Raw genomic sequence first — 144,179 nt, 5'->3', positions numbered from 1 at the left:
AAAGCAATTTAAAAAAAAACTAATTCCTCCTACATACACAATGCCCATCTTCTATATCTCTCAATATCCTCATTTTAATATACCTATCCAAAAGTCTCTTAAACGCCTCAAATGTATATGTCACTACCACCATACCAGGCAACGCATTCCAGTCATCCACCACTCTGTCAGTAAAAAAGAAAACGTATACCTCGTATCCCCTTAATAACTCCCCCCTCACACCTCCAAAGTATGACCTCTGGCACTTGAGGTTTATACTCCTGGAAAAATATCCTCGCTGTCTGTATCTATGCCTCTTATAATCTTACAAACTCTTATCAGAACTCCCCTCAGCCTCCGCTGCTTCCAGAGGAAACAACCCATATTTGTCCATCATTGCTTGATAGCTCATGCCTTCTAAAGCAGGCAGTCTCCTGATAAACCTTGTCTGCTCCTTCCCCAAAGCCACAACACATCGCTCCTATTGTGCGGCAAGCAGAACTGTATGCAATCATCCGCCATGATTCGTATGTGGTCCACCATCTCACTACTGATTTGACACATTTTTGACCATGTGCTGTGCCCCAAACAAATACAGATACGATATATATACTTACGATCCCCCGTCTAATTTGATTCCATCCATAACTGACGATTCAGATCGCCAAGATCACCAGTCTGGTCCCTTGAATTCATATATCTCTGGGGATTCTACTTATCTGCCCGAAAAAAAAGATCAATGCCATCTTTAGTTCTAAATTTTCTCTTTAATGTCACATGCATACTTCCCAGGCTATTCATTTGATCCTAACTGGCGATGCCTGATATGCACCTTATCCTCCTTCGTAGCCAAGGCCTTAATATCTCTCGAAAATCAAAATTCGTTATAGTCTTACTTTTTATTCCACGCACTCTGTACGCTCAATGTTTTAATTGTGAAGGTTTCCTTACTAAGCATATTAACCCAATCCATACCGCCCTGAACTCTTCCAATGCCATCACAATTGGCATTTTTCATCAATGTAGAATCACAATCCAAGGTCTAGTTAAATTATTCTCCATAATTATCCCGAAAATAATGGAACTGTGATCACGAGATCCAAAGCGTTCTCTGACACATAACTCTGACACCTGTAAATAACGAACTCTCATCCTCTTCCCTGATGTCCACGATTGAAGATGTCTCTGACCCTGGCACTATCAACCGATAACAGGTGTTTCTTATTTCTCCAAAGATATCCAATGATTTTTCAGGCAAGATTTTCCCTTGAAGAGGACATGGTTACCATGGCCTATTTTATCGTCTGCCTCCAAGTACTGTGAGACCTCATGGTTAATAATGGTCTCCAACATCTTCACAACTACTTTGGCTCTAATCTTGGCTTTGTTTTCTCTTGATGGCTACGGTTGTGAATACTTCTGTCACGGTCCCGGCCGTTAATTCCACAAATTTTCCCAATTCCCATTGATTGCGGCACACGTTTCTCATCTAGACCTGCATTATAAATATACCGGCTCTACATCCACATCCACTCATCGCCAGATCGTTGTTTTAGCCAGTGTGGTAAATCACGTTCCCGGCCGCTTAGGATTGTGTATTCGAGGTTTTACTTCAGTACCGAGTTTTACCTGTGTAACTCTGTCTCTCCGTGTCAGGATAAGTGTTGCCTGCCGTTTGTCTTTCCAGTTGCCGCTCCGTGTCAAGATTAGTGTTGCCTGCCGTTTGTCTTTCCAGTCGCCGCTCCCTGTAGAGTTTGTTACCGCTCCGCTTGTTTCCTATTTGTTGTTCAGCTCCAGCAACGCGCTGGGTGAAGAAAAATTTTGCCTGCCTCCTGCTTTTCCGTTCATCCTCTTGTTTGCCGTTCAGGCCCCGCCACGCTCACGCCCTCGTCTGCATCCTAACTCTATCTTCGTGCCAGTGACCTGCATTTGAGTTCGCCCATTCTCTGCAACAACTGCTTCCTTCTTAGACTGATTCTTCCTTCTAATACTTCTTCCTCTTTGGGATGTGTATTTCCCGTGCCTTCTGAAATGCTTCCAGAAGTTCCAGCCACTGCTGCTGTGCTGTTATTTCTTCCAGTGTCCTTTTCCATTCTATTCTGGCCAGCTCCTTTCTCATACCGCTGTAATTCCCTTTACTCCACTGTTTTACTTTTTTTTTTCTACTATTTGACTTTAGCTCCTACTTCTCAAATTGTAGTGTGAATTCCATCAATGTATGATTACTTGCCCCTGACGCTTCTTTTACCTTCAACTTTCTAATCAATTCTGGTTCGTTGTAATCTAGAATCTACAACCGATAATAGATTAGCTGATCCCCGATTGGTCTCAACCACGAGCTGCTCTAAATAATATGTCTCGTAGACACTTTAGAAATTCTCCCTCCTGTAATCCAGCATTAACCTGATTTTCTAAGTCTACCTACCTATTGAAGTCCCCTGTGACCATTTTAATATTGCCCTTAAGGCATGCATTTTCTGCCTCCCGATGTGATTTGTAGACCGCATCCTTACTGCTGTTTCAGGGTCCGTATACAGCTCCGATCAGGGTCATTTGAACCTTGCAGTTCCCTCGCTCTATCCACAATGATTCAACTCTTTCCGGCCCTACGTCAACTCTTTCTAATGGACTGATTTACTTTTTTTTTACTGACAGTGGAGGAACCCCTCACCCTCTGCATTCCCGCATGTGCCTTCGATACCAGGTGTATCCTTGGACACTAAGCTCACAGTTATAATCTTCTTTTTGCTACGATTCAGTGATGCCGACATAACAAGTGCCAATCCGCAACTATGCTGAAAATTCCTTTATATTTTTCGGTGTACTGCACGCATTCAAATATAACACCAGGAAAGTCAGAGAGACTGGGAGAGATGGACGTGCAAAATTGGTCGAAGAGAGAGTTACTGGGACGAGAGTCATCACGGATCCGGCTGTCCCTGCATATCAGAACACATTGCTCAGGTATTTATCAGCGCCGCTCCCTTGCCAGCAAATAAAACCGCCAATAATGCCACAACTTATGAACTGCATGACAAATACCTGAAAAGCGCAATCATTAATGTACATGTCGGTTCCCTGCACAACAGGAGATGAGGGGTGTGCCGCGGACAGAATTTCCTGCAACTTCTCGTTGTCGACTTGATTTTACTGGTTATGGTTTAGTTGAGAGAGACCAACGACTGACCCGACTGATGACGAAGCATCAAGCCATCGAGCCTCGGCATTTGCTACTATTTCCGTCGTATTATTAGGGGTGAACAGGCGGGTCAGGAAAAGTATTCACAGAATGTGTAACATCGGATTAGGCCGTGTTTATCTTTATGAGAGAAACACAGAAAGCGAATGCTTTCCCGTCACATTTTAAATAAATTTTTAGCTCAACTAAATGAAATCCGGTATTATTTACTAGCCAAACATCTTACTCTTCTTTATTTAGTCGTTCCGCACGAGAACGATTCAGGACATTGTTCAGAGGATAAAGAAGCTAAATTATGAAAAGACGTGCAGCTTGTATTAGGTGGGTGTAGATAATGGAACCCACCGGGGATATCGAGACGTCATTACTTACATATTTACACAGTAAATACTATCTTTGTTCCGCTGTCTCATCCCAGGAAAAAACAGTAAAGGTAATGGGTAAAATACCTCGTGCACAAGTAAACAAACGTTTACTATACTTAGCCATTGCGTGAGAATTTTTTTTGTAGTTTCGACCACGCTGTGTACAAGATAGAATTATGATGCATCACCAATCGGATTAATAAGTCAAAAAGAGATGTAGTTTATCCTTTGTAGCTTGGCATTTACAGAATCGTGGAATACGCCCAGTTATGTGTTTGTGTACAATAAATATAAGACATGTTATTTTCTCCTAAAAGATTTTAAAATGATGTGTAAATATTGCTCCAAATAACAGAGACCATTGCAAGGATCGGAATAACGGCGCCATGCAGATGGGCAGTGATGTGTAACACAGCCTGGTGAATGTGCCCGACTCTCCACTAAGTCCACTCGCCTCCCGCAAACCACTACCGAGATTGGGATCGCACGGTCGTCCATATGGACCAGGCAGTTTGACTCTACTGGTGGAACATCGGAAGTGTTACGGGCCGGGGTTATTGTTCCAAAAGGCACTTCTGTTCAATAAAAAATGATCTACGCTGCAGTTTTATGAACACATCACTGAGCACGCAGATGTCATCATTGTTTCTCCAGAATCATTGCAGAGCTGAAATGGTGACATAATTTCTGGCCAGGCTGACGTCGTTGATTATGGTGATAATGTTATTGTCCCCTGTGGAGTTAATTGATCAAATTGATGATGTCACAGTGTACCATCGCTATTCACTGAAATGCATTCTGACGGCGTACATATTTTAAGTGTCTCCTTCATGTAAAAACAAGTCAGCTGCTGATTTATCCGACTGTCTGTGAGATCGCTGGAGTCAGCCGATCACAGGTGATTTACATCAAAGATATCAAAGCGTGCAGTCCCATGTTCTCTACAATACTGACTTCAGTTGTTGTCTGTGTGGACGGAATTGGCATTACTCCCCAAACAGTGGCTCTAATAAGCTCCCAGGCAGTGGATTATTCCGGACGTTACCTCCTTCAAATACAGAATCACTGCCTCCCTCATGCATCGGCTTTTATCTGAAACGTACAGCGGGTAAGTCGTAATCATGACGTCAGTAGATCCCAATTTGTCAACATGCAACAGGTCTCGTTCCTATGTCGATAAGTCACTAAAATGCAGATTGGCAATAATATGGAATGAACGCAAATAGATATATCGCATTCGGAATGATCAGACGAAGGAGAGAAGTGATTAAACAACGCAATGATATAATCTTATTGCAACTTCAGCTTCAGCACAAGCAACGTTTCAAATACTTAAAGACAAGAGATTCACCAGATGCCGAAAATCCAGAGTCACACACAAAATGCTGGAAGAAAAAACCTCAACAGGTTAAGCAGCATCCATGGAAATAAATAAACTGCCAATATTTCGAGTGAAGACCCTTCATTCGGACACGATAGGAAGGGGAAGATGGGAGAGTACGAAGATGGTAGCGGTGGTGGGGGGGCGGGTGGTAGCGGTGGGCGTAAGAAGGACAGGTGTGTAGTTGACAGGTGGAACCAGGTGGGGGAGCCATCCTTCTTATTCAGCCCTACGCCTTTTGCATTGTATCACCACCCAGCTTCTTACTTCATCTCTCTCCCCCACCAACCGGGCTTCAACAATCACCTTCTCTACCGCATTTCTTCATCCTCCCCACCTTGTTATTCTGGCGGCTTGCCTCTTCGTTTCCAGCCCGAATGAAGTGCCTCGGCCTGGAATGCCGGCTGCTTACTAACTTCCATAGATGCTGCCTGACCTGCTGAATTCCTCCAGCATTGTGCATCTGTTGCAATGTTTCAAATTCCACGTACATGGTAAACTTGCTTCCAGGAGGATAAATCCGAATCCCCAGCTTCTCCAATACACCCGCCGGTGCAAATACACAAACCGGGATAACCGTCTCACCCAGCGAGACGTGAATGTGTTCAATGGTGTCGTGTAAGGGGAAAGGAGATGCAAAGGGATCCAAGGAGGAACATTTTCAACCCGATGTCGGATCGATTTTAGAATCCACTCAGTAAGGTGATTGGTATTGGTGGAGGGAGTTAAACTTAAAATGTTTAGAAGTATGTACTGCACAGTCGGTTGGCAAGGACACCAAGCATGCGGCAACAGCTTGACTGCACTTCTGGAAAATGACGGCTAACAAAGGCATACCCTTCGCGGCAATAAATACAATCGTCGCCATTTTAGAAGCTAATCACTGAATCTACTGACAATGTCACTGCTGATCCAGAAACACCAGTGACTGCACTGGGTGTGTATTCCACTGACCCAGATCCTGCCCTGGCCGCACTGATAACAACACTGTCTACCCAGAGCCATTGATGTCTACACTGGGAAATGACTACTCTACAGTTCAGTCATTTTCCACAATGGCAATGTCACTGCTGATCCAGAAACACCAGTGACTGCACTGGGTGTGTATTCCACTGACCCAGATCCTGCCCTGGCCGCACTGATAACAACACTGTCTACCCAGAGCCATTGATGTCTACACTGGGAAATGACTACTCTACAGTTCAGTCATTTTCCACAATGGCAATGTCACTGCTGATCCAGAAACACCAGTGACTGCACTGGGTGTGTATTCCACTGACCCAGATCCTGCCCTGGCCGCACTGATAACAACACTGTCTACCCAGAGCCATTGATGTCTACACTGGGAAATGACTACTCTACAGTTCAGTCATTTTCCACAATGGCAATGTCACTGCTGATCCAGAAACACCAGTGACTGCACTGGGTGTGTATTCCACTGACCCAGATCCTGCCCTGGCCGCACTGATAACATCACTGTCTACCCAGAGCCATCGATGTCTACACTGGGAAATGACTACTCTACAGTTCAGTCATTTTCCACAATGGCAATGTCACTGCTGATCCAGAAACACCAGTGACTGTACTGGGTGTGTATTCCACTGACCCAGATCCTGCCCTGGCCGCACTGATAACATCACTGTCTGCCCAGAGCCATCGATGTCTACACTGGGAAATGACTACTCTACAGTTCAGTCATTTTCCACAATGGAAATGTCGCTGCTAATCCGACCCTATCTCTGAGGACGATTGTATGTATCGTTAAATAAGTCGCTCATCGAGTCTATACGATATTCCTTCCATTATCCTTGAGCTGTCTCAACAAATGTGAAGATGCGTACCAGTGATATCAAACCTGGGTTTAATTGTGATTGCAAATCAACGTTCTGGAAAATTGCTGACGGACGTTCGTTGATCTTGTTGTCAAGCAATATTTTGGATGATTATATTTCACGTCGAAGAGTTTTCGTATGTCCACTGCTCCCGACAGCTTTTCAATTCTGGAGCTCAGTTTTCTATCGAAAAGAAGCCTCGTTTCCTTGCCGTTATCGGCCCTCATATACATTGATATCCAAGTCCCTTTTTTATCTTCTCCTCCCTTTTCACACCTTCGGTTCTAAAAGTTCTGATAATTTCACATCTTTATTGTTTCCTACCTGTCGAAAGTTGAGTTGATTGCAAGTAAATACTCTCAGTCCAATTTTACCAGAAACGTTCCTACCGTACTAAGTTAGCCATCACCACAAGAATCAAAGAATTTTCACAGTACGGAACACTGCCTCGGCCTAACCGATTCATGCTGAGCAAGAAACGTTCCGGAGCTGGACCCATTTGATTGGTTTTTAGTCATATTTTAAAGTCACGTCTCAGTCTACTCCGGTCCAATGTAAAAAGCCAGCGCCTCTTCCCCAGGGCACCACTGCTCAGTACAGGAGGACATGGCTTTAAGATAATGGGAGGGAAGTTTAAGGGGGATATTAGAGGAAGGTTTTTCTCTCAGAGAGTGGTTGGTGCGTGGAATGCACTGCCTGAGTCAGTGGTGGAGGCAGATACACTAGTGAAGTTTAAGAGACTACTAGATAGGTATATGGAGGAATTTAAGGTGGGGGGTTATATGGGAGGCAGAGTTTGAGGGTAGGCACAACATTGTGGGACGAAGGGCCTGTAATGTGCTGTACCATTCTATGTTCTATGTTCTATCTAGTCTCGCTTTGCAAACACATCATAAGACATTGCAGAATGAAGAATTATACAACCATTGTCAATGCTCCAGCAATCGCCTCTACTTTTAACCTCACTGTCCTTTGATAAATTCCAATAGGTTGTGGGAATTTTCAAGCTTAACTATAAAATGTTTCAAAGAATGTTGCGGCCATTCAGTCACTACTTACACTGGAAACGGTATTTCCACGGATGCAGTTCCCAAGACATTTGGAGAAAGTCTGAACACTTCAGGTGCAGTAAATGAAAATGCTGGAACAAAGTCCAACAGGGATCACATCAGACTCCGTTCACAGATCTGCAACACTCACTCTTCCATTTCCCATTTCATAGCAAGTTAATGTGAAATGTGTTTAAGAGACTGCTTCATGCTGTACGGCGTACACCTCTGAGACTGAGTCAAGTGCCAATCGGAAGTGGTAGAAGATTCAGAGTGCTCACTAGAAAAGCAAACAGTCACACACACATCAGCTTCTGAAGCCACCGGTTTGGTTTTGAAATAAGGCCGTGAGAGGTCCAGTCGTATGATTAAGATGCCCCGGCTCCGACACCGAACGAGAATCACGCCGACAAAGGAGAGGGGACTTTGTCCTGATGTTAGTCGGGGAACAACAGCGTTTGTCTCCGGTTGCTGGAGCGGAACGTCACCCTGGGGAGCTGCCAACGGCCGCAGCGGGGAGCTACACTGTTAGCAGCCGCCAACAAACTCAGTCCAAGCTGGCAGAATAACTCCAAAGGAAACTTCCACACTAAAACAGCCACTCACTCAGATGTCCAAGAGACATTTTGAACCACCTGCAAAGTATCTCACGAACTTAATACAGCAGTTTCCCTCGATTTCTCTCAGCTCATTCAGAACGGCTCCACGCTGTGTCTGACCCCTCTTTATACAAAATATCTTGATTACAAATTCAGTGCCATATGTAAAAAAACAGTGAATAAACACAGACACTACACCACAAGTACAAAATACACATTAAAGTAAAATGTTTCCATCTGTGTCAATGATGGCAATAGCCCTCGGCGGAGCCCAACAGTCCCGGAACGCCGCTATGGTAGCCGTCCACTGTGCGTGTTCCTTCACAATATTTACCTAAGCACGACGATATCCTCTAAACATTGCTACACAGTCTCCCAGGGCAGATCATCCCACCACCCTTTACCAATCCCCACGGATGGCTGATTTCCCCAGCCACAGAAGAAAGTTGTTCAGGACATTCTCGTCCCTCTATGCCCCACTCCTTACTGGATGACCGTATATGAACAGGGTGGGGCTAAAATGCAAACGCAATGCAGAGACAGTGGACAAGGGCAAGGGTGTGGAGCAGCAGCCCATAAAAATCGTTCCTACTTGCATCCCTGAATGGGACTGTAGATGTCGAGGAGAAACGGTTCAAGCTGTGTGTACTCGGCTCTCGGAAAAGATTGTGGGGCCTGGGCCCGACAAACAGCTCAGCCTGGGACGGTTCACACACCTGAGCCGCGCCGACATCCACTGAGGTAGGGCAAGAGTCGGCAAGATCTCTGACCTGTGCCAGAGGAGGGGATTCCCGGCCTGAGGCAACCATGTTCCAGACTCTCAGTAGGTCCTGATAAAAGCCGGGCAGACTCCGCAAAGCAGTACGGCTGACGCCCGCCGGTGGTAGCCGCATGTCTTCGTGAAGACAGCAGCCCTCCGGAGGAAGAAAGTCGCCAACACGTATCACCTGGGAGGGTGTTCGGCGTCCAGGAATCTCTGCAGAGTCCTGAGGCAGAGAGCCGCCAGTCGAGTACGTACACACACCAGCGACTGTCCACACTCTCCCACTGGGAGACTCAAGACCGCTGCAGAGACCCAGTGTTTCCTGTTGCCCCAGAAGAAGTCCACTAACTTCCTCTGCATTCTTGCAACAAACGGAGCAGGAGGGGCCAAGATGACCATCCGATACCACAACATGGAGGCCACCAGCTGGTTTATGACCACCACCCTGCCTCGATAGGAAAGCACCCTGAGAAGGCCTGACCAGCGCCCCAGCCGGCCATAACTTTCGTCTCCAGGTCCTGTCAGTTCTCCAGCCAGGTCTCCCCAGAAGGACTCAGGTAGACTCCCAGATAGAGGAGATGTCTAGTGCTCCACTCAAAAGCCCTCATCTCCTCCGACAGGGAGTCCACCTGCCACTGACCCATTAAGAGTCCGGAACATTTCGTCCAGTTGATCCTAGCGGAGGATGCTGCGGAGAAAACTTCTTGGCACTCGCGCATCCTCCGTAGGTCATTGGGATCTGTCATCATGAGGAGTACATCATCGGCGTAGGCCGACGGGACGACCTCCATATCCGGTTCACGCAGAACCAGACCTGTCAGCCTTCACCGTAGGAGGCTCAGGAATAGCTCGACACAGATCGCTACAATTGACCGGACATGGGGCATCCCTGACGTACTCCTCTCCTGAAGGGAATGGGTGCTGCCAGTGATCCATTGACCTTAACAAGGCACTCCACGGCAGAGTATAGGAGCCGAACTCGGGCCACAAAGTGTGGTCCGAGTCCAAAGGCCTGCAGAGTGCCCACCAGGAAACTGTGGTCTACCCGGTCGAACGACTTCTCCCGGTCAAGAGAAAGAAACGCTGCCCGGCACCCAGTCTCCCGCTGCAGGTGGATCAGGTCCCGTACTAGGTGGACATTGTCCTGAATGGAGCGGCCCGGGACCGTGTAAGATTGGTCAGGATGAATAACCTGTCTCAGTACGAAACCAAAATGGTTGGCCATTGCCCGGGCGAAGATCTTGTAGTCCGCACACAAGAGGGAGACCGGGCGCCAGTTCTTTAGCAGGCGAAGGTCTCCCTTCTTGGGCAGCAGGACCACAACAGCTCTCCGCCATGAGAGGGGCATTTCCCCGCTGACTAGGCAGTCCCCGAGAACAAGCCTATAATCGACCCCCAGGACATCCCAAAAAGCCTGATAAAACTCTACACTCAGACCATCTAAGCCAGGGGATTTACCCCTCCGGAGTTGCCGAAGAGCAGTAGACAGCTCCTCCCGAGTCAGGGAAACGTCCAGACGCGCTGTGTCTTCTGGGCTGACCTTTGGTAAATCTGCCCAGCCCTCTCTGCACGCCCCCGCATTTGACGGATCTGGTGAGAATAAGGACCGATAGAAAGTGCGGACTTCTTTGATAATTTCGTCGGGGTCTGTGATGGAGGAGCCATCAGCAGCCAGTAGCTCCACCAGCTGCTTTTGAACTCCCCGCCACTTCTCCAACGAGTAGAAGAAGGGTGAGCCGCGGTCCAAATCTTGCAGCATTTGGATCCGCGACCTCACATATGCACCTCGGGACTGCTGAAGCTGCAGATGCCTGAGTGCGTCCTTCTTCTCCTGGTATTCCTGCCACATTTGATGGTCTCCACCGGTCGGACCAAGACGGGACTCTAGATCAAGCAACGCTCTCTCAAGCCGCTCAATCTCAGAGCCCTGCCTCTTTGTCGACCCCCTAGTGTACTCCCGACATAAAAACCGGATGTGGGCCTTGCCCACATCCCACCACAGCCGTAGGGAGCTGGACTCTCTCCGTCTCTCTCTCCAGGTGGCCCAGAACGCTCGGAATGAATCCCAGAATCGGCTGTCCTCCAGCAGCCGGTTGATAAAGCGCCAATACCCGGATCACACCCGAGGGTGCAGAGGAGTAAATTCCATCCACACAAGGTGATGATCGGAGCACGACACCGGCCGCATGGAGGACGCAGACACGCGGGAGACATAAGCCCGAGAGATATACAGGCGGTCTATCCGGGAACTCCCTTCTCTAGATCTTCTGGAGAAGGTGCTAGAGTCGGGGTGAAGATTCCGCCAGCTGTCCACCAAGTCAAAGGAGCCAACTAGCTCCTTTAACTTTTTCGCCGATGCTGGGTCGCGTTGGAGGCCCGAGCGGTCCTCCACCTCGAGGGTACAGTTGAAGTCTCCCCCGAGGATGACGCAGTCCCCAGGATCGATGGAACTCAACAAGCTGAATAGCTGACAGAATAGGCGCGTCTGCATCACCCCGCGCCTCAGAGCATACACGTTGATAAAATGCAACGGTACTCCATCCAGTCGCACAGCAAGGTGGAGCAGACGGCCGGGCACAACATCTTGGGACTCCTACAATTTCTGGCCGAAAGTTTGGGACCAACAGGATCGCAACCCCAGTAGAGTTGGAGCTAAGGTGACTCATGTAGACCCCGCCCTGCCACTCCAGGAGGCAAGCGGACTCGTCCCCCGGGTTGGTATGGGTTTCCTGCAGGAAAATCACCGCGTATCTCCCATCCCTGAGGACTGAGAGATTGTTATATCTACGGAAAGAGCCCCTGCTACCGTTTACATTAAGACCAGCTATGCTAAGTTTCATTTCGGGAGCACACCAGGCCTCAACACCAGTACCCTTCCCACTGAGAGCGGTAGCGCCCTCCGCCGCACTATCCCGAAGAAAACCAAGAACATTCTTTGCTTTCGGGGCCCGACTGCTGTCATCGTTACCCTGTGACCCACCATCTCCCGAAGGAGCCAGGCTGCTTTCCACCCTGATGTCCCTCACCAGGTCATCCAGGAAGGATTTCAGCTGCAGTCTGTCATTCCCCGACACAACCTTCCCCTTCCCCTTCCGTCCGAGGATGACTCGCAGGGACTTCACCAGCCTCGGCATGCTAGGCCAGCGAAGCGAGGCTAGTTTAGGCCGATGCTTTGCACCCACAGAGGAGTGAATAAACTCTCTGATCTCCTCCACAGGTATCAATGGGGATTTTACAGGAGGGACGAGGATGTCCATTGTCTCGCTATCAAAAGAGTCTCCCTCCAACCCCTCACTGCAGACAGATTCCCCATCTTCCTCCTCATGTAGTCTATAAGTTGGTTGCACTTGTAACCCACAACTGCGCAGCGTGTACCTCCCTCATACCTTCCCGCTCTACCGTCGCATCGGTCTTATCCACAGTTACGACTATGGAGGGAAAATCCCCAGGGACTCCCTGCAGGCCATTAGTTGTTGGGGTCGGCATTCAGGTTATATCACCCTCCCCAGTAGACAGGCATGAAGGGGTCCCCAGCAGCTCTGGTCCAAGGGATTCACCGGCAGCCTGATGCTGACAGTGAGAGAGCTTGGTCTCCTCTCCGCTCATATTGTTTAATACACTTGCCTCCAGGGAAGCGCTTACTGCTAGGTCTTGGGTGGATGGGTCCAGGTTTGTTTTAGTTGTGCAAACAGGCCTAGCAGTAGCTTCCTGCACAACCACACTACCTACCACAGGACTGGTGGCTACATCTGGGGAGTCAGCCACCCGGATTCCCACCACCTCCTGGGACTGCCCCGCATCTACAGTCACTGCCCTCTTGGGGGGCATTCCTTTCTCCTCTTCAAGCCGGAGCAGCACACAGGTGCGGGATTCACCGATACTCTCCGCTTCCATCACCCCGTCCGACTGTGCACTTCCCCGAGCCTTCCGGTACACTGCAGGGCAAATGAGCATGGGTTCTGCTGTCTCGGGGGCCGACTTCTTAGTGTGTTTGGAATTCTTCTTCGCTTTCTTGCCCCGCACAGGCTCCACACCGTCCTCCGCCTGAAACTCCCTGCACGTAGCCTCAGGAACTCCACCTGACCCACGGGAGCAGGAGCATGGACTGAAACAGACGTAGGAATAGGGGCAGGGGCAGGGGCAGGTGTAGGCGCAGGAATGGGATTAGTGGTGGAGGTAGCTGGGGCACTGGATCACGAGGTGAACTCCCTAGGTTTTCGGGTGTTAGGACAGTCCCTCCGAAAGTGCCCCGCACGCATGGCACCGTGGGCGCTCAGAGCTCCAATACCCCTGATAATCTACCCTCTCGTGCCGGACAGTAAACCGGCCCTCAACTTCGTCCTCCTTTTCCAGATGCATGAAACACCTTTCGCCGGAAAGAGATTACGGTACGGAGCGTGCATCTCCTGAATTTGTGCCTGATGGCAGTTATTTCTGACCTTACTTGCCCCAAGCGTGCTCATGCGGGACTTAGGTCCTCGTTGCGGATGAAAGGCTTTACGTGACCAAGGACGATGCATTATGTGGGAGCTGTCACCAGCACCATCTGTAAAAATATGTTTTACACCGTGATCCCCCTACTGAGAGCCCGATGTACCAACTCATCATTCCTCAGAAAAAACACTGCCTTACCGAACACTTTCTCGGTGGTCAAAACACCATCTCTCCCCAACAAGTCCTCCATAGCCTCCGCGCATATTTCCAGGGTAGTTCCAGGACGCAAAATACATTGCACCCCGCGTTCCACTTTCTCCGACCGAAACAGGGCGTTGTCCGAGGTTGGAGAGGCAGCCGCCTTTGCATAACTCCCCGAAGGCCTGCGACTCCCTGGAGACCGGTCCGGCATGTTGCTTCTGTGTCCGAATCGAGAATGATACGGTGGTGGTGCTGCTTATAAAGTCCTGGAGCGAGTTGAGTAACTGTCCGGAAAAGTTTGTACTCGACAGTACCTTGCTGGCTCAGTGCCAGAAATTCCAACGCCAGGAAAGGCTCCGTTCGTCCTGCAGAAACTCCAGGCCGTAGAGGCCGAGATATCTCAAACAATGTTTCGGCTCCTAAAGCGAAAGTGAGTCACGACGATAAATATAGAAGGAGGTTGCCCCGATGTCAGTGGGGGCGAAAATAGCGTTTGTCTCCAGTTTTCCGAGCGACCCGGCTACCTGGAGAGTTGCCAGCGGCCACAGCAGGGAGCTACGCAGTTCGCAGCCGTCAATGAACCCAGTCCAGACAGGCAGAAAAACTCCAAACGAAGCACCCACACAAACCAGCCGCTCACATAAATGTCCAAGAGACGTTTCATACCATCTCCAAAGTAACTCACGACCTTAATACAGCAGTTTTCATCGATTTCTCCCAGCGCATTCAGAACAGCTCCACTCTGTGTGTGATCCCGGGAGTGTGTGTTGGGAGCAGTGGAGGGAGATTCACTCTGTGTCTGACTCCGGGAGTGTGTGATGCGACGATGTGGTGTTAGCTACACTCAGTGTATCACCATGGGAGTGTGTGATGTGATGGTTTCGAGGGGGCTTCGCTCTGTGTCTGACACCAGGGGTGTGTGATCGGATGGTTTCCAGGGAGCATCACTCTGAGCCTGACCCCAGGAGTGTGTGATGGGACAGTGCGGAGGGACATTCACTCTGTGTGTCTGACTCCCGGAGTGTGTGGTGTGACGGAGTGTAGAGAGTTTCACTCTGTATCTGACCCTGGGAATTTATGATCGGACGGTGTCTAGGGAATCTCACTATATATCTGACCCTGAGAATTTATGATGGGACGGTGTCTAGGGAGATTCACTCTGTGTCTGACCCCGCTAGTGTTATGGGACCGCTTGGACGGAGCTTCACTCTGGGTCTGTCCAGGGAATTGTTTGATTGGACGGTTTGGAGGGAGCTTCAATCTGTGTCTGACACCGAGAGTGTGTGATGGGACAGTGTCTAGGGAGATTCACTCTGTGTCTGACTCCGGGAGTGTGTGATGCAACGATGTGGTGGCAGCTACACTCAGTGTATCACCATGGGAGTGTGTGATGTGATGGTTTCCAGGGAGCTTCGCTCTGTGTCTGACCACAGGAGTGTGTGATGGGACGGTGTGGAGGGAGATTCAATCTGCATGTGACCCCGGGAGTGTGTGATTGGAGAAGTGGAGGAATCTTCTCTCTGAGTCTTACCCCGTGAGTGTGTGATGGGATTTTGAGGGGTGTGATTAACTATGTGTCTGACTCCGGGTGTGTGTGATGGGGCGGAGGGGAGGGAGTTTCACTCTCTGTCTGACCCGGAGGGAGTTTATGATGGGATGCTTTGGAGTGAACTTCCCCCTGAGTCTGACCACGGGTGTGTGTGATGGGACGATGCAGAGGGAGATTCACTTCGTGTCTGACCCCTTGACGATGTGATGGGACTGTGCGGAGGGAGCTTCAGTTTGTGTCTGACCCCGGGAATGTGTGGTGTGACGGAGTGTAGAGATCTTCACACTGTAACTGACCCCCGGAATTTATAATGGGTCGGTGTGGAGGAAGGTTCATTTTGTGTCTGACTCCGGGAGTGTGTGATGGGACCGCTTGGACGGAGCTTCACTCTGGGTCTGTCCTGGGAATTGTGTGATTGGACGCTTTGGAGGGAGATTCACTCTGTGTTTGACCCCGGGAGTGTGTGATGGGACAGTGTGGAGGGAGATTCAATCTGCGTGTGACACCGGGAGCGTCTAATGGGAGAAGTGGAGCGAACTTCTCTCTGAGTCTGACCCCCGGTGTGTGCGATGGGATGATGTGGTGGTAGCTTCACTCTGTGTCTGAACCCCAGCTGTGTGTAATCGTACGAATCAGAGGGAGATTCACTTTGTGTCTCACCACAGGAGAGTGTGTTGTGACTGTGTGGAGGGAGATTCTCTCTGTGTCTGATGCCTAGTGTGTGTAATGGGACGATGCGGAGCGAGGTACTATCTGTGTCTAAACTCGGGAGTGTGTGATGCGAGGACTGGAAGGAACTTCTCTCTGAGTCTGACCCCGGGACTGTGTGATGGGACAATGTGGACGCAGCTTTCCACTGTGTCTGACCCTGAGGGAATGTGATCGGTCAGAGTGGAGGGAGATTCGTTCTGTGGCTGACCCCTGGAGTGTGTGATGGGACGGTGTGGAGGGTGATTCACTCCGTGTCTGTCCCCGGGAATGTGTGAGGGGACGGTTAGGAGGGAGATTAACTATGTGTCTGACCCCGAGAGTGTATGATGGGATGGAGAGGAGAGAGATTCAATCTGTGTGTGACCCCGGGATTGTGAGATGGGAGAAGTGGAGGGAACTTATCTCTGAGTCTGACCCCGGGTGCCTGTAATGGGACGATGTGGAGGTAGCTTCATACTGTCTCTGACCCCCGGAGTGTGTGATGGGACGGAGAAGAGGGATCTTCAATCTGTGTCTGACCCTGAGGGAGTGTAATTGGTCAGTATGGAGGGAGATTCACTCAGTGTCTGACCCCCGGGAGTGTGTGATGGGACAGGCCATCTGGGCCCCTCTAATCCGTGCCGAACGCTTACTCTCACCAAGTTCCACCGGCCTGCACTCAACCCATAACCCTCCATTCCTTTCCTGTCCATATACCTATCCAATTTTTTTTTAAATGACAAACACAAACCTGCCTCTACCACTTGTACAGGAAGCTCGTTCCACACAGCTACCACTCTCTGAGTAAAGAAGTTCCTCCTCGTGTTGCCCCGAAACTTTTGCCCCCTAACTCTCAACTCATGTCCTCTTGTTTGAATCTCCAATGGAAAAAGCCTATGCACGTCAACTCGATCTATCCCCCTCATAATTTTAAATACCTCTATCAAGTCCCCTCTCAACCTTCTACGCTCCAAAGAATAAAGACCTAACTTGTTCAACCTTTCTCTGTAACTTAGGTGCTGAAACTCAGTTAACATTCTAATAAATCTTCTCTGTACTCTGTCTATTTTGTTGACATCTGTCCTATAATTCGGTGACCAGAACTGTAGACAATACTCCAAATTTAGCCTTACCAATGCCTTGTACAATTTTAATATTATATCCCAACTCCTATACTCAATGCTCTGATTTATAAAGGCCAGCATGCCAAAAGCTTTCTTCACCGCCCTATCCACACGAGATTCCACCTTCAGGGAACTGCGCACCGTTATTCCTAGATCACTCTGTTCTACTGCATTCCCCAATGCCCTACCATTTACCATCTATTATTTCAGTTCATCGGGTGCTGGGGGCAGCAGTAACCCCAGGTCACTGTTTCTCCTCTAATGGGACTAAAGTCCGACACCAAGACAGGAAGTTACAGCGGTTTATTGATATCATTATGACAAATGTAAATTGATTCACTCACAGTCAAACACAATTAACTGACCGGCGACAACGAGTGACAGGTTGAATAATCAGTCCCGTTTCTCACCGTCACTCTGCATCGGGGAACCGATGATTATAAAATCACACTTCAGGGCCGAGTCCGGGATCGCTGCAGATCCAGGGTCACTGCTGAGGTATTTGTCAATGTAACACCATTACATCGGCCAGACTGCCGAATGCACCGTCCTCAGCAAAGGGAGCAAAAGGATTCTCTCCCGGGATAATCCCACCCGGGGACACCGGTGTCCCAGACTGAGCCCCGGACCCCCGGGGTCTTCCTGTCTGTGTAATTCCCCGGGGTCTCACGTGGGGAGACTCGACCACGCACATCCGGCGGAAGCTGCGTCGCCGGACAACAGGCGAAAACACGTCACTGCGGGACCGTTCCGATGTTACCGAGCACGAGGCAGGAGCCGGTTCCGTTCAAACCGTTCGGAATTAAACTAGGAGCGTGGCCATTAAAGGTAAGGGCGGGAGTTAAAGAGGATGGCGGGGAATCAGCAAAATTTCCCATCCGGCGGGCGGGGATGTTCACACATTCAGATGTTCACACCATCACTGTCAGTCCGGGTCTGAGTTCCTGCAGAGATTCCTTCCCGGTATAACTGAAGCTATTCCCCCACAGCCTGAAACAGATGGGAGAATAAAGATGAAATAAACAGATTACACAACAGTGTCAGTAACAGGGGACCGGGGTTAATGTTTCAACAACACTCACAGACAAATATCACCAGAAAACCCGCGGATCCGCTGATATTTTATCACATTGAACATTAACACAAACACTCACAGGATCCACTTCAGACTCGGGAGGGTCAGTATGAGGCGGTTGAGACCGGGGACAGATCGGTCTGTCAGTGAGTTCCATCCCAGGGCAAGCTCCGTCAGTGATGGTTTTGTACTGAGAGCGGAGACGAGATCCTCGGCACCAGAATCTGTGAGACCGACATCCTCCAGCCTGGAGATGAGAGAGAGAGAGAGTGAGGGTGAAGGACACAGAGAGGCAGGAGACGGTACAAATCCTCAGTGTTTATCAGTAACACAATTACTGTTTTTTTTCTTCACCACGACTGCGCAAGTCGGCCAGTGAGAACAGCGAGAAGAGTTTAAACGGAAGACAGATTTACAGAGCGAGCGTCAGAGGAACGGGAGACAGAGTAGGAAGGCTTTGGCTCAAAGGGGCTTCTGAGATAAAGGGTCGAGGCGAGGAAGGTTATCTGTTTACAATACAGACAGAAAGTATGTGCGTGAGGCTGGTTTTCTGTGCTCGGTGTCAGATGTGGGAGATCCTGGAGACTCCCAGCGTCCCGGACGGCAACATCTGCACCCGGTGTGCCGAGCTGCAGCTCCTTAGGGACCGAGTTACGGAACTGGAGATGCAGCTCGATGACCTTCGTCTGGTCAGGGAGAGCGAGGAGGTGATAGAGAGGAGTTACAGGCAGGTGGTCACACCGGGGCCACGGGAGACTGAAGAAGTGGGTCACAGTCAAGAGAGGAAAGGGCAAGAAGCAGGTATTAGAGCGTATTCCTGTGGCTGTACCCCTTGACAATAAGTACTCCTATTCCGAGTACAGCTGGAGGGGGGACGGCCTACTGGGGGGAGAGGTGGGTGTGGGGGAGAAGCGACAGTGGTCGTGCTTCTGGCACAGAGTCCAGCCCTGTGGCTCAGAAGGGTAGGGAAAGGAAGAGAGAGGAGGTAGTGATAGGGGAATCTATAGATATTGGGTCAGACAGGCGATTCTTTGGTCGCTGGAAAGAAACGCGGATGGTAGTTTGCCTCCCCGGTGTCAGGGTCCGGGATGTTTCAGATGGTGTCCAAGATATCTTGTAGTGGGAGGGAGAACAGCCAGAGGTCGTGGTACATATTGGTACCAGTGACATTGGTAGGAAAAGGGAAGAGGTCCTGAAAAGAAGACTACAGGGAGTTGGGAATGAAGTTGAGAACAAGACTGCAAAGGTAGTAATCTGGGAATTACTGCCTGTGCCACACGACAGTGAGAATTGGAATAGGATAAGTTGGAGGATAAATGCGTATCTGCGGGATTAGAGCAGGGGACAGGAATTCAGATTTCTGGATCAATGAGTTGCACTTGAATCCCAGGGGGATCGATATCCTGGCAGAGTGCTTTGTCAAGGCTATTGTGGAGAGTTTAGAAGAAGATTTCTGGAGCTTGGGAACCAAACCAATGTAATGGAGGAAAGGGAGTTTGGCTCACAAAGGGAGAAAGTTTGGAGACAGTGCGAAAGAGAGGATAGGCCGGTGATAGAGAAGGGACGCACTCAGTCCGATGGTTTAAGATGTGTCTATTTTAATGCGAGGAGTGTTGTGAACAAAGCGGATGAGCTTAGAGCGCGTGGATCTGTACTTCGAAATATGATCTGGTGGCCATTACAGAGACTTGGATGGTGCAGGCACAGGAATGTCTCTTTCGAGTGCCAGGCTTTAGATGTTTCAGAAAGGACAGGGAGGGAGGCAAAAGAGGTGGGGGCTTGGCACTGTTGAACAGATATAGTGCCACGGCTGCAGCAAAGGAGGACGTCATGGAGGGTTTGTCTATCGAGTCTGTGTGGGTGGAAGTTAGGAACAGGAAGGGGTCAATGACTCGACTGGGTGTTTTGTATAGACCACCCAACAGTAACAGGGACATCGAGGAGCAGATAGGGAGACAGATTCTGGAAAGGAGTAATAATAACAGGGTTGTTGAGGTGGGAGATTTTATTTTCCCAACTATTGATTGGCATCTCCCTAGAGTGAGGGGTTTAGATGGGGTGGAGTTTGTTAGGTGTGTTCAGGAAGGTTTCTTGACACAATATGTAGATAAGCCTACAAGAGGAGAGGCTGTTCTTGATCTGGTATTGGGAAATGAACCTGGTCAGGCGTCAGGTCTTTCAGTGGCAGAGCATTTTGGAGATAGTGATCACAGTTCTATCTCTTTTACCATAGCATTAGAGAGGGATAGGAACAGGCAAGTTAGGGAAACCTTTAATTGGAGTAAGAGGAGCTATGAGGCTATCAGGCTGGAACTTGTAAGTATAAATTGGAAACAGATGCTCTCAGGGAAACATGCCGAAGAAATGTAGAAAATGTTCAGGGGATATTTGCTTGAGGTTCTGAGTAAATACGTTCCAATGAGAGATGGAAAGGATGGTAGGGTACAAGATCCATGATGTACAAAAGCCGTTGTAAATCTAGTCAAGAAGAAAAGAAGAGCTTACGAGAGGTTCAAAAAACTTGGTAATTATATGAATCTGGAAGATTATAAGGCAAGCAGAAAGGAGCTTATGAATGAAATCAGGAGAGCTAGAAGGGGCCATGAGAAGGTCTTGGCGGACAGGATTAAGGAAAACCCCAAGGCATTCTACAAGTATGTGAAGAGCAAGAGGATAAGATGTGAGAGAATAGGACCAATCAAATGTGACTATGGAAAAGTGCGTATGGAACCGGAGGAAATAGTGGATCCAGCAAATAGTGGATCATTTGCTTCAGTATTCACAACGGAAAAGGATCTTGGCGTTTGTAGAGCTGACTTGCAGTGGACTGAAAAGCTTGTGAATGTAGAATTTAAGAATGTGGATGTTCTGGAGCTTTTAGAAAGCATCAAGTTGGATAAGTCACCGGGACATGATGGGATGTACCCCAGGCTACTGTGGGAAGCGAGGGAGGAGATTACTGAGCCTCTGGTTATGAGCTTTGCATCATCAATGAGGACGGGAGAGGTTGCGGAGGATTGGAGGTTTGCAGATGTTGTTCCCTTGTTCAAGAAAGGGAGTAGGGATTGCCCAGACAATTATAGGCTAGTGAGTCTTACTTCAGTGGTTGGTGTTGATGGAGAAGATCCTGAGAGGTAGGATTTATGAACATCTTGAGAGGCAAAACATGATAAGGAATAGTCAACATGGCTTTGTCAAAGGCAAATCGTGCCTTATGAGCCTGATTGAATTTTCTGAGAATGTGAATCAGCACATTGATGAAGGGAGAGCAGTAGATGTGGTGTATATGGATTTCAGCAAGGCATTTGATAAGGTACCACATGCAAGGCTTATTTAGAAAGTAAGGAGGCATGGGATCCAAGGGGACATTGCTTTGTGGATCCAGAACTGGCTTGCCCACAGAAGGCAAAGTACGGCTACATACGGGTCATATTCTACATGGAGGCCGGTGACCATCTTTGTGATTTTTATAAATGACTTGGATGAGGAAGTGGAGGGATGGGTTAGTAAATTTGCTGATGATAGAAAGGATGGGTGTGTTGAGGATAGAGTGGAGAGCGGTCAGAGGTTACAGCGGGACATTGATAAGATGCAAAAAAGGGATGAGAAATAGCAGATGGAGTTCAATCCAGATAAATGTGAGGTGGTTAATTTTGGTAGGTCAAGTATGATGGCAGAATATAGTATTAATTGGAAGACTCTTGGCAGTGTGGAGGATCAGAGGGATCTTGGGGTCCGAGTCCATAGTACACTCAAAGCTGCTACGCAGGTTGTCTCCGTGGTTAAGAAGACATACGGTGCATTGGGTTTCATCAGTCGTGGGACTGAGTTTAAGAGTCGAGAGGTAACGTTGAAGGTATATAGGACCCTGGTCAGACTCCACTTGGAGTACTGTGCTCAGTTCTGGTCGCTTCACTATAGGAAGGATGTGGAATCCATAGAAAGGGTGCAGAGGAGATTTACAAGGATGTTGCCTGGATTGCGGAGCTTGCCTTATGAGAATAGTGTTACGTACCGGTGACACGTGACAGTGGTACCCTTGTCACGTGACTGGGGTTGAAGTTATACTGGACTTGAGGTAATGGTCTTGTGATGGTGGAGTGACGTCATTTTCCCGCCAGTAGAGGTCATGTGACAGGTTTTTTTTACAGGGTATAAAAGGAAGACCTACCCTGTCAGGTGGGGCAGTTCGTGGCTAGATTTGTCAAGATGACTTCATGTCACTGCTTGATTTAATGTGATGACGCAGTTTAGTTAAAAATGAAGTTTTATATAATGCCTAAAGTTTAAAAGGTCATCGCCAACAGTTTCTTTGCTGATGGAGAGTGAAGATAAAAGTTTGGAAAATAAAAATCGAGGAGAATCGATTTTCGACGGTGGAAAAGTTCGACCTTATTTGATGCTCATTCGGAAGGATTTCGTTGACTGTTCTCGTGTTAATCTCCGCTGGGAATAGCGGGAGATTGAGGACAGAGTGTGGAAGAAGAGGTTAGTGCCATTAAACCATTACGTTTCATAAAAATTCGACGTGGGAAAGTTCGACGCCGGGGGGAATCGAAGGACAACGACGTGGAAGAGAATTTAAATCGCTTTTAAAAAGTCTCTCCTTTTAAATGGACTGTGAGCTTTTGAACTTTCGGCATACCGCTTTAAAGAACTGTTTTTTTCAACATCGTTTTAAGAACTGTTTAAGCTGTCGCACAGCAGCTGTTTTCCGGTCACGTTTGAGTTTGTTTACTTTTGAGGGGGTTTGTTTTCAGTGTTTAATAAAAGTGTTATTTGTTATGAAAACCCTTGCCTAACTCATCTATATTTATTGTTGCCTGAATACGTAACATAATTATGGGGGCTACGTCCGGAATTGGATCGATTGAGTTTAAAAAGCTTTTTGAATTTTGAGTCGGTGTTTTGGTAACGGGTAATACTCGATTCTTTTGTTTGATTGGCTTGTGAGTGGTATTCGGCAACGATGAATATTGATGAGTTTCTGGATTCGCCAGCCGCGGCTTTGTTAGCGAAGGCGAAAAAAACTGAAGTATCTGAGATTGCTAATAGATTGCAACTTAAAGGTATTTTGGCGACTACATCAAAAGCTGTAATACAGAGAAAAATCGCATCACATTTTGTGGCTTCGGGTGATTTTGATGAATCGATTTTAGAATCGTTTCCAATAAGTAATCTGGAGATGCAGTTGCAAATCGAACAAATGATGTTAGAGAGGTGTAAATTGGAAATTGAACAAAAGCAAAGAGATTTTGAATATGCAATGGCGAAATTAAGGTCTGAGAATCAGTCTTCTGATTCTAAAAAACCGTTTGTTGCTAGCCAAGAAATTAAATTGGTCCCTCCATTTAGTGAAACAGAAGTGGAAAGATATTTTCAACATTTTGAAACTATTGCTCGGATGTCCGACTGGCCGAAAGATAAATGGTCAGTGTTGTTACAGAGTGTGATTAAAGGCAAGGCACAACAAGTTTACACAGCTTTAACTGCTGCGCAAGCATTAGATTATGATATTGTGAAAACAAATATTCTCAAAGCATACGAGTTAGTCCCAGAAGTGTATAGGGAAAGATTCAGGAGTTTGAAAAAGTCTGTGGAAAAGACTTATGTGGAATTTGCCTATGATAAAGCTATGTGTTTTGAGAGATGGGTTTCTTCTAAAAATGTAAATGAGGACTATGATACATTGAAAGAGCTGATTTTGATGGAGGAATTTAAAAGAAGCATTCCTGTTGAAGTAAGGATCTACTTAAATGAGAGGGATACTGATAAATTGCAGGACTGTGCTAGATTAGCTGATGAGTATGTTTTAATCCATAAGAATAAATTTCCTCAGGGTAGAATTTTTAAGAGGAAAAATAATATGGAGACTCAAGGTAAATCAAAAATTAAATCAGAGGTTAATGAGAGAGGTAAGGAGGAAGGAAAACCTGTGAAGGAAAGACAGTTTGGTCTTATTTGTAACTATTGTAAGAAGCCTGGCCATGTAAAAGATAACTGTTTCAAATTGAAAAAGAAAGAGAAGGAAGCAGTTCCAGATGCTTGTGTGCAACATACTGAAGCACCTGTAAAGTTACAGGGTTTGGTAAACACAAATGAGGATTTGTTAGAGTCTGACCAAGTTAGAAAGGGATATGATCACTTTATAACTGAAGGGTTTGTATCCTTGAAAGAAGGATCTACTCTGGTGCCAATAAAAATTCTTAGGGATACTGGAGCTTCTCAATCACTGATGTTAGATAGTGTGTTGAAGTTTAATGAAGAGAGTGAAACTGGTGAGGTAAATCACATAAGAGGTGTTGGAAGTGATTTTATGCCTGTACATTTACATGAAGTAAATTTAAAGTCAGGGTTAGTTACAGGATTTGTTAAAGTAGGATTACAGCATAGCTTACCTGTGAAGGGTATTTCTTTATTGTTAGGTAATGACTTGGCAGGTAGACAAGTTTTTCCTGAAGTGCATTTGACAATGGAGTCAGAGGAACCAGAGGTGAATTCTAACACAGATTCTTCTTGTGTTGTGACTAGAGCTATGGCTAAAAAAATTGATGTGCAGAATGAGGTTGTTACTCATGACTGTTCAACTCAGGATTTGAGTTTTGAGGATGTGTCAGAGACTTTCTTACCTTCGTTGCTTGAACAAGATTCTGGGAGTAATTCTGACTATGAAGATTTATCTCTGTCTCGGAAGGAGATGATAGCAGAGCAGAATAGAGATCCTGAGATTATAAAATTAAGGGAACAAGCTTTACCAGGTAGTGAAATTGAGAAGGTGTCAGTAGGATATTACTTGGAAAAAGGAGTGTTGATGAGGAAGTGGAGGTCGCCTACAATTCCTGCAAGTGAGGAATGGAATGTTGTTTACCAGGTGGTTGTTCCTAAAGTTTATCGGAATGAGATTTTGACTTTAGCTCATAGTGTGCCTTTAGGTGGACATCAAGGGGTAAGGAAAACTGTGGACAAGATTTTAAAATATTTTTACTGGCCTGGTCTAAGAAAAGATGTGGCGATGTTTTGTAAGACGTGCCATACTTGTCAAATTGTGGGTAAACCAAATCAGGTTACACCAGTAGCTCCATTACAACCTATTCCAGCATTTGGTGAACCGTTTTCTAAAGTTATTGTAGATTGTGTTGGTCCATTACCAAAGACAAAATCTGGTTATCAGTATTTGTTGACTATCATGTGTACTTCGTCTAGGTTTCCAGAGGCAGTACCACTTAGGAATATAAAAGCTAAAACTGTGACGAAGGCTCTTATAAAATTCTTTACTTATTTTGGATTGCCTAAGGAAATACAAACTGATCAAGGCAGTAATTTTATGTCTGGATTGTTTCAACAGATAGTTTATAAATTGGGAGCTAAGCAAATTACTTCGTCTGCATACCATCCAGAATCGCAAGGTGCCTTGGAGAGGTTTCATTCTACTCTCAAGAATATGATTAGGACATATTGTGTGGAAAATGAAAGTGACTGGGATGAGAGAAAAACTTACTTTTATTTGCAGTAAGGGAATCGGTACAGGTATCTTTGGGTTTTAGTCCATTTGAACTTGTGTTTGGGCATAGAGTTAGGGGACCTTTAGCTTTATTTAAGGAACAGTGGATTAGTAAGGAAGTGCATACTAATTTGTTGGACTATGTTTTGAAATTTAAAGACAGGTTACATAAAGCTTGTAGTTTAGCCAAGGAAAATTTAAAGTTGGCTCAGGAGAAAATGAAAACTTGGTATGATAAGGAAGCTAGGATGAGGATGTTTAAGCCTGGAGATAAGGTGTTGGTTCTTTTCCCAGTGCAGACAAATCCTTTACAAGCTAGATTTCATGGTCCTTATGAAATTGTGTCTAGAATCAATGATGTGGATTATGTAATAAAAACTCCAGATCGTAAAAGGTCAACACAACTTTGCCACATAAATATGATTAAACCATATTTTGAGAAACAATCTGATACTGTGACTGTTGTGGTTAGTGAGAATGAGTTTGATTTAACTGGGAGCATGATAGATGATTCATCTGACTTTCATTCTAAATCTAACATTGTTTCTATTAGGTTACCTAATTCGACCATTCTGTAAAATATGGATGAGAAATTAGCACATTTACAGTTAGAGCAGAAACAACAGATGAAGGAATTGATTTTTAAGTATAAGGATTTGTTTCCAGATGTTCCGAGAAGGACTACTATAGCTTCACATGTTGTAGATGTTGGAGATGCCAAACCTATTAAACAACATCCATATAGGATGAACATGGAAAAATGTGAACTTGCTGAGAAAGAAATTGAATACATGTTAGAGAATGATATTATTAGACATTCTAACTCGAATTGGAGTTCGCCATGTGTTATGGTGCCAAAACCTGATGGTAGTATTAGGTTTTGTACGGACTATAGGAAGGTGAATGCTGTAACGAAAACAGATGCATATCCAATTCCTAGAGTAGATGATTGTGTAGATAAGGTTGGAAAAGCAAAGTTCCTTACAAAGATTGATTTATTGAAAGGGTATTGGTGTGTTCCATTAACGGACAGAGGTAGAGAGATTTCTGCATTTGTAACTCCATCTGGGTTATATGAGTATAATGTTCTTCCATTTGGGATGAAGAATGCCCCAGGTACTTTCCAGAGGATGATTAACTCTGTGATTCAGGGATTGAAAGATACTGATGCTTATATTGATGATTTAGTGACAGGAAATGATACTTGGGAAGCACACATTATTGCGGTGGAGAAATTGTTTGAAAAGCTTTCAAAAGCTAACTTGACTATTAATTTAGCCAAGAGTGAATTTGGACATGCCACTGTGACTTACCTTGGTTATGTTGTAGGTCAAGGTAAGGTAGCTCCTGTTCAGGCAAAAGTTCAGGCAATTTTAGAGATTCCCACTCCGACGGGGAAAAACACTCTCAGAAGATTTTTGGGAATGGTAGGATATTATCGAAAATTTTCTAAGAATTTTGCTAATGTTGCCCTTCCATTAACTAACCTTCTGCAGAAGAATGTGAAGTTTGTGTGGACAGTGCCTTGTCAGGAAGCATTTGAAAAATTGAAAACAATGATATGTCAACAACCTGTGCTTAAGGCACCTGACTTTGGAAAACCTTTTTCATTAGCTGTAGATGTTAGTGATGAAGCTGCGGGAGCAGTATTGATGCAAAAGAATGAGGATGATGAGGTTGATCATCCAGTAGCTTACTTTTCAAAGAAATTTAATAAGCATCAAAAAAACTATTCAACAATAGAGAAATAATTGTTATCTCTTGTTTTAGCTTTGGAATATTTGGAGGTATATGTTGGTGCAACTCAAAAACCACTTATTGTTTACACTGATCATAATCCGTTAGTTTTTTTGAGTAAGATGAAAAACAAAAAAACAGAAGATTATTAAATTGGAGTTTGATGTTACAAGAGTACAATATTGTGATAACTCATATTAAAGGTAAAGATAATGTGGTTGCTGATTGTCTATCTCGATGTTGAATGTACAATGTAATTTTTTTTATGGAGTGTTTTTTTTTAAATTGTAACACTCCTACTGTATTGTATGTTGTAAGATGTTATATGATGGTATTGTATATTGTGTATGTTATAATTTATACATTTGTTTTTTCTTGTAAGTAATTGTTAAAAATTTTTGTTCTTGTCAGACCAAAAATGTTTTTTTTTGGAGGGAGGTGTTACGTACCCGTGACACGTGACAGTGGTACCCTTGTCACGTGACTGGGGTTGAAGTTATACTGGACTTGAGGTAATGCTCTTGTGATGGTGGAGTGACGTCATTTTCCCGCCAGTAGAGGTCATGTGACAGGTTTTTTTTTACAGGTTATAAAAGGAAGACCCACCCTGTCAGGTGGGGCAGTTCGTGGCTAGATTTGTCAAGATGACTTCATGTCACTGCGTGATTTAATGTGATGACGCAGTTTAGTTAAAAATGAAGTTTTATATAATGCCTAAAGTTTAAAAGGTCATCGCCAACAGTTTCTTTGCTGATGGAGAGTGAAGATAAAAGTTTGGAAAATAAAAGTCGAGGAGAATCGATTTTCGACGGTGGAAAAGTTCGACCTTATTTGATGCTCATTCGGAAGGATTTCGTTGACTGTTCTCGTGTTAATCTCCACTGGGAATAGCGGGAGATTGAGGACAGAGTGTGGAAGAAGAGGTTAGTGCCATTAAACCATTACGTTTCATAAAAATTCGACGTGGGAAAGTTCGACGCCGGGGGGAATCGAAGGACAACGACGTGGAAGAGAATTTAAATCGCTTTTAAAAAGTCTCTCCTTTTAAATGGACTGTGAGCTTTTGAACTTTCGGCATACCGCTTTAAAGAACTGTTTTTTTCAACATCGTTTTAAGAACTGTTTAAGCTGTCGCACAGCAGCTGTTTTCCGGTCACGTTTGAGTTTGTTTACTTTTGAGGGGGTTTGTTTTCAGTGTTTAATAAAAGTGTTATTTGTTATGAAAACCCTTGCCTAACTGATCTATATTTATTGTTGCCTGAATACGTAACAATAGGTTAAGTGAGCTCCGCCTTTTCTCCTTGGAGTGACGGAGGATGAAAAGTGACCTGATAGAGGTGTACAAGATAATGAAAGACATTGATCATGTGGTTAGTCAGAGGCTTTTCCGCAGTGTTGAAGTGGCTAGCACGAGAGGACATATTTTTAAGGTGCTTGGAAGTAGGTACAGAGGAGATTTCAGGGGTAAGATTTTTTACGCAGTGAGTATTGAGTGCGTGGAATCGGCTGCCGGCAGCAGTGGTGGAGTTGGAATCCATAGAGTCTTTAAGAGACTCCTGGATGGCTACTTAGAGCTCAGAAAAATAGAGGGCTATGGGTAAAGCCTAGGTAGTTCTAAGGTAGGGACATGTTCGGCACAGCTTTGTGGGCTGAAGGGCCTGTATTGTGCTGTATTCTCCATATTATATTATATCATATCATATTATATCCCTGTATTCTCCATATCTGAAGATAGACTGTCCACTGACATTTTTTATAAACCCACTGACTCCCATAACTACCTTGATTATACCTCTCTCCACTCTGCCAAATGTAAAAATGCTAATCCCATTTCATTAGTCTCCGCCGCATCTGTTCCCAGGATGAGGCTTTCTGTTCCAGGACATCCCAAATGTCCTCTTTCTTTAAGGATCGTGGTTTCCCTTCTGCCGTCATCAATGATGCCCTCACCCGCATCTCCTCCATTTCCCACACTTCGGCCCTTATCCCATCCTCCGGTCACCACAACAGCGACCATGTTCCCCTTGTCCTCACCTACCACCTCACCAACTTCCGATTCCAGCATATTATCCTCCGAACCTTCAACAGGACCCGACCACTAAGGACATCTTTCCCTCTCTACCCCTCTCTGCTTTTCGCAGGGATCATTCCCTCCAGGACTGCCTGGTCCACATGTCCCTCCCCACAGATCTCCCACCTGGTACTTATCCCTGCAAGTGTAAGTTATACACCTGCCCCTACACCTCCACTCTTACCACCATTCAGGTCCCCAAACAGTCCTCCCAGGTGAGGCAACACTTCACTTCTGAGTCTGTTGGGGTTATCTATTGCATCCGGTGCTCCCGGTGCGGCCTCCTCTACATCGGCGAGACCCCACGCAGATTGGGGGACCGCTTCGTCGAGCACCTCCGCACCGTCCGCCACAACAGACAGGATCTCCCGGTTGCCACCCACTTCAACTCTGCTTCACATTCTCATTTGGATATGTCCATACATGGCCTCCTCTACTGGCATGATGAGGAGCAACATCTCATATACCGTCTGGGTAGTCTCCAGCCCCTTGGTATGCACATCGAATTCTCCAATTTCTGGTAATTCCCTCCCTTTCCCTTCCCGCATCCCACTTTCACTCTGCCTCCTCTTCTAGCCTCCTATCACCTCTCATGATTCTGCCTTCTTCTACCCACCCACAGTGCTTTCCCCTTATATTCCTTCTTCACCTCTCCTGTCTATCCCCTCCCTGCTTCCCCTCCCCGACCCCTTGATCTTTCCTCTGATTGGTTTTCCGCCCTCCTCCCACATTGTTTATGGGGCCCCTGCCCCCTCCTTCTTCAGTCCTGACGAAGGGTCTCGGCCCGAAACGTTGACTGCTCGTTTCAACGGATTCTGCCCGACCTGCTGAGTTCATTCAGCTTGTTTGTACGTGTTGATTTGACCATAGCATCTGCAGTATACTTTGTGTTTCCTGTATTCTGCTGTATGTTTTCTATGTTTCTATGCTTCTACTGATCACATTAATGTTCAGTGTCAGACACCCAGTGACTGTAAACGCAATCTCCCACAGTCTGGTACTTACCACAGTTTCTATATTTTACACTCCAGGTTCCTCAGAGCCGCAGACACCAGTTTCACTCCTGAATCTCCCAGTTCATTCTGCCCAAGGCTAAACACAAACAAGTTGATGAACAGTGATTGAAACCATGGGTCTGAGGGAATTTCTCTCACTGGGATATTTCAGGAAACATTAAACCCTTCAGTAAATCACTGATTGGAGTTCCCATCACTGTCAATGTCCCTCACTGCCCTGCTCCAGGGTATTGGCCGAATGTCAGTAATTTAGTCTGTCGGTGTGACCCTGTAAATTCCACATATTCGGTCTCATTCCCCGATGGTTAGGAAAGTGTTCCTGACGTGAGAGGGTTGGGAGGGGCAGGGATGAAGGATGGGAGAAAGTCCCACAGTGAGGAAGATTTCTGAATGGGGAAATGTCGATGGGAGACGGTGGAAGAGTCCCCACCTGAGGAAAAGGGATAGGGAGACAGAATCTGCAGGAGGAAGGGGGATGGGGATGAGAGGGTGTGAAGGGGCAAGAGCGGGCGAGAGAGGGGAGAAAAGTCCCACAGCAGTATACGGATGGGAAAAGATAATCCAATCAGATGAGATCATCCAGAAATGGATCGTACGGGAGGTGTGGTCTGAACTGAGGCCCACAGTTGGGAGAGGAGTTGCACCCATGGGGTCTGGGTATCTGGTAGTGAGCACAGTCACACAGGTGGACTGATGGTTATAGTCACACACGGGGAAGGGCAGGGGAGGACAATCTGACAATGGTATTTCTTTACTTCTCACTGGGACAGTCTGCTGACGGTCTCTTGTCCCTCACCGGGAAGGGGGTGTGAATCTCTGACCCACTGCTGCAGTCAGTGTCGGTCTAGGTGTCAGTAACAGTGAGAAGGAACATTGTCAACGGACGTGTCACAGGCAGCGAGAAACACGGCCATTCCTGTGATTTGCTACCATTAAACCAATGGCCATTGTTCACTGATCTGATGAAGTCTCCTATATCCCTTCACAAGGAACCACAGAACCCTCCCATCCTTGGGGAATTACTGACTGATCTCCTGGTTATTTGTCACAATTCATCACAATCTGATTTGCTACAGTTTTACCCAATTCCCTTTATATTGAACCAACACAATGGAACAGATTCACAGTTCAGAGTAAGAGATAAATCAAGTTACCTCAACTCCTGGCACTTGTGCAGCCCGGGTCCCAGCCGCTGGATTCCTTCACACTGAATGTGGCAGCTCTCCAGGTCGAGGTGTTTTATTGTATCACAGAGTCCGATGACATGAGACAGGACTGCGCAGTCAATCGGGGTCAGTGTCATTCCACTGAATGAAAGTGTTTCCACAGATCCAAGTGCGTCCTGAGCCAGTACACGATTCTGAGACTCAAACAGATAGTGCAATGTGTTCAGGAGGCTCCTTTTACCAGCTTCACTCTCTGTGTTTCCACTCTGGCGTTTAAACTCCTCCTTCACCCAGTCTATCACCCGGCAGGTTGTCTGATGAGGAAATGCACCCAGAAACTCCTCCAGGCACCGAGCTGTCATTGGGGAGGAGAGACCAGCAACAAAACGGAGAAATACTTCAAATTGCCCATCCTTCACGCAGTGGGTTTCAGTGAGGAGTTTCATAATATCTCTGCAATCTGGGATCAGGAATTGTGCGACTGCAGCTACAAACTCTTGGATGGTGAGGTGTGGGAATGTGTACACCACGCTCTGGGCAGAATCGTCTCTCTCCAAAAGCTCCATCAGGAACCCGGACAGGAACTGGGAAGGCTGCAGATTGTACTTGATCAAATCTCCACCTGTAAACACAATTCTCCTCTCGGCCACTCCTCTGAAGGCCATCTGACCAACCCTGAGTAACACATCACGGGGGTTCTCAATCTCACGGCCGTGATTTTTCAGGATGTTGTAAATATAGTAGGAGTACAGTTGGGTGATGGTCTTGGGAACTCGCTGTGGGTCTCTGACTCTTTGTGTGAAGAAGGGACCCAGTGCCAGAGCGAGGATCCAGCAGTAGGAGGGGTTGTAGCTCATGGTGTACAGGATCTCATTCTCCTTCACGTGTTTGAAAACAGCTGCTGCCACCATTTGATCTTCAAAATGCCTGATGAAATATTCCTTCCGTTTCTCACCAACAAATCCCATGATTTCAGCCCAGACCCTGATCTCTGCCTTCTCCAATAAATGTAACGCAGTGGGGCGGGTGGTCACCAGCACTGAACACCCTGGGAGCAGCTTGCCCTGGATTAAACTGTACACAATGTCAGACACTTCACACCACCACTCGGGATCTGGACACTGGTGCTTGGGTTCTGTATCTCTCCGACTGTCAGCAAAATCGATTCTGTGTTTGAATTCATCCAAACCATCGAATATAAACAGCAAGCCCTCTGGGTTCTTCCAGACCTCTCTCAGGAAATTCCCAAAGTAAGGATACTGATCAAGAATCAGATCCCTCAGGTTTATTCTGTTGTTAATGGAGATTAAATCCCGGAATTTGAAACTGAAGACAAACTGGAACTGTTGATATATTTTCCCCGTGGCCCAGTCATAAACAATCTTTTGAACCATTGTTGTTTTCCCGATCCCTGGGTCTCCGGCCACTGCCGCTGAACTCCCTGATTTGGATTTACTTCGGGAAAAGCTGCCCTGGAACAACTGATCCGTCCGGAGTTTTTCCAGGTGTCCACGGAGATATTTTTCTCTCCACTCCTCATGGTCTCTGCCTCTTGCCCGCAGCTCATGTTCCACCAGTCTCCGATCTCGAACAGAAGAAATGACCGTGAGCTCAGCGTATCGATCAACCAGCTGGAAAACCTTCACCTTCTCCCTCATCAGGATGGTGTTCACTCTCAGTGTTTCAGTTTGTGCCCGCAGAGTCTCCTTGTGTTTCTGTTGAACATCTTCCATGGGAACAGACAGTGGACAAGCTGTTAGATGCCTCAACTCAGTACTCAGTATTTAAACACACAAGCGTTAGCTCAAAGCTATTGCATTAACTGGATTCATCAATGGATGCTCGTACAGTAAATTTCATTAACAGACCCCTGACTGGACAGAGAGGCCTGGTCTAGATAAACACCAGATCATCACTTTTCCACATTAACTGTGCTGTAAAGGTGAGTATTTCCCTGGTAGTTTACTGATCCCCGATTGTCTCGTACTGGACAAACACCCACTACTGCCACGGCTATCATTGTTCCTGTGGAAGAACTTTGAAAGCGCGATGTTGATGTGGTGTATGGAGATGTAGAAAAGGTTAGTGGGCATCCTCTCAGAGGAAGTGGTCTGGGAATCACAGTTCCCCCTCCCACCATCATTAATTCAAATTGCAAAGTATATTTGTTCACTGGCACGTGCACTGTGGGTGGGTGATTGGGGGAGAAAATGTCAATAAAACTGTTCAGGAGGTTGAGACAGTCAGCATTTTGACACAAAACACAGACAATTCCCCCGTCCATCATCACAGATGCTGCTCAGCTCACTGAGTTCCTCCGGAAAATGGTTTGAGACGGCAGATCTGCAGTCTCGTGTCTCTGTAAGGGTATTTATTGTAAATTCTGAACAGACTGAAGATACACAAGTGTAAAGGAGAAGGAAATAATTGTTATTCCGGATCTGATGCAGCACAGAAACTCAGATAAAGAACACAATGGAAAACACAATAAATATAAATACATCCGATACAGAAGTCACTCCGACCTCAGGTGGTTCTGACAGAAAATTGTCAAACCGTGCTGGTGGTGGGGTGGGGGTTGTTAGTTGTGGAGGGGTGGCTTAGTCATTGGAGGTGTTGATCAGTCTTACTGCTTGAGAAAAGTAACTGATTTTGAGTCTGGTGGTCCTGCTGTGGATGCTACGTAGCTTCCTCCCTCATGGTAGAGGGTCAAACAGCCCATAGGCAGGATAGGTGGGACCCTTCCTCCCTCATGGGAGAGGGGCAAACAGCCCATAGGCAGGATAGGTGGGATCCTTTTTGAAGCTCCTGGCCTTTTTCCGGAGCCTTCCTGTATATACGTTCCTGATGGATGGTAGGCTGGGGATGCCGGTGATGCGTTGGACAGTTTTGACTACCCGTTGTAGAGCCTTCCAGTCCACCACAGTTATGCAGCATGTTGGCCTGCCCTCTGCAGCTCCGCTGTTGACGGACGGGAGTGTGGATGTGAGTACAGGTCAGACAATATCTGTGGAAATGGGAGATGCTACTGGTCTATGACTTTAAACACAAGTTTGAAAACCGTGCTGATTTCTTGTCGGGTGGTGAAGAAGAGAGCAGAGACCGAGGAATTTTGGTAGCAGGTAGTTCAGGATTTCAGTTGTCACAGGATCTGGATAGAACATAGAACAGCACAAGAATAGGCCCTTCGGCCCACGACGTTGGTGCCAGCATGATTCCACATTAAACTGTGATATTTAAATGTTCTCCCCATTTAGCTAACAATCTGCACTATTGTTCCTTTTACCAAAATACATTACCATACATTTCCCAATACTGTATTCCATCTGCCACGTTTTGTCAATTCTTCTAATTTGTCTAAGTCTTGCTGCAATTCCATTGCTTCCTCAGCTACCCCTTCACCTATCTTAGTATCATCTGCAAACTTTGCCACAGAGCCATCAATTCCATTATCAAAATCATTGACAAACAATGTGAAAAGTAGCGGTCCCGATACTAACCCTAGGAAAATCACTAATCATCAGCAGAAACAGAAAAGGCCCATTTTATTCCCACTCCCTGCCTCCTACCCTCAGGCCATTCCTCTATCCGTGCCAGTAGCTCTCCAGTAACGCCATCGGATTGTATCTTGTTAAGCGGCCTCATGTGTGGCAACATATCAAACACCTTCTGAAAATCCACCCTGCTTGGTATTTACTCAACGAATTCTAGCAAATTTGTTAAGGAAGATTTCCCTTCATATAACCTATACGGACTTTGACTTATTTTATCTTAGTCTCCGAATCTCGAAACCTGAACACTAATAATTGAATTGACTTTATTTCTTACATCCTTCACATACATGAGGAGTAAAAATCTTTATGTTACGTCTCCATCTGAATGTGCAATGTGCAATCATTGTAATTTAAAATAATTTATAGACTCAACAGTTTCCCAATCACTTAGCTTAGGCTAACTGACCTATAATTCCACAAACAAGAGAAAATCTGCAGATGCTGGAAATCCAAGCAACACACGCAAAATGCTGGAGGAACTCAGCAGGCCAGGCAGCATCTATGGAACAGTTGACGTTTCGGGCCGAGATGCTTCGGCAGGACCAGAGACAAAAAGCTGAGTAGATTTGAAAGGTGGCGGGGGGTGGGGGAGGGTGGGCAGAGAGAAATGCCAGGCGATAGGTGAAACTTGGAGAGGAAGGGATGAAGCAAAGATCTAGAAAGTTGATTCTTGATAGAGACAGAAGGCCACGGAGAAAGAAAAAAGTGGGGTGGGGGTTGCACCAGAGGGAGGCGATGGACAGGCAAGGAGATAACATGTGAGAAGTACGAGGGCATGGGGAACGGTGAAGGGGGAGAGGAAGCTTTACTGGAAGTTTGAGAAATCGATATTCATGCCAGGAATTGGAGGCTACTCAAACGGAGCATAAGTTGTTCCTCCTCCAACCTGAGTGTGGACTTATCCCGGCATTGGAGGAGGCTGACATATCGGAATGAGAATGGGAAGTGTAAATAAAACGGGTGGCCATTGGGAGATCCCACTTGTTCTGGCGGACATAGTGTAGATGCTCGGCGAAACGGACTCCCAATCTACGTCGGTCTCAACGAAATACAATAGGTCATACCGAGCTCATCTATGCCTCTGTCTGGTGCTTGCTCCATCCCTTTCTTTCCTTTCTTCCATGGCCTTCCGTCTCTTTCACTAACCAACTTCCTAGCTCTTTGCTCATCACTCCCCCTCCAAGTCCCACCTATCGTCTGGCGTATCTCTCTACCCTCCCAGACCGCCCTCCACCTTTCAAACCCACCCCTCAGCATGTTTTCCCCAGTCACACCAAATGTTCTCGGCCCGAAAAGTTGACTGAACTTTCTCCACAAACGCTGCCTGGTCTGCTGAGTTTCTCTATCATTTTCTGTGTGTTAGCCTATAATTTCAATTGTTTTGCCTTCATCTCTTCTTTGCTGCCTTTCATCCGAAATCAATGAAATTTCCATTCACTTTTGCTACATTATATTGCGTTTCCTCTTCTTTTATGTAGACCCCTGCTGCCTCCTGAGGGGTCATTTACATTAATCTCCCTGATCTCACAGTGTGTCTGGACCCTGTTAGGGAAGTGTGTGTTCTCACAGAGTTTCAGGTCCCTGTCAGGGGTGTGTGGGGTCTCACAGTGTGTCAGGACCCTGTCAGGCGTGTGTGGGGTCTCACAGTGTGTCAGGACCCTGTCAGGGGTGTGTGGGGTCTCACAGTGTGTCAGGACCCTGTCAGGGGTGTGTGGGGTCTCACAGTGTGTCCGGACCCTGCCAGGGATGTGTGGGGTCTCACAGTGTGTCAGGACCCTGTCAGGGGTGTGTGGGGTCTCACAGTGTGTCAGGACTCTGCCAGGGGTGTGTGGGGTCTCACAGTGTGTCAGGACCCTGTCAGGGGTGTGTGGGATGTCACAGTGTGTCAGGACCCTGTCAGGGGTGTGTGGGGTCTCATAGTGTGTCAGGACCCTGCCAGGGATGTGTGGGGTCTCACAGTGTGTCAGGACCCTGTCTGGGGTGTGTGGGGTCTCACAGTGTGTCAGGACCCTGCCAGGGATGTGTGGGGTCTCACAGTGTGTCAGGACCCTGTCTGGGATGTGTGGGGTCTCACAATGTGTCAGGACCCTGTCAGGGGTGTGTGGGGTCTCACAGTGTGTCAGGAACCTGCCAAGGATGTGTGGGGTCTCACAGTGTGTCAGGACCCTGCCAGGGGTGTGTGGGGTCTCACAGTGTGTCAGGACCCTGTCAGGGGTGTGTGGGATGTCACAGTGTGTCAGGACCCTGTCAGGGGTGTGTGGGGTCTCATAGTGTGTCAGGACCCTGCCAGGGATGTGTGGGGTCTCACAGTGTGTCAGGACCCTGTCTGGGGTGTGTGGGGTCTCACAGTGTGTCAGGACCCTGCCAGGGATGTGTGGGGTCTCACAGTGTGTCAGGACCCTGTCTGGGATGTGTGGGGTCTCACAATGTGTCAGGACCCTGTCAGGGGTGTGTGGGGTCTCACAGTGTGTCAGGAACCTGCCAAGGATGTGTGGGGTCTCACAGTGTGTCAGGACCCTGTCAGGGGTGTGTGGGGTCTTACAGTGTGTCAGGACTCTGCCAGGGGTGTGTGGGGTCTCACAGTGTGTCAGGACCCTGTCAGGGGTGTGTGGGATGTCACAGTGTGTCAGCACCCTGTCAGGGGTGTGTGGGGTCTCTCAGAGTTTCAGGTCCCTGTCAGGGGTGTGTGGGGTCTCAAAGTGTGTCAGGACCCTGTCAGGGGTTTGTGGGGTCTCACAGTGTGTCAGGACCCTGTCAGGGGTGTGTGGGGTCTCACAGTGTGTCAGGACCCAGGCAGAGGTATTTGGGTCTCACAGTGTGTCAGGACCCTGCCAGGGACGTGTGGGGTCTCACAGCATGTCAGGAATCTGTCAGTGGTGTATGGGGTCTCAGAATGTCAGGACATGTGGTGTCTCCATTCAATGTATTCAGCTGTGATAGGGAGTGTAAGTAAAGTTTGATCATCGACATATTTACTTTAGAGAATGTGACCGTGGTGGAAATGATGCTCTTCAATTATCAGGGAGTGCATCTGTTTCATATTCAGAAATGGATGTGGGAATTTCACTGTCGTGTCTGTTCCCTCGGCAAACAACAAGAGTAATAGTGACGAACAAGCTTGTAACAATTTACCAATCCCTTGGTGCAGGGAAACTGAGGGATTTCATGGACCGGATGTGGACTGGAACAGCATTAACAGAGGTGACAGAGATGTGAGTAGTTTGTAAACTTCCTGATTCGTATATTTCTGCTCCCATATTTAAATTATCGTCTTTGGCATTTGTTCTTGTAAATGAGGGAGACTGAACCAGGGTTCTGACCGAGATTTCTTATATTTCTTTTAAGAGCTTTGAATAATCAGATAAATCATGGGCTACTGTAAGATTAATAATGTTCTGATATTTGCCTTTCCTACGCTCTCTCCTCTGTTAAATGTGCAGTTGAGTGATCCAACTCAGTCTGCGATGTTGAGGTCTTATAATCTCTGAGCCCATGCACTGCCCTGGGCTCCATTTTCACGGACATGATGGGCTTATGGATGTAGTGACCTTCCCATCCAGACGGTCACAGTTTAACTAATTGCAATATTATTTATAGATATTTTCAGTCCTTTGCACCTTCCTTGCCGCGATCCCACAACCCTCGGTTTCCCTGTCCTAATTCCCATCTCTCACCCTTCCACAGTGTCTATCACACAGCACTGGCAGACAGGAATTTCAGCTTCTGTGGACTGAGCTGAGGAATATGTCCCCCAGTCTCACCCTCTCTAACGCTGTAGCAGTGTTTGCACTAGGGAGTGCAGATGTGAACACAGCGGGGTTCATCTGCTGCTCTGTGGTTGAACAGACCAGTTGGGATGTTACCTGCTTCTCTAATTAAAGTGATGCTATTATTACTATTCTGTGACTGGAACTTCAGTGGACGCCCAACTCTACGAAAAAATAATCTGCAGGAACTGAGGGAGTTTAGAAAATGGCTAAGGATGAGGCTGTTCAGGAGGGGGCAGTGGCTGGCAAGAGAAGGTTTTGACTTTTTGGTGTGAAGAAATATAAGCCTTTTTTTCATTCTCCAGATCGCCCCCTTCTCCACTCAGACTCCGGTGGGATCTGTAGTTGCAGGCCCCAGAGTGGTGTGACCACTTTCCTCAAACTCGCCAGCTCTCTGCCTCTTTCCTCAAAATGCCCTGTGAAAACTCTCTCTCTAACAAAATGTTTCCCTGCGTCTCACTGTGTTCTCTGTCACAGTGCCAGAATTTACCTGGTCAGATCCTTGTGGCTCAACAGCTGAACCGCCAGACGCAAATTACAACCGTTGGTGGAAACAGAGGTCAAGTTTCAACTTGATGAACTCTGTTTCAGCCTCATCTGGGCCATTGCGTACCGTTCCGATCGCCCCACTACCGGAGGGATGATGAGGCTTTAGAGAGGGAGCAGAAGGGGTTTACCAGGATGCTGCCTGGTTCAGAGGGCATGTTCTGTCATGAGAGGCTGGAAATATTTTGATTGTTTTCTCCAGATCATCGGAGGCCGAGGGGAGCTCTGACACAGGTTTACAAGATTATGAGAGGCATAGATAGAGTGGACAGAGACAATCGGTTTCCCACAGTTGAAATATCTAGTACCAGGGGGAATACATTGAAAAAGAGAGAGAGTGTAGAAGGAAGGGGAATGTGAGGGGTAGGATTTTTAATCAGAGAGTCGTGGTTGCCTGGAACGCACTGCCCGGTAAGGTGGTAGAGTCAAACTATTAAAAGCATTTTAAGAGACATTTGGATAGGCACATAGATGTAAGGAGGATGGAGGCATATGGACATTGTGCAGGAAGGAGAGATTAGAGTTTGGGTATGTCTGATTTACTTCTCAGCTGTTTCGACACAATATTATTTGCCTAATGGCCTATTCCAGTGTTTTAATCTTCAATGTTCAATGCATGTTCACTTACCTTTCAGCTCACTGAGAACCTTCAGTAAACCTTGAGCGGGATTTGATGGATGGGAGGGATCACAACCTGTTTGAATTTAAACAGATTGAGGGAATGATGTGTAAAATTTTAAAGTGTACTTTATTCAATCAAAATTTGAATTAATCGCTGATATTATCTCACCATATATCTGCATTTCCTTCAGTATTTTGTCCAACATTGGAGCATCATTCCGCATTTTCACGAAGGTTTCCCACATCACCCTCCGGGCGCGGGAGCCTTTCTCCATCACTAGGCTCAGGAGGAGTTTAGAACTGTCCGCCCTCTCTCCCTTATTAGCGAGATCAGAGATTATCTGTGAAGAGTAACAGTGAACATATTGGGGACTGACAGATTCACACAGAGAATGAGAAGTAAATGATGTGCTCTGTAACGGGATCACACTGAGCAGTCACCCGGACGGGTGCTGATCCTGTCTGGACATGGACTGTACATTCTGAGTGCAGAGCACACGGAGGGACATTCACCGTGAACCTGGTCCACCAGTCAATGAGATCCTGGCTGGTCTGTGACCGCTTCATTGACGTGGCTCCAAATCCGTAAATAATTCCTCACCGGTTTTGACAGTGTAAAACAGAAATCAGAAAATAACGATCACAGATGAAGAAATAAAACAGGAGTTTTTTTTATGACGAAGTGAGCGGTCACAGAGAAGTTGCAGAAAAGATGACGACGCCAGTGTCCAACATGACAGCGGATTACTGGAGGATATGTGATACCTTTCCTTTGCCTTTTCCAGTGGAGGTTTATTCACACTGCAACATGGCAGTATTCCCCGATCTACACCGCTTGCCGTTAGGGACTGTAACAGAATTATCTCCACCCAGAACAGAACACACTCGAGCTCCTGTGGCACCCACTGATGATGTCCCCGTTCTCACTGACATCCTGCCGTCACGCTGCACGGTCTTCCCAAACCGAAACCTCCTGACATATTTCCATTTAATACTGTGAGCCCACACAACTGTTACCTGCTCAACTCACTCTGAACATTGAGCAGCCACCCACCAGTCCGCGGGGTCTTTTCACCCCTTTCTATCACTGCTTCAGAGTCACATGTTTGTGATTGTATGTACAGTATTTATTTCCCAGTTGTTCTTTTATCTAAATTAATACCTGATGAGTGAGAGTTCCGACACCCATCAGTCCTGTGATGTGCAAAAATTCAAACTCATTCTCTGTCCCACTCACCCGATGTTCCTCTCCGCTGAACTGATTCTCGGCCGTTAACGCCAGGCTCACTCCGTGCACCCCTCCTTCCATCGCCTGCTCCAGCCTGTCCCGGTAGAAGTCCGTTAACCGCAGCAGCTGGGAATCATTGCAGCTCGCCAGGAGCTCGGTGATCGCTGAGCTCGGACCTGTGAAAGACAATGAGGAGCATTAAAGAAATTACCGTACCTATACTGGGCAGTAACTTTCTCTCTGGAACCCCAAAATCACCAAACACAGTCCGGAATATATATATATATCGGGACGGGGAGGGGTGTAGTGAGGAATGAGCTTGGGCCGGAGGGTGGGGGGCGCAGGGCATGTAGGAGAGGGTATAGTTCAATCTGTCGAAGGCTGCTCTTTCTTGTCCCCGGGGATACACCTCTCTGTTTGGAAAGGACTCTGTTTATTGCTGAGAATATAGTAACCCATCACAATCAGTCTCCAAGTACTGTCCATCACCACCGCTTTGCTCTGGGTTACTGTCTGCCTGCCTGGTCAACCCCTTCCTCAGCAAATCTCTGAAATTTTTTCACAAAATCCTGGAGGTACTCAGCTTGTCAGGCAGCATCTATGGAGGAGAATAAACAATTAAATTTTCGGGCCAAGGCCCTTTATCGGACTGGAAATGAGGGGAAAGAAATCCTAAATATTGCCACATTACTTTCTATTCCTTGTGATCCTGACGCAAAACGTCGAATATTTATTCCTCTCCATGGATGCTGCCTGACCTGCTGAGTTCTGCCAATATCTTGTGTGTCTTTTTATTGGCCAAAACTTTTAGCATCAGCAGAATGTCTTGTCTTCTGGAGTAACTCGTTATTTAAATGTGCATCACAATCTGTTAGAGGAGCAGGAGCAGACGGTAAATGTACTCCTTCCACGTGTGACTGTGTTTCCCCCAGAGATGTTAACTCTCTCTCTCTCATCTGTCTGCTCGGTTTTCACAAATGTTTTGTGAATTGTCGATATTGAATTAAACACAGACGCAGAATCCGCAAAGTATTTAAAAATTAAAATAACTGCCCAACATACCCGTGTCCTTTCCCGATGTTGACGTCACTGGCTCTCCTTCACTGCTCGCAATTTGATCCATTTTGAGGACAGGTGTGATCAGTGTTTGCTGCTCTGTCACAAAAAAAAAATAACAAGAGGATCAAACAATAATTGGGGTTTAGAGGAGAACACAGTTTTGTTTTAAACTGAGGCAAACACTTCCAAACATCTTCGACCTGTCCACTGAAGACTTGACATGGCCTGGTCTACCTGTGCCCATCCACCCACAGTCACACAATGTCCATTTCCGCTCTCTCCATGGATTGTATACTGTGCAGGGATTCCCCGCGATATCTACTCGCTATATTGCTGGCAATTCCCTTTTAGGAACCAATCTTGCGTTTTGGATCGGGAGTGACGTGTCAATGAAATGGCAAGCCAGGTTGAGCAAACAGCGCCCACGGCATTGTTCCTCCAGGTGGCGCTGTGGTGAGTAATGGACAAGTGTTACAGCAGTGTGGCTTAAAACATTTCTGCTGTCCAATTTTACATCTATCCCTATCATCACTGAAGTCTATGAATTTCTCAGTCACACTTGATTTTCACCGTCTCCTTTCAGTTTAACATCGCCTGGCTTTGACACCAATGGTAATATATGGTTTGAGTCTATGTTGAAACACTCTGACATCCTGAACAATGCAATCTCAACCACAGCATCAGGACATCTTGACTGAACCACGATAGTTTCTCCGGCAGGACTTTAAAACCATTATTATCACTGAAAATCGGTCAAGATTTATTTGACCATATCACCTGGTTAGTATCAGATAGTTACATGGCACCTTGTTAAGCACAATGTAGACCCGCCATACATCCAAAACAGCTAGTTGGGAAAATAATCTTTGACATAAATAATATAAAATGCTGGGATTATTCAACAAGACAGACTGTATTTTCATATTTCAGGTGGAAAACCCTGTATCGGAGCTGAACCTGTGTGTAGGAGCCGTGTAACTGTTCTCTATCTGCAGTGAATTCTGCGTTGTGTATTTATGATGCTTTTTATGGTAACTTGTCGCATCAGTGGGGGTGTGGTAAATGTGAAGGGAATCAGTTACATTTTTGTGCTTTATTCCATGCGGTTCACATCTGGAGACTGAGGGATGTCATATCTTTTGTTATTATCCTACACGTTGAACCTACACTTGGGTACACTTCAGTTTCATCGCTTCAAGATTGTTTGCTGATTGCTAATAAAGGATTGAATACATATCACCGACATTTGTAACAATCATCACTGGAGCTGAGGGGACGACATGCAAATATAACAAATCTGTGGGGTCGCCAGTAACGGCAACTTGGTTTGTTAGAATTCACCGCTATATTCTCAACAGATGTTTCTCAATCTGCCGATCATTTAAAATATTCTGATGTACTTAGTGAATACTTTGCTTCGTTATTCACAAGTGAAAAGGACCTTGGGAGTTGTGGAGATGACTTACAGTGGACTGAGATGCTTGTGTGCATAGACTTCAAAAAAGAGAATTGCTGGAGCTTTTGAAAGTCATAAAATTCGATAAGTCGCCGAACTGGATGAGATGTACCCCAGGCAACTCTGGAAAGCGAGGGTGGAGATTGCTGAGCCTCTGGCGATGATCGTTTCATCGTCAATAGGGACAGGAAAAGTACCAGAGGATTGGAAGATTGCAAACATTGTTCCCTTGTTGAAGAAAGGGAGTAGAGATAACCCAGGAAATTATAGACCAGTGAGTCTGACTTCAGTTGTGGGCAAGTTTTGGAAAAGATCCTGAGAGGCAGGGTTTATGAGCATTTAGAGAGACATAATCTGATTAGGGATTGTCAGCAAGGCTTTGCTGAGGGCAGGTCATGCCTTATGAACCTGATTGAATTCTTTGACGATGTAACAAAACACATTGATGAAAGTAGAGCAGTGGAAGTACAGTATATGGATTTCAGGAAGAGGTTAGCTAAGGCTCCCCATGGAAAGCTCATTCGGAAAAGAAGGAGGTATGGATCCAAGGCGACATTGCTTTGTGGATCCAGAACTGGCATGCCCACAGAAGGCAAAGTGCCGTTGCATATGGTTCAAATTCTGCATGGATGATGGTGACTAATAGTGTTCCGTTGGGATCTGTTCTGGAAACCCTTCTCTTTGTGATTTTTACAAATGACCTGGATGAGGAAGTTGAAGAATGGGTTAGTAGGTTTGCTGATGACACAAATGTTGAGAGTGTTGTGGATCGTCTGCAGGGTTGTCAGATGTTACAGTGCAACATAGATAGGATGCAGAACTGGGCAGAGAAGGGGCAGATAGACTTCAATACTGACAGGTATGAAATGGTTAATTTCGGTAGGTCAAATTTGAAGACAGAATATAATATTAATGATAGGACTTTTGGCAATGTGGAGGATCAGTGAGATCTTGAGGTCTGTGTCGATAGAACACTCAAAGCTGCTGCCCAAGTTGACAGTATTGTTAAGAAAGCATATGGTGTGTTGGCATTCATCAGTCATGGGATTGAGTTCAAGAGTGAGAGGTAATGTTACAGCTATACAAGACCTTGATTAGATTCCACTTGGGAGTGCAGTGTTCAGTTCTGGTCAACTCACTACAGGAAACGAAATGGATGCTATAGAAAGCGCGCAGAAGACATTTACAAGGATGCTGTCTGGATTGGGGACCGTGCCTGATGAGAATAGTTTGAGTGAACTTCAATCCATCGCCCTTACAGACTCCTTGGAGAGGAAGAGCGGCATTAAATAAATTAGCTTTTTGGATCTTTCCCAGGAGTTAGGGTGGTAAACATCTGGCGGGGTCTACGGAGGGAACTCCTTAATGAAAAAGCTCATATCCCGATTGGTTGGTATGCTAAAATGCCACTTGCTGTCACCAATGAGAGACAAGTAAATCTCACGTCACTTTAAGAGAGATACCGGGCACGCGCAGAATGCTTAAATCGTCTCAACGTCAGCCCGGGAGCGCGAGCGTGACGAAGCTCCGCGAGAGGGCGCGCGTGGCACAGTGGGCGGGGCGGTTAGCTCGTTCGCCTGGTAGACAGGGATACTGCAGAGCCAGGAACAGAGAACAGGGAGCGAATGAGTCATGGTCGATCCGCAACCCGCTGGGGTTCAACATTAACGCACAAATCTCGATGTATATTGTTAATCAATGTAGTGTTTCTTTTCAGTTCCACAATATAATTAATATGCCGAAATTATATTGTCTTACACTAATTGAACTGTCAGAACTTTTCTAGTCAACACAACAAATGCATAAGTGGACCACTCGGCGGTTCTGATTTAAACTTTCGTTACACATTCCCCCATGTTCATCTCGATAACACTTCAACCCCATTCTTTATAAAGAAACTGGGATTTGAATGGTATCACAGGCTTTAATTTCAGTGTTCAGTGAGTAGAAAGAGTTCCTAACTCCTGCAATTAACACTGGCAAAAAATAGGAGGGTGGGAGGGGGAGTGGGGAGGCGAGCGGAAGCTTTTGCTGCTTTTCACTACATGATGCCCAGTCCACAGCCAGTCTCTCTGGAAATTGGATATATCTTAATATCAACAGCTTCATCATGTGACCCAACACGCTGCTTTCCAACCGAAATCACTGAGTTTAAACCAATTCCTGCAGCTCCAGCAGTCCTGGCTGCAAGGACATTCGTTCATCTCAAGTACAGGTATAACCCATGGTACAGGGTCAAATGGGAACATTGCAAAACCTATTTCCGCTTAATCATAGATTCATAGGTTCTGACAATTTGTTAGTAGAAAAGTACTTGATGACGACAGGGTATGTAAATGTAAATTATTGGTTGGCATCTGCTAGTTTAGACTGAATGAAATGTGGTGCTGGGACATTTGGCTTCGAGAGGGTTTGCTCTTAGCAGAGGCCTGCACGGCGATATACTCGAGGACAAGTATATCATTGCAGCTTGCAATAGACAGAGGAGTCAATGACATGTTGCTGTAGTTCATGGTAATTCCTCATTTCTGCAATCACTACAGCAGGAAGCGCTGCGGGTCTCATAAAGGGAGAAAATTCTCAACGCATTTTGAGATGATTGCCACCTAACACAGCCAAGCAATGAAACAGCAGAACCGATAAGAGTTTGAAATGAGCAAGCAATGTGAGGGAATGTGTGTGGCTTCACAGAGCTGGGATGCTGACAGCAAATAGCAAATCTGGAGTGATTGCAACTGACATAACTGGCACTTCTACATTTATTCAGTCCCACTCCAGCTATTTCCTACATTCCTTGGTGCAGATATGTAATGTCTGAAGGACCGGTGTTTGAGTAAATGAGACTCACCAAACTTTCTCCTGACTGAATCAATGGAAACTCTGAGTCAGATGGGTTTTCTGCAGTTGATGCTCTCAGTCCTCGGGCTGGTTCACCTGTTGATGTTCCCTCATCTTCAGTGCTGGTTTGCTTCCAGTTGTGGGCTTTTCTTCCAGTAAATCTCTCACCGCAGGTCTAACTTTAACCAGAGAGACGATGAAGCACGTTAACAAGACAAAGGAGAACCAAGCATTGAACTGAAATTTAAATCTTGAACGCATAAATAATGATCCGAGTGAAGAAATCTGGAACTGTCCCTCACATTTTACAAAACCTAACAAGGGATACAAAGGAACACACACAAAATGCTGGTGGAACTCATCAGGCCAGGCAGCATCTGTACGTCGACTTGACTCTCTCCCATAGCATGCCTGGCCTGTTGAGTTCACTACAGCAGGAAACAAATGCGGCGTCTTATAAAGGGAGGAAATTCTCAACGCGTTTTGAGATTATTATGACATAACACAACAAGCAAGGAAACATCAGGAGTGACACGTTTGAAATGAGCAAACAATATGAGGAAGATGCGTGGCTTCACAGAACTGATGCTGACAGCACATTAGCAGATCTGGAATGATTGCAACTGGCATAACTGGCACTTCTAGGTTTATTCAGTTTTCTCCAGCTATTTCCTATCTTCCTTGGTACAGAAATGTAATGTCTAAAGGACCAGTGTTTGGGTAAATGAGACTCACCAAACTTTCTCCTGACTGAATCAATGGAAACTCCGATTCAGAAGGGTTCTCTCGAATTGGTTCTCTCAGTCCTCGGGCTGGTTTCCTTGTTGCTTTTCCCTTGTCTTCAGTTGTGGTTTGCTTCCAGTTGTGTGCTTTTCTTCCAATAAATCGCTCATCGCAGGTCTAACTTTACCCAGAGAAATAATGAAGTATGTTACTAAAACAAACGAGAACAAAGCATTAACCTGAAATTTAAATCTGGAACGCTTATGTCTTGATCAGAGTGAAGAAATCTGTAACTGCCCCTCACTCTTTACAAAGCCTGACATGGGATACAAAAGAACAGACACAAGATGCTGGAGGAACTCATCAGGCCAGGCAGCATCTGTATGTCGACGCTACTCTCTTCCATTGACACTGCCCGGCCTGCTCGGTTAGTCCACCATTTTGTGTGTATTGCTTGGATTTCCAGCATCTGAAGATTTTCTATTGTTTGTGATGGGATACAAGGAAGTCATCGTTCAGTCATGGTATAAGATACAAGTCATAATATGTAAGAGTAGAATTAGGTGATTCGGTCATTCTAGTCTGCTCCATAATCAATCATGAAGGATTATTTTTCCAACACCGTCTTCTTGCTTCCTGCTATAATTCTCAACCTATTTACCAATCCAGAACATGAATATACCCAACGATCGCCTCCACCGCCCTTTGTGGTAACAAATTCCACAGATCAAACAACTTTTGGCTGAAGTAATTGCTTTAATCTCAGTATTAAAGTAAAGCTTTATTCTGAGGCTGCACGCTCAGTTCCCAGACTCTCCGTCAAATCCAGACACCCTCTTCATTTCCAATGTATCCAGACTTGTTGTTATTCTGTTGGCGTAAATAATCACTCCCGCCCCAACCTCACCCCCCCCCCAACAACCCTAGATTTTGTGGGGGGGGGGGTTGATTTACTTTTCAGCTGGTCTGGCACAGCATTGTGGCCGAAGGGCCTATTCCTGTGATGTACTGTTCCATGTTCTGTTCCATCTTCAGCATCTTGAGTTTCTGTTTGACTCCCACTGGCAAATAAACAGGTGAGAGTGAGGGGGAACTTCCAAACGTGAATTGAATTCTGAAACCCCGGTCTATGTCTACTGGTGCGTATTTTCTCACAGCTTCTCCCTGTGAGCGATGGAATGGGAACTCATTCTCTGCTTTGCTTCCAAAGGAACTATAGAATCAAACATCTGAGTACAGAACAGAAATACTCGCTCAACATCTCATAAACCCGGTCAACTTGATCCCCTGATTCATTTTGTCTGGGTCAAAACATGCGTGGTATCCCAAGATCCAACCTCAGAGGGTCACATCCCGAACATCTTTTACACATCTAACACTAGGTGTTCCCGCATCTCACACTGAGAGATTCACGCTACCAATATCCAGCCACCGGAGACGTCTGCTCCATTGCAGAAGGAGGAACATCCAGCCGCATCTGTAAAAGCACCAACGGAGACCGAAGCCCAGACAGTGACAGTTCCATATTCCTGGAGACCACATCCCTAGATTACATCGCAAGCACCAACTCTCCCAGGGCTCTTTGCTGCCGGTAATATGAGGCAGTGTCTCAGCTAATCCCAGTTCAAAAACTTACACTCCCACACCAACCCGTGACACAACTGGAGCTTGATGATCCTTGGTCTGGACAGGGATCCGACGGGAAACATGGGCATTCGGTCGCAAAGAGTGTGCTGATACATTTCAAATTTCCTCCACAGTTACATTGAACACATTGTTCATTATTTTATTGTTGAGTGCGGTGTAGCCCAGGTCTATGAGCCGGCACTTTGCCCGTCGTGTAACAGGAACAATATGTTCTAAATGTAAAGTTGGGAATATAGCACTGGAAACTCAGTACAAGACCTTTTATTTTGTTTCTTTTGATGAAGAAACGATTGACTAACTGCAAGGTGTTTGACACCCAGAACAAAATTGCCTAAATACAATCCCTACAATCTTCTTCATTCCATCCCGGACAGTAAATGCTCAAAGCATCCTCGTATCTGAGGCCACTCTCTCCCCGCTGAGAGTCAGCAACCAGAGAGTGATAAACACGTTCAACACTCTCTGCAGCTCTGGTGAGCTGTTGCCCTGGTGACGGAGGAAGTGGCTCGCAAAGATAACCGAGCGGGGAAATAACAAACTCAGTGTGACACGTTCTCGGTTTCATTGTGACAAATATGAACTGACCATTCAGCCATTTTGTAATGTTGATACTAAAATTCCCGTGGTTGTATTTACCCTTTCGAGTTGCATTCAGTAAATCTCATTGTGGTTCCTGCTCTACTACACTCTCAGCAGTGCAGACGTTGGTCTAAAATAAAAACACATTGTTGGATACGACCCGTCTGCAACAAATGTCGATTATGTGTAGAAGTTTCAATTTAGATTCATAGAGACTTTAAAGCACAAAAAGAGGACTGTTAGCCCAGCCAGTCCGTGCCATGTTCGGTGTGGTCCCATCCCCCTGCACCCAGACCACAGCCCTCTATATCTCCCTCATCCATGTACCTACCCAAACATCACAATCAAACCTTCATCTCTCACTTCTGCTGGGAGCTAGTTCCACATTCGCACCACCCTCTGAGTGAAGTAGTTCCCCCTCAGATTCCCCTTAATTGTGTCACTTTTTGCTCTAAGTCCATGACCTTACCCAACCTGAGGGGGAAAATGCCTACCTGCATTCACCCTATTTATACTATCATAGATTTCTACATCTCTAGCAGGGTTTTCCAGCCTGGGGTCCGTGGAACCTTCCTTTATTTGTAGGGGCAAATGGCATAAAGAGTTGGAATCCTGCTAGGATACCCCCTCATTTCCCTGTATTCCAGGTAATCAGGTTCTAACCAGTTCAACCTATGACTCTAATTATTTCCTGATATACCAGCAATGTCCGTGTAATTTTCCCGGCACTCTTCCACGCTTATCGATATCTTTCCTCCCAGTAACTGACCGGAACTGCACACAATTCTGCATATTCTGGAATCACGGTGTCTTTTAGAACTCTAGCATTAATATCCCAGCCCCTCTTCTTAATAGCCTGCGTTATAAAGGTCAATATGCCCAAAACTCTCTTTACGACTCTGGTGCTACCTTAAACATCTGTAACATCCACGCCGGGACAATCAGGCTCAAAGCAGCTATTTTTCCCAAGCAGCAAGCGGGATCTACACCTCTACTCACTAACCCACCATCCACACCCCACCCACTACTGGTTTAAAATTTCAGGTTCTAGACACTCCTGTGCCTAAAGTAACTTTATGGACAGACAATCAATATCATTCTCAGTATGTCCAGGCTCTCCTCTGCCTTTACAGACAGACAATCAATGTCACAAACCAGAACATTGTGCAATATTGCAAAGGAAGAATGGCTGAATGAAAAATGCAATGAAGTGGAATGACGTATTAACAACAGCTAAGAAATGCACCAGAAAATTAAGAAAGTTACTGGCATTAAGAAAACCTCGTCTACAGGATGCATAGGATCAGCAGACGGATCCATCCAAACAGATCCAGATAAAGTATGTGAGAGGTGGATTCAGTATGTAGAGCAGCTATTTTGAGATAATAGAGGAGAACCCCCATGTATTAAACATCCTAATTCTGGCCCACTTATTACCAAAGAAGAAATAACTAAAGCAATGAAAATTATGAAACAAGGTAAAGCCACCGGATCTGATGGAATTTCAGTGGAAATGATACAAGCCCCAGAAGATCTGGGCATAGATATTTATTTTGAAGAGTTTAATGGCATTTATGAGTTTGGTGTATTGCCTGACGATCTCTTGAAATCAGTATTTATAACTCTGCCTAAAATTCCTGGAACTATTGACTGCGAAAATTATAGAACAATCAGTCTGATGAGTCACATTATAAAGCTTTTGTTGAGAATTGTTATCAGTCAAATTAAAAACAAGTTAAGGTTTAAATCTTCTAAAGTTCAATATGGGTTTATGGAGGATAGTGGATCTAGCAACGCAATTTTCATCCTGCGAATACTTTCAGAAAAGGCAACTGAATAATCAGAATGATGTCTTTTTTATATTTTATTGATTTCACTAAAACATTCGACAAAGTGCAACATGAAAAATTATTTCAAATTCTTACTGAATTAAACATTGACGGAAGGGACCAATAACCGCTTCAAAATTTATATTGGAATCGAATAGTGGAGGTAAAAATTGATGATAATATAAGCAGTTAGACCAAAATTCAAAGGGGAGTGAGGCAGAGATGCGTTGCCTCACTGAAATTATTTAATATCTATAGTGAAATGATTCTCAGACAAACAAAAGACCTGAATAGGAATAATTTTGGAGGTGTTTACATCAACAATATAAGATACCACCCTAATAGCATGTGCTGCAGAAGACCCACAAATCCCCCTGGACAAAGTAGTACAAACAAGTGCAGATTTTGGTCTAACCAAATTAGATTTTGGTAAAAAAAAATCCAAATATATGGTAATATCAAAAGAGCAGGATACTCCCAACCGCCTGAGATTTCAGCTTCACTGCAGTCTGAGAAAATTCTGATCCCAGCTGTCGAATTACCAAACTGGACTGAGACCCGTCGACTGTCAGTTCCATATCCTCAGAATCACCAGCCCAATATCATCACCCATACAAAGACGCTTTGGTGCCGGCAATTTGCCGTGGTGTTCCTGCCATTTCCGATTCACAAACTAAGGTGGAATTGGAACCTAATGACCCTCTGCCGGGGTCGGTGCTCAGGCTGGTTCCCCGGTCTGTATAGAGGATGCGGATACACTTCAGCCTGATCCCAGCAGCTAAACTGAGCACATTTGTTCACAATCTTCCTGCCGTGTGGGATATTGCCCAGCACAGCTGGCTGCCATGTTTCCTGCAGTGTAACAGGAACAAAATGTAAAATTATAAAGTAGAAAATTATGGGAACTCAATACATCAGATTACATCTCTGAAAGGACAAATGGTGGAAGACCCAGTTCCAGAACTGAGAATGTCCAAGATGCTGCCAATCTGCTGAGCGTTTCCAGTATTTTCACCTCCTTACTTTAAATTTCCTGCAACTGTGGTATTTTCTACCTGTAGAACTTCTTCTTTATTTTAGTGCACAGATAGTAACTGATTGCCACCCTGAACTGTAAATGCCACCCCACCCCAACCACTCTGTTAGTTCTGAGTTCATTCTGACCCTGGTGTAACACATTCCATACAGTCAATGCTCACAGCATCCTTTCCTCCCACTATCATTCTGTTACATTTGCTCCCGAGGCCACTGTCTCTACGCTGAGAGGCGGTGACCACAGAGCGATAAAAACTGCAACACTTGCTGCAGCTCTGACGGGCCGTTACCCTGGAAACAGAGGAAATGGCTCACCAAAAGTAACCAAAGGAGGAAGTAACAAGCTCAACATCAGATGCTATGAGTTCCATTATGACAAAGATTAACACTGCAGCCAGTTTGTAACAGTGAACCAAAAATTGAAATGGCTGATTTTACCCTGCTACATGCTGTATTCAATTGATCAATAAAGTATGTCTGTCTGTCTGGTAGTCCTAGCTATAAAAAAAAAACACTCTGAAAAAAATGCAAAACAAAAATTCAGAATGAAGACAAAGTTTGAAAGAGAGATTGCTGAAATATGTCATTGCACCAATGGGATACAGACTGGACAGAGGTTGAACAAGATGGTCGATGTATAGCATTGAGGTGGTGGGATACAGGCTGGGCTAAGGTTGAAGAAGATGGTTGATTAGGGGCGATCTCTGATGGTCCTCCAGCTACACAGATCCTGAAATAATAGTACGCACTAGCAGGTAACGGATTCCAATATAACAAAGCGAAAACAAACCGTAAGAACTTTGGTATATGCCCTTTTCTACTCTACACACTTTATCAATGCACCGCAGAAAGTATCCCATCCCGATACTTCACATCTTCATACGGCTACTGCTCTTCCTGTAACTGAATGAAATAGCGGAGAACTGTGGACACAGCTGAGCACATCACAGAAACCAACCTCCCCTCCATGGATTCTGTCTGCACTTCCCACTGACTCAGTAAAGCAGCCAACATAATGAAAGATCCCCACAACCCTGGACAATCTCACTTCTCACCCTTCTCTCAGGTCGAAAACAAAATAAAATGGAAACATACCACCAGTTTCAAGGACAGTTTCCATTCTGCAGTAAGAAGCGAACTGCATGCTCCTCAATGTAATGAGATGGACCCCTGGCCTAACAGTCTAACAAGACCTTGCATTACATATCTACCTGCACTGCAGTTTCTCTGTAACCAGAGTGAGTTACATTGAGAATTGTTACATTCTGTTTTTGTTTTACCTTATATCACCTCAATGTATTGTTATAATGTGTTGATCTGTGTGGATGACACCAAAGACAATATTTCACTGTACATCAGTACATATAAAAAATAAAGATTCCCCATTTTAATCGTGGGGAAATATTAAACAGCTCCTTTGGAAATACTGGAAGGAGTGTACACATTTCCGAAAATCCCAGATACATGGAAAAAAAACCTTAATTCGCCCATTAATTGGGCCACGCATCGGGAAACATTGGCTGCATGTCATCAAGTCGCAGAAATGGAAGAGAGGACGTGAGCGATCTGAATCTCACTGTCCTGTCTGAACGGGGGAAAGATGGAGCTACTCATACTCGTGGAGGAGTCTCCCGAGGGTGCCATTGCTCCGTTTAACCCTCGCTGTCTGCAATGACACAACGGGCCGAACGCCCATTTCCACTGTGCTGGGAAAAAAGTAATACCATTATCGACCCCAGGCATCGATCCGGATGAAGTTTGGATTCGATATCGGGCCGGGTGATGGAGGTAAAGTTCCCCAGGTACATCTTAATGGATGGGTTAAGTCTCGGCATCACCACCTCATCCCGCTCCTGGGACCAGAACACCAGGGGCTGAGCGGCGGCTCATCTCAGGCGGTTCGGTGTGAAGGTCCCATAAGCCGGACCGACCACGACAGGTTGTTTCCAGGATCCGGGACGAGGCCGCCTGTGACCGTTAACAGGGCAACAAGGAAAGCTCAATTTCTCTCTATAAATTATCCTGCCACCAACTTGGTGGAAATGTGCTCATTATAGTTATTGCTTACAGATTTCACAAGAATTATTCTGGAATGAGAAGTTCTAAGTATAAGGGGCATTTGGTGTCTCTGGGCCTGTGCTCAATGAAGAGATGGTGACTTGGAAACAGAAATGTCAATGAAATCCTGAGGACTGGATAGAGTGTTAGGGACAAGATGTTTTCAGCAGTAGGAGAGTGTAGGATCTGAGATCACAACATCAATCTATTTATTTATATCTGTGGACCTTCTCTTCCATTCTTCTGTCCGGTAGCAGGATCTGATTATCACCTGCATCAATGCCTGGGTTGATTTTTTATATATATAAAAAAATTATTTTATGATGTATGACCTATCTTTAAATTTTTGATTACAGAGTTGTATACCTTTATGTGTTATGCTATAACATTTTGATCAATTTTATTACAATATATGAATGTACACAACTTATGTTGAGATGTATCTATGTGTTGCACTCTGTAAATCTTTTTTTTCTTCTGAATAAAAATATTGTAAAAAGAAAAAAGATCGTAGTTATAGGTTTTTTGCAGACACGAGAATATAACAGAATTTTAACCACTTAATTGAACAAAGAAGGACACTTCATGGTTATCACCACAATGTTTTGTGTGATATCCTTCGTAAATATCCTTTAGTTGACAGTTGAAAAACACAGGCCGCATCCAACAACGTGTTTTGATTTTGGAACAGCTTCGGCACTGCTAGAAGTTCTGTAGAGATGAAACTACCAACAGATTTACTGGAGGCACCTTGAGACAGGGTTAAAACAGCCATTAGAATTTTACCTTCCCCCTTACAAAATGGCTGAGAGCTCAGCATTTATCTTTGTCATAATGAAACTCAAAGTATGTGAGGTTGTTCCTTATTTTCTATTTTCAGTTAGTCCTGCTGAGCCACTTCCTCCATCACCAGGGTAACAGCCCACCAGAGCTGCAGAGTGTTGAACATTTTTATCACTCTCTGGTCACTGCCCCTCAGTGGCCTCAGGAGCCGGTGTGGAGGCCCGGATGCCTTGAGCATCCACTGTATGGAATATATGATGTTTATGTTGCAATAAAGAGATAACTAGTGAATGTAGGGATTGCATTTATACAAATTTGTTTAGGACGTCACAAACAGGGATCACTCCCTCCACAATTCCCTTGTTCATTCATACCTCCTCACTAACCCTCCTCCACAAACTTATCCCGGCATATGGCCTAAGTGCTACACCTACTCGTACCCTTCCTCTCTCACCTCCATTCAGAGGCCAAAACAGTCCTTCCAGGTGGGGCAACACCTGGGTAGCATCTGTGGAGAGACTCCACTCTCAGTCCGGAGGGAGGTTCCGGGCCAGAAAAGTTGACGGAAATAGTCAGAGAAAAGAGGTGATGGGTGGGGATGGGGCAAGAGCTGGGGTGTGAGAGGTGGGTCAAGGTGAGGGGGAGGTGGGAAGGTGGAAATAGTGACAAGGGGTGGAATGAGAGTGGTTCGGGCAAGACGGGGCTGCGGAAGATGGTATTTAATTCCATGGAGGATTATCCAACAGGTTAGAGAGTATTTATTTTAGAGATTCACCAGACTGATTCCTGGAGGACGATGAAGATCGGTGATCATCGTCACATAAAACAGAGTTCGGCAGATGTGTGGAAACCAAAGGGATCGAGGAAATGGTGATCAGGCAGGATGATGTGGCTGAGATCGGAGAGCAGCCGCCATCTTCTTGAAGGTTAGAGGGGCTGAAAGGCCACTTCTTGCTGTTTTTCACGTGATGTTTCGGTGTTCCTGTCTTGTGAAGTACTGTAGGAATGTTAATAGGAATTTGTGTTTGTAAATATATAGAGCTAATTTGAATGAAAACAGCAGAATTCCGGTTTGGGTCTGAATTGTGCATCGGACCGGGATGGGAATCGAACCCGTAACTCTGAGAACCTGAAGGTGGAGCTGAGGGGACGGCGAAGGCACTGAGGGAAAAACTATAAACGCTGCTGGTGTAAATATGAAATTATGTGTAAAATCCGGCAAGTAAGTCGGGCAGCGTGTGACACCGGTTCAGATGGAAGAACTTCCCCGTCACGTGATCCACTTCTCGTTCCCATTTCAAACGCAGATCTGCAGCATCTGCGGCTTTTCGAGGCTCCGCCCCCGCTCTCACAGTCCCCGGATGGACCATGGTTTTCTTTCCGTTCTCTGTTGAAGCAGATCGTCGGCGTAAAGCCGGGAGTCGGATCACTGTCTGCGGGGCAAATTGATCAAGTTCTCATCGGTGAGTATTGAGGCCGCTCCAGAGAGGGAACGGGACCGAAAATTTCTGGGGGGAGACCTGATGTTGTTGAGTGAGTCCCGTTAACTTCCCCGAACGGGCGGCCGCGTCCCGCTTCCTGGACACAACCTGCTGGAGTTCGGTTCACACCGAACCGCCAGAGAGATGAGCCGCCGCTCAGCCTCTGTTGCTCGGGTCACAGGAGCGGGATGAGGTGCGGATGCCCGGACTAAATCCATCCGTTCAGTTGTACCTGGGGAACTTCACCTCAATCACCCGGCCCGGTATCGGATCCAAACTTCACCTGGATCGATGCCTGGGGTCGATAATGGTTTTACAGCACACTGAAAGCGGCCGTTCGGCCTTTTTGTGTTCTTGCAGACAGAGAGGGTTAAACAGAGTAATCGCACCCTCGGGAGACTCCTCCACGTGTATGGGTAATTTCATCTTTCCTCGTTCAGACAGGACAGTGAGATCCAGATCTCTCACGTCCTCTCGGGGGACTGGGAAGTTTATTTCCATCTTATTTCCATTGCTACGACTTGCCGAAATCCTGACAGTGTTTCCCGATATCTGGCCCTATTAATGCGAGAATTAAGTCTTATTCATTTATCTGGGTTTCTCGGAAATGTGTACATTCCCTCCAGAATTTCCATAGGAGCAACCTGGACTGCCTAATATTCCCACAGGATTAAAATGAGGAATCTCATTTAAATGTTGTTGAGTGAGTGCCGTTAACTTCCCCGAACGGGCGGCCGCGTCCCGTTTCCTGGACACAACCTGCCGGGTTTGGTCCAAGTTGTGGGACCTTCACACCGAACCGCCTGAGAGATAAGCCGCCGCTCAGCCTCTGTTGCTCGGGTCTGATGGAACGCAGTAGGCCGGGCAGCATCTATAGGGAGAAGAGCTGGCGGCGTTTCGGGCCAAGACCCTTCGTCAGGACTAACTGAAAGGAAAGATAGTAAGAGATTTGAAAGTAGGAGGGGGAGAGGAAAAGTGAAATGATATGAGAAGACCGGAGGGGGTGGGGTGAAGCTGAGAGCCAGAAAGGTGATAGGCAAAAGGGATACAGATCTAAATGAGTTAAATGAGGAATCTGGTTTTTTTTTACATGAACCGAGGTACAGTGAAAATCCTGTCTTTGCCATGATCGGCATAGATCAAGCATTACAATAGTACAGCGAGGTGATAAAAGGTATAACAATAACAGAGTGTAACAAATCATTATGGTCACAGAGAAAGTACAGTACAGGTAGATATATGATGCAAAGTCACATCTAGTTAGACTGTGAGGTCAGCAGTCCATCTCATCACACTGGGGAACATTCAGTTCGCTTATAACAGCAGAACGGAAACTGCCCTTGAGCCTGGTGTTACATTTCTGTTTTATTTTAATTCTCGACCCAATCGGGGACTGAGAAGTGAAGGGGATTTTCCATTATGTTGGCTGCTTTACTGAGGCAGCAGGGCGTATAGACAGAGTCGATAGGGGAGTTTGGCTTCTATGATGTGCTCAGCTGTGTCCACTGTTCTCTGTTGTTTCATTCATTTAAACGAAGTGCAATAGCCGTATGTAGATGTGAAGTATCGGGATGGGATACTTTCTGTGGAGCATTGATAAAGCTTGTAGAGTGGAAAAGGACATATACCACAATTTTTATTGATTGTTTTGGTTTTGTTATTTTGGAATCTGTTATCTAGCAGGGTGTACTATTATTTCAGTATCTGTGTATTGCTGGAGGACCATCAGACATTGCCTTGATTCCATCTCCCTCCTGGTTTTATCTGCTTATTCACTGCCCATCTTGTTCAACATCTGTCCAGCTTGCATCCCACCACCTTAATTATATATATCAACCATCTCGCTACTAAACATTGTCTTAGTTGTGAAGATTTGTCTTGCACCCATTCCAGGATTTTTTTTATTATTATTATTAGCTAGAACTACCAGAGGTTAAATTGAATACAACACGTTGCAGGGTAAAAGCAGCCATTACAATTTTTGTTTCACCGTTACAAAATGGCTGCAGTGTTAATCTTTGTCATGATGAAACACACAGCATCTGATGCTGAGTTTGTTATTTCCCTTTTCGGTTAAATTTAGTGAGCCACTTCCTCCGTTTCCAGGGTAACAAACCACCAGAGCTGCAAGGACTGTTGCAGATCTTTATCGCTCCGTGAACACGGCCTCTCAGTGACGCTCCCCCTCAAATTCCCCTTAAATATTTAAATTTTCGGCCCAAATCCATGCCCTCACCCATCCCGATGGGCGATAGACTACATACATTCACCCTATTTATACCATTATAGGTCTTGTATTCTCTAGGAGGGGTTCCCAACTTGGGGTCCACAGGCCCCACAGTTCAGCATAGCAGAAAATGGTTCGGAACCCCTGCGAGCATCTCTCCTGATTCTCCTGTGCTTCAGGTTATCAATTTCTAATCTGTTCAAACTGCCGCTGTAACTCAGTTCCTTAAATGACAGCAACATCCGTGTCTGCCAGGCCTCCTGCACCGGCCTGCCACAGGGTCCCAGGGAGACCTTGTCAGGCCCTGGGGATTTATCCGTCCTAATTCTCCTCAAGGCGGCAAACTCCTGTTGTGTTATCCGTACACAATCCGAGACCTGACTGGCTTTCGTCATTTCTGTAGTCTCTATCTGTCTCCCAAGTAAACACAGGCACTGAGATGTCATTGAAGATCTCTCCCATCTCTTTCGGTTTCCTGCGTAGATGAGCACGCTGATCTTCAGATGTTATTTTGTAACTGTTATCGGAGCGGGGAGGAAATAACAGGTTTTCCCAATAATTTATCCTACTACCACATTGTCTGCTATTCATGAGAATGTGCTCATTACAGTTGTTGTTTACAAAGTTCACAAGAGTGATTCTGGAATGAAAGGCTTTAAGCATGAGGAATACACGAGGAAATCTGCAGATGCTGGTTATTCAAACAACACACATAAAATGCTGGTGGAACACAGCAGGCCAGGCAGCATCTATAGGGAGAAGCGCTGTCGACGTTTCGGGCCGAGACCCTTCGTCAGGACTATCTGAAAGGAAAGATAGTAAGATATTTGAAAGTAGTGGGGGGAGGAGAAAATGCGAAATGATAGGAGAAGACCGGAGGGGGTGGGGTGAATCTGAGAGCTGGAAAGGTGCTTGGCAAAAGGGATAGAGAGCTGGAGAAGGGAAAGGATCATGGGACGGGAGGCCTGGGGAGAAAGAAAGTGGGGGAAAGAACCAGAGGGAATTGGGGAACAGGCAGAGTGATGGGCAGAGAGAGAAAGAAAAAAGGGAGGGGGGAAATCTATATATCAGGGATGGGGTAAGAAGGGGAGGAGGGGCATTAACGGAAGTTAGATAAGTCTCTGCTCTTATTATCGATGGAGGGATGGTGACTCTGGGAACAGCAAGCTCAGTGAAATCCTATGTTCTGGATAGAGTCGATGGGGACAAGATGATTTCAACAGTAGGGGAGTCTGGAACCTGAGGTCACAATCTCAATCCATTTAATTGTATCTGAGGAACTTCCCTTTCATCATTCTGTCCAGTAGCAGGATCTGAAGTCCACCTGTATCAATGCCGGGGGTTGATCGCAGTTAGAAGATATTTGCAGACACAGGAATGTGACGAAAGTTTTAACCACTTAATTAAACAAAGAAGGAAACTTCATGGTTATCACTACATGAAACGTGAAATTTAAAAAAAAAACACGAAATGCTGGCAGAACTCAGCAGGCCAGACAGCATCTATGGGAGGAGGTAATAACGACGTTTTGGGCCGAAACCCTTCATCAGGAGTGAAGTAACATGAGATGGTCGAGGGGGGAATAAGAAGTGGGGGGAGGGGTGAAGTAGAGAGCTGGGAAATGATAGACTGGAGGGAAATGGTCTAGGGGGAATGTGGAGAATTATGGGAAATAAAAGAGAAAGAAAGGTAGGGCTGGGGGAGAGATGTTTCTCTTTGGTTCTCTTTCTCTCTCTTTCCCCCTCACTATAATCTCTCCCCCCAGCCCTGCCTTTCTTTCACTTTTATTTCCCATAATTCTCCACCATTCCCCTATCCAATTTCCCTCCAGCCTATCACTTTCCAGCTCTCTACTTTATCCCTCCCCCCACTTCTTATCCCCCCTCGACCATCCCATGTTACTTCACTCCTGATGAAGGGTTTCGTCCCGAAACGTCGTCACTACCTCCTCCCACAGATGCTGTCTGGCCTGCTGATTTCTGCCAGCATTTCGTTTTTTTAAATTTATTTCCAGCATCTGCAGATTCACTCGTATTGCCTTTGAATGCATTGTGTGATGCCCTTTGTAAATATCCCACAGTTGACATTTGGAACAGATAGGCCGCATCCAACAACGTGTTTGATTTTGGATCAGCTTCTGCTCTGCTGTAAGTTCTGTAGAGATGGAACTACCAATATATTTACTGCATGCACCTCGAGACAGATTTAAAACAGCCACTGGATTTTTAGCTTCCCTATTACAAAATGGCTGAGAGCTCAGTATTCATCTTTGTCATAATGAAACTCAGAGCATGTGAGGTTCAGTTCCTTATTTCCTTTTCCAGTTAGTTCTGCTTCCTACATCACCAGGGTAACAGACCACCAGAGCTCCAAGGAGTGTTGAACATTTAGGCTTTGTTGAGATTGTACCTGGAATATGGTGTAAAATCCCGATCCCCATACTAACACGGGTTATACAGACCAAAGAACAAACTGCCGGAGGAACTCAGTGGGTCGGGCAGCATCTGTGGAGGGAAATGGACCGTCAACATTTCCGGCTGACCTCATCCCTCTGGACTGAGAGTGGACGGGAAATATTCAGAGAAAAGAGGAGAGGGGTGGGGATGGGGCAAGAGCTGGGGAGTGAGAGGCGGATCCAGGTCAGGGGGGAGGTGGAAGGTGAAAATAGTAACAGGGGGTGGAACATGAGTGTTTTGGGCAACAAGGGGCAGCAGAAGATGAAATTTAATTCTATAGAGTATTAACAAAGAGCTGAGAGGGTATTTATTTTAGAGATTCACCTGCCTGTTCACTGGAGGGAAACAGAGATCAGCAGAATGAAGGAATTGAGTAGAAACATGTGGCTGAGAAGGAGAGCAGCCATCATCATAAACTCTGCAGATGCTGGGGTCAGAGCAACACGTACAACACGCTGGAGGAACTCAGCAAGTCGGGCAGCATCCGTGCAAACGAACAGTCAATGATTCAGGCCGAGACCCTTCGTCAGGACTGAAGAGGGAGGGAGCAGGGAGCCCTATAAAGAAAGTTGGGGAGGGTGGGAAGGAGCCGGTGGTCGGATCACTGTCCGCGGGGCAAATTGATCAAGTTCCCATTGGTGAGTACTGAGGCCGGTCACTGGGGTGAACGCGACTGACAATTTCCCATCGCTGGGTATTGAGGCCGATGCCGAGAGGGGAAACCTCATGTTGTTCAGTGAGTCCCATTAGCTTCCTCGAACTGGAGGCCCAGTCCCGCTTCCTGGACACATCCTGACCGGGTCGAGGGACCTTCACACCGAATAGTCTGAGATGAGCTGCCGCTCAGTCCCTGTTGCTCGGGTCCCAGGGGTGGGATGAGGTGGTGTTGCCGGGACTAAAGCCATTTGTTCAGCTGTAGCTGGGAAACTTTACCTCCGTCACCCGGCCAGGTATCGGATCCAAACTTCACCTGGATCGATAATTGTTTTACATATATCCATCACACTGGAAGCGGCCGTTCGGCCCGTTGTGTTCTTGCAGACTCGAGGGTTCAACAGAGTAATCGCACCCTCGGGAGACTCCTCCACGTGTATGAGTAGTTTCATCTTCCCCGTTCAGACAGGACAGTGAGATCCAGATCTCTCACGTCCTCTCGGGGGACTGGGAAGTTTATTTCCATCTTCTTTCCATTACTACGACTGGCCGAAATGCTGACAGTGTTTCTCGATATCTGGCCCTATTAATGCGAGAATTAAGTCTTGTTCATTTATCTGGGTTTCTCGGAAATGTGTACACTCCCTCCGGAATTTCCAAAGGAGCAACACAGGCTGTCTAATATTCCCACACGATTGAAATGGGGAATCTTTATTTTGTTTTCCATGTACAGAGGTAGAGTGAAAATCGTGTCTCCGATATTGTCCACACAGATCAATACATTGCAGCAGTACATTGAGGTAAAACAAATTATTCTGGTTACAGAGAAAGTGCAGTGCAGGTAGATATCTGGTGCAAGGTCACATCGATTTAGACTGTGAGGTCAGGAGTCCACTCATCACGCTGTTCGCTTCTAACAGCAGAATGGACACTGTCCTTGAGCCCGGTGGCGTGTTTCTGTTTTGCTTTATCTTCGCCCCGATGGGAGGGTGAGAAGTGAGAATGTTCAGGGTTGTGGGGATCTTTCATTATGGTGGCTGTTTTACTGAGGCAGTGGGAAGTGTAGACTGAGTCCATGGAGGGGAGGTTGGTTTCTATGATGTACTCAGCTGTTTCCACAGTTCTCCGCTATTTCATTCAGTTAAAGGAAGAGCAGTAGCCGTATGAAGACGTGGAGTATCGTGATGGGATACTTTCTGCGAAGCATTGATACAGCTTGTAGAGTAGAAAAGGGCATATACCAAAGTTCGTATTGTTTGTTCTAGCTTTGTTATATTTGAATCTGTTATCAAGTAGTGTGCTCTATGATTTCGGTATCTGTTTATTGCTAGAGGACCATCAGAGAAGGCACTTTATTCTTTCTCCCACCTAGTCAATCTGCTCATTCCCTGCCCATCTTGTTCAACTTCTGTCCAGTCCGTATGCCACCACCTCAATTATATATATCAACCATCTTGTTCAATCTCTGTCCAGTCTGTATCCCATCATCTCAATGATATATATCAACCATCTTGTTCAACCTCTGTCCAGTCTGTATTCCACCACCTCAATGATATATATCAACCATCTTGTTCAACCTCTGTCCAGTCTGTATCCCATCACCCCAGTGATATATATCAATCATATGGTTCAACCCCTTTTCAGAATGTATCCCATTGCCGCAATGACATATTTCAGCAATCTTTCTTCTAAACTTTGTCTTCAATGTGAAGTTTTGTTTTTCACCTTTTCCAGGATTGTTTCTTTTTAATAACTAGGAATACCAGTGGTTTAATGAACACAGCACGTGGCAGGGAAAAAACAGCCATATCAATTTTAGTTTCCCCGTTACAAAATGGCTGCAGTGTTAATCTTTGTTGTCATGTAATTCATAGCATTTGATGTTGAGTTTGTTATTTCCTTTTTCGGTTAAATTTGGTGAGCCATTTCCTCCGGGTCCAGGGTAACGGCCCGCCACAGCTGCAAGAAGAGATGCACATTTTATCGCTCTGTGTACACCGCCTCTCAGCGTAGAGACAGTGGCCTCAGGGGCAAATGTAACAGAATGATAGTGGGAGGAAAGGATGCTGTGAGCATTGACTGTATGGGATGTGTTACACCAGGGTCAGAATGAACTCAGAACTAACAAACTGGTCGGGATGGGCTGGCATTTATATTTTAGCGTGTTGCTGATGTTTTGTAATCAGTTACCATCTGTGCATTAAAATGAAGAGGTGGGATAAAACTACAGTTGCAGGAAATTTAAAGTAAGAAAACGAAAATACTGGAAACTCCCAGCCGATCGACAGCATCTTGGACAGTCCCATTTCAGATATTGGGTCTTCCACCATTACTCCTTTCAGAGATGCAGTCTGATGTACTGAGCATTTTATAAAGTAGCATTTTCTACTTTATAATTTTACATTTTGTTCCTGTTACACTGATGGGAAACATGGCAGCCAGCTGTGCTGGGCAAGATCCCACACAGCAATGACATTGTGATCAGAGACAAGCTGAAGTGTATCCGCATCCTCTCACAATCTACAGACAGGGGAACAAGCCTGAGCACCGACCCCGGCAGAGGGTCATTAGGTTCCAGTTCCGCCTTAGTCTGTGACTCAGAAATGGCAGGAACAGCACGGGAAATCACCGGCACAAAGCATCTTTGTATGGGTGATAATACTGGGCCGGTGACTCTGAGGATATGGAACTGGCAGTATACGGGCTTCAGTCCAGGTTGGTAATTCTACAGCTGGGATGGGAATTTCCTCAGTCTGCAGTGAAGCTGAAGTCTCGGGCGGATGGACATTGCTTATAGAGAAATTGCTGTCTGCACCGCCCAGTGAGACGTCATGTCTGTCAAGTATTCCGGAGATTTTTGAAGAGCTAACTATGAGGATAGATGAAATAGGGCAGTAAATATGTTCATCTGAACTTTGGTAAAATCTGTAACAAGATCATGAATGGCAGCTGATCAGGAAGGTTTGGTCAGGTGGATTCTCACCAGGTTCAATGACAGGAAGAAGAGGGTCATGAGTGAAGATGGATTAGCGAATGGAGGCCTTTGACAAGTGGGACGTGCGTATCAGTGTCGATACCTCGTTAATACGTTATTCATGCTATTGATTTGTATATGAAATATTAACATACTCTCTGTCTTGTTGAATAATTCCAGCAGATTTGTTTTATTTATGTTAAAGATGTTTTGCCAACTTGTTGTTTTGTATGTATGGCGAGTCTACATTGTGGTTAACAAGGTGCGATGTAACAATCTGGTAATAGCCAGTAAATGTTCAAAGAAATCTTGACATGGCACAGTCAGCAAGTTTGATGCTAAATTCGGGAGTCTGGTTGATATTGCAACAGGTTACAATGAATTTCAGAGACATCTTGGATAGTTATGGAAATGGTCTGAGAAATGGCAAATGGTTTTCAACTTGAACAAGTAAGAGTTGGGTCATTTGGACAGTCAGACCAGGGTGGGACTGGTGTAGTGAATGGAAAGGCACACAGTGTTTTGGAACAGATTGAGAAACAAAAAAAATCATTAAGACGCAACACAGACTACAATGCAGATAGAGAACAGATACATGGCTCCTACACGCAGGCTCAGCTCTGATACAGGGTCTTCCACCTGAAATATTAACATACTCTCTGTCTTGTTGAATAACTCCAGCAGTTTTGTTTTATTTATGTTAAAGATGTTTTGCCAACTTGCTGTTTTCCGTGTATGACAAGTCTACATTGTGGTTAACAAGGTGCGATGTAACAATCTGGTAATAGCCAGTAAATGTTCAAAGAAATCTTGACCGGGGTTTAGGTGATAATAATGATCTTAAAATCATGCTAGAGAAAATGTCGTGGTTATGGAAAAGATGTCAGGATGCTATGGGTGAGATTGCATTGTTCAGAATGTGAGAGTGTTTCTACATAAACTCCAACCATGTATTGCCATTGGTGTCAATGCCAGGGGATGTTAAAGTGAAAGGAGACGGTGAGAATCAGGTGTAATCAGAGTAATCTGTGTCATTCAGTGACGAGAGGAGTAGCTGTCTCATTGGTCAGCAGAAATGTTTCAACCCACACTGCTGTAACTGTTGTCCACAGCGCCACCAGTGGTAGGAGGGCCAAAACAGTGGGCCCTGTCTGCTCAGCCTGACCTTCCTTTTCATCAACTCATCACTCCCAGTCCAGGACACAAGATTGGTTCCTAAAAGGGAATTGTCTGAAATATAGCGAGTAGATATCTCGGAAAGTCCCGGCATGCTGTACAATCCATGGAGAGTGCGGAAATGGATGGGCGCAGGTGGACAAGAGGACATGATTTGAGAATTAGGGGGCAAAAGTTTAAGGGTAACACGAGGGGGAATTTCTTTACTCAGAGAGTGATAGCTGTGTGGAATGAGCTTCCTGTAGAAGTAGTAGAGGCCAGTTCAGTTGTGTCATTTAAGGTAAAATTGGATAGGTATATGGACAGGAAAGGAGTGGAGGGTCTGAGTGCGGGCCGTTGGGACTAGGTGAGAGTAAGCGTTGGCACAGACTAGAAGGGCCGAGATGGCCTGTTTCCATGCTGTAATTGTTATATAGTTATATGGATCATGTCGTGTCAAGGTTTCAGTGGACAGGCCCAAGATCTTTTGAAGTGTTTGCCTCAGTTTAAAAACAAAACAGTGTTCTCCTTTAAACCACAATTAACGTTTGACCCTTCTGTTAAATTTTGTTTTGTTACAGAGCGGCAAAAGCTGATCACACCTGTCCTCAAAATGGCTCAAGGTGCGGGCAAGGGAGGAGTTCCAGTGACGTCAGCATCGGGAAAGGACACAGGTATGTTGGTGAAGTATTTTAATTTATAAATATTGCCTAGACATTGTGTCTCTGGGTTTAATTCAATATTAGCAATTCACAATATTAGTGAGTTACTCCAGAAGACATTCTGCAGTTAGTGAAAGTTTTGGGCAACACAAAGGCACACAAAATATTAGCAGAACTCAGCAGGTCAGGCAGCAACCATGGAGGGGGATAAACATTTGATGTTTTGGATCAGGACCACGGGGAACAGAAAGTAATGTGACAATATCTAGAATTTCCGTCCCCTCATTTCCAGTCCGATGAAGGGCCTTGGCCTGAAACACTGATTGTTTATTCTCCTCCATAGATGCTGCCTGACCTGCTGAGTACCTCTAGCATTTTGTGAGATATCCCAGAGATTTGCTGAGGAAGGGGTTGACCAGACAGGCAGACAGTAACCCAGAACAAAGCGGTGGTGATGGTCAGTACCAGGAGAGTGATGGTGATGGGTTACTGTATTCTCAGGAATAAACAAGAGTCCTTTCCAAACAGAGAGGTATATTCGCAGAGACACGAAAGAGCAGCCTTCAACCGATGGACCTACACCCATTCCCAAACCAAACCCACCCACCCCCAGCCCAGCCCGTTCCTTCCAACCCACATATATATTTCGGACTGTATTTGGTGATCTTTAGGTTCCAGAGGGAAGGTTGCTGCCCAATATGGAGTCAATAATTTATTTATTTTTCCCCATTGTGCTTCACAGTGATCACCGAGCTCCTGGCAAGCTGGAACGATTTCCAGCTGCTGCAGTTGACGGACTTCTACCGGGACAGGCTGGAGCAGGCGATGGAAGGAGGGGTGCACAGAGTGAGCCTGGCGTTAACGGCCGAGTATCAGTTCAGCGGAGAGGAACATCGGGTGAGTGGGAGGGAGAATGGGTTTGAATTTTCACACATCACAGCACTGATGGGTGTCGAACTCTAACTCATCGGATATTAAGTAACATAAAAGAAAAACTGGGAAATAAATACTGTACATACAATCACAAACATGTGACTCTGAACCAGTGAGAGGAAGGGGTGAAAAGTCCCCGCGGACTGGTGTGTGGCTGCTCAATGTTCAGAGTGAGTTGAGCAGGTAACAGTTGTGTGGGCTTACAGTATTAAATGGAAATATGACTGGAGGTTTCGGTTTGGGAAGACCGTGCAGTGTGACAGCAGGATGTCAGTGAGAACGGGGACATCATCTGTGGGTGCCACAGGAGCTCCAGTGTGTTCTGTTCTGGGTGGAGATGATTGCGTTACAATCTGTAACTGCAAACAGTGTGGATTGGTGAATACTGCCATGTTGTAATGAGTAATCACTGAATAAACCTCCACTGGAAAAGGCAAAGGAAAGGCATCAGGTGTCAGCCGGTAATCCGCTGTCATGTTGGACACTGGCGGACTGAGGAGATGAATCACATCATCTTTTCTGCAACTTCTCCGAGACTGCTCACTCTGTTATAAAAACCCTCCTAACTTCTTTCTTCATCTGTGATCAATATTTTCTGATTTTGTTTTACACGGTCAAATCCGGTGAGGAATTATTTATGGATTAGGAGCCACGTCAATGAAGCGGTCACAGACCAGCCAGGATCTCATTGACTGGTGGACCAGGTTCACGGTGAATGTCCCTCCGTGTGCTCTGCACTCAGAATGTACAGTCCATGTCCAGACAGGATCAGCACCCGTCCGGGTGACTGCTCAGTGTGATCCCGTTACAGAGCACATCATTTACTTCTCATTCTCTGTGTGAATCTGTCAGTCCCCAATATGTTCACCGTTACTCTTCACAGAAAATCTCTGATCTCGCTGATAAGGGAGAGCGGGCGGACAGTTCTAAACTCCTCCTGAGCCTGGTGATGGAGAAAGGCCCCCGCGCCCGGAGGGTGATGTGGGAAACCTTTGTCAAAATGCGGAATTGTGTCCCAAAGTTTGACAAAATACTGAAAGAAATACAGGAACATGGTGAGATAGTATCACAGATGAATTTCATTTTGGATTTAAACATTACACACTTTATGATTTTATACATTTCAATTCCTCAAATTGTTTAATTCGAACAGGTTGTGTACCGGCCCATCTACCCGTATCAGAGATTCCCAATGAGCTGAAAGGTAAGTGAAGAAACCGCTGTTTCTATCGATGGCTGATCCTATGCAGGGTCATATCGTTGTTGTGCCACCAGTAAAATGTTGGCACCGTGACATGGGAAATGTTTGCTGGAGGAGCGTTTTCAAAGGACGTTATGCAGAACAATGCCGAGATTTGGGGGGTTTGCTGAAAGGGATCCTTCCACAGGGGTCAGAATGACCATCCGGGTAAACCTCTTCTGCACCCTCTCTAAAGACTCAACATCCCTCCGGTAGTGGGGTGATCGGAACGGTACGCATTGGCCCAGATGAGGCTGAAGCAGAGTTCATCAAGTTGAAACTTGACCTCTGTTTCCACCAACGGTTGTAATTTGCGTCGGGCCCTTAAGTTGTTCAGCCATGAGGAACTGACCAGGTGAATATTGGCACTGTGACAGAGAACACACTGAGAGACAGCGAAACATGTTTACTAGAGGACGAGTTTTTACAGGACATTTTGAGGAAAGAGGCAGAGAGCTGGCGAGTTTGAGGAAAGTGGTCACACCGCTCTGGGGCCTGCAACTACAGATCCCCACCGGAGTCTGAGCGGAGAAGGGGCGATCCGGAGAATGGAAAAAGAACTGATATTTCTTCACACCAAAAAGTCAAAACCTTCTCTTGCCAGCCACTGCCCCCTCCTGAACAGCCTCATCCTGAACCATTTTCTAAACTCCCCCAGTTCCTGCAGATTATCTTTACTTAGAGTTGGGCGTCCACTGAAGTTCCAGTCAGAGAATAGTAATAATAGCATCACTTTAATTAGAAAAGCAGGTAACATCCCAACTGGTCTGTTCAACCACAGAGCAGCAGATGAACCCCGCTGTGTTCACAACTACACTCCCTAGTGCAAACACTGCTACAGTGTTAGAGAGGGTGAGACTGGGGGACATATTCCTCAGCTCAGTCCACAGAAGCTGAAATTCCTGTCTGCCGGTGTTGTGTGATGGGCACTGTGGAAGGGTGAGCGATGGGAATTAGGACAGGGAAACCGAGGGTTGTGGGATCGCGGCAAGGAAGGTGGAAAGGACTGAAAATATCTATAAATAATATTGCAATTAGTTAAACTGTGACCGTCTGGATGGGAAGGTCACTATATCCATAAGCCCATCATGTCCGTGAAAATGGAGCCCAGGCCAGTGCATGGACTCAAGAGATTGTAAGGCTTCATCATCGCAGACTGAGTTGGATCAATGAACTGCACATTTAACAGAGGAGAGAGTGTAGGAAAAACAAATATCACAAAACATAATAATATTGCATCAGCCCATGTTTTACCTGATTATTTGAAGCACCAGATCCCTGATTCAGTTTCGCTCGTTTACAAGAACATATCCCAAAGATGATATTTAAATATGGGACCAGAGATAGACAAAACAGGAAGTTTACAAATTACTCACATCTCTGTCACCTCTGTTAATGCTGTTCCGGTCTACATCCGGTTAATGAATCCCCTCACTTCCCCAGCACCATGGATTTGGTAAATCACTACAAGCTTGTTCTCAATATTACACATTTGTTTGCCGAGGGAACAGACATGACAGTGAAATTCCCACACCCATTTCTGAATATGAAACAGACACATTCCCTGATTGTTGAAGAACATCATTTCTACCATTGTCACATTCTGTAAAGTGAATATGTCCACAATCAGTGTTTTCCTACACTCCCTATCACAGCTGAATACATTGACTGGAGACCCGACACATACATGACATTGTCCAGAAACACCGTGACACCCCACGCACCCCTAGCAAGGACCAACAACACTGTGAGTCCCTACACACCCGACAGGTTCCGGAAAAACTTGTGAGACCCCACATACTTCTGATAGGGCCCTGACACACTCTGACACCGAACACACCCTTGACAGTGCCGTGACACATTATGAGACCCCACACACCCCTGACATGGTCCTAACAAACTGTGAGACCCCACACACCCCTGACAGGGTCCTGACATACTGTGAGACCACACACACCCCTGACAGGGTCCTGACCCACTGTGAGACCCCACACACCCCTGACAGGGTCCTGACACACTGTGAGACCCCACACTCCCCTGACAGGGTCCTGACCCACTGAGAGACCCCACACACCCCTGACAGGGTCCTGACACACTGTGAGACCCCACACACCCCTGACAGGGTCCGGACACACTGTGAGACCCTACACACACCTGGCACAGTCCTGACACTGTCATACCCCACACACCGCTGACAGGGTCCTGACAGACTGTGAGATCCCCATACATCCCAGGCAGAGGCCAGACACTTTGCGAGACGCCACACACCCATGACAGGATTCGAACACAGTTTGAGATCTCACACACCCCACCCATGCACCCATAGTGCAAGTGCTGGTCAACAAAGCTACTTCTTTGTATTTTGAATCAGTGACGGTGGGAGGGGAAGGGGAGCTCTGATTCCCCGATCTGTTCCTTTGACAGAATGCCCACTACCCTCTTCTCTATCTCCATACGTCACATCAACACTGGGGATTAAAAGTTTCTTCCACAGGAACAATGATATCTGTGACAGTAGTGGGAGATTGTCCGGTACGGGACAGACGGGGGTCAGTAAACTACCAGGGAAATACTCACCTTCACACCACGGTTAATGTGGAAATGTGATGATCTGGTGTTTGTCCAGCCAGGGGTCAGTTAATGCAATTTACTGTATGAAAATCCATTGATGAATCCAATTAATGCAGTTGCTTTGAGCTAACTCGTGTGTGCTTAAATATTTATTTCTGAGGTGAGGCATCTAACTGTTTGACCACTGTCTGTTCCCATGGAAGATGTTCAACAGAAACACAAGGGGACTCTGCGGACACAAACTGAAACATTGAGCGTGAACACGATCCTGATGAGGGAGAAGGTGAAGGATTTCCAGCTGGTTGATCGATACGCTGAGCTCACGGTCATTTCTACTGTTCGAGATCGGAGACTGGTGGAACATGAGCTGCTGGCAAGAGGCAGAGCCCACGAGGAGTGGAGAGAGAAACATCTCTGTGGAGAGCTGGAAAAAATCCGGAATGATCAGTTGTTCCAGAGCAGTTACTCAAATAGTTTTTGGGACAAAATGAAAAGATTCTTTGCACGATCAACTTCGGGGTGTTCGGCAGCAGTGGCCGGAGTCCCGGGAATCGGGAAAACAACAATGGTACAAAAGATTGTTTATGACTGGGCCACGGGGAAAATATACCAACAGTTCCAGTTTGTTTTCAGTTTCAAATTCCGGGATTTAAACTTCATTAACTGCAGAATAAACCTGACGGAACTGATTCTGAATCAGTATCCTTACTTTGGGAATTTACTTAGAATGGTCTGGAAGAACCCAAAGGGATTGCTGTTTATATTCGATGGTTTGGATGAATTCAAGCACACAATCGATTTTGCTGACAGTCGGAGAGACACAGAACCCAAGCACCAGTGCCAAGATCCCGAGTGGTGGTGTGAAGTATCTGACATTGTGTACAGTTTAATCCAGGGCAAGCTGCTCCCAGGGTGTTCAGTGCTGGTGACCACCCGCCCCACTGCGTTACATTTATTGGAAAAGGCGAAGATCGGTGTCTGGGCTGAAATCCTGGGATTTGTTGGTGAGGAACGGAAGGAATATTTCATCAGGTATTTTGAAGATCAGATGGTGGCGGAAGCTGTTTTCAAACACGTGAAGGAGAACGAGATCCTGTACACCATGAGCTACAACCCCTCCTACTGCTGGATCCTCGCTCTGGCACTGGGCCCCTTCTTCACACAAAGAGTCAGGGACCCACAGCGAGTTCCCAAGACCATCACCCAACTGTACTCCTACTATATTTACAACATCCTGAAAAACCACGGCCGTGAGATTGAGAACCCCCGTGATGTGTTACTCAGGGTTGGTCAGATGGCCTTCAGAGGGGTGTCCGAGAAGAAGATTGTGTTTACAGATGGAGATTTAATCAAGTACAATCTGCAGCCTTCCCAGTTCCTGTCCGGGTTCCTGATGGAGCTTTTGGAGAGAGAGGATTCTGCCCGGAGCGTGGTGTACACATTCCCACACCTCACCATCCAAGAGTTTGTAGCTGCAGTCGCACAATTCCTGAATCCACATCCCGGGGATATCCTGATATTCCTCACTGAAGTCCACAACACGAGAGATGGGCGATTTGAGGTATTTCTCCGTTTTGTTGCTGGACTCTCCAACCCAATGACAGCTCGGGGCCTGGAGGAGTTTCTGGGTCCATTTCCTCATCAAACAACCTGCCGGGTAATTGACTGGGTGAAGAACGAGGTTCAACGTCAGAGTGGAAACACAAAGAGTGAAGCTGGTAAAAGGAGCCTCCTGAACACATTGCACTACCTGTTTGAGTCTCAGAATCGTGGACTGGCTCAGGCCGCACTGGGATCTGTGGAAACACTTTCATTCAGTGGAATGACACTGACCCCGATTGACTGCGCGGTCCTGTCTCATGCCATCGGACTCTGTGATACTATTAAACACCTCGACCTGGAGAAATGCCGCATTCAGTGTGAAGGAATCCAGCGGCTGGGACCCGGGCTGCACAAGTGCCAGGAGTTGAGGTAACTTGATTTATCTCTCACTCTGAACTGTGAAACTGTTCCATTGTGTTGTTTCAATGGAAAGGAATTTCGGTAAATTTGTAGTAAATCAGATTGTGATGAATTGTGACAAATGTCCAGGGGATTGGTCAGTAATTCCCCAATGATGGGAGGGTTCTGTGGTTGCTTGTGAAGGGATGTTGGAGACTTCATCAGATCAGTGAACAACGGCCATTGGTTTAATGGTAGTAAATCACAGGAATGGCCGTGTTTCTCGCCGCCTGTGACACGTCCATTGACAATGTTCCTTCTCACTGTTACTGACACCCAGACCGACACTGACTGTGGCAGGTGGGTCAGAGATTCACACCCCCTTCCCGGTGAGGGACAAGAGACCGTCAGCAGACTGTCCCAGTGAGAAGGAAAGAAATACCATTGTGAGATTGTCCTCCCACTGCCCTTCCCCGTGTGTGACTTTGCTCACTTCCAGATACGCAAAGAGCGAGGGCGCATCTCCTCTGGGCCTCTGTTCAGACCCAACACACACATGCAAAAAATTTCTGCATCCTCTCATCTTGTAGCATTATCGTTTACCCTTGGAATCCTCCTGTGGGACATCTCATCCCAATCTCCCTTCCATTCTTTGGAATCTCGCCCCCATCCCCATTCCTCCTGTGGGCTCTCTATTACTCTTTCCTCATCCTCCTGTGGGATGTCTTTTCCACACAACCCCCCCCCTTCCTGTGAGATCTCTCTTCCCCATCCCCTTTCCCCTTGTGGGATCTCTCCTCCCCATCCCTCTTCCTCCTGTGAGGTCTCTCTTCCCCATCTCCCTTTCAGCTATGAGATCGCTCTTCCCCTTCCCCCATCCTTCTATGGATTTCTCTTCCCCATCCCTTCCTGCTGTTGGAAATCTCTTCCCCATACCCTTTCCTCCTGTGGGATCTCTCTCCCCCATCGACTTCTTCCTGTCGGTCTCTCTTTGGCATGCCCCATTGTCCTGTTGAATTTCTCTTCCCCAACCCCCTTCCTCCTGTGAGATTTCTCTTCCCAATCCCACACCCTCCTGTGGGAACTCTCTTCAACATCTCTACTCCTCCTGGCCGATCTCTCAACCCCTTCCCACTTCATCCTGTTTAATCTATCTCTATATCCCCCTTCCTCCTGTGGGATCTCTCTTCCCCATCCCTCTTCCTCCTGTGGGAACTCTCTTCCCCATCCCCCTTCCTCCTGTGGGTGCTCTCTTCCCCATCCCCCTTCCTCCTGTGGGATCTATCTTCCCCATCCTCTTCCTCCTTTGGGATCTCTCTTCCCCAAACCCCTTCTTCTTGTGGGATCTCTCTTCCCCATCCCTTTTCCTCCTGTGAGATCTGTCTTCCCCATCTCCCTTTCATCCTGTGGGATTTCTCTTCCCCATCCCCCTTCCTCCTGTGGGATCTCTCCTCCCCATCCCTCTTCCTCCTGTGAGATCTCTCTTCCACATCTCCCTTTCATCTATGAGATCGCTCTTCCCCATCCCCCTTTTTTCTATGGATTTCTCTTCCCCATCCCTTCCTGCTGTGGGATCTCTCATCCCCATCCCCCTTCCTTCTGTGGAATCTCTCTCCCCCATCCCCATTCCTCCTGTGGGTTCTCTCTCCCCCATCCCGCTTCCTCCTGTGGCATCTCTCATCCCGATCCCCCTTCCTCCTGTGGGATCTCTCACTCCCATCCCCCTTCCATCTGTGGGATCTCCCTTCCCCATTCCTTCCTCTTGTGGGATCACTCTTCCCCATCCCCCTTCCTTCTGTGGGATCTCCCTTCCCCATTCCGTCCTGCTGTGGGATCTCTCATCCCCATCCCCCTTCCTGCCGTGGGATCTCTCTTCTCCATACACCTTCCTCCTGTGGGATCTCTCTCCCCCATCGACTTCTTCCTGTCGGATCTCTCTTTGGCATGCCCCATTGTCCTGTGGAATTTCACTTCCCCAACCCCCTTCCTCCTGTGAGATTTCTCTTCCCAATCCCACATCCTCCTGTGGTAACTCTCTTCCATATCCCTCCTCCTCCTGGCCAATCTCTCAACCCCTTCCCGCTTCATCCTGTTTAATCTCTCTCTATATCCCCTTCCTCCTGTGGGATCTCTCTTCCCCATCCCCCTTCCTCCTGTGGGATCTCTCTTCCCCATCCCCCTTCCTCCTGTGGGGTCTCTCTTCCCCATCCCCCTTCCTCCTGTGGGGTCTCTCTTCCCCATCCTTCTGTGGGATCTCTCTTCCCCATCCCCCTTCCTGCTGTGAGATCTCTCGACCCATCCCCCTTCCTCCTGTGGGGTCTCTCTTCCCCATCCTTCTGTGGGATCTCTCTTCCCCATCCCCCTTCCTGCTGTGAGATCTCTCGACCCATCTCCCTTCCTCCTGTGGGCTGTCTATTCCCTATACACCTTCCTCCTGTGGGATCTCTCATCACCAGCTCCCTTCCTCCTGATGAATCTCTCTTCCCCATCCCCATTCCTACAGTGGAATCTCTCTTCTCCACCACCCATGCTCCTGTGGGATCTCTCTTCCACATCCCCTTTCACCCTCTGGGGCCTCTGTTCCCATCCCACTTCCATCTGTTGGATCTGTCTTCCCCAACTCCCTTCCTCCTGTGGGATTTAAACTCCCCACCCCTTTCTTCCTGTGGGATCTCTCTTCAATATCCCATTTCCTACAGTGGGATCACTCTTCCCCATCCACCTGACCCCCGTGGGGGCTCTGTTTCCATCCCTCCACTTCTTACGGGATCTTGCTTCGCCATTTCCCTTCCTCCTGTACATCTCTCTTCCCCATTCCCCATCCTCTTGTGGGATCTCTCTTCCCCATCCCCCTTCGTTCTGTGGGATCTCTCTTCCCAATCCCCTACATCGGATTGGATCTCGCTTCCCCATCCCCCTTCCTCCCGTGGCATTTACTTTCCCCTATGGGATCCCCTCTTCCTCCTATGGGATCTCTCCTACTCATCCCCCAACCTCCTGTATGATCTCGCTTCCCCACCCACTTCCTCCTGTCCCATCTCTCGTCCCCATGCCTGATCATCCTATGGGATCTGTATTCCCCATTCCCATTCCTTCTGTGGGATCTATTGTCACCACCCCCTTCCTTCCGAGGGATTGCTCTTCCCCATTCCACTTCCTCCTGTGGGTCATCATAATGCCCCCTCTTCCTGTGGGATCTGTCTTGTCCCTCCACAAGTATCTCTCTTCCCCATCCCACATCCTCCTGTCAGATCTCTCTTCCCCATTCTCCTTCCAACTGTGGGATATCTCCTCCCCACCATCTTTCTTCCTAGGGATATATCTTCCCCAATCCCCTTACTTCTGTGGGATCTCTATTCCCCATCCCCTTCCACCTGTGCACTCTCTGCTCCCCATCAACATCCTGCTGTGGGATCTCTCTTCCCCATCCCCCATCCACCTGTGGGATCTTCCTTCCTCATCCCCCTTCCTCCTGTGGGATCTCTTTTCCCCATCCCCCTTCCTCCTCTGGGATCTCTTTTCCCCATCCCCCTTCCTCCTGAGGGATCTCTCTTCCCCATCCCCCTTCCTCCTGAGGGATCTCTCTTCCCCATCCCGCTTCCTCCTGTGGGATCTCTCTTCCCCAACCCCCTTCCTCCTCTGGGAACTCTCTTCCCCATCCCCCTTCCTCCTGTGGGATCTCCATTCCCCATCCCCCTTCCTCCTGTGGGATCTCTCTTCCCCATCCCCCTTCCTCCTGTGAGATCTCTCTTCCACATCTCCCTTTCATCTATGAGATCGCTCTTCCCCATCCCCCTTTTTTCTATGGATTTCTCTTCCCCATCCCTTCCTGCTGTTGGAATTCTCTTCCCCATACCCTTTCCTCCTGTGGGATCTCTCTCCCCCATCGACTTCATCCTGTCGGATCTCTCTTTGGCATGCCCCATTGTCCAGTGGGTTCTCTCTTCCCCATCCCCCTTCCTCCTGTGGGATTTATCTTCCTCATCCCCCTTCCTCCTGTGGGATCTCGCTTCCGCATCCCCTTCCTCCTTTGGGATCTCTCTTCCCCATCCCCATTTCGCCTGATGGAACTCTCCTCCCCATAGAATCATAAAATCATAGAACACTACAGCACAGAAAACAAGCCATTCGGTCCTTCTACTCTGTACCAGAACCTTATTCCGCTAGTCCCATTGACCTGCTCCCAGTCCATAACCCTCCAGTCCTCTCCCATCCATGTATCTATCCAATTTATTCTTAGCTTAAGAGTGAGTCCACATTTTCCACATCAGATGGCAGCTCATTCCACACTCTCACCATCCTCTCAGTGAAGAAGTTCCTCCTAATGCTCCCCCTAAACCTTTCCCCTTTCACGCTGAAGCCATGTCTTCTCATATTTATCTCTCCTAATCTATGTGGAAAGAGCCTATTCGCATTTACCCTGTCTATACCCTCATAATTTTGTAAACCTCTATCAAATCTCTCCTCATTCCTCTATGCTCGAAGGAATAAAGTCCTAACCTGTTCAATCTTTCCTTGTAACTCAACTTCTGAAGACCTGGCAACATCCTAGTAAATCTCCTCTGCACTTTTTCAAACTTACTGATATCCTTCCTGTAGTTAGGTGATCAGAACTGCACACAATACTCCAAATTTGGCCTCACCAATATCTTACACAACATCACCATAACATCCCAACTCCTATACTCAGTACTCTGATTTATGAATGCCAGGATGCCAAAAGCCTTCTTTACAACCCTGTCTACCTGTGACGCCACTTTCAGGGACTTATGTATCTGAACCCCCAGACCCCCTCTGTTCCTCCGCACTCCTCAGTGCCCTACCGTTTATCGTGTATGTCATACCTTGATTTGTCCTTCTAAAATGGAACACCTCACACTTGTCTGCATTAAATTCCATCTGCCATTTTCTGGCCCATGTTGCCAGTTGGTCCAGATCCCTCTGCAAGCTTTGAAAGCCTTCCTCGCTGTCCACAACGCCTCCATCTTAGTGTCATCAGCAAACCTGCTGATCCAATTTATCACACTATCATCTAGATCATTGATATAGACCACAAACAGCAATGGTCGCAGCACAGATCCCTGAGGCACACCACGAGTCACAGGCCTCCAGTCTGAGAAGCAATCATCCACTACCACTCTCTGTCTTCTCACACACAGCCAATTCGAATCCAGTTTACAACCTCTCCATGGATACCTAGTGTCTGGACCTTTAGAACTAACCTCTTACGTGGGACCTTGTCAAAGCCCTTACAAAAGTCGATCTACACAACATCCACAGCCTTTCCTTCATATGCATTCTTGGTAACCTCCTCGAAAAACACTACAGGATTCATTAAACACGATCCACCACACACAAAGCCATGCTGACAATCTTTAATCAGCCCTTGGTTGTCCAAATCCTTGTATATCCGATCTCTCAGAACACCTTCTGATAATTTACCTACTACTGATGTCAGGCTCACTGGCCTGTAATTACCTGGTGTACTTTTGGAGCCTTTTTCAAACAACGGAACAACATGAGCTACCCTCCAATCCTCCAGCACCGCACCCGTGGCTGAGGACATTTTAAATATTTCTGCCAGGGCCCCTGCAATTTCTACACTAGTCTCTCTCGAGGTCAGAGAAAATATCATGTCAGGCCCAGAGATTTATCTACCTTTATTCACTGTAAGGCAGCAAGCAACTCGTCCTCTTTAATCTCTATATGTTCCATAACACTACTGTTTGTTTGCCTTAATTCCATATCCGCTATGCCAGTTTCCTGAGTAAACACTGACGCAAAAAACTGTTTAAGATCTCCCCCATCTCGTGAGGCTCCACACATAGACGACCACTCTGATCTTCTAGGGGAACAATTTTGTCCTTTACTATCCTTTTACTCTCAATATACTTGTAGAAACCCTTTGGGTTTACCTTCACATTATCTGCCAAAGCAACCTCATGTCTTCTTTTTGCCTTCCTGATTTCCTTCTTTAGTATTCGCTTACATTTTCTATACTCTTCAAGTATCTCATTTGTTCCTTGTGGCCTATACCTGCTAAACACCTACTTAACCAGATCACCAATATCACTTGAAAACCAAGGTTCCCTATGCCTGTTAACTTTGCCTTTAATCCTGGCAGGAACATGCAAACTCTGCACTCTCAAAATTTCACCCTTGAAGGTGTTCCACTTACTAAACACATCCTTGCCAGAAAACAACTTAACCCAATCCACACTTCCCATATCCTCTCTCATTTCCACAAAATTGGCCCTTCTCCAATTCAGAACCTTAACTGGTGGACCAGTCCTATCCTTATCCATAATTATCTTGAAACTAATGACATTATGGTCACTGGACCCAAAATGTTTGCTTACACATACTTCTGTCACCTGACCTGTCTGGTTCCCTAATAGGGGATCAGGTACTGCACCCTCTCTCGTTGGTACCTCAATATATTGATTTAGAAAACTTTCCTGAACACATTTGACAAACTCCACGCCATCTAACCCTTTCTCAGAGTGGGCGTCCCGGTCAATATGTGGAAAGTTAAAATCCCCTACGATGACAACTTTCTGTTTCTTACATTGGTCTGCTAACTCTCTACAGATTTGCTCCTCCAATTCTCTCTGCCTATTGGGCGGTCTATAATACAACCCTATTCGTGTGGTCGCACCGTTCCCGTTCCTCAGCTCCACCCATATGGCCTCTATAGACGAGCCCTCTGGGCAGTCCCGTCCACGCACAGCTGTGATATTCTCCCTGACTGGTAATGCCACTTCTCCCCCTTTCATCCCTCCCCCCTATCACGTCTGAAACAACGGAAACCCGGAACATGAAGCTGCCAGTCCTGCCCCTCCTGCAAACCAAGTCTTACTAATAGCAATAATGTCGATATCATTATCGTGCCAATCCACGCCCTAAACTCATCTGCCTTACCTACAATACTCCTTCCATCAAAATTGATGCACATGAGAACATTTCTATCACGTACAAACCATTGATATCTGTCTATACAAGCAGTCCTCGCATGACCCTTATCCTCCTCTACATCACTATCTGCTCTAACACTCTGGTTCCCCTGCCCCTGCAAACTACTTTAAAACCCCCGGAGCAGAACTTGCTAACCTACCGGCAAGGATATTAGTCCCCCTCCAGTTCAGGTGCAAACTGTCCAATTCGTACTGGTCACACTTCCCCTGGAAGAAAGCCCAATTGTCCAGAAACATGAACACCTCCCTCATGCACCATCCCCTCAGCCACGTATTTAGCTGCATTATTTCTAGCCTCACTAGCCCGTGGCAGGGGCAGCAATCCTCCTGTGGGATCTCACTTTCCCATCCCACTTTCATCCTCTGGGCTCTCTGTTCCCACTCCCCCTTCCTTCCAACTGTTGGATCTCTCCAAAGCATCCCCCTTCCTCCTGTGGCATCTCTCATCCCGATCCCCCTTCCTCCTGTGGGATCTCTCACTCCCATCCCCCTTCCTTCTGTGGGATCTCCCTTCCCCTTTCCTTCCTCTTGTGGGATCCCTCTTCCCCATCCCCCTTCCTTCTGTGGGATCTCCCTTCCCCATTCCGTCCTGCTGTGGGAACTCTCATCCCCATCCCCCTTCCTGCCGTGGGATCTCTCTTCTCCATACACCTTCCTCCTGTGGGATCTCTCTCCCCCATCGACTTCTTCCTGTCGGATCTCTCTTCTCCATCCCCCTTCCTTCTGTGGGATCTCCCTTCCCCATTCCGTCCTGCTGTGGGATCTCTCATCCCCATCCACCTTCCCCCTGTGGGATCTCTCTCCCCCATCGACTTCTTCCTGTCGGATCTCTCTTTGGCATGCCCCATTGTCCTGTGGAATTTCACTTCCCCAACCCCTTCCTCCTGTGAGATTTCTCTTCCCAATCCCACATCCTCCTGTGGTAACTCTCTTCCACATCCCTCCTCCTCCTGGCCAATCTCTCAACCCCTTCCCGCTTCATCCTGTTTTATCTCTCTCTATATCCCCTTCCTCCTGTGGGATCTCTCTTCCCCATCCCCCTTCCTGCTGTGAGATCTCTCGACCCATCCCCCTTCCTCCTGTGGGATCTCTCTTCCCCATCCCCCTTCCTGCTGTGAGATCTCTCTTCCCCATCCCCCTTCCTGCTGTGAGATCTCTCGACCCATCTCCCTTCCTCCTGTGGGCTCTCTGTTCCCTATACACCTTCCTCCTGTGGGATCTCTCATCACCAGCTCCCTTCCTCCTGATGAATCTCTCTTCCCCATCCCCATTCCTACAGTGGAATCTCTCTTCTCCACCCCCCATGCTCCTGTGGGATCTCTCTTCCACATCCCCTTTCACTCTCTGGGGCCTCTGTTCCCATCCCACTTCCATCTGTTGGATCTGTCTTCCCCAACTCCCTTCCTCCTGTGGGATTTAAACTCCCCACCCCTTTCTTCCTGTGGGATCTCTCTTCAATATCACATTTCCTACAGTGGGATCACTCTTCCCCATCCATCTGACCCCCGTGGGGGCTCTGTTTCCATCCCTCCACTTCTTACGGGATCTTGCTTCGCCATTTCCCTTCCTCCTGTACATCTCTCTTCCCCATTCCCCATCCTCTTGTGGGATCTCTCTTCCCCATCCCCCTTCGTTCTGTGGGATCTCTCTTCCCAATCCCCTACATCGGATGGGATCTCGCTTCCCCGTTCCCCTTCCTCCCGTGGCATTTACTTTCCCCTATGGGATCCCCTCTTCCTCCTATGGGATCTCTCCTACTCATCCCCCAACCTCCTGTATGATCTCGCTTCCCCACCCACTTCCTCCTGTCCCATCTATCGTCCCCATGCCTGATCATCCTATGGGATCTGTATTCCCCATTCCCATTCCGTCTGTGGGATCTATTGTCACCACCCCCCTTCCAACCGAGGGATTGCTCTTCCCCATCCCACTTCCTCCTGTGGGTCATCATAATGCACCCTCTTCCTGTGGGATCTGTCTTGTCCCTCCACAAGTATCTCTCTTCCCCATCCCACATCCTCCTGCCAGATCTCTCTTCCCCATTCTCCTTCCAACTGTGGGATATCTCCTCCCCACCATCTTTCTTCCTAGGGATATATCTTCCCCAATCCCCTTACTTCTGTGGGATCTCTATTCCCCATCCCCTTCCACCTGTGCACTCTCTGCTCCCCATCAACATCCTGCTGTGGGATCTCTCTTCCCCATCCCCCATCCACTTGTGGGATCTTCCTTCCTCATCCCCCTTCCTCCTGTGGGATCTCTTTTCCCCATCCCCCTTCCTCCTCTGGGATCTCTTTTCCCCATCCCCCATCCTCCTGTGGGATCTCTCTTCCCCATCCCCCTTCCTCCTGAGGGATCTCTCTTCCCCATCCCGCTTCCTCCTGTGGGATCTCTCTTCCCCAACCCCCTTCCTCCTCTGGGAACTCTCTTCCCCATCCCCCTTCCTCCTGTGGGATCTCTCTTCCCCATCCCCCTTCCCCCTGCGAGTTCTCTCTACCCCATCCCCCTTCCCCCTGCGAGTTCTCTCTTCCCCTTCCCACATCCTCCTGTGGGATCTCTCTACCCCCTTCCTCCTGTTGGGTCTCTCTTCCTCATCCCCCTTCCGCCGGTGGGGTCTCTCTTCCCCATCCCCCTTCCTCCTGAGGGATCTCTCTTCCCCATCCCGCTTCCTCCTGTGGGATCTCTCTTCCCCAACCCCCTTCCTCCTCTGGGAACTCTCTTCCCCATCCCCCTTCCTCCTGTGGGATCTCTCTTCCCCATCCCCCTTCCTCCTGTGGGATCCCTCTTCCCCATCCCCCTTCCTCCTGTGGGATCTCTCTCCCCCATCCCCTTACTCCTGTGGGATCTCTTTCCCCCATCCCGCTTCCTCCTGTGGGATCTCTCTTCCCAACCCCTTTCCTCCTCTGGGAACTCTCTTCCCCATCCCCCTTCCTCCTGTGGGATCTCTCTTCCACATCCCCCTTCCTCCTGTGGGATCTCTCTTCCCCAACCCCCTTCCTCCTCTGGGAACTCTCTTCCCCATCCCCCTTCCTTCTGTGGGATCTCTCTTCCCCATCCCCCTTCCTCCTGTGGGATCCCTCTTCCCCATCCCCCTTCCTCCTGTGGGATCTCTCTTCCCCATCCCCCTTCCTCCTGTGGGATCCCTCTTCCCCATCCCCCTTCCTCCTGTGGGATCTCTCTCCCCCATCCCCTTACTCCTGTAGGGCCTTGTTTCGAATACCTGCCACTTCCTGCCGGATCTCTCTTTGGCATGCCCCATTGTCCTGTGGAATTTCTCTTACCCAACCCCCTTCCTATTGTGAGATTTCTCTTCCCAATCCTACATCCACCTGTGGGAACTCTCTTCCCCGTCCCCCTTCCTCCTGTGGGATCTCTCTACCCCATCCCCCTTCCCCCTGCGAGTTCTCTCTACCCCATCCCCCTTCACCCTGGAAGTTCTCTCTTCCCCTTCCCACATCCTCCTGTGGGATCTCTCTACCCCCTTCCTCCTGTTGGGTCTCTCTTCCTCATCCCCCTTCCGCCGGTGGGGTCTCTCTTCCCCATCCCCCTTCCTCCTGAGGGATCTCTCTTCCCCATCCCGCTTCCTCCTGTGGGATCTCTCTTCCCCAACCCCCTTCCTCCTCTGGGAACTCTCTTCCCCATCCCCCTTCCTCCTGTGGGATCTCTCTTCCCCATCCCCCTTCCTCCTGTGGGATCCCTCTTCCCCATCCCCCTTCCTCCTGTGGGATCTCTCTCCCCCATCCCCTTACTCCTGTGGGATCGCTTTCCCCCATCCCGCTTCCTCCCGTGGGATCTCTCTTCCCCAACCCCCTTCCTCCTCTGGGAACTCTCTTCCCCATCCCCCTTCCTCCTGTGGGATCTCTCTTCCCCATCCCCCTTCCTCCTGTGGGATCTCTCTTCCCCAACCCCCTTCCTCCTCTGGGAACTCTCTTCCCCATCCCCCTTCCTCCTGTGGGATCTCTCTTCCCCATCCCCCTTCCTCCTGTGGGATCCCTCTTCCCCATCCCCCTTCCTCCTGTGGGATCTCTCTTCCCCATCCCTCTTCCTCCTGTGGGATCCCTCTTCCCCATCCCCCTTCCTCCTGTGGGATCTCTCTCCCCCATCCCCTTACTCCTGTAGGGCCTTGTTTCGAATACCTGCCACTTCCTGCCGGATCTCTCTTTGGCATGCCCCATTGTCCTGTGGAATTTCTCTTACCCAACCCCCTTCCTATTGTGAGATTTCTCTTCCCAATCCTACATCCACCTGTGGGAACTCTCTTCCCCGTCCCCCTTCCTCCTGTGGGATCTCTCTACCCCATCCCCCTTCCCCCTGCGAGTTCTCTCTACCCCATCCCCCTTCACCCTGGAAGTTCTCTCTTCCCCTTCCCACATCCTCCTGTGGGATCTCTCTACCCCCTTCCTCCTGTTGGGTCTCTCTTCCTCATCCCCCTTCCGCTGGTGGGGTCTCTCTTCCCCATCCCCCTTCCTCCGGTGGGATCTCACTTCCCCATCCCCCTTCCTCTTGTGGGATCTCTCTTCCCCATCCCCCTTCCTCCTGTGCGATTTCTCTCCCCCATCCCCCTTCCTCTTGTGGGATCTCTCTTCCCCATTCCCCTTCCTCCTGTGGGATCTCTCTCCCCCATCCCCCTTCCTCCTGTGGGATCTCTCTTCCCCATCCTGCTTCCTCCGGTGGGGTCTCTCACCCCCATCCCCCATCCTCCTGTGGGATCTCACTTCCCCATCCCCCTTCCTCCGGTGGGATCTCTCTTCCCCATCCCCCTTCCCCCGGTGGGATCGCTTTTCCCCATCCCCCTTCCTCCTGTCTGGTCTCTCTTCCCCATCCCCCTTCCTCCTGTGGGATCTCTCTTCCCCATCCCACTTCCTCCTGTGGGGTCTCTCTTCCTCATCCCCCTTCCACTGGTGAGATCTCTCTTCCCCATCCCCCTTCCTCCTGTGAGATCTCTCTTCCCCATCCCCCTTACTCCTGTGGGGTCTCTCTTCCTAATCCCATTTCCTCCGGTGGGGTCTCTCTTCCCCATCCCCCTTCCTCCTGTGGGATCTATCTTCCCCATCCCCCTTCCTCCGGTGGGATCGCTTTTCCCCATCCCCCTTCCTCCTGTGGGGTCTCTCTTCCCCATCCCACTTCCTCTGGTGGGATCGCTCTTCCCCACCCCCCTGCCTCCTCTGGGATCTCTACTCCCCATCCCCCTTCTCCTAGTGGGATCTCTCTTCCCCATCCCCCTTCCTCCTGTGGGATCTCTCTCCCCCATCCCCCTTCCTCCTGTGGGATCTCTCTTCCCCATCCCCCTTCCTCCGGTGGGGTCTCTCTCCCCCATCCCCCTTCCTCCTGTGGGATCTCACTTCCCCATCCCCCTTCCTCCGGTGGGATCTCTCTTCCCCATCCCCCTTCCCCCGGTGGGATCGCTTTTCCCCATCCCCCTTCCTCCTGTCTGGTCTCTCTTCCCCATCCCCCTTCCTCCTGTGGGATCTCTCTTCCCCATCCCACTTCCTCCTGTGGGGTCTCTCTTCCTCATCCCCCTTCCTCTGGTGAGATCTCTCTTCCCCATCCCCCTTCCTCCTGTGAGATCTCTCTTCCCCATCCCCCTTACTCCTGTGGGGTCTCTCTTCCTAATCCCCCTTCCTCCGGTGGGGTCTCTCTTCCCCATCCCCCTTCCTCCTGTGGGATCTATCTTCCCCATCCCCCCTTCCTCCGGTGGGATCGCTTTTCCCCATCCCCCTTCCTCCTGTGGGGTCTCTCTTCCCCATCCCACTTCCTCTGGTGGGATCGCTCTTCCCCACCCCCCTGCCTCCTCTGGGATCTCTACTCCCCATCCCCCTTCTCCTAGTGGGATCTCTCTTCCCCACTCCTCTTCCTCCTGTGGTTCCTCTGTTCCATGTCCCCACTTCCTGAGGTATCTCTCCTACTCATCCGAGTTTCCTCCTGTATGTTCTCTCTTCCACGTCCCCTCCCCCTTCCTATCAGATCTCTCTTCCCCATGCTCCTTCCTCCTGTGGGATTTATCTTCCCCACTCCCTTTCTTCCTGTGGGATCTCTTTTCCCCATCCCACTTCCTGTATGTAATGTCTCTTCCCTGTCAGATTTATCTTCCCCACCAGCTTTCTTCCTCTGGGTCCTCTCTTTCCCATCCTCTTCCATCTGTTGGACATCTCTTCCACATTCCACTTCCTCCTCTGGGCTTTCTTCCGCAACAACTTCCTGCTGTTGGATCTCCCTTCCCCATCACCTTCCTCCTGTGGGATCTCTATTCCCCTTCCCCTATCCTCCAGTGGGATCTCTCTTCCCCATCCACCTTCCTCCTGTGGGATCTCTATTCCCCTTCCCCCATCCTCCAGTGGGATCTCTCTTCCCCAATCCACCTTCCTCCTATAGGATCTCTCTACCCCATCCCCCTTCCCCCTGCGAGTTCTCTCTTCCCCATCCCCCTTCCTCCGGTGAGATCCCTCTTCCCCATCCCCCTTCCTCCGGTGTGATCGCTTTTCCCCATCCCCCTTCCTCCTGTGGGGTCTCCCTTCCCCATCCTTCTGTCGGATCTCTCTTCCCCATCCCCCTTCCTCCAGTGGGATCGCTTTTCCCCATCCCCCTTCCTCCTGTGAGATCTCTATTCCCCTTCCCCTATCCTCCAGTGGGATCTCTCTTCCCCATCCACCTTCCTCCTGTGGGGTCTCCCTTCCCCATCCTCCTGTGGGAACTCTCTTCCCCGTCCCCCTTCCTCCTGTGGGATCTCTCTACCCCATCCCCCTTCCCCCTGCGAGATCTCTCTACCCCATCCCCCTTCACCCTGCGAGTTCTCTCTTCCCCTTCCCACATCCTCCTGTGGGATCTCTCTACCCCCTTCCTCCTGTTGGGTCTCTCTTCCTCATCCCCCTTCCGCCGGTGGGGTCTCTCTTCCCCATCCCCCTTCCTCCGGTGGGATCTCACTTCCCCATCCCCCTTCCTCCGGTGGGATCTCTCTTCCCCATCCCACTTCCTCCTGTGGGATCTCTCTCCCCCATCCCCCTTCCTCTTGCGGGATCTCTCTTCCCCATCCCCCTTCCTCCTGTGGGATCTCTCTCCCCCATCCCCCTTCCTCCTGTGGGATCTCTCTTCCCCATCCCCCTTCCTCCGGTGGGGTCTCTCTCCCCCATCCCCCTTCCTCCTGTGGGATCTCACTTCCCCATCCCCCTTCCTCCGGTGGGATCTCTCTTCCCCATCCCCCTTCCCCCGGTGGGATCGCTTTTCCCCATCCCCCTTCCTCCTGTCTGGTCTCTCTTCCCCATCCCCCTTCCTCCTGTGGGATCTCTCTTCCCCATCCCACTTCCTCCTGTGGGGTCTCTCTTCCTCATCCCCCTTCCTCTGGTGAGATCTCTCTTCCCCATCCCCCTTCCTCCTGTGAGATCTCTCTTCCCCATCCCCCTTACTCCTGTGGGGTCTCTCTTCCTAATCCCCCTTCCTCCGGTGGGGTCTCTCTTCCCCATCCCCCTTCCTCCTGTGGGATCTCTCTTCCCCATCCCCCTTCCTGCTGTGAGATCTCTCGATCCATCCCCCTTCCTCCTGTGGGAACTCCCTTCCCCATCCCCCTTCCTGCAGTGAGATCTCTCTACCCATCTCCCTTCCTCCTGTGGGCTCTCTGTTCCCTATACACCTTCCTCCTGTGGGATCTCTCATCACCAGCTCCCTTCCTCCTGATGAATCTCTCTTCCCCATCCCCATTCCTACAGTGGAATCTCTCTTCTCCACTCCCCATGCTCCTGTGGGATCTCTCTTCCACATCCCATTTCACCCTCTGGGGCCTCTGTTCCCATCCCACTTCCATCTGTTGGATCTGTCTTCCCCAACTCCCTTCCTCCTGTGTGATTTAAACTCCCCACCCCTTTCTTCCTGTGGGATCTCTCTTCAATATCACATTTCCTACAGTGGGATCACTCTTCCCCATCCATCTGACCCCTGTGGGGGCTCTGTTTCCATCCCTCCACTTCTTACGGGATCTTGCTTCGCCATTTCCCTTCCTCCTGTACATCTTTCTTCCCCATTCCCCATCCTCTTGTGGGATCTCTCTTCCCAATCCCCTACATCGGATGGGATCTCGCTTCCCCGTCCCCCTTCCTCCCGTGGCATTTACTTTCCCCTATGGGATCCCCTCTTCCTCCTATGGGATCTCTCCTACTCATCCCCCAACCTCCTGTATGATCTCGCTTCCCCACCCACTTCCTCCTGTCCCATCTCTCGTCCCCATGCCTGATCATCCTATGGGATCTGTATTCCCCATTCCCATTCCTTCTGTGGGATCTATTGTCACCACCCCCTTCCTTCTGAGGGATTGCTCTTCCCCATTCCACTTCCTCCTGTGGGTCATCATAACGCCCCCTCTTCCTGTGGGATCTGTCTTGTCCCTCCACAAGTATCTCTCTTCCCCATCCCACATCCTCCTGCCAGATCTCTCTTCCCCATTCTCCTTCCAACTGTGGGATATCTCCTCCCCACCATCTTTCTTCCTAGGGATATATCTTCCCCAATCCCCTTACTTCTGTGGGATCTCTATTCCCCATCCCCTTCCACCTGTGCACTCTCTGCTCCCCATCAACATCCTGCTGTGGGATCTCTCTTCCCCATCCCCCATCCACCTGTGGGATCTTCCTTCCTCATCCCCCTTCCTCCTGTGGGATCTCTTTTCCCCATCCCCCTTCCTCCTCTGGGATCTCTTTTCCCCATCCCCCTTCCTCCTGAGGGATCTCTCTTCCCCAACCCGCTTCCTCCTGTGGGATCTCTCTTCCCCAACCCCCTTCCTCTTCTGGGAACTCTCTTCCCCATCCCCCTTCCTCCTGCGGGATCTCCATTCCCCATCCCCTTACTCCTGTGGTATCTCTTTTCCCCATCCCCTTACTCCTGTAGGGCCTTGTTTCGAATACCTGCCACTTCCTGCCGGATCTCTCTTTGGCATGCCCCATTGTCCTGTGGAATTTCTCTTACCCAACCCCCTTCCTGTTGTGAGATTTCTCTTCCCAATCCTACATCCTCCTGTGGGAACTCTTTTCCCCGTCCCCCTTCCTCCTGTGGGATCTCTCTACCCCATCCCCCTTCCCCCTGCGAGTTCTCTCTACCCCATCCCCCTTCACCCTGGAAGTTCTCTCTTCCCCTTCCCACATCCTCCTGTGGGATCTCTCTACCCCCTTCCTCCTGTTGGGTCTCTCTTCCCCATCCCCCTTCCCCCGGTGGGATCTCTCTTCCCCATCCCCCTTCCTCCTGTGGGATCTCTCTCCCCCATCCCCCTTCCTCTTGTGGGATCTCTCTTCCCCATCCCACATCCTCCTGTGGGATCTCTCTCCCCCATCCCCCTTCCTCCTGTGGGATCTCTCTTCCCCATCCCCCTTCCTCCGGTGGGGTCTCTCACCCCCATCCCCCTTCCTCCTGTGGGATCTCACTTCCCCATCTCCCTTCCTCTGGTGGGATCTCTCTTCCCCATCCCCCTTCCCCCGGTGGGATCGCTTTTCCCCATCCCCCTTCCTCCTGTATGGTCTCTCTTCCCCATCCCCCTTCCTCCTGTGGGATCTCTCTTCCCCATCCCCCTTCGTTCTGTGGGATCTCTCTTCCCAATCCCCTACATCGGATGGGATCTCGCTTCCCCGTTCCCCTTCCTCCCGTGGCATTTACTTTCCCCTATGGGATCCCCTCTTCCTCCTATGGGATCTCTCCTACTCATCCCCCAACCTCCTGTATGATCTCGCTTCCCCACCCACTTCCTCCTGTCCCATCTATCGTCCCCATGCCTGATCATCCTATGGGATCTGTATTCCCCATTCCCATTCCGTCTGTGGGATCTATTGTCACCACCCCCCTTCCAACCGAGGGATTGCTCTTCCCCATCCCACTTCCTCCTGTGGGTCATCATAATGCACCCTCTTCCTGTGGGATCTGTCTTGTCCCTCCACAAGTATCTCTCTTCCCCATCCCACATCCTCCTGCCAGATCTCTCTTCCCCATTCTCCTTCCAACTGTGGGATATCTCCTCCCCACCATCTTTCTTCCTAGGGATATATCTTCCCCAATCCCCTTACTTCTGTGGGATCTCTATTCCCCATCCCCTTCCACCTGTGCACTCTCTGCTCCCCATCAACATCCTGCTGTGGGATCTCTCTTCCCCTTCCCCCATCCTCCAGTGGGATCTCTCTTCCCCATCCACCTTCCTCCTGTGGGATCTCTATTCCCCTTCCCCCATCCTCCAGTGGGATCTCTCTTCCCCAATCCACCTTCCTCCTATAGGATCTCTCTACCCCATCCCCCTTCCCCCTGCGAGTTCTCTCTTCCCCATCCCCCTTCCTCCGGTGAGATCCCTCTTCCCCATCCCCCTTCCTCCGGTGTGATCGCTTTTCCCCATCCCCCTTCCTCCTGTGGGGTCTCCCTTCCCCATCCTTCTGTCGGATCTCTCTTCCCCATCCCCCTTCCTCCAGTGGGATCGCTTTTCCCCATCCCCCTTCCTCCTGTGAGATCTCTATTCCCCTTCCCCTATCCTCCAGTGGGATCTCTCTTCCCCATCCACCTTCCTCCTGTGGGGTCTCCCTTCCCCATCCTCCTGTGGGAACTCTCTTCCCCGTCCCCCTTCCTCCTGTGGGATCTCTCTACCCCATCCCCCTTCCCCCTGCGAGATCTCTCTACCCCATCCCCCTTCACCCTGCGAGTTCTCTCTTCCCCTTCCCACATCCTCCTGTGGGATCTCTCTACCCCCTTCCTCCTGTTGGGTCTCTCTTCCTCATCCCCCTTCCGCCGGTGGGGTCTCTCTTCCCCATCCCCCTTCCTCCGGTGGGATCTCACTTCCCCATCCCCCTTCCTCCGGTGGGATCTCTCTTCCCCATCCCACTTCCTCCTGTGGGATCTCTCTCCCCCATCCCCCTTCCTCTTGCGGGATCTCTCTTCCCCATCCCCCTTCCTCCTGTGGGATCTCTCTCCCCCATCCCCCTTCCTCCTGTGGGATCTCTCTTCCCCATCCCCCTTCCTCCGGTGGGGTCTCTCTCCCCCATCCCCCTTCCTCCTGTGGGATCTCACTTCCCCATCCCCCTTCCTCCGGTGGGATCTCTCTTCCCCATCCCCCTTCCCCCGGTGGGATCGCTTTTCCCCATCCCCCTTCCTCCTGTCTGGTCTCTCTTCCCCATCCCCCTTCCTCCTGTGGGATCTCTCTTCCCCATCCCACTTCCTCCTGTGGGGTCTCTCTTCCTCATCCCCCTTCCTCTGGTGAGATCTCTCTTCCCCATCCCCCTTCCTCCTGTGAGATCTCTCTTCCCCATCCCCCTTACTCCTGTGGGGTCTCTCTTCCTAATCCCCCTTCCTCCGGTGGGGTCTCTCTTCCCCATCCCCCTTCCTCCTGTGGGATCTCTCTTCCCCATCCCCCTTCCTGCTGTGAGATCTCTCGATCCATCCCCCTTCCTCCTGTGGGAACTCCCTTCCCCATCCCCCTTCCTGCAGTGAGATCTCTCTACCCATCTCCCTTCCTCCTGTGGGCTCTCTGTTCCCTATACACCTTCCTCCTGTGGGCTCTCTGTTCCCTATACACCTTCCTCCTGTGGGATCTCTCATCACCAGCTCCCTTCCTCCTGATGAATCTCTCTTCCCCATCCCCATTCCTACAGTGGAATCTCTCTTCTCCACTCCCCATGCTCCTGTGGGATCTCTCTTCCACATCCCATTTCACCCTCTGGGGCCTCTGTTCCCATCCCACTTCCATCTGTTGGATCTGTCTTCCCCAACTCCCTTCCTCCTGTGTGATTTAAACTCCCCACCCCTTTCTTCCTGTGGGATCTCTCTTCAATATCACATTTCCTACAGTGGGATCACTCTTCCCCATCCATCTGACCCCTGTGGGGGCTCTGTTTCCATCCCTCCACTTCTTACGGGATCTTGCTTCGCCATTTCCCTTCCTCCTGTACATCTTTCTTCCCCATTCCCCATCCTCTTGTGGGATCTCTCTTCCCAATCCCCTACATCGGATGGGATCTCGCTTCCCCGTCCCCCTTCCTCCCGTGGCATTTACTTTCCCCTATGGGATCCCCTCTTCCTCCTATGGGATCTCTCCTACTCATCCCCCAACCTCCTGTATGATCTCGCTTCCCCACCCACTTCCTCCTGTCCCATCTCTCGTCCCCATGCCTGATCATCCTATGGGATCTGTATTCCCCATTCCCATTCCTTCTGTGGGATCTATTGTCACCACCCCCTTCCTTCTGAGGGATTGCTCTTCCCCATTCCACTTCCTCCTGTGGGTCATCATAACGCCCCCTCTTCCTGTGGGATCTGTCTTGTCCCTCCACAAGTATCTCTCTTCCCCATCCCACATCCTCCTGCCAGATCTCTCTTCCCCATTCTCCTTCCAACTGTGGGATATCTCCTCCCCACCATCTTTCTTCCTAGGGATATATCTTCCCCAATCCCCTTACTTCTGTGGGATCTCTATTCCCCATCCCCTTCCACCTGTGCACTCTCTGCTCCCCATCAACATCCTGCTGTGGGATCTCTCTTCCCCATCCCCCATCCACCTGTGGGATCTTCCTTCCTCATCCCCCTTCCTCCTGTGGGATCTCTTTTCCCCATCCCCCTTCCTCCTCTGGGATCTCTTTTCCCCATCCCCCTTCCTCCTGAGGGATCTCTCTTCCCCAACCCGCTTCCTCCTGTGGGATCTCTCTTCCCCAACCCCCTTCCTCTTCTGGGAACTCTCTTCCCCATCCCCCTTCCTCCTGCGGGATCTCCATTCCCCATCCCCTTACTCCTGTGGTATCTCTTTTCCCCATCCCCTTACTCCTGTAGGGCCTTGTTTCGAATACCTGCCACTTCCTGCCGGATCTCTCTTTGGCATGCCCCATTGTCCTGTGGAATTTCTCTTACCCAACCCCCTTCCTGTTGTGAGATTTCTCTTCCCAATCCTACATCCTCCTGTGGGAACTCTTTTCCCCGTCCCCCTTCCTCCTGTGGGATCTCTCTACCCCATCCCCCTTCCCCCTGCGAGTTCTCTCTACCCCATCCCCCTTCACCCTGGAAGTTCTCTCTTCCCCTTCCCACATCCTCCTGTGGGATCTCTCTACCCCCTTCCTCCTGTTGGGTCTCTCTTCCCCATCCCCCTTCCCCCGGTGGGATCTCTCTTCCCCATCCCCCTTCCTCCTGTGGGATCTCTCTCCCCCATCCCCCTTCCTCTTGTGGGATCTCTCTTCCCCATCCCACATCCTCCTGTGGGATCTCTCTCCCCCATCCCCCTTCCTCCTGTGGGATCTCTCTTCCCCATCCCCCTTCCTCCGGTGGGGTCTCTCACCCCCATCCCCCTTCCTCCTGTGGGATCTCACTTCCCCATCTCCCTTCCTCTGGTGGGATCTCTCTTCCCCATCCCCCTTCCCCCGGTGGGATCGCTTTTCCCCATCCCCCTTCCTCCTGTATGGTCTCTCTTCCCCATCCCCCTTCCTCCTGTGGGATCTCTCTTCCCCATCCCCCTTCGTTCTGTGGGATCTCTCTTCCCAATCCCCTACATCGGATGGGATCTCGCTTCCCCGTTCCCCTTCCTCCCGTGGCATTTACTTTCCCCTATGGGATCCCCTCTTCCTCCTATGGGATCTCTCCTACTCATCCCCCAACCTCCTGTATGATCTCGCTTCCCCACCCACTTCCTCCTGTCCCATCTATCGTCCCCATGCCTGATCATCCTATGGGATCTGTATTCCCCATTCCCATTCCGTCTGTGGGATCTATTGTCACCACCCCCCTTCCAACCGAGGGATTGCTCTTCCCCATCCCACTTCCTCCTGTGGGTCATCATAATGCACCCTCTTCCTGTGGGATCTGTCTTGTCCCTCCACAAGTATCTCTCTTCCCCATCCCACATCCTCCTGCCAGATCTCTCTTCCCCATTCTCCTTCCAACTGTGGGATATCTCCTCCCCACCATCTTTCTTCCTAGGGATATATCTTCCCCAATCCCCTTACTTCTGTGGGATCTCTATTCCCCATCCCCTTCCACCTGTGCACTCTCTGCTCCCCATCAACATCCTGCTGTGGGATCTCTCTTCCCCATCCCCCATCCACTTGTGGGATCTTCCTTCCTCATCCCCCTTCCTCCTGTGGGATCTCTTTTCCCCATCCCCCTTCCTCCTCTGGGATCTCTTTTCCCCATCCCCCATCCTCCTGTGGGATCTCTCTTCCCCATCCCCCTTCCTCCTGAGGGATCTCTCTTCCCCATCCCGCTTCCTCCTGTGGGATCTCTCTTCCCCAACCCCCTTCCTCCTCTGGGAACTCTCTTCCCCATCCCCCTTCCTCCTGTGGGATCTCTCTTCCCCATCCCCCTTCCCCCTGCGAGTTCTCTCTACCCCATCCCCCTTCCCCCTGCGAGTTCTCTCTTCCCCTTCCCACATCCTCCTGTGGGATCTCTCTACCCCCTTCCTCCTGTTGGGTCTCTCTTCCTCATCCCCCTTCCGCCGGTGGGGTCTCTCTTCCCCATCCCCCTTCCTCCTGAGGGATCTCTCTTCCCCATCCCGCTTCCTCCTGTGGGATCTCTCTTCCCCAACCCCCTTCCTCCTCTGGGAACTCTCTTCCCCATCCCCCTTCCTCCTGTGGGATCTCTCTTCCCCATCCCCCTTCCTCCTGTGGGATCCCTCTTCCCCATCCCCCTTCCTCCTGTGGGATCTCTCTCCCCCATCCCCTTACTCCTGTGGGATCTCTTTCCCCCATCCCGCTTCCTCCTGTGGGATCTCTCTTCCCAACCCCTTTCCTCCTCTGGGAACTCTCTTCCCCATCCCCCTTCCTCCTGTGGGATCTCTCTTCCACATCCCCCTTCCTCCTGTGGGATCTCTCTTCCCCAACCCCCTTCCTCCTCTGGGAACTCTCTTCCCCATCCCCCTTCCTCCTGTGGGATCTCTCTTCCCCATCCCCCTTCCTCCTGTGGGATCCCTCTTCCCCATCCCCCTTCCTCCTGTGGGATCTCTCTTCCCCATCCCCCTTCCTCCTGTGGGATCCCTCTTCCCCATCCCCCTTCCTCCTGTGGGATCTCTCTCCCCCATCCCCTTACTCCTGTAGGGCCTTGTTTCGAATACCTGCCACTTCCTGCCGGATCTCTCTTTGGCATGCCCCATTGTCCTGTGGAATTTCTCTTACCCAACCCCCTTCCTATTGTGAGATTTCTCTTCCCAATCCTACATCCACCTGTGGGAACTCTCTTCCCCGTCCCCCTTCCTCCTGTGGGATCTCTCTACCCCCATCCCCCTTCCCCCTGCGAGTTCTCTCTACCCCATCCCCCTTCACCCTGGAAGTTCTCTCTTCCCCTTCCCACATCCTCCTGTGGGATCTCTCTACCCCCTTCCTCCTGTTGGGTCTCTCTTCCTCATCCCCCTTCCGCCGGTGGGGTCTCTCTTCCCCATCCCCCTTCCTCCTGAGGGATCTCTCTTCCCCATCCCGCTTCCTCCTGTGGGATCTCTCTTCCCCAACCCCCTTCCTCCTCTGGGAACTCTCTTCCCCATCCCCCTTCCTCCTGTGGGATCTCTCTTCCCCATCCCCCTTCCTCCTGTGGGATCCCTCTTCCCCATCCCCCTTCCTCCTGTGGGATCTCTCTCCCCCATCCCCTTACTCCTGTGGGATCGCTTTCCCCCATCCCGCTTCCTCCCGTGGGATCTCTCTTCCCCAACCCCCTTCCTCCTCTGGGAACTCTCTTCCCCATCCCCCTTCCTCCTGTGGGATCTCTCTTCCCCATCCCCCTTCCTCCTGTGGGATCTCTCTTCCCCAACCCCCTTCCTCCTCTGGGAACTCTCTTCCCCATCCCCCTTCCTCCTGTGGGATCTCTCTTCCCCATCCCCCTTCCTCCTGTGGGATCCCTCTTCCCCATCCCCCTTCCTCCTGTGGGATCTCTCTTCCCCATCCCTCTTCCTCCTGTGGGATCCCTCTTCCCCATCCCCCTTCCTCCTGTGGGATCTCTCTCCCCCATCCCCTTACTCCTGTAGGGCCTTGTTTCGAATACCTGCCACTTCCTGCCGGATCTCTCTTTGGCATGCCCCATTGTCCTGTGGAATTTCTCTTACCCAACCCCCTTCCTATTGTGAGATTTCTCTTCCCAATCCTACATCCACCTGTGGGAACTCTCTTCCCCGTCCCCCTTCCTCCTGTGGGATCTCTCTACCCCATCCCCCTTCCCCCTGCGAGTTCTCTCTACCCCATCCCCCTTCACCCTGGAAGTTCTCTCTTCCCCTTCCCACATCCTCCTGTGGGATCTCTCTACCCCCTTCCTCCTGTTGGGTCTCTCTTCCTCATCCCCCTTCCGCTGGTGGGGTCTCTCTTCCCCATCCCCCTTCCTCCGGTGGGATCTCACTTCCCCATCCCCCTTCCTCTTGTGGGATCTCTCTTCCCCATCCCCCTTCCTCCTGTGCGATTTCTCTCCCCCATCCCCCTTCCTCTTGTGGGATCTCTCTTCCCCATTCCCCTTCCTCCTGTGGGATCTCTCTCCCCCATCCCCCTTCCTCCTGTGGGATCTCTCTTCCCCATCCTGCTTCCTCCGGTGGGGTCTCTCACCCCCATCCCCCATCCTCCTGTGGGATCTCACTTCCCCATCCCCCTTCCTCCGGTGGGATCTCTCTTCCCCATCCCCCTTCCCCCGGTGGGATCGCTTTTCCCCATCCCCCTTCCTCCTGTCTGGTCTCTCTTCCCCATCCCCCTTCCTCCTGTGGGATCTCTCTTCCCCATCCCACTTCCTCCTGTGGGGTCTCTCTTCCTCATCCCCCTTCCACTGGTGAGATCTCTCTTCCCCATCCCCCTTCCTCCTGTGAGATCTCTCTTCCCCATCCCCCTTACTCCTGTGGGGTCTCTCTTCCTAATCCCATTTCCTCCGGTGGGGTCTCTCTTCCCCATCCCCCTTCCTCCTGTGGGATCTATCATCCCCATCCCCCTTCCTCCGGTGGGATCGCTTTTCCCCATCCCCCTTCCTCCTGTGGGGTCTCTCTTCCCCATCCCACTTCCTCTGGTGGGATCGCTCTTCCCCACCCCCCTGCCTCCTCTGGGATCTCTACTCCCCATCCCCCTTCTCCTAGTGGGATCTCTCTTCCCCACTCCTCTTCCTCCTGTGGTTCCTCTGTTCCATGTCCCCACTTCCTGAGGTATCTCTCCTACTCATCCGAGTTTCCTCCTGTATGTTCTCTCTTCCACGTCCCCTCCCCCTTCCTATCAGATCTCTCTTCCCCATGCTCCTTCCTCCTGTGGGATTTATCTTCCCCACTCCCTTTCTTCCTGTGGGATCTCTTTTCCCCATCCCACTTCCTGTATGTAATGTCTCTTCCCTGTCAGATTTATCTTCCCCACCAGCTTTCTTCCTCTGGGTCCTCTCTTTCCCATCCTCTTCCATCTGTTGGACATCTCTTCCACATTCCACTTCCTCCTCTGGGCTTTCTTCCGCAACAACTTCCTGCTGTTGGATCTCCCTTCCCCATCACCTTCCTCCTGTGGGATCTCTATTCCCCTTCCCCTATCCTCCAGTGGGATCTCTCTTCCCCATCCACCTTCCTCCTGTGGGATCTCTATTCCCCTTCCCCCATCCTCCAGTGGGATCTCTCTTCCCCAATCCACCTTCCTCCTATAGGATCTCTCTACCCCATCCCCCTTCCCCCTGCGAGTTCTCTCTTCCCCATCCCCCTTCCTCCGGTGAGATCCCTCTTCCCCATCCCCCTTCCTCCGGTGTGATCGCTTTTCCCCATCCCCCTTCCTCCTGTGGGGTCTCCCTTCCCCATCCTTCTGTCGGATCTCTCTTCCCCATCCCCCTTCCTCCAGTGGGATCGCTTTTCCCCATCCCCCTTCCTCCTGTGAGATCTCTATTCCCCTTCCCCTATCCTCCAGTGGGATCTCTCTTCCCCATCCACCTTCCTCCTGTGGGGTCTCCCTTCCCCATCCTCCTGTGGGAACTCTCTTCCCCGTCCCCCTTCCTCCTGTGGGATCTCTCTACCCCATCCCCCTTCCCCCTGCGAGATCTCTCTACCCCATCCCCCTTCACCCTGCGAGTTCTCTCTTCCCCTTCCCACATCCTCCTGTGGGATCTCTCTACCCCCTTCCTCCTGTTGGGTCTCTCTTCCTCATCCCCCTTCCGCCGGTGGGGTCTCTCTTCCCCATCCCCCTTCCTCCGGTGGGATCTCACTTCCCCATCCCCCTTCCTCCGGTGGGATCTCTCTTCCCCATCCCACTTCCTCCTGTGGGATCTCTCTCCCCCATCCCCCTTCCTCTTGCGGGATCTCTCTTCCCCATCCCCCTTCCTCCTGTGGGATCTCTCTCCCCCATCCCCCTTCCTCCTGTGGGATCTCTCTTCCCCATCCCCCTTCCTCCGGTGGGGTCTCTCTCCCCCATCCCCCTTCCTCCTGTGGGATCTCACTTCCCCATCCCCCTTCCTCCGGTGGGATCTCTCTTCCCCATCCCCCTTCCCCCGGTGGGATCGCTTTTCCCCATCCCCCTTCCTCCTGTCTGGTCTCTCTTCCCCATCCCCCTTCCTCCTGTGGGATCTCTCTTCCCCATCCCACTTCCTCCTGTGGGGTCTCTCTTCCTCATCCCCCTTCCTCTGGTGAGATCTCTCTTCCCCATCCCCCTTCCTCCTGTGAGATCTCTCTTCCCCATCCCCCTTACTCCTGTGGGGTCTCTCTTCCTAATCCCCCTTCCTCCGGTGGGGTCTCTCTTCCCCATCCCCCTTCCTCCTGTGGGATCTCTCTTCCCCATCCCCCTTCCTGCTGTGAGATCTCTCGATCCATCCCCCTTCCTCCTGTGGGAACTCCCTTCCCCATCCCCCTTCCTGCAGTGAGATCTCTCTACCCATCTCCCTTCCTCCTGTGGGCTCTCTGTTCCCTATACACCTTCCTCCTGTGGGCTCTCTGTTCCCTATACACCTTCCTCCTGTGGGATCTCTCATCACCAGCTCCCTTCCTCCTGATGAATCTCTCTTCCCCATCCCCATTCCTACAGTGGAATCTCTCTTCTCCACCCCCCATGCTCCTGTGGGATCTCTCTTCCACATCCCATTTCACCCTCTGGGGCCTCTGTTCCCATCCCACTTCCATCTGTTGGATCTGTCTTCCCCAACTCCCTTCCTCCTGTGTGATTTAAACTCCCCACCCCCTTTCTTCCTGTGGGATCTCTCTTCAATATCACATTTCCTACAGTGGGATCACTCTTCCCCATCCATCTGACCCCCGTGGGGGCTCTGTTTCCATCCCTCCACTTCTTACGGGATCTTGCTTCGCCATTTCCCTTCCTCCTGTACATCTTTCTTCCCCATTCCCCATCCTCTTGTGGGATCTCTCTTCCCAATCCCCTACATCGGATGGGATCTCGCTTCCCCGTCCCCCTTCCTCCCGTGGCATTTACTTTCCCCTATGGGATCCCCTCTTCCTCCTATGGGATCTCTCCTACTCATCCCCCAACCTCCTGTATGATCTCGCTTCCCCACCCACTTCCTCCTGTCCCATCTCTCGTCCCCATGCCTGATCATCCTATGGGATCTGTATTCCCCATTCCCATTCCTTCTGTGGGATCTATTGTCACCACCCCCTTCCTTCTGAGGGATTGCTCTTCCCCATTCCACTTCCTCCTGTGGGTCATCATAACGCCCCCTCTTCCTGTGGGATCTGTCTTGTCCCTCCACAAGTATCTCTCTTCCCCATCCCACATCCTCCTGCCAGATCTCTCTTCCCCATTCTCCTTCCAACTGTGGGATATCTCCTCCCCACCATCTTTCTTCCTAGGGATATATCTTCCCCAATCCCCTTACTTCTGTGGGATCTCTATTCCCCATCCCCTTCCACCTGTGCACTCTCTGCTCCCCATCAACATCCTGCTGTGGGATCTCTCTTCCCCATCCCCCATCCACCTGTGGGATCTTCCTTCCTCATCCCCCTTCCTCCTGTGGGATCTCTTTTCCCCATCCCCCTTCCTCCTCTGGGATCTCTTTTCCCCATCCCCCTTCCTCCTGAGGGATCTCTCTTCCCCAACCCGCTTCCTCCTGTGGGATCTCTCTTCCCCAACCCCCTTCCTCTTCTGGGAACTCTCTTCCCCATCCCCCTTCCTCCTGCGGGATCTCCATTCCCCATCCCCTTACTCCTGTGGTATCTCTTTTCCCCATCCCCTTACTCCTGTAGGGCCTTGTTTCGAATACCTGCCACTTCCTGCCGGATCTCTCTTTGGCATGCCCCATTGTCCTGTGGAATTTCTCTTACCCAACCCCCTTCCTGTTGTGAGATTTCTCTTCCCAATCCTACATCCTCCTGTGGGAACTCTTTTCCCCGTCCCCCTTCCTCCTGTGGGATCTCTCTACCCCATCCCCCTTCCCCCTGCGAGTTCTCTCTACCCCATCCCCCTTCACCCTGGAAGTTCTCTCTTCCCCTTCCCACATCCTCCTGTGGGATCTCTCTACCCCCTTCCTCCTGTTGGGTCTCTCTTCCCCATCCCCCTTCCCCCGGTGGGATCTCTCTTCCCCATCCCCCTTCCTCCTGTGGGATCTCTCTCCCCCATCCCCCTTCCTCTTGTGGGATCTCTCTTCCCCATCCCACATCCTCCTGTGGGATCTCTCTCCCCCATCCCCCTTCCTCCTGTGGGATCTCTCTTCCCCATCCCCCTTCCTCCGGTGGGGTCTCTCACCCCCATCCCCCTTCCTCCTGTGGGATCTCACTTCCCCATCTCCCTTCCTCTGGTGGGATCTCTCTTCCCCATCCCCCTTCCCCCGGTGGGATCGCTTTTCCCCATCCCCCTTCCTCCTGTATGGTCTCTCTTCCCCATCCCCCTTCCTCCTGTGGGATCTCTCTTCCCCATCCCACTTCCTCCTGTGGGGTCTCTCTTCCTCATCCCCCTTCCTCTGGTGAGATCTCTCTTCCCCATCCCCCTTCCTCCTGTGAGATCTCTCTTCCCCATCCCCCTTACTCCTGTGGGGTCTCTCTTCCTAATCCGCCTTCCTCCGGTGGGGTCTCTCTTCCCCATCCCCCTTCCTCCTGTGGGATCTCTCTTCCCTATCCCCCTTCCTCCGGTGGGGTCTCTCTCCCCCATCCCCCTTCCTCCTGTGGGATCTCACTTCCCCATCCCCCTTCCTCCGGTGGGATCTCTCTTCCCCATCCCCCTTCCCCCGGTGGGATCGCTTTTCCCCATCCCCCTTCCTCCTGTCTGGTCTCTCTTCCCCATCCCCCTTCCTCCTGTGGGATCTCTCTTCCCCATCCCACTTCCTCCTGTGGGTTCTCTCTTCCTCATCCCCCTTCCTCTGGTGAGATCTCTCTTCCCCATCCCCCTTCCTCCTGTGAGATCTCTCTTCCCCATCCCCCTTACTCCTGTGGGGTCTCTCTTCCTAATCCGCCTTCCTCCGGTGGGGTCTCTCTTCCCCATCCCCCTTCCTCCTATGGGATCTCTCCTACTCATCCCCCAACCTCCTGTATGATCTCGCTTCCCCACCCACTTCCTCCTGTCCCATCTCTCGTCCCCATGCCTGATCATCCTATGGGATCTGTATTCCCCATTCCCATTCCTTCTGTGGGATCTATTGTCACCACCCCCTTCCTTCTGAGGGATTGCTCTTCCCCATTCCACTTCCTCCTGTGGGTCATCATAACGCCCCCTCTTCCTGTGGGATCTGTCTTGTCCCTCCACAAGTATCTCTCTTCCCCATCCCACATCCTCCTGCCAGATCTCTCTTCCCCATTCTCCTTCCAACTGTGGGATATCTCCTCCCCACCATCTTTCTTCCTAGGGATATATCTTCCCCAATCCCCTTACTTCTGTGGGATCTCTATTCCCCATCCCCTTCCACCTGTGCACTCTCTGCTCCCCATCAACATCCTGCTGTGGGATCTCTCTTCCCCATCCCCCATCCACCTGTGGGATCTTCCTTCCCCATCCCACTTCCTCCTGTGGGGTCTCTCTTCCTCATCCCCCTTCCTCTGGTGAGATCTCTCTTCCCCATCCCCCTTCCTCCTGTGAGATCTCTCTTCCCCATCCCCCTTACTCCTGTGGGGTCTCTCTTCCTAATCCCCCTTCCTCCGGTGGGGTCTCTCTTCCCCATCCCCCTTCCTCCTGTGGGATCTCTCTTCCCCATCCCCCTTCCTGCTGTGAGATCTCTCGATCCATCCCCCTTCCTCCTGTGGGAACTCCCTTCCCCATCCCCCTTCCTGCAGTGAGATCTCTCTACCCATCTCCCTTCCTCCTGTGGGCTCTCTGTTCCCTATACAACTTCCTCCTGTGGGCTCTCTGTTCCCTATACACCTTCCTCCTGTGGGATCTCTCATCACCAGCTCCCTTCCTCCTGATGAATCTCTCTTCCCCATCCCCATTCCTACAGTGGAATCTCTCTTCTCCACCCCCCATGCTCCTGTGGGATCTCTCTTCCACATCCCATTTCACCCTCTGGGGCCTCTGTTCCCATCCCACTTCCATCTGTTGGATCTGTCTTCCCCAACTCCCTTCCTCCTGTGTGATTTAAACTCCCCACCCCTTTCTTCCTGTGGGATCTCTCTTCAATATCACATTTCCTACAGTGGGATCACTCTTCCCCATCCATCTGACCCCCGTGGGGGCTCTGTTTCCATCCCTCCACTTCTTACGGGATCTTGCTTCGCCATTTCCCTTCCTCCTGTACATCTTTCTTCCCCATTCCCCATCCTCTTGTGGGATCTCTCTTCCCAATCCCCTACATCGGATGGGATCTCGCTTCCCCCGTCCCCCTTCCTCCCGTGGCATTTACTTTCCCCTATGGGATCCCCTCTTCCTCCTATGGGATCTCTCCTACTCATCCCCCAACCTCCTGTATGATCTCGCTTCCCCACCCACTTCCTCCTGTCCCATCTCTCGTCCCCATGCCTGATCATCCTATGGGATCTGTATTCCCCATTCCCATTCCTTCTGTGGGATCTATTGTCACCACCCCCTTCCTTCTGAGGGATTGCTCTTCCCCATTCCACTTCCTCCTGTGGGTCATCATAACGCCCCCTCTTCCTGTGGGATCTGTCTTGTCCCTCCACAAGTATCTCTCTTCCCCATCCCACATCCTCCTGCCAGATCTCTCTTCCCCATTCTCCTTCCAACTGTGGGATATCTCCTCCCCACCATCTTTCTTCCTAGGGATATATCTTCCCCAATCCCCTTACTTCTGTGGGATCTCTATTCCCCATCCCCTTCCACCTGTGCACTCTCTGCTCCCCATCAACATCCTGCTGTGGGATCTCTCTTCCCCATCCCCCATCCACCTGTGGGATCTTCCTTCCTCATCCCCCTTCCTCCTGTGGGATCTCTTTTCCCCATCCCCCTTCCTCCTCTGGGATCTCTTTTCCCCATCCCCCTTCCTCCTGAGGGATCTCTCTTCCCCAACCCGCTTCCTCCTGTGGGATCTCTCTTCCCCAACCCCCTTCCTCTTCTGGGAACTCTCTTCCCCATCCCCCTTCCTCCTGCGGGATCTCCATTCCCCATCCCCTTACTCCTGTGGTATCTCTTTTCCCCATCCCCTTACTCCTGTAGGGCCTTGTTTCGAATACCTGCCACTTCCTGCCGGATCTCTCTTTGGCATGCCCCATTGTCCTGTGGAATTTCTCTTACCCAACCCCCTTCCTGTTGTGAGATTTCTCTTCCCAATCCTACATCCTCCTGTGGGAACTCTTTTCCCCGTCCCCCTTCCTCCTGTGGGATCTCTCTACCCCATCCCCCTTCCCCCTGCGAGTTCTCTCTACCCCATCCCCCTTCACCCTGGAAGTTCTCTCTTCCCCTTCCCACATCCTCCTGTGGGATCTCTCTACCCCCTTCCTCCTGTTGGGTCTCTCTTCCCCATCCCCCTTCCCCCGGTGGGATCTCTCTTCCCCATCCCCCTTCCTCCTGTGGGATCTCTCTCCCCCATCCCCCTTCCTCTTGTGGGATCTCTCTTCCCCATCCCACATCCTCCTGTGGGATCTCTCTCCCCCATCCCCCTTCCTCCTGTGGGATCTCTCTTCCCCATCCCCCTTCCTCCGGTGGGGTCTCTCACCCCCATCCCCCTTCCTCCTGTGGGATCTCACTTCCCCATCTCCCTTCCTCTGGTGGGATCTCTCTTCCCCATCCCCCTTCCCCCGGTGGGATCGCTTTTCCCCATCCCCCTTCCTCCTGTATGGTCTCTCTTCCCCATCCCCCTTCCTCCTGTGGGATCTCTCTTCCCCATCCCACTTCCTCCTGTGGGGTCTCTCTTCCTCATCCCCCTTCCTCTGGTGAGATCTCTCTTCCCCATCCCCCTTCCTCCTGTGAGATCTCTCTTCCCCATCCCCCTTACTCCTGTGGGGTCTCTCTTCCTAATCCGCCTTCCTCCGGTGGGGTCTCTCTTCCCCATCCCCCTTCCTCCTGTGGGATCTCTCTTCCCTATCCCCCTTCCTCCGGTGGGGTCTCTCTCCCCCATCCCCCTTCCTCCTGTGGGATCTCACTTCCCCATCCCCCTTCCTCCGGTGGGATCTCTCTTCCCCATCCCCCTTCCCCCGGTGGGATCGCTTTTCCCCATCCCCCTTCCTCCTGTCTGGTCTCTCTTCCCCATCCCCCTTCCTCCTGTGGGATCTCTCTTCCCCATCCCACTTCCTCCTGTGGGTTCTCTCTTCCTCATCCCCCTTCCTCTGGTGAGATCTCTCTTCCCCATCCCCCTTCCTCCTGTGAGATCTCTCTTCCCCATCCCCCTTACTCCTGTGGGGTCTCTCTTCCTAATCCGCCTTCCTCCGGTGGGGTCTCTCTTCCCCATCCCCCTTCCTCCTATGGGATCTCTCCTACTCATCCCCCAACCTCCTGTATGATCTCGCTTCCCCACCCACTTCCTCCTGTCCCATCTCTCGTCCCCATGCCTGATCATCCTATGGGATCTGTATTCCCCATTCCCATTCCTTCTGTGGGATCTATTGTCACCACCCCCTTCCTTCTGAGGGATTGCTCTTCCCCATTCCACTTCCTCCTGTGGGTCATCATAACGCCCCCTCTTCCTGTGGGATCTGTCTTGTCCCTCCACAAGTATCTCTCTTCCCCATCCCACATCCTCCTGCCAGATCTCTCTTCCCCATTCTCCTTCCAACTGTGGGATATCTCCTCCCCACCATCTTTCTTCCTAGGGATATATCTTCCCCAATCCCCTTACTTCTGTGGGATCTCTATTCCCCATCCCCTTCCACCTGTGCACTCTCTGCTCCCCATCAACATCCTGCTGTGGGATCTCTCTTCCCCATCCCCCATCCACCTGTGGGATCTTCCTTCCTCATCCCCCTTCCTCCTGTGGGATCTCTTTTCCCCATCCCCCTTCCTCCTCTGGGATCTCTTTTCCCCATCCCCCTTCCTCCTGAGGGATCTCTCTTCCCCAACCCGCTTCCTCCTGTGGGATCTCTCTTCCCCAACCCCCTTCCTCTTCTGGGAACTCTCTTCCCCATCCCCCTTCCTCCTGCGGGATCTCCATTCCCATCCCCTTACTCCTGTGGTATCTCTTTTCCCCATCCCCTTACTCCTGTAGGGCCTTGTTTCGAATACCTGCCACTTCCTGCCGGATCTCTCTTGGCATGCCCCATTGTCCTGTGGAATTTCTCTTACCCAACCCCCTTCCTGTTGTGAGATTTCTCTTCCCAATCCTACATCCTCCTGTGGGAACTCTTTTCCCCGTCCCCCTTCCTCCTGTGGGATCTCTCTACCCCATCCCCCTTCCCCCTGCGAGTTCTCTCTACCCCATCCCCCTTCACCCTGGAAGTTCTCTCTTCCCCTTCCCACATCCTCCTGTGGGATCTCTCTACCCCCTTCCTCCTGTTGGGTCTCTCTTCCCCATCCCCCTTCCCCCGGTGGGATCTCTCTTCCCCATCCCCTTCCTCCTGTGGGATCTCTCTCCCCCATCCCCCTTCCTCTTGTGGGATCTCTCTTCCCCATCCCACATCCTCCTGTGGGATCTCTCTCCCCCATCCCCCTTCCTCCTGTGGGATCTCTCTTCCCCATCCCCCTTCCTCCGGTGGGGTCTCTCACCCCCATCCCCCTTCCTCCTGTGGATCTCACTTCCCCATCTCCCTTCCTCTGGTGGGATCTCTCTTCCCCATCCCCCTTCCCCCGGTGGGATCGCTTTTCCCCATCCCCCTTCCTCCTGTATGGTCTCTCTTCCCCATCCCCCTTCCTCCTGTGGGATCTCTCTTCCCCATCCCACTTCCTCCTGTGGGGTCTCTCTTCCTCATCCCCCTTCCTCTGGTGAGATCTCTCTTCCCCATCCCCCTTCCTCCTGTGAGATCTCTCTTCCCCATCCCCCTTACTCCTGTGGGGTCTCTCTTCCTAATCCGCCTTCCTCCGGTGGGGTCTCTCTTCCCCATCCCCCTTCCTCCTGTGGGATCTCTCTTCCCTATCCCCCTTCCTCCGGTGGGTCTCTCTCCCCCATCCCCCTTCCTCCTGTGGGATCTCACTTCCCCATCCCCCTTCCTCCGGTGGGATCTCTCTTCCCCATCCCCCTTCCCCCGGTGGGATCGCTTTTCCCCATCCCCCTTCCTCCTGTCTGGTCTCTCTTCCCCATCCCCCTTCCTCCTGTGGGATCTCTCTTCCCCATCCCACTTCCTCCTGTGGGTTCTCTCTTCCTCATCCCCCTTCCTCTGGTGAGATCTCTCTTCCCCCATCCCCCTTCCTCCTGTGAGATCTCTCTTCCCCATCCCCCTTACTCCTGTGGGGTCTCTCTTCCTAATCCGCCTTCCTCCGGTGGGGTCTCTCTTCCCCATCCCCCTTCCTCCTGTGGGATCTCTCTTCCCCATCCCCCTTCCTCCGGTGGGATCGCTTTTCCCCATCCCCCTTCCTCCTCTGGGATCTCTACTCCCCATCCCCCCTTCTCCTAGTGGGATCTCTCTTCCCCACTCCTCTTCCTCCTGTGGTTCCTCTGTTCCATGTCCCCACTTCCTGAAGTATCTCTCCTACTCATCCGCCTTCCTCCTGTGAGATCTCTCTTCCCCATGCTCCTTCCTCCTGTGGGATTTATCTTCCCCACTCCCTTTCTTCCTGTGGGATCTCTTTCCCCATCCCACTTCCTGCTATGTAATGTCTCTTCCCTGTCAGATTTATCTTCCCCACCAGCTTTCTTCCTCTGGGTACTCTCTTTCCCATCCTCTTCCTTCTGTTGGACATCTCTTCACATTCCACTTCCTCCTCTGGGCTTTTCTTCCGCAACAACTTCCTGCTGTTGGATCTCCCTTCCCCATCACGTTCCTCCTGTGGGATCTCTATTCCCCTTCCCCTATCCTCCAGTTGGATCTCTCTTCCCCATCCACCTTCCTCCTGTGGGATCTCTATTCCCCTTCCCCCATCCTCCAGTGGGATCTCTCTTCCCCATCCACCTTCCTCCTATGGGATCTCTCTTCCCCATCCCCCTTCCTCCGGTGGGATCGCTTTTCTCCTTCCTCTTTCCTCCTGTGGGATCTCTCTTCCCCTTCCCACATCCTCCTGTGGGGTCTCTCTTCCCCATTTCCCTTCCTCCTGTGGGAGCTCTCTTCCCATTCGCCCTTACGCCTGAGTGAACTCTCCTCCCCACAGCCCTTCATAGAATCATAAAACACCAGCGCACAGAAAACAAGCCATCTGGCCCTTATGCTCTGTGCTGAAACTTTATTCCGCTTGTCCCAGTGACCTGTACCCAGTCCATAACCCTCCAGACCGCCCCCATCCATGTATCTATCCAATTTATTCTTAAAGCTTAAGAGTGAGTCCACATTTTCCACATTCGATGGCAGCTCGTTCCACACTCTCACCACTCTCTCAGTGAAGAATTTCCCCCGAAACCTTTCCCCTTTCACCCTGAAGCCAAGTCCTCCTGTAATTTATCTCTCCTAATATATGTGGAAAGAGCCTATTCTCATTTACCCTGTCTATACCCCTCAGAGTTTTGTCAACCTCTTTGAAATCCCCCCGCATTCTTCTGCGCTCCAAGGAATAAAGTCGTAATCTGTTCAATCTTTCCCTGTAACTCAACTCCTGAAGACCTGGCAACATCCTAGTAAATCTCCTCTGCATTCTTTCAACCATACTTATATCCTTCCTATAATTCAGTGACCAGAACTGCACACAATACTCCAAATTTGACCTCACCAATGCCCTTTACAACCTCACCATAATATTCCAACTCCTATACTCAGTACTTTGACTTATGAATGCCAGGATGCCAAAAGCCTTCTTTACAACCCTGTCTACCTGTGACGCCACTTTCAGGGAATTATGTATCTGAACTCCCAGATCCCTTTGTTCCTCCACACTCCTCAGTGCCCTACCATTTACTGTGTATGTCCTACCTTGATTTGTCCTTCCAAAATGCAACACCTCACACTTGTCTGCATTAAAGTGGTGACTAGTGGTGTGCCTCAGGGATCTGTACTGGGTCCAATGTTGTTTGTCATATACATTAATGATCTGGATGATGGAATGGTAAATTGGATTAGTAAGTATGCAGATAGTACTAAGATAGGTGACGTTGTGGATAATGAAGGTTTTCAAAGCTTGTTGTTCAAAGATTTAGGCCAGTTAGAAGAGTGGGCTGAAAGATGGCAGATGGTGTTTAATGTTGATATGTGTGAGGTGATACATTTTGGTAGGAATAATCCAAAAAGGACATACATGGTAAATGGTAGGGCATTGAGGAATGCAGCAGAACAGAGTGATCTAAGAATAATGGTGCATAGTTCCCTGAAGGTGGAATCTCATGTGGATAGGGTGGTGAAGAAAGCTTTTGGTATACTGGCCATTATAAATCAGAGCATTGAGTATAGGAGTTGGGATGTAATGTTAAAATTGTACAAGGCATTGTTAAGGCCAAATTTAGAGTATTGTGTACAGTTCTGGTGACCGAATTATAGGAAAGATGTCAACAAAATAGAGAGAGTACTAAGTAAATTTACTAGAATACTACCTGGGTTTCAGCACCTAATGAACAAGTTAGGTCTTTATTCTTTGGAGCGTAGAAGGTTGAGGGGGGACTTGATAGAGGTATTTAAAATTATGAGGGGGATAGATAGAGTTGACATGGATAGTCTTTTTTCCATTCAGAGTAGGGGAGATTCGAACAAGAGGGAATAAGTTGAGAGTGAAAGGACAAAAGTTTAGGGGTATCACAAGGAAGATCTTCTTTACTCAGAGAGTTGTAGCTGTGTGGAACGAGCTTCCAGTAGAAGTGGTAGAGGCGGGTTCAATTTTGTCATTTAAAAAAAAATGGATAGTAATATGGACAGGAAAGGAATGGAATGGGGGGTTATGGGCTGAGTGCAGGTAGGTGGGACTAGGTGAGAGAAAGCATTCGGCACAGACTAGAAAGGCCAAGATGGCCTGTTTCCGTGCTGTAATTGTTATATGGTTATATGTCATATGTTCTAAATTCCTTCTGTCATTTTCTGGCCCATTTTTCCAGTTGGTCCAGATCCCTCTGCAAGCTTTCAAAGCCTTCCTCACTGTCCACAACGCCTCCATCTTAGTGTCATCAGCAAACCTGCTGATCCAATTTATCACATTATCATCTAGATCATTGATATAGACAACAAACAATGGTCCCAGCACAGATCCCTGAGACCCACCACTAGTCACAGGCCTTCAGTCTGAGAAGCAATCATCCACTACCACTCTCTGTCTTCTCCGACTCAGCCAATTTCGAATCCAGTTTACAACCTCTCCATGGATACCTAGTGTCTGAACCTTCTGAACTGACCTTTTATGTGTGGGACCTTGTCAAAGGCCTTACTAAAGTTCATGCAGACAACATCCACAGCCTTTCCTTCATATGCATTCTTGGTAACCTCCTCGAAAAACACTACAAGATTCATTAAACTTGATCTACCACATACAAAGCCATGTTGACTATCTTTAATCAGCCCTTGGTTGTCCAAATCCTTGTATATCCGATCTCTCAGAACACCTCCTGATAATTTACCTACTACTGATGTCAGGCTTACTGGCCTGTAATTACCTGGTGTACTTTTGGAGCCTTTTTCAAACAACGGAACAACATGAGCTACCCTCCAATCTTCTGGCACCGCACCCGTGGCTGAGGACATTTTAAATATTTCTGCCAGTGCCCCTGCAATTTCTACACTAGTCTCTCTCAAGGTCCGAGGAGATATCATGTCAGGCCCGGGGGATTTATCTACCTGTATTCACTGTAAGGCAGCAAGCAGCTCGTCCTCTTTAATCTCTATATGTTCCATGACACTACTGTTTGTTTGCCTTAATTCCATATCCGCTATGCCAGTTTCCTGAGTAAACACTGACGCAAAAAAACGGTTTAAGATCTCCCCCATCTCATGAGGCTCCACACATAGACGACCACTCTGATCTTCAAGGGGACCAATTTTGTCCTTTACTATCCTTTTACTCTCAATATACTTGTAGAAACCCTTCTGGTTTACCTTCACATTATCTGCCAAAGCAACCTCATGTCTTCTTTTTGCCTTCCTGATTTCCTTCTTTAGTATTCCCTTACATTTTCTATACTCTTCAAGTACCTCATTTGTTCCTTGTTGCCTATACCTGCTAAACACCTACTTAACCAGATCACCAATATCCCTTGAAAACCAAGGTTCCCTATGCCTGTTAACTTTGACTTTAATCCTGGTAGGAACATGCAAACTCTGCACTCTCAAAATTTCACCCTTGAAGGCCTTCCACTTACTGAACACATCCTTGCCAGAAAACAACTTATCCCAATCCACTTTTCCCAGATCCTCTCTCATTTCCACAAAATTGGCCCTTCTCCAATTCAGAACCTTAACTGGTGGACCAGTCCTATCCTTATCCATAATTATCTTGAAACTAATGACATTAAGGTCACTGGACCCAAAATGTTTGCTTACATATACTTCTGTCACCTGACCTGTCTGGTTCCCTAATAGGGGATCAGGTACTACACCCTCTCTCGTTGGTACCTCAATATATTGATTTAGAAAACTTTCCTGAACACATTTGACAAACTCCACGCTATCTAACCCTTTCTCAGAGTGGGAGTCCCCGTCAATATGTGGAAAGTTAAAATCCCCTACGATTACAACTTTCTGTTTCTTACATCGGTCTGCTAACTCTCTACAGGTTTACTCCTCCAATTCTCTCTGCCTATTGGGTGGTCTATAATACAACCCTATTCGTGTGCTCACATTTTCCCCGTTCCTCACTCTCCACCCATATGGCCTCTATAGACAAGCCCTCCAGGCTGTCCCGTCTACGCACAGCTGTGAGATTCTCCCTGACTAGTAATGCCACTCCTTCTCCTTTCATCCCTACCCCCATCAGGTCTGAAACAACAGAACCCCGGAACATGAAGCTGGCACTTTTAAGGAATATAAAAGTGTATAAATCTCTGGATCCTGACAGGATATTCCCTAGGACCATGAGGGAGGTTAGTGTAGAAATAGCAGGGGTTCTGACAGAAATATTTCAAATGTTATTAGAAACGGAGATGGTGCCGAAGGATTGGCGTATTGCTCATGTGGTTCCATTGTTTAAAAAGGGTTCCCAGAGTAAACCTAGCAATTATAGGCCTGTCAGTTTGACGTCAGTGGTGGGTAAATTAATGGAAGGTATTCTTAGAGATGGTATATATAATTATCTGGATAGACAGGGTCTGATTAGGAACAGTCATCATGGATTTGTGCATGGAAGGTCATGTTTGACAAACCTTATTGAATTTTTTGCAGAGGTTACAAGTAAAGTTGACGAGGGTAAAGCAGTGGATGTTGTCTATATGGACTTCATTAAGGCCCTTGACAAGGTTCCGCACAGAAGGTTAATTAGGAAGATTTGATCGTTAGGTATTAATACTGAAGCAGTAAAATGGATTCAACAGTGTCTGGATGAGAGATGCCAGAGAGTAGTGGTGGATAACTGTCAGGTTGGAGGCCGGTGACTAGTGGTGGGCCTCAGGGATCTGTACTGGGTCTAATGTTGTTTGTCATATACATTAATGATCTGGATGATGGGGTGGTAAATTGGATTGGTAAGTATGCAGATGATACTAAGGTAGGTGGCGTTGTGGATAATGAAGTAGGTTTTAAAAGTTTGAGAGAGATTTAGAACAGTTAGAGGAGTGGGCTGAACAATGGCAGATGGAGTTTAATGCTGATAAGTGTGAGGTACTGCATTTTAGTAGGAATAATCCAAATAGGACATACATGGTAAATTGTAGGGCTTTGAAGAATGCAGTAGAACAGGGTGATCTAGGAATAATGGTGCATAGTTCCCTGAAGGTGGAATCTCATGTGGATAGGGTGGTGAAGAAAGCTTTTGGTATGTTGGCCTTTATAAATCAGAGCATTGAGTATAGGAGTTGGGATGTAATGTTAAAATTGTACAAGGCATTGGTAAGGCCAAATTTGGAGTATTGTGTACAGTTCTGGTCACCGAATTATAGGAAAGATGTCAATAAAATAGAGAGAGTACAGAGAAGATTTACTAGAATGTTACCTGGGTTTCAGCACCTAAGTTACACAGAAAGATTGAACAAGTTAGGTCTTTATTCTTTGGAGCATAGAAGGTTGAGGGGGGACGATAGAGGTATTTAAACTTATGAGGGGGATAGATAGAGTTGACGTGGATAGGCTTTTTCCATTGAGAATAGTGGAGATTCAAACAAGAGGACATCAGTTGAGAGTTAGGGGGCAAACGTTTAAGGGGAATATGGCGGGTAATATGGCGGGTAATTTCTTTACTCAGAGAGTGGTCGCTGTGTGGAACGAGCTTCCAGTAGAAGTGGTAGAGGCAGGTTCGGTATTGTCATTTAAAGTAAAATTGGATAGGTATATGGACAGGAAAGGAATGGAGGGTTATGGGCTGAGTACGGGTCAGTGGGACTAGGTGAGTGTAAGCATTCAGCACGGACTAGAAGGGCCGAAATGGCCTGTTTCCGTGCTGTAATTGTTATATGTTTATATAGTTATTAGTCCTGCCCCTCCTGCAACCAAGTCTTACTAATAGCAATGATGTCGATATCATCATGTGCCAATCCACGACCTAAACTCATCTGCCTTACCTACAATACTCCTCGTATGGAAATAGATGTACCTGAGAACATTTCTATCACGTACAAACATTTGATATCTGTCTATACAAGCAGTCCTCACATGACCCGTATCCTCCTCCACATCACTATCAGCTCTAACACACTGCACCCTCCACTTACAATCTGGTTTAAAACCCCCTGAGCAGAACTTGCCTAACCTACCGGCAAGGATATTAGTCCCCTCCAGTTCAGGTGCAAACTGTCCAATTCGAACTGGTCGCACCTCTCCTGGAAGAAAGCCCAATTGTCCAGAAACATGAACCCCACCCTCATGCACCATCCCCTCAGCCACGTATTTAGCTGCATTATCTTCCTATTTCTAGCCTCACTAGCACGAGGCATGGGTAGCAATCTACCTGTGAGATCTCCCTTCCCCTTCGACCTTCCTCCTGTGCAATGCCCCTTCCCCGTCCCCCTTCCTCCTGTGGGATGTCCCTTCCCCGTCCCCCTTCCTCCTGTGGGATCTCTCTTCCCCATCCCCCTTCCTCCTGTGGGATCTCACTTCCCCATCCCCCTTCCTCCTGTGGGATCTCTCTTCCCCGTCCCCCTTCCTCCTGTGGGATCTCACTTCCCCATCCCCCCTCCTCCTGTGGGATCTCTCTTCCCTGTCCCCCTTCCACCTGTGGGATCTCCCTTCCCCATCCCCCTTCCTCTTGTGGGATCTCTATTCCCCATCTACCTTTCTTCTGTGGGGCTTCTGTTGTCATACCCCACCCTTCTTGTGGGTCTCCCTTCCACATCTTCCTTCCTCTTCAGGGATCTATCACTTCCCCTTCCCCCTTCCACCTGTGGGATCTCTCTACCACATCCCCCCTCCTGTGGGATCTCTCTTCCCCATCCCCCTTCCTCCTGTGGGATCTCTCTTCCCCATCCCCCTTCCTACTTTCAGATCTCTCGTCCATCCGAACTCCTGTGGGATCTCTCTTCCCCATCTCCCTTCCTCCTATGGGATCCCTCTCCCCCATTCCCCTTCCTCCTGCGGGATCTCTCTCCCCCATCCCCCTTCCTCATGTGGGATCTCTATTCACCATCACCCTTTCTCGTGTGGGGCCTCTGTTCCCATCCCCCACTCTTCTTGTGGGATCTCTCTTCCCCATCCCTTTAGCTCGGGTGCGTCTATTTCACTGTGTCCCATTGACATTTCTGCTTTTCTGTCGGGAACGTTTTGTTTAGCCATCGGGGAATGGGACAGAATATGTGGAGTTTACAGAGTCACACCGACAGACGAAATTACCGACATTCGGTGAATACACTGGAGCTGGTCAGTGAGGGACATTGATAGTGATGGGAACTCCGATCAGTGATTTACTGAAGGGTTTAATGTTTCCTGAAATATCCAAGTGAGAGAAATTCCCCCAGACCCACGGTTTGAATCACTTTGTTCATCAATCTGTCTCTTTGTGTTTAGACTTGGGCGGAATGACCTGGGAGATTCAGGAGTGAAACTGGTGTCTGCGGCTCTGAGGAACCCGGAGTGTAAAATACAGAAACTGGGGTAAGTACCAGACTGTGGGAGATTGTGTTTACAGTCACTGGGTGTCTGACACTGAACATTAATGTGATCAGTAGAAACAATGAAACATAGAAAATCTACAGCACAATACAGGCCCTTCGGCCCACAAAGCTGTGCCGAACATGTTTCTACTTTAGAATTACTTCGGTTTTACCCATAGCCCTCCATGTTTCTAAGCTCCATGTAGCCTTCCTGGAGTTAAAAGATCCGATCGTTTCCGTCTCCACCACCGCCGCCAGCAGCCCATTCCACGCACTCACCACTCTCTGTGTAAAAAAACTTACCCCTGACAACTCCTCTGTACCTACTTCCAAGCACCTTAAAACTATGCCCTCTCATGTTAGCCAGTTCAGCCCTGGGGAAAAGCCTCTGACTATCTACATGATCAATGCCTCTCATTATCATGTACATCTCTACCAAATCACCTCTCATCCTCCGTCACTCCAAGAGAAAAGGCCAAGTTCACTCAACCTATTCTCATAAGGCATGCACCACAATCCAGGCAACATCCTTGTAAATCTCCTCTGCACCCTTTCTATGGTTTCCACGTCCTTCCTATAGTGAGGCGACCAGAATTGAGCACAGTATTCCAAGTAGGATCTGACCAGGGTCCTGTATAGCTGCATATATAACCATATAACAATTACAGCACGGAAACAGGCCATCTTGGCCCTTCTAGTCCGTGCCGAACGCTTACTCTCACCTAGTCCCACTGACCGGCACTCAGCCCATAACCCTCCATTCCTTTCCTGTCCATATACCTATCCAATTTTACTTTAAATGACAATACCCAACCTGCCTCTACCACTTCTACTGGAAGCTCGCTCCACACAGCTACCACTCTCTGAGTAAAGAAATTCCCCCTCATGTTACCCTTAAACTTTTGCCCCCTAACTCTCAAATCATGTCCTTTTGTTTGAATCTCCCCTACTCTCAATGGAAAAAGTCTATCCACGTCAACTCGATCTATCCCCCCTCATAATCTCTCAACTGTTAAACATTACCTCTCGATTCTTAAACTCAATCCCACGACTGATGAAGGCCAATACACTGTACGCCCTTGTAACTACAGAGTCAACCTGCATAGCATCTTTGAGTGTCCTATGTACTTGGACCCCAAGATCCCTCTGATCCTCCACACTGCTAAGAGTCTTACCATTAATACTATATTCTGCCATCATATTTGACCTACCAAAGTAAACTACTTCACACTTATTTGGGTTGAACTCCATCTGCCACTTCTCAGCCCAGTTTTGCATCCTATCAATGTCCCATTGTAAACTCTGACAGCTTTCCACAGTATTCACAACACCCCCAAGCTTTGTGTCATCATCATATTTACTAACCCTACCCTCCACTTCCTCATCCAGGTCATTTATAAAAATCACAAAGACTTGGGGTCCCAGAACAGATCCCTGAGGCACTCCACTGGTCACCAGCCTCCATGCAGAATATGACCCGTCTACAACCACTCTTTGCCTTCTGTGGGCAAGCCAGTTCTGGATCCACAAAGCAATGTCCCCTTGGATCCCATGCCTCCTTACTTTCTCAATAAGTCTTGCATGGTGTACCTTATCAAATGCCTTGCTGAAATCAATATACACTGCATCTTCTTCCTTCCTTCATCAATGTGTTTAGTCACATCCTCAACAAAATCATTCAGACTCGTAAGGCACAAGCTGCCTTTGACAAAGCCATGGTGACTATTCCTAATCATATTTTGCCTCTCCAGATGTTCATAAATCCTACCTCTCAGGATCTTCTCCATCAACTTACCAACCACTGAAGTAAGACCCACTGGTCTATAATTTCCTGGGCTAACCCTACTCCCTTTCTTGAATAAGTGAACGAGATTCGCAACCCTCCAATCCTCCGGAACCTCTCATGTCCTCATTGATGATGCAAAGATCATCGCCAGAGGCTCAGCAATCTCTTCCCTCGCTTCCAACAGTCGCCTGGTGTACACCTTTTCCGGTCGCGGTGACTTATCCAACTTGATGCTTTCCAAAAGCTCCACCACATATTTCTTAATATCTACATTCTCAAGCTTTTCAGTCCACTGCAAGTCATCCCTACAATTGCCTGGATCCTTTTCCGTCATGAATACTGAAGCAAATGGTTCATTAAATATCTCCGGTATTTCCTCCGGTTCAATACGCTCTTTTCCGTTGTCACACTTGATTGGTCCTATTCTGTCACATCTTATCCTCTTGCTCTTCACATACTTGCAGAATGCTTTAGGGTTTTCCTTAATCCTGTCCGCCAAGGCCTTCTCATGGCCCCTTCCAGCTCTCCTGATTTCATTCTTAAGCTCCTTCCTGCTAGCCTTATAATCTTCCAGATTCATATCACTACCTCGTTTTTGAACCTTTTGTAAGCTCTTCTTTTCTTCTTGACTAGATTTACAACAGCCTTTGTACATCACAGATCTTGTCCCCTACCATCCTTTCCATGTCTCATTGGAACGCACCTTCTCAGAACCCCGTGTAAATATCCCTTGAATATTTTCTACATTGCTTCGGTACTATTCTCTGACAACATCTGTTTCCAATTCATGCTTACAAGTTCCAACCTGATAGCCCCATAGTTCCCCTTACTCCAATTAAAGGTTTCCCTAACTTAACTGACCCATACCTCTCTAAAGGTGTGGTAAAAGAGACAAAATTGTGATCACTATCTCCAAAATGCTCTCCCACTGAGAGACCTGACACCTGACCAGGTTCATTTCCCAATAGCAGATCAAGTACAACCTCTCCTCTTGTAGGCTTATCTACATATTGTGTCAGAAAACCTTCCTGAACACACCTAACAAACTCCGCTCCATCTAAACCCCTCACTCTAGGGAGATACCAATCAATATTTGGGAAATTAAAATCTCACACCTCAACAACCCTGTTATTAAAACTCCTTTCCAGAATCTGTCTCCCTATCTGCTCCTCGATGTCCCTGTTACTGTTGGGTGGTCTATACAAAACACCCAGTAGTGTTATTGACCCCTTCCTGTTCCAAACTTCCACCCACAGAGACGCCGTAGACAACCCCTCCACGACATCCTCCTTTTCTGTAGCCATGACACTATCTCTGATCAACAATGCCACGTCCCCACCTCTTTTGCCTCACTCACTGTCCTTTCTGAAACAATTAAATCCTGGCACTCGAAGTAACCATTCCTGCCCCTGCACCATCCTAGTCTCTGTAATGGCCACCACATCATATCTCCGAGAGCTGATCCACGCTCTAAGCTCATCCATTTTATTCATCATACTCCTTGCATTAAAATAGACACATCTCAAACCATCGGACTGAGTGCCTCCCTTCTCCATCACCTGCGTATCCTCCCTTTCACACTGTCTCCAAATTCTCTCTATTTGTGAGCCAACCTCCCTCTCCTCCATCACATCAATTTGGTTCCCTCCCCCCAGCAATTCTAGTTTAAACTCTCCCCAGTAGCCTTAGCAAACCTTCCTGCCAGGATATTGGTCCCCGGGATTCAAGTGCAACCCATCCTTTTTGTACAGGTCACACCTGCTCCAAAAGAGGTCCCAATGATCCAGAAATCTGAATCCCTGCCTCCTGCTCCAGTCCCTCAGTCAATGCGTTTATCCTCCACCTCATCCTAATCTTATTCTCACTGTCACGTGGCACAGGCAGTAATTCCGAGATCACTACCTCTGAGGTCCTGCTTCTCAACTTCCTTCCTAACTCCCTGTAGTCTACTTTCAGGACCTCTTCCCTTTTCCTACCTATGTCACTGGTACCAATATGTACCACGACCTCTGGCTGTTCTCTCTCTCACCGCAGGATATCTTGGACGTGATCAGAAACATCCCAGACCCTGGCACCTATGAGGCAAACTACCATCCGAGTTTCCTTCCTGCCACCACAGAATCATCTGTCTGACCCCCTGACTATAGTCCCCTATCTCTGCTGCCTTTCTCTTCCTTTCCCTGCCCTCCTGAGCCACAGGGCCAGACTCTGTGCCAGAGGCACTGACACTGATGCTCCCCAACCCATAGGCCACCCCCCTCCGGCAGTACTCGAACAGGAGTATTTATTGTCAAGGGGAATAGCCACAGGGGTACTCTCTAGTATCTGCTTATTGCCCTTCCCTCTCCTGACTGTGACCCACTTCCTCAGTCTCCCGTGGCCCCGGTGTGACCACCTGCCTGTAACTCCTCTCTATCACCTCCTCGCTCTCCCTGACCAGACGAAGGTCATCGAGCTGCATCTCCAGTTCCCTAACTCGGTCCCTAAGGAGCTGCAGCTCGACACACCGGGTGCAGATGTTGCCGTCCAGGAGGCTGGGAGTCTCCAGGATCTCCCACATCTGACACCGAGCACAGAAAACCAGCCTCACACACATACTCTCTGTCTGTATTGTAAACAGATAACCTACCTCGCCTCGACCCTTTATCGCCGAAGCCCCGTCGAGCCAAAGCCTTCCTACTCTGTCTCCCGCTCCTCTGACGCTCGCTCTGTAAATCTGTCTTCATTTTAAACTCTTCTCGCTCTTCTCACTGGCCGACTTGCACAGTCGTGCTGAAGAAAAAAAATCAGTAATTGTGTTACTGATAAACACTGGGGATTTGTACCGTCTCCTGTCTCTCTGTGTCCTTCACCCTCACTCTCTCTCATCTCCAGGCTGAACAATGTCGGTCTCACAGATTCTGGTGCCGAGGATCTCGTCTCCGCTCTCAGTACAAACCCATCACTGACGGAGCTGGACCTGAGTGTTAATAAATTGGGAGATTCAGGAGTGAAACTGGTGTCTGCGGCTCTGAGGAACCCGGAGTGTAAAATACAGAAACTGCGGTAAGTACCAGACTGTGGGAGATTGTGTTTACAGTCACTGGGTGTCTGACACTGAACATTAATGTGATCAGTAATTGTGTTACTGATAAACACTGGGGATTTGTACCGTCTCCTGTCTCTCTGTGTCCTTCACCCTCACTCTCTCTCATCTCCAGGCTGAGGGGAGTCTGTCTCACAGATTCTGGTGCCGAGGATCTCGACTCCGCTCTCAGTACAAACCCATCACTGACGGGGCTGGACCTGAGATCAAACTCTCTGACAGACCGATCTGTCCCCGGTCTCCGCCGCCTCATACTGACCCTCCCGAGTCTGGAGCTGATCCGGTGAGTGTTTGTGTTAATGTTCAATGTGATAAAATATCAGCGGATCCGCGGGTTTTCTGGTGATATTTGTCTGTGAGTGTTGTTGTAACATTAACCCCGGTCCCCTGTTACTGACACTGTTGTGTAATCTGTTTATTTCATCTTTATTCTCCCATCTGTTTCAGGCTGTGGGAGAATCAGTTCAGTGAAACCGGGGGGAAGGAACTGAGATCTCTGCAGGAACCCAGACCCGGACTGAGAGTGATCCTGTGAACATCTGAATGTGTCAACATCCCCGCCCGCGGGATGGGGACATTTGGCCGACTCCCCGCCCTCCCCTTTAACTCCCGCCCTTACCTTTAACGGCCGCGCGCCGGGGCTGATTCCCAACGGTTTTAACGGAACCGGCTCGCGTCTCGTGCTGTGCGTCGCTCGCAGCGGTCCCGCAGTGACGTGTTTCCGCCTGTTGTCCAGCGTGGAAGCTTCCGCCGGATGTGCGTGTTGGAGACTCCCACGTGACACCCCGGGGAATTACCCGGACAGGAAGAGCCCGGGGGCCGGGTCTCAGTCTGGGACACCGGTGTCCCGGGGTGGGATTATCCCGGGAGAGAATCCTTTTGCTCCCTTTGCTGAGGATGGTGCATTCGGCAGCCTGGCCGATATAATGATGTTAAATGGACAAATCCCTCGGCAGTGACCCTGGATCTGCAGCGATCCCGGACACGGCCCTGAAGTGTGATTTTATAATCATCGGTTCCCCGATGCAGAGTGAGGGTGAGAAACGGGACTGGTTATTCAACCGGTCACTCGTTGTCGCCGGTCAGTTAATTGTGTGTGACTGTGAGAGAGTCGATTTACATTTGTCATGATGATATCAATAAACCGCTGTAACTTAGTGTCTTGGTGTCTGACTTTGGTCTCATTATAGGAGAATCAGTGACATGGGGTTACTGCTGCCCCCAGCACCCGATGAACTGAAATGGTAGGGCACTGAGGAATGCAGTAGAACAGAGTGATCTCGGAATAATGGTGCATAGTTCCCTGAAGGTGGAATCTCATGTGAATAGGGTGCTGAAGAAACCTTTTGGTATGCTGGCCTTTATAAATCAGAGCATTCAGTCGAGGAGTTGGGATGTAATGTTACAATTGGAAAAGGCATTGATCAGGCCGAATTTGGAGTATTGTGTACAGTTCTGGTCACCGAATTATAGGAAAGATGTCACAAAACAGAGAGAGTACAGAGAAGATTAACTAGAATGTTACCTGGGTTTCAACACCTAAGTTACAGGGAAAGGTTGAACAAGTTAGGTCTTTATTCTTCGGAGCGTAGAAGGTTGAGGGGGGGGGGGCTTAATAGAGGTATTTAAAATTATGAGGGGGATAGATAGAGTTGACGTAGAAAAGATTTTTCCATTGAAAGTAGGGGAGATTCAAACAAGAGAACATGAGTTGAGAGTCAGGGGGCAAAAGTTTAGGGGTAACACGAGGGAGAACTTCTTTACTCAGAGAGTGGTAGCTGTATGGAACGAGCTTCCAGTAGAAGTGGCAGAGTCGGGTTTAATTTTGTCATTTAAAAAAAAATTGGATAGGTATATGGACAGGAGAGGAATGGATGGTTATGGGGTGAGTGCAGGTCAGTGGGACATGGTAGAGAGTGAGTGTTTAGCACGGAAGAGAAGGGCCAAGATGGCCTGTCCCATCACACACACCCGGGTTCAGACACAGACTGAATGTCCCTCCACACTGTCCCATCACACACTCCCGGGGTCAGACACAGAGTGAATCTCCCTCCACACTGTCCCATCACACACTCCCGGGGACAGACACAGAGTGAATCTCCCTCCACACCGTCCCATCACACAATCCCGGGGTCAGACACAGAGTGAATCTCCCTCAACACTGTCCCATCACACACTCCCAGGGTGAGACACAGAGTGAATCTCCCTCTGCATTGTACCAGCACACACTCCTGGGGTCAGACATAGAATGAAGCTCCCTCCACACCGTCCATCAGACACTCCCCCGGCACAGTCACAGAGTGAAGCTACCCCCACATCGTCCCATCACACACACCCGGGTTCAGACACAGACTGAATGTCCCTCCACACTGTCCCATCACACACTCCCAGGGTGAGACACAGAGTGAATCTCCATCTGCATCGTACCATCACATACTCCTGGTGTCGGACTCAGAGTGAAGCTCCCTCAAAACCATCCCATCACAAACTCCCGGGGAAGACTCAGAGTGAATTTCCCTCCACACCGTCCCATCACACACTCCTGGGGTCAGCCACAGAGTGAATCTCCCTCCACACCGTCCCATCACACACTTCCGGGGTCAGACACAGAGTGAATCTCCCTCCACACCGTCCCATCACACATTTCCGGGGTCAGACACAGAGTGAATCTCCCTCCACACCGTCCCATCACACACTCCCGGGGTCAGACACAGAGTGAATCTCCCACCACACCGTCCCATCACACACTCCCGGGGACAGAAACAGAGACAATCTCCCTCCACACCGTCCCATCACACACACGCGGGATCAGACACAGAGTGAATCTCCCTCCACACCGTCCCATCACACTCTTCCGGTGTCAGACAAAGAGTGAATCTCCCTCCACACCGTCCCATCACACACTCGCGGGATCAGACACAGAGTGAATCTCCCTCCACACCGTCCCGTCACACACACACCCGGGGTCAGACACAGAGTGAATCTCCCTCCACACCGTCACGTCACACACACTCCCGGGGTCAGACACAGAGTGAATCTCCCTCAACACCGTCCCATCACACACTCCCGGGGTCAGACACAGAGACAATCTCCCTCCGCACCGTCCCATCACACTCTCCCGGGGTCAGACTCAGAGTGAATCCCCCTCCAGACCGTCACGTCACACACACTCCCGGGGTCAGACACAGAGTGAATCTCCCTCCGCACAGTCACGTCACACACACTCCCGGGGTCAGACACAGAGTGAATCTCCCTCCACACCGTCCCATCACACACTCCCGGGGTTAGACACAGAATGATTCTCCCTCCGCACCGTCCCATCACACACTCCCGGGGTCAGACACAGGGTGAAGCTCCCTCAGCACCGTCCCATCACACACTCCCGGGGTCAGACACAGAGTGAAGCTCCCTCAGCACCGTCCCATGACACACTCCCGGGGTCAGACAGAAAGTGAATCTCCCTCCGCACCGTCCCATCACACACTCCCGGGGTCAGACACAGAGTGAATCTCCCTCCGCACCGTCCCATCACACACTCCCCGGGTCAGACACAGAGTGAATCTACCTCCACACCGTCGGATCACACACTCCCCGGTCATGCACAGATTGAATCTCCGTCCGCACCGTCCCATCACACTCTCCCGGGGTCAGACACACAGTGAATCTCCCACGGCACCGTCCCATCACACTCTCCCGGGGTCAGACTCAGAGTGAATCTCCCTCCACACCGTCACGTCACACACACTCCCGGGGTCAGACACAGAGTGAATCTCCCTCGACACTGTCCCATCACACACTCCCGGGGTCAGACACAGTGTGAATCTCCCTCCACATCGTCCCATCACACACCCCCGGGGTCAGACACAGAGACAATCTCCCTCCACACCGTCCCATCACACACTCCCGGGGTCAGACACAGAGTGAATCTCCCTCCACACCGTCCCATCACACACTCCCGGGGTCAGACACAGAGTGAATCTCCCTCCGCACCGTCCCATCACACACTCCCGGTGTCAGACACAGGGTGAAGCTCCCTCCGCACCGTCCCATCACACACACTCCTGGGGTCAGACACAGAGTGAATCTCCCTCAACACCGTCCCATCACACACTCCCAGGGTGAGACACAGAGTGAATCTCCCTCTGCATTGTACCAGCACACACTCCTGGGGTCAGACATAGAATGAAGCTCCCTCCACACCGTCCATCAGACACTCCCCCGGCACAGTCACAGAGTGAAGCTACCCCCACATCGTCCCATCACACACACCCGGGTTCAGACTGTTGGGCTTTAAATTCTGCCCTGTGTTCGTTTAGGAAGAGAGACAACCAACACCGGAATATTACAAAACTTGGCTTTAATGCAGAAGCGTAACTGGCACAGCGAGGTGACAAGACCCCGCTGGGAAGGCGCGTTCTCCCCTCCCCTTACATTCTTTTCTTATTTATACCCCTTTTTCCCTTAGCCCAACCCCCGCTACACATATCTGATAATGCTGAACTTTGTTATACATATTTGGTAATATTGGACACTTTTGCCCTTCTAATTGGTCTGATATCAATTTTTTCACGAATTCCCAGTTTTTACTGAATCACGTGACACTTGCAGTTTAGAGACAAAGGATCCCTTGTTTCGCTCCCTCCCTTGTATTTCTGTCTGCTAATATCACGCTGACCTGAACTGGCAGTCGCAAATTAACCCTAACATTCCCTCCCTTGGCCTCCCCGAGGCCACATCCCTTACAAGCTTTTCCGCGGCTGTCGGGACCAGGCAGGGAGGCGTGCGTCCCCCCGGCACTCTTTGGTATGCCCTCCCTTTTTGCATTTCCTGATTTGTCCGACCTAGGGTCACAAAGTATGGGTAGGGGTTCCCTAAGCATCAGCAATTTTTACAAGTAGCACGCAACATTTCTGAAAACTTATTCAAGAACAAATTCACAATCCCCCCTTTGCCATGGTCCATTCCAGTCCGTGTCCTCCCATAGCGCGTCCGCTTTCAGGGAGGACCGTGTCCTCTCCCTCCACCGCGAACACCGGCGTTTGGTACGCCGGTGGAGGTCCATCCTTTCCAGTCAAAGCTCGATCTATAGTCCGGACGACTAGGGTCCTGATACAGGGTATGCAACAACAACCACACGTGATAAAAATAGCAATTGAAATAGACAGTCCTAACGCCAACTGTCCCAGGAACGCTCCCCACTTACCAAAGGTCTTATTCAGCCAATCTACCACTGGGTTGTTTACCCCGGACTGCTCTTTCAGCTCGATGGCCAACGCCCGGAGTTCTATCAGGCTCCTGGTCAGCTTTCCGTCTGGTCCACCCCGTTCCCCACCAAACATCATCCCAGGAGGCACACCACTGCCCTCCCGCCGTTTATCATTAAGTAGTTGCCGAGCAACAGAGGCACACTTTTCTGCCTCAACAATAGCTTCCCGCAACTGTTTCAATAAATCATTTTCTGGAAATTTTCCTTCTCTGCTTCCTTTAACAATGATTTGAAATCAGAGATACTTTTCTTTTCATTATCTTTAGCTTCCAGACAAGCACAGTTATCAATTTTACCATATTTCTAAAAACTCTCATATACTCTGTTACTCAACACACAAATGTCTGAGTTTCGGTAACTTAAAGTTGAAGTGCTCCATGGCTCCCCAGTGCACGGAGAAAATCAAATGTGGGACAGTCTCCTTTCAAAACCTTTCCTTCGCGTGGGAGATTTCTCCTCTTAACAACCAGTCTAAGGTAGGCGCCGTCAGTATCTCTGTGCACTGTGGTGTACCTGGCAACACTTTTATCCTCCTCACTCCTGAGACTTTTATGCCCCTCTGGGCGGCGGGTACCCTCACTCAGAAGACTTTTATGCCCCTCGTGGGCGGCGGAGGATTCTTCTACAAACAAACAAGACAAAGTTAGTACTTACCAAAACAAGACAAAGTTAGTACTTACCAGTCACGATTCTGCACCGGGAATAATCTTTCCCGAGGTAATTTGGGGTTGGTGAGGATCCGTCGGCAGACAAGATCTAACTCAGTAATTTAACTATCTAGTGGAAGTCTTTGATATAACAGGCACTTCCTGACCTTAGTCGGGGTGCGGCCGCAAGTTGTCTGCTGTCGGATCCGCCAGCCTGTTGTCTCTTCCCTCCCCACGTCGGGGTCACCAATTGTTATGCTTTAAATTCTGCCCTGTGTTCGTTTAGGAAGAGAGACAACCAACACCGGAATATTACAAAACTTGGCTTTAATGCAGAAGCGTAACTGGCACAGCGAGGTGACAAGACCCCGCTGGGAAGGCGCGTTCTCCCCTCCCCTTACATTCTTTTCTTATTTATACCCCTTTCCCTTAGCCCAACCCTCGCTACACATATTTGGTAATGCTGGACACTTGTGTCCTTGGTCCGATGCCATTTCTTCACGAGTTCCCTGTTTTACTGAATCATGTGACACTAGCAGTTTAGAGACAAAGGATCCCTTGTTTCGCTCCCTCCCTTGTATTTCTGTCTGCTAATATCACGCTGACCTGAACTGGCAGTCGCAAATTAACCCTAACAATAGATAGATACTTTATTCATCCCCATGGGGAATTCAACTTTTTTCCAATGTCCCATACACTTGTTGTAGCAAAACTAATTACATACAATACTTAACTCAGTAAAAATATGATATGCATCTAAATCACTATCTCAAAAAGCATTAATAATAGCTTTTAAAAAGTTCTTAAGTCCTGGCGGTAGAATTGTAAAGCCTAATGGCATTGGGGAGAATTGACCTCTTCATCCTGTCTGAGGAGCATTGCATCGATAGTAACCTGTCGCTGAAACTGCTTCTCTGTCTCTGGATGGTGCTATGTAGAGGATGTTCAGAGTTATCCATAATTGACCGTAGCCTACTCAGCGCCCTTCGCTCAGCTACCGATGTTAAACTCTCCAGTACTTTGCCCACGACAGAGCCCGCCTTCCTTACCAGCTTATTAAGACGTGAGGCGTCCCTCTTCTTAATGCTTCCTCCCCAACACGCCACCACAAAGAAGAGGGCGCTCTCCACAACTGACCTATAGAACATCTTCAGCATCTCACTACAGACATTGAATGACGGTTCGGTTCGAGGGATTGAGTCGAGTAGTGATGGAGTGAGAGAGACGGAGAGTATTGAGTCTTCAGGTAAGCTGACGCCGTCGATAGTCCCGTCGACCTCTGAAATCCTTTGGAAGTCACCGACTGTGACCACTACAAACGGGACCGTTCTTCTGTGGTGGAGTTATTAACCCAGGCGAGGGATGGGCACACGAATAACTCCCCACCAGTCACAGCCTTTTCACACTGCGAGAGCCACTGATCGATGCTCCTGATCGATCTTCCAAAGTCCACTTTTTTCTGTGGACACAACAAAGCTTATTCAGTGTCCAAAACCATGTGTCTGGTGGTCTATCAGCGGACCTCCTACTTATCTCTCCGTGCTGAGCCCCAGCTGTCCATCAAACAGTTCCTCCCTTCTCTCTCTGTAAGAACACAGAAGCTGACAGTGTCCTTGTAAAAATGTAAACAAGCTTGCAGAGAAACCATAACTCTCTCTCTCTCTCTCTCTCTCTCTCTCTCTCTCTCTCTCTCTCTCTCTCTCTCTCTCTCTCTCTCTCTCTCTCTCTCTCTCTCTCTCTCTCTCTCTCTCTCTCTCTCTCTCTCTCTCTCTCTCTCTCTCTCTCTCTCTCTCTCTCTCTCTCTCCCTCCCCCCCCCACCTCTCCCTCTCTCCAACAAGGTGTTCGGTGTTGAACAACAACTCCTTCTCTCTTTTCAAAAACACAGTTCATAGGGGTAATTCAGGACCCCGTCACAATACTAATAAAGATAGTGGTTTTGACATCGAAACCAGACTCCATTAGTGATCTATTGCTGCTGGTACGTAACAATTGCAACAACCCAGCTGTCTGAGGCACAGTCCTTTAAAATTGGTGAAAATGACCCAAAACGTTGAAAAGAGCGGGGAAGAAGGAGTTTAACCATCTTCGTCCGGAGCCCTGAAGAACGTCACAACCACAGTGAGCTCATCGTCTTATTCAGCCCGGAGAAAATCATGCAGGAAATTCATGCAGGTGTATAAGATGATGAGAGGCATTGGTCGTGTGGATAGTCAGAGGCTTTTTCCCAGGGCTGAAACGGCTAACACGAGGGGGAATAGGTTTAAGCTGCTTGGAAGTAGGTACAGAGGAGATGTCAGAGCCAAGTTTTTTAAGCAAAGAGTAGTGTTTGTGTGGAATGCACAGCCAGCGACGGTGGTAGAGGCGGATACAATAGGGTCTTTTAAGAGACTCTTAGATAGGTACATGGAGCTTAGGAAAATAGAGGGCTATGCGGCAGGGTAAAGCAGTTACTAGAGTAAGTTACATGATTGGCACAACACTGTGGACCAAAGCGTCTGTAATGTGTTGTAGATTTCTATGATTCTATGAAATTCAAGGGAGATCTGTTATGAGTGATGAACAGATCTGATGGACAATGGGGTGAAGAGTTAACCATCCTCCCCCCCCCCGAGAAACACGAACTTTTACTGTTGCTATGCTGACCATGAGAAAGAGACGAAAAACAGGCAAGAGCATTCGCTACAGATAAGAGAGAGGAGAGAGACTGTTGATTTACTGTATTATGACTTCTGCAAGGGTTATTTATCTTCTACTATTTTGCTCATAAACATTCCTCAGTGGACTGAAGGAGTGGCCTGATTTGATGGACACAGTCATTCAGGATTGATGGATAGCTGAGTCCCCGTGAGTAGGGATAAAAGACAGGTCTGGAGAGGCACCCTTCAGACACGCCAGTGGACACTGATTGTGTGCCGGGACCCACAAGAAAGGTGGGGGGCTTCGAAGACCGAACCAGAAAGTCGGTCATTAAGGCTATCAGTGTAAAAGCAGGGCCGGAGGTGGTTTGTGTGCGTGTCCACTCATGCCAGAGTGATGAATCCACCCCAGAAGAACGGTCCGGCTGAAGGACAGAGGGGTCATAACTGACTGACCACAACGGTACGACGGATTAAGAAAGCAAAGGAAGGTTTGGCTGCTGTAGCTGTTACATCTCGCTCGCTCTCTCTCTCTCTCTCTCTTTCTCTCCAATGATTATTGTAATCATTACAATAATCAATACAACAACCATAACTACATCAGCACTCATGAACTGAACTGAACTTTATACTTTTCTATGACAATTCATTTACCCCTAGACATCGATAGAGCTTGTTTATTATTGCTTATTATTATTCCTACACTTTTAGGTTTATTACTGCTGACTTGTTTTATATGTATATTTGCATTATTGATATGGTTTTGCTTATTTTTATTAATAAACACCTTTAATTTGGTACCACCAGACTCCAACGGATTCTTCTTTCTCTGCTGTTTAAACACCCAGTTACGGGATACGTAACAAATCTCCTATCCCATAGAGTGGTGACTAGTTGCAACCTGTCATCTCAGGGAGAGCAAGAGGGGAACGGCACGGATATATTTTCATATACTGATATGGAACAGAAACATGGGCAGGGACAAGATGGGCCGAGTGACCACTCCAGTGACACACGGAATTTGATACAGACTGATTTATCTTTCACAGATCCACAATATTAAACACCAGTCTAGTTTAAGGCTAACATCAGCAGAACAGACTCCTCCAATGCTCAGTGACCAGGGTTCAGTCCTGGGGGCGATGAGCAGCCGCAAGAACTGCAGAATCTGACAGTAACAGTCCCTCATGAACCTGCAGCTGCCTTCAGTCACCGTGATGGTTAAACATTTAACACGGAGCTGATTTGAACTTCCTCCCTGATGTGAAGTTGCTGGTGTTGCAGCAGCTGGGATGATTGAGTAAAACTCTTTGCTCACTCCGGACAGAAATGTGGCCTCTATTTATTGTGAACGCACCGGAGCATCACAAGGTGGGTTAACTGAATGAGTCTCTTCGCACACACGGAGCAGGTGAACGGCCGCTTCCCAGTGCGAAGCTGTTGGTGTATCTGCGATATCCGACCGAATCCTACCAAAATGAGAGCCAGTGAATGACGTCACAGTGCTATCAACGTCATGGCGATGAATCCAATCATGTCACGGACATGGACACGTGCTCGCGCTCTCCTTGTAGCGAGTGGGGCGCTGTCTTCTCCAGCATCTCCGCCTCCACATTCAAGGATCGGCGGCATTCAAGCCCTGGTGAACTGACAAATACAGCAGACTAACGTGCTGTTGTGTTTGTGATTCCCATAGACAAATCCTTTGCCTTTTCTACACTGTTAAAAGCTTACAAAGCACGTCGGTGGGTAAAGGACAACATTTCAACTCAAATAACTTCAGTCTCCATGGTGCCTTCTGATAAAAAAAAACATTTTCACAGTTCAAAACAAGTTGGAGGAACAAGACTTCATCTTCTAACTGGCCACAGTTCCGGCATCAGGCACAATATCAAACTCTCTGCTTCCCACTTTGTATCAAAATGGATCACTCCTCCCCTTTATCAGTCTGTGACTTGGCTCAGTTTGTCTGTCTCCTTCGCATTCTGAGCATGCGCCACACACCGACTGAGATCACATTTTATTTACACGGCTGTGACTAGAGACTTTCTGATTATTATGTTCCTCCCGGCATTTGACGGTGGTAAACTCAGAGTCAGCAATGGTATTGAACCTCAGGAGTAGGTGATTAGGCTTTTTCGTTGGAGATGATAAACTGCCGGTAGTTTGTGTCTGGATGAGTGGGTCGTTTTCAGACTGGAAGGAGGTAGCGTTTGGAGTACCCCAGAGATCAGTCCCTGACCACAGTTGTTCACAGTTTAATGTCCTGGCGGAGGCAGCGAGATGTGAGATGTCCCAGTCTGCTGGTGACGCAGAAAGAGTGGAGTTGGGGGAGGGGAGGCTATTCACATGCAATTTCGTAGCTTTGCAATCAGTACATAGTGCACTGTGGGGCTGGAGTGGCGGGTTCCAATCTGCTAATTGGATTTGCTGACGGCACTACATTGATCGGCCGAATCCCAAATAAGTAGATACTAATTTGGGGCTTTGGAGAGGGCGCAGAAGAGGTTTACCAGGATACTGCCTGGATTAGAGAGCACGAACTATAACGAGAGGCTGGACAACAGTTCAGTTCATTTCAGAAATGAAAACAGTTCAGTTTCCTTCTGTGGCTCCAGAGCAGAAGCTCAGTCTATCTAATATTTCCGCACAATTAAAATGGGGAATTTCTTTATTCTGATCACGTACTGAACTTCCAGTGAAAATCTTGCCTGACGTACCATCCACACAGATCGATACATTACAACAGTCCATTGAGCTGATATACGACAGAACAATCACTGTAACAAAGCATTATGGCTGCAGAGAAAGTGCAGTGCAGAGAGACATATGGTGCAGGTTCACGTCAAGTTACAATGTGAGGCCGAGTCCATTTTATCATTCATTTTGCTTATAAACACAGACAGGAAGCCGTCCTTGAGCTTGTCATTACTAATAACTGCAGGTCTTCTTTTTTTCTCTCACTTTCTCGTGGAACTAGACAGGGATGTCCATTAAGCCCCTTATTATTTAATCTTGTATTGGAGACTTTTGCTATAACACTAAGTGAAGCTAAAAATATTCATGGTATCTCTATGAATGGAACCATACATAAGATTTCTCTTTAAGCAGATGATCTTTTGGTATTTATTTCAAATCTTGAGGAATCAATTCCTAATCTTTTGGAAACACTTAAAGATTTCGGTAAATTTTCAGGATATAAACTTAACTTAAAAGTGAATTGTTTCCATTAAATGTCCCTGTTAGTATATATAATGATATTCCTTTTAGAATAGTTAATATATTTAGATATTTAGGTATTATTATTACTAAAACATATAAAGATCTTTATAAAGCGAATATAGTTCCTTTAATGGACTCCATGAAACAACAATTTTCTAGATGGAATCCACTTACTTTTTCTTTAATAGGTCGTACTCATGCTGTGAAAATGATTTTACCTAGATTCTTATATATTTTCCAAAATATACATATCTTTTTCACTAAAACAAATTTCGATCAAATTGACTCTCTTATTTCTTCCTTTATTTGGAACAATAAGAGACCAAGAATTAATAAGAATCATTTACAAAATTCTAAAAAAAAGATGGTGGACTTGCACTTCCTAATTTAAGACTGTATTATTGGGCTGTGAATATTAGACAATTATATTTTTGGTTATATTGGCTTGATAAGAACCAAAAATCATTATGGGTTGATTTGGAATTAAAAGCTGTTAAACAATTTTATTTAACTTTAGTTTTAGGAGCTCCATTACCTGTGCAGTCCTGTTCACCCTGTACACATCAGACTTCCAATATAACTCGGAGTCCTGCCATGTGCAGAAGTTCGCTGACGACACGGCCATAGTGGGGTGTGTCAGGACTGGACAGGAGGAGGAGTATAGGAAACTGATACAGGACTTTGTGATATGGTGCAACTCAAACTACCTGCGTCTCAATATCACCAATACCAAGGAGATGGTGGTGGACTTTAGGAGATCTAGGCCACATATGGAGCCAGTGATCATTAATGGAGAATGTGTGGAGCAGGTTAAGACCTACAAGTATCTGGGAGTACAGTTAGACGAGAAGCTAGACTGGACTGCCAACACAGATGCCTTGTGCAGGAAGGCACAGAGTCGACTGTACTTCCATAGAAGGTTGGCGTCATTCAATGTCTGTAGTGAGATGCTGAAGATGTTCTACAGGTCAGTTGTGGAGAGCGCCCTCTTCTTTGTGGTGGCGTGTTGGGGAGGCAGCATTAAGAAGAGGGACGCCTCATATCTTAATAAGCAGGTAAGGAAGGCGGGCTCTGTCGTGGGCAAAGTACTGGAGAGTTTAACATCGGTAGCAGAGCGAAGGGCGCTGAGTAAGCTATGGTCAATTATGGAAAACCCTGAACATCCTCTACATAGCACCATCCAGAGACAGAGAAGCCGTTTCAGCGACAGGTTGCTATCGATGCAATGCTCCTCAGACAGGATGAAGAGGTCAATACTCCCCAATGCCATTAGGCTTTACAATTCAACCGCCAGGAGTAAGATATGTTAAAGTGCCGGGGTTGATTGTATTTAATGTATTTAAGTAAACTACTTAAGAACTTTTTAAAAGCTATTATTAATGCTTTTTGAGAGAGTGATTTAGAGGCATATCATATTTTTACTGAGTTAAGTATTGTATGTAATTAGTTTTGCTACAACAAGTGTATGGGACATTGGAAAAAATGTTGAATTTCCCCATGGGGATGAATAAAGTATCTATCTATCTATCTATCTATCTATCTATCTATCTATCTATCTATCTACAGCTCTCTAAAATTCCAAATTTAAATCTTTACTCGGTTATTAAACTATCCCTACGGATTTGGGTTCAGTTCCATAATTATTTTTAAAATTTTAAACAATTTACGTTGTATAGTTTTTAAATCGAAACTTTCCATTTAAACCTTCAAAAACAAACCCCATTTTTCTCCTATGGAAAAATAAAGGGATCCATTCTTTTACATATTTATTTTGTAATGGTCGATTGATGACCAAATTTCCTCTCGCTCATACACATTTTTTGCAATATGTTTAGGTGAAACATTTTTTACAACAATGTTTACCTAAGTTTCCATATTTACAAGAATCTGATTTGTTGGATACCATTTTGAAATTGAATCCCTTAGTGAAAGGTTCCATTAGCAGAATTTATCATTTATTTTTGTTACAAAAAGAGAACCTATCACTAAAGATTAAACAAGATTGGGAGAGAGAACTTAATATGACCCTTGTTAATGAAGATTAGCTTCGAGTTTTGAAAAACGTAAATTCTTCTTCTGTATGTGCCAACCATTGTTTAATTCAATTTAAAACTGTTCACCGTTATTATTTTACAAAGGAGAGACTATCTAAAATATTTCCTACTACAGACAAATGCTGTGATAATGTGAAACTGAAGTAGCTACTTTGTCACATATGTTCTGGTCATATTCTTCATTAAAATCGTTTTGAAAATCTTTATTTTCTACAATTTCTAAAGCTCTGAAATTAATTTACAACCTAATAGATTGACTGTTCTATTTGGAATAGCTCTACATCATATTTAGGGTATTTCATCTTCAGATCTACCTGTAATTGCATTTGTTACACTACTGACAAGAAGGGCTATTTTATTAAAATGGAAAGATATTTCTTCCCCTACATTAATTGAATGGTTTTCTCAAGGAATGTTATGTCTTAGTTTGGAGAAAATAGAAGTAGAACTTTTGATACTCGATTCGATTTTGAGAGAAGGTGGGGTTCTTTTGCCAAATATTATCATTTAATTTGAATTATGCTATATGGTTTCCGTCCAATTTTATTTTTTTATAAATATGAAATGACGGTTGATGATTCTTTTTTTAAAAATTTAGTTGATGGTCAAACATATTGCTTCGGAGGGTTCATTCCTAATGGATTTTTTCCCCTTTTTTTGTGGTTACTGGGTTTTTTTCCGAGGTAGATGGGGTACTTTTTTCCCTTATTTTTCTATATATATATTTTCCATTTTTATATTTTACGATCAGTTTTTTTAGCTTTATTAATTGTACACATATTAATCTATTGACGCTTTGTATCATTTTATAGCTGTAGAAGATTACATATCAATAAAAAAATTCTAAAAATGAAAAATGAAACTGGCAAAACAATCACTAGACATATGGTGCAGGGTCACGTCGAGTTACATTGTGAGGCCGAGTCCATTTTATCATTCATTTGGCTTATAACCGCAAATCACTAGACATATGGTGCAGGGTCACGTCGAGTTACATTGTGAGGCCGAGTCCATTTTATCATTCATTTGGCTTATAACCGCAGACAGGAAGCCGTCCTTGAGCCGGGAGGTTCGCGCTTTAAGGTTTTTGTATCTCTTCCCCGATGGGGGAGCGGGTTTGCAGCAAGAATGTCCAGGTTGTGAGGATCTTTGAGTACATGGCCTGCTTTTCCGAGGCAGGGGAAGTGTAGGAAGAGTCCATGGAGGGGAGGCTTGTTTCTCTGATGTTCTCTGCAGTTCCTTGCAGTCATGGGCAGAGCAGTAGCCATACGAAGGCGTGACATATCGACAAGAAGCTCAGAGACCTCGGCCTTCACCCTACCTTGTGTAGCTGGATCCTGGACTTCCTGTCAGATCCGCGGCAGGTGGTAAGAGTGGGCTCCATCTCCTCTGTCTCTCTGACCCTCAGCACACATACCCCACAGGGGTGTCTCTTTGCCCTCTCCTTTACTCTCTGTATACCCATGACTTGTGTCGCCACCCACAGCTCCAATCTGCTAATTAAATTTGCTGACGTCACTACACTGACTGGCCTAATCTCAAATAATAACGAGGCAGCCGACAGAGAAGAAGTCATCACCTCGACACAGTGGTGTCAAGAAAAAAACATCTCCCTCATTGTGTCAAAAACAAAGGAGCTGGTTGTGGATTACAGGAGGAATGGAGACAGGGAGCAAATTCAACATTTCCAAGACTGTTATTGACACAAAATGCACATTTTAATATTGATCATGACACAATGTATTTTATATACTGTTAATGATATAAAACATATTTATAGATTGTTACTGACAGAGAATAGTATAATTTCTGTTCCGAGTGTTAACTGAATGTACTTGCCTGTGATGCTGCCACAAGTCAGTGTTTCTCTGTCCCTGTACCTTCCCGTACTTGTGCACTTGGTAATAAATTCAACAGGACCTGAGAAATCTCAGTGAGATTTGATTAGTGATGATCATCTTGGCAGCTCGGTAGGTTGAATGTATGAGACAGTACACTGTTAAATGCAAAACCCTGAACAGTGTCGATGATCAGAGGGTACTTAGACTCCAAGTTCATCGCTCCCTGAAAGAGACTGGACAGATTGATCGGGTGGATAAGAAGGCAAATGGCATGGTTGTCTTTATTAGTTGAAGCATTGAGTTCAAAAGTCGGGAAGTTGTGTTGCGGCTGTTACGAGCCTGCGGTCGTACTGTGACTGTTTCTTTAAGAGCGCCGGCGTGAGGAGGCGGGACTATGACGTCAGTCACAGGCTGACAGCGCTGACTGTGGACTGAACCATGAGAGAGAGAGAGAGAGAGCGAGCGATCTGCAGACAGGCAGTCGGCCAGTCTAAAGCGAGAGAGAGAGACTGGAAAAGCTGATCGCTTCAGTTAGTCGCAGCTGAGGCTTGGAACTCTCCGATGCCCACAAGAGTGGGTTGATCTTCGGTACACGGAACCACAACGAATGTGTGTGGCTGTCACTTCGTATAATCCACAGGAGTGGATTTTGGAATATCTTGTGTTAACCCTTGCCTGGGTATGTTGTGTGGTAACCCCTGGAAGACAGTATTCCTGTGACAGGTCACTTTCGCTGAGAACTCGTATGTGGACGGATTCAACGGATAAGAACTTCGTTGTAACGTTCTCGCTCGGGTGTGAAGTAACGCCGAGGTAAACGTCGAGATAAACCAGAATCAATGCAAACGAGACCGCAGTAAGATTAACCATTTACTGTTCACTCTTCACATTAACGCATGGTGAAAACTGTTGAAAAACAATACAAGATTGGTACAGTGTTAGTTCCCTTCTAAATATCACATTTACATTGTGAATACTTGCAAAGGTAAAACTACAATAACTACATTACATTAAAGTGCAGCATACAGTCAGAATCTAGCTGCTCCATTGGCTGCTTTAGATACACTTCAATACAAACTATCCCGACTCTTTAACTGACGAAAAGGTAAACCTTACCGACCGTCGTTACTTTTAACAGGATCGGCGTTAACATTCTAACTCAAAATACCGATTATCTAATGACTTACAGCGTTGCTTTCACTGTGTCTTTGGTGCATAGAGAGACCCTAGTCAGCGTTATGGTGGCACATGTGAGTGACCCCCACCCTTGCGTGAATCTCAAACCGGTAATTCCCCACAAGACGCGGCGAACCCGGATGTGACGTCATCGCAGCCGTGATGTATTACAGACAAATCAATTGATTTAAACAATCCTAACTTTAACTAAAAAATGCTAACAAATTACTACGCGAAAATATTATAAACTAAATAACTGCCATAAAGGCAGCACACTCCCCGCTTGGCCTTCGTAAGGTCACAATGAACATAATACAAACTTCAGTCTCTAATTCAGTCATTAGGTAGAAGTAGAATGACTTCTGTAACAGGCCTTTGGTAAATTTTCCCATCGCCTTGGTCGGTAGTTTTCAATTCAACCTTCCTGACATGTCCATCCCTACTAGGGAATGTGGCAGTGATTCTGGCCATTGGCCAGCAGTTGCCGGCGATTTGCTTGTCCCTGAGCAGGACTAAATCTCCAACTTGAAGGTTCCTTCTCCATTGCTTTGTGTACAGGTCCTTATCGGAGAAGTCCCCTGGTGGAGGGGCAGCTCCTGCCTTCTGCGTAAGGAGCATTGATGGCGACAGTATGAAGGGGTTTTCCGGGTCAGAAGACACGGGTAGGAGTGGTCGTGCATTCATAATGGCTGTGACCTCTGCCATTGGTGTGCCCAGTACCTCGTGGGTCGATCGGATGCTTTGCTGCATCTCAGGTCTCCTTTCCGTGGTTTTTTGCAAGGGCGTGAACCGCTTGACTGCCTGCTCTTTGTTGTTTGGCAAGCACTGGCGTGGTTCTCTGAAAGGTAATGGGGCGACCCCACTATTTGCTTTGTCTCTGAAGACCTTGGTGTCCTCCGTTTTTAAGATGATGGCGTCTTGAGCCGATGGAGCAAGTTTATTATCATGCTCCTTTTGAGCAAAGACAGACTGACCCAGCGTCTCGTCAGTTACTTTGCGCTTGTTAAAGCCTTGTGGTGCTTCCTGGACGCACATGGAACTTGTGCGGGGTTGAAGAATCATATGGCGGCTACTCTCTAGCACATTGGTCTTGAGTGTGTTAACCGTTGATTTGTGTTCGTTGCCAGGGCACACCTCTCCTATCACCACCCAGCCCAGATCCAGGCGTTGGGCAAAGGGGGCGTCGTGTGGTCTATTGACCTGCTGCCTAACCTTGTGTACCCGGAGAACATCCCTCTCTAATAGCAGGAGTATTTCTGCTTCTGGATCCAGCTCTGGGATGTGTTTGGCGATGTGGTGGAGATGTGGTTGGTGTAGCACCGCACTTGGCGCCGGGATCTCAGTGCGGTTATTCAAGATTTTCTCGCACTCTACGAGTGGGGGGAGACAGATGAGGACTTTACCATCCAGGGACTCGATCTGGAAGCCTTCGGCCCTCCTTCCGTAAGTTTTCATGTTGACTGAACAAGTTCTAAGGTAGTATGGGAACTGCTGACTCTCAATGTTGAACAAGTTAAAGAACTCTGGACTGACTAGCGAGCGGTTGCTCTGATCGTCCAGAATTACGTAGGCTTTGATGGCCTTGTCTTTGGCTCCATTAGGGTACACCTTAGTGAGACAGATCTTTGAACAAGAACGGCTTGCCTGAGCTTGACCGCAAACTTCCGTACAGCTCGAGCTGACAACAGTTGTCCTGGAGTGAGCTTCTCCCTCCTCGCCGTCCTGTTGTGGGGGTGAAGGAGCGTTGTCGGTTTGCGGTAACGGGCCAGGATGCATGGCCCAGTCGTGATTAGTGCTATTACATTCCAGGCACTTCACGGCGATCGTACACTCTCTCGCACAGTGAGAGGTCGAGGAACAGCATCTAAAACATATTCCTTTCTCCTCGAGGAGGGCCTTCCTCTCTTCAAGGGGTTTTTCCCTAAACGTTCTGCATCTTTTGAGGGGGTGGGGTTTGTTATGCAATGGGCAATTCTTGCTAGAGTCGTTGTTAGTTGTAAGGACTTCAGTCTTAAGCGCTGAGACTGATTTAGTAATGTTGGAATTATTCGAAGTGGATTTATCTGGCTTGGTGTAAATTGTACTGCTTCCTGGACCTATGAGGCTAGGATCGTTTCGCTTCTTCGCCTCCTTGCACACGAACCTGGTGAAATACTCGAAGGGAGGGAATTGACCTTCGTGTTCTTCCTTGTAATCTGAGACAACGGACAACCACCTGTCCTGCAGCCCAAATGGAAGTTTGTCCACGAGTTGTCTAATCCCGGTTGGAGTGTCTAGGTATACTAGACCAGCTGAGTGGCCATCTTCTTTGGCGCCTTGAATCTCCATGAGTAAATCTCCGAATTCTCTTAGCTTGGTGTGTTCCTTGGCTGACACCTTAGGAAAATTTCCCAAACGTTGGCATAGCGCCGCCTCAATAATTTCGGGGGCTCCGTAGCCCTCCTGAAGTCTCTCCCATGCTTTCTTCAATGCTAGCTCGGGTTTGTTGATGTACACTGAACGCATGCGTCTCACCTCTTCGCATGATTCTTTCCCCAGCCATTTCGCCATAAGATCCAACTCCTGGGTTGCTCTGAGCTGGACTCCGTCGATAGCGTTGGTGAAAGTGGAGAGCCATGCACGGTAATTTTCAGGTTTATCGTCGAACTGGTATAGTCCTGAAGTGACGAGATCTCGTCGTGCGAAATACCGTGCTACGGATTCGTCTGCAAGTGGCGTGCGGGCTGAGGGAACACGTCCACAGGTACATGACTGAGGGCGTACATCTGTTATGGAATTTGCTGGTCTGGACTCAGTCTTTGCCTCTCTTCTCCCCAAATCCGGTAAGTTCGGTGTCGGGAAGTACTTGTCGTGAGCCCTTGCATTCCTGGGTTCATCGCGGAGTTGCGAGGGTAAATTATCTTCCTCGGATGGACTTGATGCCGTCGGGCCTCTCCAAGGCTCCTCATGAAGTGGGACGTTATCGAATAAGCAAGGAGAGGAAGAAAGAGTCTTCCATTCTATTTGAGATTGGACTTAGTCACTTGTGCGTTCCAATCCGATCTTTTCTGAGGTAGATTTTCCGTCATCCGGATCATGCATTTCTTCGGCATCTTCTATTAGCTCTGCTTCCACCTCGGCAGCTGCTGCTTCTCGTTCTAGCTTCAGCGCTTCTAACCGTGCCTCTACCCTTTTCCTTTCCAATTCGTTTTCGGCTTCTCTGGCAGCCGCTTCCTTCTGGTTTTCGGCTTCTCTGGCAGCCTTTTCCTTCTGGTTTTCGGCTTCTCTGGCAGCCGCTTTCATCTTTACTTCTAATTCTTCTTTGGCAAAGCGCGCTCGCACCTTGGCGGATTCTGCTTTAGCTCTTGCTTGGGTGGCCTTACTTGATGCCCTACTGCCCCTGTCGCAGGATGACGACGACTTTGACAACGACTTGATGCTGGATCGGGTTGACATGGCTACACTTTAAACACCTGATAATGCCGCTTTTTCACTGTAACGTTCTCGCTCTGGTGTGACGTAACGCCGAGGTAAACGTCGAGATAAACCAGAATCAATGCAAACGAGGCCGCAGTAAGATTAACCATTTACTGTTCACTCTTCACATTAAAGCATGGTGAAAACTGTTGAAAAACAATACAAGATTGGTACAGTGTTTGTTTCCTTCTAAATATCACATTTACACTGTGAATACTTGCAAAGGTAAAACTACAATAACTACATTACATTAAAGTGCAGCATACAGTCAGAATCTAGCTGCTCCATTGGCTGCTTTAGATACACTTCAATACAAACTATCCCGACTCTTTAACTGACGAAAAGGTAAACCTTACCGACCGTCGTTACTTTTAACAGAATCGGCGTTAACATTTTAACTCAAAATATCGATTATCTAATGACTTACAGCGTTGCTTTCACTGTGTCTTTGGTGCATAGAGAAACCCCAGCCGGCGTTATGGTGGCACATGTGAGTGACCCCCACCCTTGCATGAATCTCAAACCGGTAATTCCCCACAAGACGCGGCGAACCCGGATGTGATGTCATCGCAGCCGCGATGTATTACAGACAAATCAATTGATTTAAACAATCCTAACTTTAACTAAAAAAATGCTAACAAATTACTACGCGAAAATATAAACTAAATAACTGCCATAAAGGCAGCACAATGATAAAGAATGAAACCCACACTCTCACACTGTAACAGAGACTGACAGATACAGAATGAAACCCACACTCTCACACTGTAACAGAGACTGACAGATACAGAATGAAACCCAAACTCTCACACTGCAACAGAGACTGACAGATACAGAATGAAACACACACTCTCACACGGTAACAGAGACTGACAGATACAGAATGAAACCCACACTCTCACACTGTAACAGAGACTGACAGATACAGAATGAAACCCAAACTCTCACGCTGTAACAGAGACTGACAAATACAGAATGAAACACACACTCTCACACGGTAACAGAGACTGACAGATACAGAATGAAATCCACACTCTCACACTGCAACAGAGACTGACAGATACAGAAAGAAACCCACACTCTCACACTGTAACAGAGACTGACAGATACAGAATGAAACCCACACTCTCACACTGTAACAGAGACTGACAGATACAGAATGAAACCCAAACTCTCACGCTGTAACAGAGACTGACAGATACAGAATGAAACCCACACTCTCCCACTGTAACAGAGACTGACAGATACAGAATGAAACCCACACTCTCACACTGTAGCAGAGACTGACAGATACAGAATGAAACCCAAACTCTCACACTGTAACAGAGACTGTCAGATACAGAATGAAACCCAAACTCTCACACTGTAACAGAGACTGTCAGATACAGAATGAAACCCAAACTCTCACGCTGTAACAGAGACTGACAGATACAGAATGAAACACACACTCTCACACGGTAACAGAGACTGACAGATACAGAATGAAATCCACACTCTCACACTGCAACAGAGACTGACAGATACAGAAAGAAACCCACACTCTCACACTGTAACAGAGACTGACAGATACAGAATGAAACCCACACTCTCACACTGTAACAGAGACTGACAGATACAGAATGAAACCCAAACTCTCACGCTGTAACAGAGACTGACAGATACAGAATGAAACCCACACTCTCCCACTGTAACAGAGACTGACAGATACAGAATGAAACCCACACTCTCACACTGTAGCAGAGACTGACAGATACAGAATGAAACCCAAACTCTCACACTGTAACAGAGACTGTCAGATACAGAATGAAACCCACACTCTCCCACTGTAACAGAGACTGAGACACAGAATGAAACCCACACTCTCACACTGTAGCAGAGACTGATAGATACAGAATGAAACCCACACTCTCACACTGTAACAGAGACTGACAGATACAGAATGAAACCCACACTCTCACACTGAACCCGAGAGTGACAGGTACAGAATGAAACCCACACTCTCACACTGTAGCAGAGACTGACAGATACAGAATGAAACCCACACTCTCACACTGTAGCAGAGACTGACAGATACAGAATGAAACCCACACTCTCACACTGTAACTGAGACTGACAGATACAGATTGAATCCCACACTCTCACACTGAACCCGAGAGTGACACCTACAAAAGCCCACACTCTCAGTCTGTACCAGGGACGGATTTCTACAAAATGAACACGCTCCCCACTCTCACATCGCACCGGAGACTTGTGGGTACAGAATGAACCACCCCTCTTTACACCATAGCGGCGACAAATAGGTAGACAATAGAACACACATATTATGCGATGGAATCTCTCCTGTTTGTTGATTGTCTCTGCACTGCTTCCGTTCTCTGTCTCTCGTCTGTATTTTATGTGAATTGCAATTCAACCTTCACTTCATTTTCGGCTTGAAACCTACTGCATCCTGAAGCCTCTGCTCTCCGGCAGACTGAGCTACTACCCTCTGTTCTCTATTTACTGTTCATTTTTCTTTCATGCTCCTTTGAATATCGCTTTCTGCAATAAGTCGTTTCTCTTTTTTTCTGTCCCCTAATCTATTTGCAGACTCTGCCGTAAAATATGTTGTTTAACGTGTTCAGTGACGAAAGAGAAAGACATGAACAGGGACATCAGGAAAGAATTTAATACATTCGCAGTAAGAGATGGAGAGAAGGAGTGAGGGGGGAGGGATAGAGAGTCAACGAGATAGAGAGACAGATGGAGGAAGTGTATGTGAGCGAGAGAGATAGAGAAAGTCTATATGTGTGTGTGTGTGTGTCTGTGTTTATTATGGTTTCTAAATTGAATTTACTTCATGTGTGACCTTATTTGGCGATCCTGTATTTATTTCTACCAGGGCACAGCGCAGATAATCGCAAATACACTGGTATATTATGTTAAAGCAGGAGATGATGACATCTGTTTACGGAGTTGAATCTATAAATGACAGAAACTATTATGCCGGTATTTACTGTTGGTAAATCTTACTGTTGGTCAGGTGGATTCAACAGCGGCTTTGACCGTCACCTTACCGTTTCAACATCCACAGCATGCATAGGAAATTGTATTCATGTACTTTATTAGATACACTGTATAACAGGTATTTCAGTACACACAACCGCGTATACATATACACTCTCACACACACACATGGACAAACGAACAAACAAATAAACACACAAAGACAAATACACATACACACAGATACTACAGATATAGAGAAGATAATTTAAAAGATAGACGGAACTGTAGACAGCTCTGGAATTCAAGGTATCGAAAGTAAATATTATACTAGGGAAGCTGATGAAAATGAGGTAAACATTGATGTCGCCCAGGGCTGATGGGGAACTGGACAGAGTGTCTGTGTACACAGCGGGTATGTTTTTTATCTGGTGGCACCTAGTAGGATCTCGTGTTTTTTCTGCATGAAACAATTTGGAGCATTGAACATAGATCTTAGAACAGTACAGCACAGTACAGGCCCTTCGGCCCACAATGTTGTGCCGACCCTCAAATCCAGCCTCCCATATAACCCCCTAACTCATTGGATTATTCCAAATGAGGAACCTGACCTTCCCTCACACCCTACTCACAAACTTCCTCGTTACTACACAGGACAAGGCCGTAACTATTTTGTCAATAAAACATGGAAGGCATGATGCTGACGAGTCTGAAGCTCACATAAGAGAATCAAAATTAATATTGCATTATTTACGAGTGGGACATCTCTCGAATAAACTAACAGAGTTGCGCACAAGAATTGTGCAAAAGAACTGGCAAAAAAGAGAGCAGAGATACTCGGTGAAGGTAG

The 144,179-nt window shown here is 48.4% G+C and overlaps 1 protein-coding gene across 1 annotated transcript; it reads left to right on the top strand.

Moving 5' to 3' along the window:
• The first annotated feature begins 56,658 nt into the window (after positions 1–56,658).
• On the top strand, positions 56,659–121,293 carry LOC140720903 (NACHT, LRR and PYD domains-containing protein 3-like). The gene is made up of 8 exons (XM_073035747.1): positions 56,659–56,917; positions 66,983–67,075; positions 67,806–67,960; positions 68,880–69,051; positions 69,150–69,200; positions 72,011–73,778; positions 115,089–115,175; positions 121,236–121,293. The coding sequence occupies exons 1-8, from the start codon at positions 56,659–56,661 to the stop codon at positions 121,291–121,293; spliced, it is 2,643 nt and encodes an 880-aa protein (XP_072891848.1).
• Positions 121,294–144,179: the final 22,886 nt, after the last annotated feature.

The sequence above is a fragment of the Hemitrygon akajei genome, unplaced genomic scaffold (assembly GCF_048418815.1).
Source record: "Hemitrygon akajei unplaced genomic scaffold, sHemAka1.3 Scf000048, whole genome shotgun sequence".
NCBI classification, from domain to species: domain Eukaryota; kingdom Metazoa; phylum Chordata; class Chondrichthyes; order Myliobatiformes; family Dasyatidae; genus Hemitrygon; species Hemitrygon akajei.
The sequence above is the reverse complement of the archived record's forward strand: the minus strand, read 5'-3'. Positions and strand labels throughout refer to the sequence as shown.

Excerpts from the sequence above, each read along its gene's own strand:
- LOC140720903 (XM_073035747.1), top strand. The coding sequence starts at position 56,659 with ATGTGTAAAATCCGGCAAGTAAGTCGGGCAGCGTGTGACACCGGTTCA. Across the intron at positions 67,076-67,805 it reads AGCATCGGGAAAGGACACAG|TGATCACCGAGCTCCTGGCA; the intron begins GTATGTTGGTGA and ends TGTGCTTCACAG. Across the intron at positions 69,052-69,149 it reads GAAAGAAATACAGGAACATG|GTTGTGTACCGGCCCATCTA; the intron begins GTGAGATAGTAT and ends TAATTCGAACAG.